Source organism: Amblyraja radiata, chromosome 4 (assembly GCF_010909765.2).
Source record: "Amblyraja radiata isolate CabotCenter1 chromosome 4, sAmbRad1.1.pri, whole genome shotgun sequence".
NCBI lineage: Eukaryota > Metazoa > Chordata > Chondrichthyes > Rajiformes > Rajidae > Amblyraja > Amblyraja radiata.
In genome coordinates this window covers 97,914,176-98,058,354 of record NC_045959.1, presented here as the reverse complement: position 1 = coordinate 98,058,354, position 144,179 = coordinate 97,914,176, and the positions used below count along the sequence as shown (strand labels likewise).

At 44.0% G+C, this 144,179-nt stretch overlaps 2 protein-coding genes across 28 annotated transcripts in view; one reads left to right on the top strand and one right to left on the bottom strand.

The window, feature by feature from the left end:
* Window positions 1–48,013: 48,013 nt before the first annotated feature.
* Window positions 48,014–113,314, bottom strand: LOC116972395 (programmed cell death 6 interacting protein). Of its 4 annotated transcripts, none has more exons than XM_033020028.1 (19): window positions 113,011–113,309; window positions 99,256–99,310; window positions 95,673–95,742; window positions 93,152–93,279; window positions 90,463–90,616; window positions 84,198–84,298; window positions 78,651–78,782; window positions 76,895–77,117; window positions 72,676–72,799; window positions 71,385–71,562; window positions 70,220–70,331; window positions 67,078–67,247; window positions 60,271–60,519; window positions 58,852–58,986; window positions 57,905–57,999; window positions 53,867–53,990; window positions 53,488–53,544; window positions 50,744–50,955; window positions 48,014–48,607 (listed from the first exon to the last, which is right to left on the bottom strand). In XM_033020028.1, the coding sequence occupies exons 1-19, from the start codon at window positions 113,217–113,219 to the stop codon at window positions 48,436–48,438; spliced, it is 2,700 nt and encodes an 899-aa protein (XP_032875919.1). In that variant the 5' UTR covers window positions 113,220–113,309; the 3' UTR covers window positions 48,014–48,435. The 4 variants fall into 4 exon arrangements, with proteins under 4 accessions (XP_032875919.1, XP_032875920.1, XP_032875922.1 ...); XM_033020029.1 differs by having other exon boundaries at window positions 78,651–78,767; XM_033020031.1 differs by lacking the exon at window positions 53,488–53,544 and having other exon boundaries at window positions 48,023–48,607; window positions 78,651–78,767; window positions 113,011–113,314.
* Window positions 113,315–137,489: 24,175 nt separating this feature from the next.
* clasp2 (cytoplasmic linker associated protein 2) overlaps window positions 137,490–144,179 on the top strand; it is a 348,555-nt gene continuing 341,865 nt past the window's right edge. For 23 of the 24 annotated variants that reach the window (XM_033020019.1, XM_033020014.1, XM_033020023.1 and 20 more), the window contains exon 1: window positions 137,688–138,004. In XM_033020019.1, coding sequence (XP_032875910.1) covers window positions 137,804–138,004 — 201 coding nt within the window. In that variant the 5' untranslated portion in view covers window positions 137,688–137,803. Of the gene's footprint in view, window positions 138,005–144,179 lie in introns of all 24 variants that reach the window. The other variant, XM_033020017.1, reaches the window with a different exon arrangement.

Genomic DNA, 144,179 nt, shown 5'->3' with positions numbered 1-144,179 from the left:
ATCCAACTAAATACGGCACATCAGTCACAAAGCAGACTGTGAAGGAAGGTGAAAGTGTGACAGTGTTGAAAGAGAATTAGACTTCAGCTCCACCCAGAAAGACCTCAATCAATGCTATCTTCAAATGTGTGGGGAAATTTTCTGAAAGTGTTTGGATATATATCCGTGATTTTACCCATTAGAATCCATTCACATTCAAATTCAGACAGAGGCATTGTTCTGAAAATGTGTCGAGATATTTGAAAGCTTCATGGGGGGTAGTTGGGTTGAAAGGAATGATTGTACATCAAGGCCAACATGTCAGACTCAGACAGAGAAACAATCCTCACAGAGAAACAATAGGGCTTGTCATTCAAACTAATTAATTTCCTTAGAACATCTGCAGAGTTATTCATTCATATTGTTGACGAGTGTGCAATCTTTGAGCATTTTTGACGGTTCATCCTTAGCCAGCTGTGTATTTCTGACTGTGTAGGAAGGAACTGCAGATGCTGGTTTAAACTGAAGATAGACATAAAATGCTGGAGTAACTCGGCGGGACAGGCAGCATCTCTGGAGAAATGGATGGGTGACGTTTCAGGTCGAGACCCTTCTTCAGTTTGAAGAAAAGGAATGGGTGACGTTTCAGGTCGAGACCCTTCTTCAGTTTGAAGAAGGGTCTCGATCCAAAACGTCACCCATTCCTTCTCTCCAGAGATGCTGCCTGTCCTGTTGAGTTACTCCAGCATTTTGTGTTTATCTTGCGTATTTCTCAGTGTTGGAAAAGATGAGAAAGCACTGTTCGGAAACCAACAGTACCCCGTTGTAAATAATGGAATCCAAATAAATGCGTTATCATGTTCCACCACCACTGTTTCACTGACACAAAAGTTTAGGCATTGTTTTTGCATTCAAAGACCTCTACAAATTAAAACGATGGGATTACTAATTTCGCTCTTATAATTTATATATTAACTGGGGCAGTGGTAGTTGATGCCTTACAGCACCAGAGACCCAGGTTTGATCCTGACTGTAGGGACTGTATGAGTGGAGTTTGGACCTTCTCCCCGTAACCTGCGTGGGATCTTCAGTTTCCTCCCACACTCCAAAGACACACAGGTTTGTAGAACTGGAGGGTAGCAAATGTTCTTCCTTTATTGAAGAAGGGACGTAGCGAGATTCAAGGGAAACATATGCCGGTGAGCCTCGCTTCAGTGGTAGGGAAACTATTGGAGAGGAATCTTTGGGATTGATTTACTCCAATTTGGTATAGAATGGGTTAATTAAGGACAGTCAGCATGGCTTTGTACACGGCAGGTCATGTTTTCCTCACTTGATCAAGTTTTTAATGAGGAGGTGACCAAGGTGATCAATGTGAGTAGTGCGGTAGATGTTGTATATATGGATTTTACTAAGGCATTTGATAAGGTCCCCCATGGTAGGCTGATCCAGAAGATTAATATGCATGGGACTAACAGTGACTTGGTCGTATGAATTCAGAACTGGTTTATTAATTGAAGACAGAGGGTTGTGGTGGAAGTGCAACATTCAGTCTGGGATCTGTGACCAGTGGAGTTCCGCAGGGATCTGTGCTGGGACAGATGGTGCGGTTGGTTTCATAGATTGGGGTATTGAGTATAAGTCAAGAAGACATAATGCAGCTTTGTAGGACTTTAGTTAGGCCGTTATTGGAGTACTCTGCGCAGTTTTTGTCGCCCCATTACAGAAAGGCGATGGAGGTGATGGAAAGGGTGCAGGGGAGGTTTACCAGAATGACGCCTGGATTAGGAGGTATTAGCTGGCTTGAGAGGATGGACAGACTTGGATTGTTTTCTCTGAAACGCCAGAGGTTGCGGGGAGATCTGATAAAAAAATATGAGAGGCAAAGTATTGATAGGCCGTCAGAATCTTTCTACCAGGTTGTAAAAATCAAATACTAGAGGGCATAACTTTAAGGTGAGAGGGGTAAAGGGGTATAGAAGGTGGGGGGAGGGAGGGGGGGGGGGGGTTTGAACCAGATACAATAGTGGCATTTTAAAAACTTTTGGATAGATATATGAATATGCCAGGAATGGAGGGATATAGGTTATGTGCAGGTAGATAAGCGATGGACATGGCATCATGTTCGGCACAGATATTGTGGGCCGAAGGGCCTGTTCTTATGTTGTATTCTTCTATGTTCTGTTGCAGCAAAATGTGGATGCAGCTCAGAAACCAACCTCAGTCTGAAGAAGGGTTTCAACCCGAAACGTTGTCTATATCCTTCGCTCCATAGATGCTGCCTCACCCACTGAGTTTCTCCAGCATTTTTGTCTACCTCCCTTCAGTGGACTCCATTTATACCTCACGCTGCCTCGGCAAGGCCAGCAGCATAATCAAGGACAAGTCACACCCTGGTCACTCCCTCTTCTCTCCTCTCCCATCAGCCAAAAGACATAGAAGTGTGAAAACTCAAACCTCCAGATTCAAGGACAGTTTCTTCCCAGCCCTTATCAGGCAACTGAAACATCCTACCACAACCAGAGAACAGTGCTCAGCTACTATCCACCTCATTGGTGACCCTCGGACTATTTGTGATGCGACTTTGCTGGATTTACCTTGCACTAAACATTATTCCCTTATCATGTGTCAATACACTGCAAATGGCTCGATTATAATCATGTAGTTCAAGTTCAAGTTCAAGTGAGTTTATTGTCATGTGTCCTTGATAGGACAATGAAATTCTTGATTTGCTTCAGCACACAGAACCTAGTAGGTATTTACTACAAAACAGATCAGTGTGTCCATATACCATAATATAAATATATACACACATGAATAAATAAACTGATAAAGTGCAAATAACAGATAATGTGTTATTAATAATCAGAGTTGTGTCCGAGCCAGGTTTAATAGCCTGATGGCTTTGGGGAAGTAGCTATTCCTGAACCTGGTTGTTACAGTCTTCAGACTCCTGTACCTTCAACCTGAAGGTAGCAGGGAGATCAGTGTGTGGCCAGGATGGTGTGGGTCTTTGATGATACTGCCAGCCTTTTTGAGGCAGCGACTGCGATAAATCCCCTCGATGGAAGGAAGGTCAGAGCCGATGATGGACTGGGCAGTGTTTACTACTTTTTGTAGTCTTTTCCTCTCCAGGGCGCTCAAGTTGCCGAACCAGGCCTTTCTGCTGACTGGTTAGCATGCAACAAAAGCTTTCCAGTGTACCTCCGTACACGTGACAATAAACTAAACTTAATCTGAACCCGATTAATTTGAATGCAGGCAAAAGACAATGTGCTATAGGAGGTACACAAAAATGCTGGAGAAACTCAGCGGGTGCAGCAGCATCTATGGAGCGAAGGAAATAGGCAACGTTTCGTGCCCGAAACCCTTCTTCAGACTGATGGGGGGTGGCGGGGAGAAGAAAGGAAAAAGGAGGAGGAGGAGCCCGAGGGCTGAGGGATGGGAGGAGACAGCCCGAGGGCTGAGGAAGGGGAGGAGACAGCAAGGGCTAACAAAATTGGGAGAATTCAATATGCAAGTGCTATAGGAGGTCATTGGGTCAAGCAACATCTGTGGAGGGAAATGGACAGACAATGTTTCAGGACGTTTTTACTGTAATGTGACTGTAACATGGAAGTCACCTGTATCACCCTGTGATTATACGGCTCTACTTTTGGAAACTCACTTTTGAATGCTACAGTTGAATGCTCTGGCAGTCAATTAAATCGGAAGGCTATAACATGCCAAATTAGAAGATGAATACTATTGCTCAATCTAACTTCAAGTTTTTGAAAGTTATTATTCAATCTGCCATCACTAAGTATCAGACATTTGTTACATAGTCCTAAAATAGGCAATAACATTGAGTCATGGTGTTCTAACACGAAAGATATTATTGCATTCCCATCTGTCAGGAGTTAATGGTAAGAACTTTATGCAGAAAAGCGTTGGGAAGCAACAGCAATGGAAAAACTTTAAAAATAAGTGTTCAGCAGAATTCAGGGGGAATATCTTTCTAAATAAAATCCTAATAAGAGATAGCATGGCTGAATAATTTAGTTCAGTTTAGAGCTACAGCGCGGAAACACCGGTCAGCGATCCCCGCACATTACCACTACCCTACACGCGCCACGGACAATTTACATTTAACCAAGCCAATTAACCTACAAACCTGTACGTCTTTGGTCCGTGGGAGGAAAGCAAAGATCTCGGAGAAAACCCACGCCGGTCACGGGGAGAACGTACAAACTCCGTACAGACAAGAACCCGTAGTCAGGATCGAACCCGGGTCTCTGGCGCTGTAAGGCCGCAACTCTAGCGCTGCGCTACCGTGCCGAATAAAGACAGAATGATAATTCTGAGAGTCAGAAAAGTGGCAAAGAATAAGACAGCAGAGTAGGGTGTGACAAAAATACAGGATGTAGGAGGTGGTTAATAACGTTTTGACGGGACATTTAATGTATCATAGAATATGAAACAAAATAGTAAACCATTCTTCAGCAAAGGAATAAAGGAGGGAGAGGATAGTCACAAGCAGCAGTAGCAAAATGGTAGAAATATTACATAGGTAATAAACCTCTGCATTTCACGGAGATATAGATCAGCTGGACATTATCCCAAGAGTGAGATAACATTGAGATGACCACTTTAAAGCTAAAGGAGAAAGACTAATTAAAGTAATCAATCTGAGAGGAAATTTAACTCGGATCCTGAACATTACTCATCAGTGCAATTTTAAAACAATCTTGGGAAAAGGTGGCAGAAGCAGCATTGCACATTTAATAACATTTTTTGACCAAGCTGTCGTGGCAGACTGAAGATCATTAAATAGGAAGGATATCCCGTGAAGAGCCCACTACGGCCAAGCACCAACCTACTGCAGCCTTGCTGTCTGAGCTCAAAGCCTCTTGGCCTCTGTGGGCGATAACCAGGCCTCTATCCCACGGCACAGTGGAGGTGAGATCATTGTGGTCTTCAAAGAGGGAGTAAATAAACTATTGAAAGATCAGGGAACTGAGGGCTAAAGGGAACTGATGCAGGTGAGGAAATGAGGGCTGGGCAGATCACCCATCAACATGTTGAATGAAGATTCTGCTCTTTTGACAGGCAATTAAGAAGAAACAAGCCCCCCAGCCCAACCTGCCAACACTGACCAACATGTCCCATCTACCCTAGTTCAGAAGGATTAAAATATTTGCAAAAACAATTAAAAATAAAATTGGTTTGTTAAAATCATTCCACTGAACCAAACCAATTAAAAACATTAAAAATATGTGAAATAGCAATCTCTTCTGGGATCAACCCTAGCTCCAACATGAAGATCGATTGGAAGTTTAAGTAACTGAAGGCTGTGTTTCCTGTACCACTGAGCTGGTTCAATGGCTACTACAGCCATTTAAAGAGCTACAAGTCATTTCGTCCACAGAAATTCACTAATTCTCAAAATCCTCATTGCAGCTTTTTTTTTAAATTTCTGGCAGACATAAACAGTCATTTCAAAAACATACACATCCAGTTTGGTACTACAATGGCACTCTACTGTAGCAAGCAACATTATCCAACCAACATGAAGTTTGGGTTCACCAACACTGCATCCAGCATCCAGAGAAACTTGACTCGGTTTAAAGCAAGTTTAAAGTCACTCCCTCTTCACCCCTCCCCCATCAGGCAAGAGGGACAGAAGTTTAAAAACACATATCTCCAGATTCAGGGACAGTTTCTTCCTATCTGTTATCAGGCAACTGAACCATTCTATCAACAAATAGAGAGCGGTCCTGACCTCCAATCTACCTCATTGGAGGACCTTCGAACTATAATCGGACTTTACTGGACTTTATCTTGCATCATCTATCCTTCTTCTGTACGCCTTGGATGGCTTGATTGCAATCATGCATTGTCCATTCATTAACTGGATAGCACAGAAACAAAAGCTTTTCACTGTACCTTAGTACACGTGACAATAATAAACAAAATGAAAAGAAAAATGAAGTTTGCCAGTCTGATAAAATCCAGTACTTTGGGGATACACAAGATTTCGCTTCAATGAGCAAAGCATTGCCATTGGCAAAATATGATGTTCTCTCCTGATCCATTGCTTCTTGCCTCGCTCACTAACAAAGCATCCTGACAATCTTACACATCTCCTGTGACTTCACATGTAATGTAACAGGATGCAATTACAATCTCATACTTTGCCTCATTCCTTCTCTGAAGATTCTGGAGGATTGCAGTCATTTGAACTAAAAAATAAAGATGCTTTATCAATGAAACATTTATATTATGCAAAGTGGTATTTCTTAATGTGGCTTTCTCCACAGAGACAGATGGCCTTTCAAATTCTACGCTTACGCTATCAATTACATGCAGTGCAGTACACTACAAGTGGTGCCAACTAATATTAGATAAGGTACATCTCTCCTTTGATAAAGAAAGAAAAACAAAAGGAAAAAGCTGTTGTGGCCATTCAACCAACTTTAGACCTGGTCCAAACATTGTTCCTTGAAAATAGGACTCCGACCTCTGCCATGACTTCCTATGAAGATAGACACAAAAAGTTGGAGTAATTCAGTGGGTCAGAGAGCATCTCTGGAGAAAAGGAATAGGTGGAAAGGAAAAGGAATGACTTCATATGATCTGGGCTATGGGAAGGCAAGTTATCATTGCCTTGTGCCTCTGGTGTTCGACCTCAGTATATTTTTTGGCACAGTAGGTTTTTCACACTTCTGTGAGTCGGACAGTCTTTTGGCCGCTACATTTGTCTTCCTGCTTCCTCCAGGCTTTTTCCTTTTCCATTTCTGTGAACAGATTTGTTATCGAGATACAGTAGATGCTGATCTGGGAAACTTAAGCAGAGAACAAAGTGATGCGCAAACTCAGCAGTTCGGGCAGCATCTGCGGCGGGAAAATGTCATACAATGGTTCAGCACAGGAACAGCCCCTTCCACTCAGCATGTCCATGCCAAATGTTTAGCCCATTTACACTAATCCCATTGGGGTGGGAGATTGCAACCTTCACGTGGTCCACCCTGTTTCAACTAATGCAATCAACCCGACGTGCACAAACAGGATCAAATAGAACAAGTTGACCTACAACATTAGGCTGTGCACGCCATACGCAAGAAGAAGAAGACTACTCCCACTTGCCCACAAAAGGTTTGCATCATTCCATGCATTGACTATTCAAGTTGATGTCTAAATGACACCTTTCCTATAACATGGTGCCCAGAACTGAACACGATACTCCAAATGCGACCTCAGCAACGTCTTATATTACAAAATGACCTCCCAACTTCTATACTTAATACTCTAACAGATGAGGGTCAATGTGCCAAAAGCCTTTTTGATCACCCTCCCTACCCGAGGTGCCACTTTCATCAAACTATATATCTGCACTCCTAGATCCTTCTGCTCTACAACACTCCCCAGAACCCAACCATTCACTGTGTAGGTCTTCGCAAAATGCAACACCTCACATTTCTCTGTATTAAATTCCATCAACCATTCCTTAGCGCACCTGTCCAACTGATCAAGATCCTGCTGTGACTTTTGACAACCATCTTCACCATCTCCAATACCACCCACTTTAGTGTCATCTGCAAATTGCTAATCTTGCCATGTTCGTTCTCATTGATATCAATGATAAACCGTACTGGGCCCAGCACCGAGCCCTGAGGCACACCACTAGTCACAGGCCTAGCCTGAAGAATGGTCTCGACCCAAAACGTCATCCATTCCTTCTCTCCAGAGATGGTGCCTACCCTGCTGAGTTACTGCAGCTTTTTGTGACTAGTCACAGGCCTCCAGTCCGAAAAGCAACCTTCCACTATCACCCTCTGCTTCCTTCCATGAAGCCAATTTTTTATCCATTCAGTTTTCTCTCCTTGGATCCCATGTGATCAAACCTTCCAGAGCAGCCTACCATGTGGAACCTTATCGAATGCCTTACTGAAGTCCACGTATACAACATCTACAGCTTTGCCTTCATCAGCATCTTTCGTCACATCATCTCAGATTCGCAAGACACGACCTCCCACATACAAAACAATGCTGACTATCCATAAACAGCCCTTGTCCATCTAAATGCGTATATATCCTATCCCTCAGAATACTCTATAGTAATGTTCAGTCCACAGATGTTAGTCCTGGCCCGTAGTTCCCAACCTTTTCCCTGCAGTGCTCCTTGAATAGAGGCACAATATTTGTCACCCCCACCCCCCAAGTCTTCCGGCTCCTCACCTGTGCTTAATTTCTAATACATTTCAGCCAGGACTCCTGCAATTTCCTCGCTTGCTTCCCACATTGTCCTCTGATATATCTGATCCAGCCCAGGAGATTTGTCTACCTTCATACGCATCAGGATCTTCAGCTCTTCTTTGACTGTAATACCGAGTGCTCTCAAGACACTTCCAAAGATGGCTCCAAGTTCCTCAGTCCTCCTGTCTTTCATCACGGTAAAAACAAAGGAGAAATACTCATTGAGGACCTTGCCCATCTTCACTTGCACCTCCTCCTTCATATACTGTATCCGTTGTCCCAGATTCTTATACATCGACGAGACCAAGCGTAGACTGGGCGATCGTTTCGCTGAACCCCTTCGCTCAGTCCGCGTGAGCCTACATAATCTCCCGGTTGCTAAACACTTTAACTGCCCTTCCCATTCCCATACTGACTTTTCTGTCCTAGGCCTCCTCCACTGTCAGACTGAGGCCAAACGCAAATTGGAGGAACAGCACCTCATATTTTGTTTGGGCAGTTAATAACCCAGCGGTATGAATTTTAATTTCTCTAACTTCAATTAACCCGAACATCCCCTCTCTCTGTGTCCCTCCCCCACGCGTCATTGTACTAGTTTCACTGTCAACCTGGTGAGTTTCATTGTCTGCATAACTCGTTCTCACAGCCCACTGCTAAGAATGGCCTGTTTCCTTTATCATCATTACTTGTTTGCAAATCTTGTATTCATTTGTTCTATATCTCTCTCTTTGTCACTGTCTATATATCTCGTTTCTCTTATTTATTAAAGGAAGTGTATACAATCATGAGAGGAATAGATCAGGTAGATGCACAGAGTCTCTTGCCCAGAGTTGGTGAATTGAGGAGCAGAGGACGGGTTTAAGGGGAAGGGGAAAAGATTTAATAGGAATCAGAGGGGTAACTTTTTCACACAAAGGGTAGTGGATGTATGGAACAAGCTGCCGGAGGAAGTAGTTGAGGCTGGGACTATCCCAATGTTCAAGAAACAGTTAGACAGGTACATGGATAGGACAGGTTTAGAGGGATATGGGCTAAAATATGGGTGAGACCAGTGTAGCTGGGACGTGTTAGCTGGTTTGAGCAAGTTGGGCCGAAAGGCCTGTTTCCACGCTGTATCACTCTATGACTAATTATCTAAGTATGAAATCTTCATTCTCATTGGGATTGATGCCTATTTTACATTCAGGTCCTGGATTTCTCTCTTTATAATAATATTTATTATAATATATATATAATATATATATTATATTCCCATAATATATGGGACGAATGTGAGTTGCACATCTCCCTTCATGTTGTAAGATTTTGTGACGATTTTAGGAGGGTTTTTTTCGAGATACAGCGCGGAAACAGGCCCTTCGGCTCCCCGAGTCCGCACCGACCCGCGATCGCCGTACATTAACACTACCCTACACACACTAAGGACAATTTTGTACATACACCAAGCCAATTAACCTACAAACCTGTAAGTCATTGGAGTGTGGGAGGAAACTGAAGATCTTGGAGAAAACCTACACGGTCACGGAGAGAACGTACAGACTCCGTACAGACAACACCCGTAGTCAGGGTAGAACCCGGGTCTCCGGCGCTACAAGGGCTGTAAGCGGAAACTCTACCGCTGCGCCACCGTGCCGCCCCCATTGTGAAATATCCAGCCTGATGTATTTGCAGACGTCTGGGACTCCGTTGGGTGCCAAGGAAGGGGACAGAACATTTTACCTGAGCAAATGTCTTTGCTCGGCAAAAACAAGGAAAATATCCTAAAACCCCTTTAACAATTGTGCCATAATTTTCTGATTCATGTCATTTGAGTAAAATAAGTTTGTATGCATTGAAATCACATTGATCCAAAAAAAAAACGTTATCAATCCACCACACTGATTAAATATATCCATATGTAAATTCATTTCATACTGCAGGAAGATTCCTGTGCTAAAACCGCATACCGAAAGCACACTAAAAAAATAGCTTGCAGCTCGATGCAGTCTCCCTTCAATTATGCATGCCTCTTCACTTCCTGAGAGACCTTTAGAAAAACTACTGTATTAAATCCCTGCAGAGAATCAGAGGTAATAGATCTATTTTTAGAGGAATCTATTTCTTCATGTTGTTCTGACACACAATCTTTTTCTTCCCCAACTGCTTGCTGCAGAGCCGGAGACAGAATGAGAACATCTGCTCGGTGTGAGTCAGTGGCTGGTAATTATCTGCAGTGGACTTGTGATCAAGTGTCAGTCATAACACACTATAATTTGTGTACAATCTCTCACCGCGCCCACCCTATTTTTCTACTTGTTTTCACTCAACCTTTGCTGGTTAATTCATTACATAACGGTCATTTCATTATCATTCATATACAGAGGGAAATATTGTATTTGAGTTCTCCAATTATCAGGTACTTCTTCCTTGCCTTTTTATAGCCCACGTAATGTTGCAGAAAGCTTCATTAAAAAATGTGCGCACATCAGTTTTTCCTTCCTGGAGTTTAGAAGGATGAGAGGATATCTCATTGAAATATATAAGATTGTTAAGGGCTTGGACACACTAGAGGCAGGAAACGTGTTCCCGGTGTTGGGGGAGTACAGAACCAGGGGCCACAGTTTAAGAATAAGGAGTAAGCCATTTAGAACGGAGACGAGGAAACACTTTTTTTCACAGAGATTGGCGAGTCTGTGGAATTCTCTGCCTCGGAGGGCGGTGGAGGCAGGTTCTCTGGATGCTTTCAAGTGAGAGCTAGATAGGGCTCTTAAAAATAGCGGAGTCAGGAGATATGGGGAGAAGGCAGGAACGGGGTACTGATTGGGGATGATCAGCCATGATCACATTGAATGGCGGTGCTGGCTCGAAGGGCCAAATGGCCTACTCCTGCACCTATTGTCTATTGTCCTCTCTCCAGGAATGTTTCTCCAGTTTCTCCTTTACCACATTCCTTCTCTCCAGAGATGCTGCCTGTCCCGCTGAGTTACTCCAGCCATTTGTGTCTATCTCCACAGATGCTGCCTGTTCCACTGAGTTACTCCAACATTTTGTGTCGCGTCGTAAGTAACAGGAGCAGAATTAGACCATTCGCCCCATCAAGTCTACTCCACCATTCGGCCCATCAAGTCTACTCCACCATTCTCCAGCCTTCTCCCCACAGCCCTTGACACCTGTATTAATCAAGATTCAATCTACCTCTGCCTTAAAAATACCCACTTTGCCTCCACAGCCGTCTGTGGCAAAGAATTCCACAGATTTACCACCCACTGAGTAAATAAATGCCTCATCTCCTTCCTAAAAGAACGTCCTTTAATTCTGAGGCTGTGACCTCTCCCACCAGTGGAAACATCCTCTCCACGTCCACACTATCCAAGCCTTTCACTATTCTGTAAGTTTCAGAGTTCCCTCCTCATCCTTCTAATCTCCAGCAGTGCCTGTCAAACGCTCATCCTATGTTAACCCTCTCATTCCTGGGAACATTCTTGTGAACCTCCTCGGGACCCTCATCAGAGCCAGCACATCCTTTCTCAGATATGGGGCCCAAAACTGCTCACAATACCTGCAAATGTCTATCTCCAGAGATGCCCCATGTGTTACTCCAGCATTGTGGCCCTATCTCCAGAGATGCCCCATGTGTTACTCCAGCGTTGTGTCCCTATCTCCAGAGATGCCCCTGTGTTACTCCAGCGTTGTGTCCCTATCTCCAGAGATGCCCCGGTGTTACTCCAGCGTTGTGTCCCTATCTCCAGAGATGCCCCATGTGTTACTCCAGCGTTGTGTCCCTATCTCCAGAGATACCCCTGTGTTACTCCAGCGTTGTGGCCCTATCTCCAGAGATGCCCCGGTGTTACTCCAGCGTTGTGTCCCTATCTCCAGAGATGCCCCTGTATTACTCCAGCGTTGTGTCCCTATCTCCAGAGATGCCCCATGTGTTACTCCAGCGTTGTGTCCCTATCTCCAGAGATACCCCGTGTGTTACTCCAGCGTTGTGTTCCTATCTCCAGAGATGCCCCCTGTGTTACTCCAGCGTTGTGTCCCTATCTCCAGAGATGCCCCTGTGTTACTCCAGCGTTGTGTCCCTATCTCCAGAGATGCCCCTGTGTTACTCCAGCGTTGTGTCCCTATCTCCAGAGATGCCCCCTGTGTTACTCCAGCGTTGTGTCCCTATCTCCAGAGATGCTGCAGGCAGCTGAGTCACCAGAATGTTGTGTCCATCTCCAGTTTTTACTTTGTCTTCCAATTCTGATTATTCACTGCACCAACCGGCAATTCTTACATGAATATTACTGTGTTTCCAATGTTTATATTTGTACACACTTCACCGTTCCCTTGCACCCTATTCCAATTTTTTTTGGGGAAGGTATTGAGTCAGAAACAGACCCTTGAAGGCCATCAATCCATCGGCCCATATTAGGCCCGTATCCTTTGATACAGATATGGACATAGATTATGGAAGGATGCAAGAACCACAAGCTTGTTGTATGGTTGACTTTAACTTCCCCATTATTGACTGGGATTTACCTTAAATGGGGCAGAGTTTATTGGGTACATCCAAGAAGGTTTCCTTAACCAGTGTGAAGACAGACGGACTCAAGGGGGGATGAGACTGGTAACAAGCCTGGCCAGGTTACTGGTGTTGTGGTGGGAGAAGAATTAGGGAGATAGTGATCACAACTCCATAAGTTTGAAGATTGTTTTGAATGGGGACCGGTCTGGATGTTGGGGGAAGGTACTTAGTTGGGGCAAAGCAGATTGCAATGTCATTAGGCAATAGCTAAGGAGGGGAGATTGGGAGCAGTTGTTATTGGGTAAGTCCACAGAGGACACGTGGGAGTCGTTTAAAGGCCGGCTGACCAAAGTGCATGATCAGCATGTTCCAGTAAGGAGGGATCAGGATGATGGATTCATGGGAAGGTGTTTCTATGTCTGGCTGTGGTGGCGTTGCCTTCCAAAGAGTTTGTGGCCAGGGTGAGAGAGGTCAGAGATGATCTTACCCACTCGCTTCCTGTCCCTTGCAGTGTACAGTTCGTCGATGGGGGGAAGGTTGCAGCTAATAACCTTCTCAGCTGATCGAACAATTCGCTGCAGCCTCCGGATTTCATGCTTGGTGGCTGAGCCAAACCAGACCATGATGGAGAAGGTGAGGACAGACTCTATGATGACAGTATAAAACTGGACCATCATTGCCTGTGGTAGATTGTGTTTTCTCAGCTGCCACAGGAAGTACATCCTCTGTTGGGCCTTTTTGACTGTGGAGTCGATGGTGGCCTCCCATTTAAGGTCCCTGGAGATGATGATTCCAAGGAACTTCAAAGATATCAAATCAAAGGTATTTTATTGGTCACATTCACATACACCTAGGTGTAGTGAAGTGAAATGCTTCTTGCCATTTTGCAGCACATAAAGAAGGAATACAGACATAACATTAATAAGAGTTTTAAACATAAAGAACATCCCCCCACAATGGTTCCCATTATGAGGGAAGGCACAAAGTCCAGTCCCCAACCCCAGTTCACCCATAGTCGGGCCCATTGAGGCCTCCACAGTTGCCTCTATGGAGGCCCGATGTTCCAGGCCGTTCTCGCCGGGTGATGTTGCTCCGGCGTCGGGAGAGTCCTCTCAGCGGCTTTGGAACCCTGGAATGGCCGCTTCCGTACTGGAGGCCGCGGCTTCCGAAGCTCCACAACTGGCGATCTCATCTAGAGATCCCAGGCTCCCGGTGTAAAGTCAGCGCCGCCGCCCGCAGCTGGTCGCTCCACAGTCCCGCAGCTCCGTGATGTTTTCCTCAGCGATCTTCAGCTCACCGGAGCTCCAGCGCGGCGACCCGGGCAAGGCATCGCCCGCTCCGCGGTAGCGCTCCAGCGCTGTGCCGCCGCCGAAGCCGAGGTTCTGGGCGGTCCCCGACAGGAAACGCCGCTCCAGGCCCGCTGGTAGGCCGCGAGGACGGGTCGAAGCTGCAGCCCAGAGAAAAGCTGCCTCTCCGACCAGGTAGGGACCCTGAAAGGTAGTTTCCCCCTTCCCTCCCCCCCCCCCCCACATAAAAAAGTCTAGACCTCCAAACAAAACACTTAACTAACTAAAATAAAAAATAAAAAGATGAAAAGACAGACAGCTGCTGGCTGGGCAGCCGTGCACAGGACAGCGCCCCCTACTTAAATGACTCAACGGATGTGACTGTGGTGTTGTTGATGGTGAGTGGGAGGAGCTCTCCTAAAGTTACAATCAATTCCACTGTTTTAAGAGCATTGCGCTCCAGGTTGCAACGAAGGCACCAGGACGGCAGCTGTGTCACTTCCTGTCTGTAGGCAGATTCCTCCCCATCCTGGATTGAAAATGTCTGTAGACTGGTGCCAGTTGTTCGTCACAGAGTTTGAGGGTAGAGGGGGAAACATTGTCCGGTCCTGGAGATTTCCAGCTTTTCTGTCTCCTGAATAGCTTTTCCACCTCCTCAATTGCTATTGTTAGTGATGGACAAGTGGCCAGACTGATGTTGGGCAGCAAGGAGGAGGTGGGTAGTGGACGAGGGCCCAGTCTTTGCAGACTGGAATCAGGCTGTAGGTGGGTGAAGTGGTGAATGGGGAGGAGTGTGTGGGGAAGGGTCCAGTCACCTTTGATCTATGTTTTCATACCTTACCCTTCCAAATCTCTGTGTCTCCCTCCCCCCTGACTCTCAGTCTGAAGAAGGATCTCAACACGAAACGTCACCCATTCCTTCTTTCCAGAGATGCTGCCTGTCCCGCTGAGTTACTCCAGCATTTTGTGTCTATCTAAAGGATACATATCCATCAATTAAATATTATTGTTTCAGCAAAAAGTGATTTTTTTTTTTTGGTGATGCTGTTCATCAGGAAAGATACACTGTTAAATGATGGATTCCAAGATTAATAATGAAGAATATTATGGAGGAAATGTCATTGAGTTTCTGGAGATTAACATATGTCATTATTTATCTCTGTGTACTGCACCTCACACCTACAGGTGATAATGAGATGCAGCTCCAAATGAGCTGAACAAATCTGAATGACAAACCAAGGCAGCATAGTGAAATCGAACATTACCCTGGTTATGTTATTTGGCAGACTATAAACTGATTTGTGCCAGAAGTGTGCAGGCAGATGGCAGGCACCACCAACCCTCACCCTAAGCCAACAGGACTGAGAAAAGTCTGTTGTTGGTATTTGCCAGTAAAGGCTGCAAGCAGCAAAGCTTCACTGGACTGAAGATGGATACAAAATGCTCTTTGTGGGAGGGCGACAGTCTTGGGTCCTTCTGCTGCTGAACATACGGGCAGGGTGTGGTAGAGACGCCCCTCAAAATAAGGGAAGGGATTTCCCACCAGGGAGGCCACATGAGTGGCAAGGATGTGGGGTAAAATTGGGTAATTTGGTGTAAACAATGTGTAATGACGAATTGATTGTATGTATAGCCTCCGAAAAATGTCCGAAGAATTTTCTGCACAGTTCCTGTATTGTATATATTTCTTTACTCGAATAAAGTCTATTTTGATTATTTTTAAATACCCGAGTAAGGTCATCAACTCGGTGAAAAACGCTCTTTGGTCTGCCCGAGCTTTGTTGATCTCCCAGCAGAGCGAGATGTCTGTCAGGGAATGTTGCCGACTGGCCCGCTCCAGACTGCAGGAGTACGTGCTGAGGGACGCACTGAAGCTCGGTGCAGCCAACGCCAAGGCTCTGTGGGGGAGGACCACAATCCAGGGTCCTTCCACTGCTGGCCATTAGGGGGCAGAGTGTGGTGGAGATGCCCCTCAAATAAGGGAAGGAAACATCACCCATTCCTTCAATCCAGAGATGTCTCGCTGAGTTATCCACCATTTTGTGTCTATCTTCGGTGCAAACCAGCATTTGCAGTTCCTTCGTACAAATACTGAATGTTCCATTATTTTGTATCATTATTATAAGTAATGTCGGGTTATGGGGAGAAGGCAGGAGAATTGGGGTTAGGAACGAGAGATAGATCGGCCATATTTGAATGGCGGAGTAGACTTGATGGGCCGAATGGCCTAATTCTGCTCCTATCACTTATGAACAAAACAACATAGAACAGCACATGAAAAGGTCCTTCAGGCCACATTGGGCATGCCGAACATGAAACCAAGTTAAACTAATCTCCTCTCCCTGCACGTGATCAAGATCCCTACATTCCCTGCATATCCATGTGCCAATCTAAATCCCACTAACATATCCCCCTCCACCACCACCCCATGCGGCACGTTCCCGACACCAACAATCTCTGTGTAAAACAATTGGCCTTGCACATCTCCTTTAAACTGTGCCCTTCGCACCTGAAAGCCATGCCCTTGAATCTTTGACATCTCCACCCTGGCTTCTCGTTGTACAAGACATTGGTGAGGCCACATTTAGAGCATCTTGTTGAGTTTTGGTCACCCTGTTGGTAGGAAAGATGTTGTCTAGCTGGAAAGGGTGCAGAGAAGATTTACGAGGATGTTGCCAGGGTTCGGAGGCCTGAGCTATAGGGAGAGGTTGAGCAGGCTAGGAATTTATTTATTGGAGTGCAGGAGGATGAGGAGTGATCTGATGGAGGTGAATAAGATCATGAGAGGAATAGAGAAGGTAAATGCACAGTCTTTTACCCAAAGTAGGGGGATCGAGAACCATTGATTTAAGGTGAGGGGGGAATGATTTAATAGCAAGCCGATGGCAACTTTATTTACACAAAGGGTGGTAGGTATATGGTACATGCTTCGGAGGAAGCAGTTGAGGCAGGAACTATCACAACATTTAAGAAACATTTCAGTAGGTACTGTACATGGATAGGATAAATTTTGAGGAAGATGGGCCAAACGCAGGCAGGTGGTACAAGTGTAGATGTGCATGTTGGTCAGAGTGGGCAAGTTGGGCCGAAGGGACTGTTTCCACACTGTATGACTCTATTTACACCTATTAGTGTGGAAACAGTCCCTTCGGCCCAACTTGCCCACTTGAGCGGTGTTCCAGAGTAAACAATCAACATTTCTCCTCATGGATCTCACATACTAAATGCAGCCGTCATTCTGGTAAACCTCCTCTATGTCCCCTCCAAAACCTCCACACACGTCCTGTAATTGGACGTCCAGAACTGCTCTCATTACTCCAAATGCAGCCAAACCAAACTCTGATAAAGCTGCAACAAGACTGACTTTATACTCAATGCCCGAACCAGTGAAGGCAGGCACGGCATATGCCTTCTTCACCACTCTATCACGTTCAGTTCCCTCTATGCCTCAATGCTGTTAAAGATCTTGCCATTAACTTTACCTTTACATTCAACCTCCCAAAGTGCCAAACCTCGCACTTACTCGGATTAAGCTCCACCTGCAATTTCTCCATCCATTTGTGTAGCTGATCTACGGCCCACTGCATACTTTGACAACATTCCCCACTGTCTGCAACTCCACCAAGTTTGCAACTTACTACCCGATCCATCTACATCTACATTTACAGATGCCCAATCTACCTTCCTCTACTAACACTCTCCTCTGTCTGGTAGAAATTATCCTCACCCTCAACAACATCTTGAGAGGCCCGGGGAGCCGTTGGTGAGAGGAGGACTTACCTGGAGCTGTGAGTATAAATACAGCGCGGGGTTTGCTTCTACAGAGGCCCGGGGAGCCGTTGGTGAGAGGAGGAGTTACCTGGAGCTGTGAGGAACCCAAATCTGCAACGTTCCATCTCACTTCCAGAGAAGGATTCTGATTCTGGTGGAAGCCTCTGATTGGTGGAAGAGGACCAGCGGAAGCAGCTGATTGGCTTGTATTGTATTTGTATTGTAATTGTAAGGCTTTATTGTATTCGGATAAGGGGGAGAATGAAGGCCAGGGCAGTTTACTGTTCTGGATGTCAGATGTGGGAGGTCATGGAGTCGGAGTGCCCTCCAGACGTCCACATCTGCGCAAGGTGCGTCGAGATGGGGCTCCTAAGGGACCGTGTCAGGAACCTGGAACAGCAACTCGATGACCTCTGTCTGCTCAGGGAGAGCGAGGAGGTCATAGAAAGGAGTTACAGGGAGGTGGTCACTCCAAGACCACGGGAGACAGAAAACTGGGTCACAGTTAGGAAGGGCAACGGGCAGAGGCAGGGACTGGTGAGTACCCCGGTGGCTGTACACCTTGAAAATAAGTACTCATGCTTGAGTAAGGGTGGGGGAGACAGCCTACCTGGGGGCAGCAACAGCGGCTGGGCCTCTGGCACAAAGACCGGTCCGGTTGTTCAGAAGGGTAAGGAAAAGAAGGGGAGGGCAATTGTAATAGGGGACTCTATAGTCAGGGGGTCGGATAGGCGATTCTGTGGACGCAGACAGGAGTCCCGGATGGTAGTTTGCCTCCCTGGTGCCAGGGTCAGGGATGTGTCTGAACGTGTCCAAGAAATCCTGAAATGGGAGGGAGAGGAGCCTGAGGTTGTGGTGCATATAGGTACCAACGACATAGGTAAAAAAAGAGAAGAGGTCCTGAAAGAAGAATTTAGGGAGTTAGGTAGAGAGTTAAGGAGAAGGACTGGAAAGGTAACAATCTCAGGATTACTGCCTGTGCCACGCGACAGTGAGAGTAGGAATGGAGCGAGGTGGAGGATAAATGCGTGGATGAGGGACTGGTGCAGTGGGTATGGATTCAAGTTTCTGGATCATTGGGACCTCTTTTGGGGAAGGTGCGACCTGTACAGAAAGGACGGGTTGCACTTGAACTCAAGGGGGACCAATATCCTGGCGGGGAGATTTGCAAAGGCTACTGGGGAGACTTTAAACTAGTATGGTTGGGGGGAGGGACTCAAATTGGGAAAGCTAGTAGTCAGTGTGTGAAGCAGGGGGCAGAGAATGGTAGCACTCTGACCCAAAATGTAGGGGAGAGAGAAGAAAAAGAAAATAATCAGAGAATAAGAGAGGGTGGGTTTCTTAAATGTGTATATTTTAATGCTAGGAGCATTGTAAGAAAAGTGGATGAACTTAGAGCCTGGATTGACACCTGGAAGTATGATGTTGTGGCGATCAGTGAAACATGGTTGCAGGAGGGCTGTGATTGGAAACTAAATATTCCAGGATTTCGTTGCTTCAGGTGTGATAGAATTGGAGGGGCAAGAGGTGGAGGTGTTGCATTGCTTATCAGGGAAGATATTACAGCAGTGCTTTGGCAAGATAGATTAGAGGGCTCGTCTAGGGAGGCTATTTGGGTGGAACTGAGAAATGGGAAAGGGGTAGCAACACTTATAGGGGTGTATTATAGACCGCCAAATGGGGAGCGAGAATTGGAAGAGCAAATATGTAAGGAGATAGCAGATATTAGTAAGAAGCACAAGGTAGTGATTGTGGGAGATTTCAATTTTCCACACATAGACTGGGAAACACATTCTGTAAATGGGCTGGATGGGTTGGAGTTTGTAAAATGTGTGCAGGATAGTTTTTTGCAGCAATACATAGAAGTACCTACTAGAGAAGGGGCGGTACTGGACCTCCTGTTAGGAAATGAGATGGGTCAGGTGGCAGAGGTATGCGTTGGGGAACAGTTCGGGACCAGTGATCACAATACCATTAGTTTCAATATAATTATGGAGAGGGTCAGAACTGGACCTAGGGTTGAGATTTTTGATTGGAGACAGGCTAACTTTGAGGAGATGTGAAAGGATTTAAAAGGAGTAAATTGGGACAGTTTGTTTTATGGGAAAGATGTGGAAGAGAAATGGAGTACATTTAAAGGTGAAATTTTAAGAGTAGAGAATCTTTATGTCCCTGTTCGGTTGAAAGGAAATAGTAAAAATTGGAAAGAGCCACGGTTTTCAAGGGAAATTGGACACTTGGTTTGGAAAAAGAGAGAGATCTACAATAATTATAGGCAGCATGGAGTAAATGAGGTGCTTGAGGAGTATAAAGAATGTAAAAAGAATCTTAAGAAAGAAATTAGAAAAGCTAAAAGAAGATATGAGGTTGCTTTGGCAAGTAAGGTAAAAGTAAATCCGAAGGGTTTCTACCGCTATATTAATAGCAAAAGGATAACGAGGGATAAAATTGGTCCATTAGAGAGTCAGAGTGGCCAACTATCTGCAGAGCCAAAAGAGATGGGGGAGATATTGAACAGTTTCTTTTCTTCGGTATTCACCAAGGAGAAGGATATTGAATTATGTGAGGTAAGGGAAACAAGTAGAGTAGCTATGGAAACTATGAGGATCAAAGAAGAGGAAGTACTGACACTTTTGAGAAATATAAAAGTGGATAAGTCTCCAGGTCCGGACAGGATATTCCCTAGGACATTGAGGGAAGTTAGTGTAGAAATAGCAGGGGCTATGGCAGAAATATTTCAAATGTCATTAGAAACGGGAATAGTGCCGGAGGATTGGCGTACTGCGCATGTTGTTCCATTGTTTAAAAAGGGGTCTAAGAGTAAACCTAGCAATTATAGACCTGTTAGTTTGACGTCAGTGGTGGGCAAATTAATGGAAAGAATACTTAGAGATAATATATATAAGCATCTGGATAAACAGGGTCTGATTAGGAACAGTCAACATGGATTTGTGCCTGGAAGGTCATGTTTAACTAATCTTCTTGAATTTTTTGAAGATGTTACTCGGGAAATTGATGAGGGTAAAGCAGTGGATGTTGTGTATATGGACTTCAGTAAGGCCTTTGACAAGGTTCCTCATGGAAGGTTGGTTAAGAAGGTTCAATGGTTGGGTATTAATGGTGGAGTAGCAAGATGGATTCAACAGTGGCTGAATGGGAGATGCCAGAGAGTAATGGTGGATGGTTGTTTGTCAGGTTGGAGGCCAGTGACGAGTGGGGTGCCACAGGGATCTGTGTTGGGTCCACTGTTGTTTGTCATGTACATCAATGATCTGGACGATGGTGTGGTAAATTGGATTAGTAAGTATGCAGATGATACTAAGATAGGTGGGGTTGCGGGTAATGAAGTAGAGTTTCAAAGTCTACAGAGAGATTTATGCCAGTTGGAAGAGTGGGCTGAAAGATGGCAGATGGAGTTTAATGCTGATAAGTGTGAGGTGCTACATCTTGGCAGGACAAATCAAAATAGGACGTACATGGTAAATGGTAGGGAATTGAAGAATGTAGGTGAACAGAGGGATCTGGGAATAACTGTGCACAGTTCCCTGAAAGTGGAATCTCATGTAGATAGGGTGGTAAAGAAAGCTTTTGGTGTGCTGGCCTTTATAAATCAGAGCATTGAGTATAGAAGTTGGGATGTAATGTTAAAATTGTACAAGGCATTGGTGAGGCCAATTCTGGAGTATGGTGTACAATTTTGGTCGCCTAATTATAGGAAGGATGTCAACAAAATAGAGAGAGTACAGAGGAGATTTACTAGAATGTTGCCTGGGTTTCAGCAACTAAGTTACAGAGAAAGGTTGAACAAGTTAGGGCTTTATTCTTTGGAGCGCAGAAGGTTAAGGGGGGACTTGATAGAGGTTTTTAAAATGATGAGAGGGATAGACAGAGTTGACGTGGAAAAGCTTTTCCCACTGAGAGTAGGGAAGATTCAAACAAGGGGACATGACTTGAGAATTAAGGGACTGAAGTTTAGGGGTAACATGAGGGGGAACTTCTTTACTCAGAGAGTGGTAGCTGTGTGGAATGAGCTTCCAGTGAAGGTGGTGGAGGCAGGTTCGTTTTTATAATTTAAAAATAAATTGGATAGTTATATGGATGGGAAAGGAATGGAGGGTTATGGTCTGAGCGCAGGTATATGGGACTAGGGGAGATTATGTGTTCGGCACGGACTAGAAGGGTCGAGATGGCCTGTTTCCGTGCTGTAATTGTTATATGGTTATATGGTTATATCTCTTGGACTCCTCTCATTTTCTATGTTAAAAGGTATAGCCACTCGCAAGGGCCCCAGCTATGACTGCATCGAGCAGTTCTTGTTCCATACATACAGTGGCACTGTCCCGAAACTCTTTTTCCACGACATTAACGACCGCATTGGGGCTGCCTCCTGCACCCGTGCAGAACTCGTTGATTTCATTATCATCATAACTTCCACCCTGCCCTCAAATTCACCTGGACTACCCCTGACACCTCTCTGTCAATCTCAGGGACAGACTATCGACTGATGTCTGGTACAAACCCACCAATTCCCACAATTATCTGGGCTGCACATCCTCCCACTCTGCCTCATGCAAAAACACTATTCCCTACTTTAAAATCTAGAGAAACAGCATGGGAACAGGCCCTTCAGCCCACCAGTGATCACCCCTGTACACTAGCACTATCCTACATGCTAGGGACAATTTACAATTTTACCGAAGCCAATTAACTTACAAACCTGTGCGTCTTTGAAATGTGGGAGGAAACCGGAGCACTCGGAGAAAACCCACATGGTCACAGGGAGAACGTACAAACTCTGTACAGACAGCACCTGTAGTCAGGATCGAACCCGGGTCACTGGCCCTGTAAGGCAGCAAGTCTACCGCTGCACCACTGCGGTTTAAATTCTCAATTCTTCTGCCTCTACCGCATCTGCTCCCAAGATGAGACTTTCCATTCAATGACATCTGAGATGTCCACTTTCTTTAGTAAATGGGGTTCCCCCCTTCTATCAGAGAAGGAACCCTCACCCATGTCCCCTCTGTGTCCCCTAGCACTGCTCTCGCTTTGCCTCCCCCAAGACCCAACAAAGATAGAGATTCCTGGTCTTTATCTTTCACCCCATAGCCTCCGCATCCTCCCACATTTCCAATAACTCCAACATGAGCCCACCACCGGTCATATCTTCCCACCCCCAGCCTTTCCACCTCCTGCAGAGACAGAGAATAGTGAAAGTCATGGATAGCGTGGATGTGGAGAGGATGTTTCCAGTAGTGGGAGAGTCTAACACCGGAGGTCATAGCCTCAGAATTATAGGACTTCCTTTAGGAAGGAGGCCAAGCCAATGGATATTTTTAAGGCAGAGATAGATAGATTCTTGATTAGTACGGGTGTCAATGGGGAGAAGGCAGGAGAATGGGGTTGAGCGGGAAAGGTAGATCAGCTATGATAGAATGGCGGAGTAGACATGATGGACCGAATGGCCTAATATTGCTCCTTCGCTCTGTCCGTCTGGAGCTACCTGATCTCCCGGTTGCCAAACACTTTAATTCCCCTTTCCATTCCCACACTGACCTTTCTGTCCTGGGCCTCCTCATTGTTAGTGAGGTCAATCGTAAATTGGAGGAACAATACCTCATATTTGGCTTGGGCAGCTTACAATCCAGTGGTATGAATATTGATTTCTCTAACTTCAAGTAATCGCTGCACTCCCTCTCTCTCCATCGCTCCCTCACCTAGGTCACACCAGGTTCCCATTCCCACCTCGCAAACAGCTAACAATGGCATGTTTCCTTTTATCATCGTTACATTTTTGCATATCTTTCATTCATTTGTTCTACATCACTGTTTATATCTCTCGTTTCCTTTTCCTCTGACTAGTCTGAAGAAGGGTCTCAAACCAAAGACCCATTCCATCTCTCCAGAGATGCTATCTGACCCGCTGAGTTACTCCAGCATGTTGTGTCTATATTCGGTTTAAACCAGCATCTGCAGTTCCTTCCTACACATCAATCTAGCAAACCTTCTCTGCACCCTTTCCAAAGCCTCCACATCCTTCCTGTAATGGGGCTACCAGAACTGCACACGATACTCCAAATGTGGTCTAACCAACGCTACAGTATATTGTAATGTTGCGTCCTCTTCCAAAATTCTAAGATTCTGTGACGGTTCCTGAAGATTAAAGAGTGTTTATATTATGTAGGAAGGAAGATAGAGTGAAAGCAGGAAGATTTTGGAAGCTATCAGAAAAGGGGATATTATATCAAGACTGAAAATAATAAGACGTAGACTGAGGGAACTAAGATGCTGGTTTACAAATAAGGCACAAAGTGATGGAGTAACTCAGCAGATCAGGTAGCATCTCTGTACAACATGGACAGGCGATGTTTCGGGTCAGGACCCATCTGCACACTGATTCACCTCCTCACCTTATCCACTTTCATCTCACCTTAGACGCACAGAACCTTTTACCCGGAAAAGAGAAATCAAGAACTGGAGGACATAGGTTTAAAGTGAGAGGGGGAAAGATTTAATAGGAACTTGAGGGGTAACTTTCACACACAAAGGGTGGTGGGCATATGGAATGAGCTGCCAGAAGAGGCAGGGACTATCACAACATTTAAAAGGCATTTGGACTGGTACATGGACAGGAAAGGTTTAGAAGAATATGGGCCAAACGCAGGCACATGGGATTAGTGTAGATGGGGCATGTTGGTCGGCGTGGGCAAGTTGGGCAGAAGGGCCTGTTTCTACGCTGTATGACTCTATGACTGGTCTGTAATTATTTTGCTTATTCTTTGCGATCTTTTTAAAATTATGCAATGTTGACAGCCCTCTAATCTCATAGTTATGTCCAGAGCCTTGTAATCAGAGCCTTCACAATTTCTTCTCCTGCTTTCTTAACAGCCTGGATATATTTCACTCAGGCCTGACAATTTATGCATTTTCAAATGTACCAAACACGTTCACAGTTTCTCTCATCTGATATTTCACACTCATCCACTTTCTTTGAAATAAAAATAGAAAATGCTGGAAACATTGAGCAGGACTGGCAACTCAATAGCCACTGTATAGAATCTTCGGATGTTTTAGTTTTAGTTTTAGAAATGCAGCATGGGAACAGGCCCTTCGGCCCACCAGGCTCACCCTAACCATCAATCATCCGTTCACATTAGTTCTATGTTATCCCACTATCTCATCTGCCCTTATAGAAACTTACAAAATTCTTAAGGGGTTGGACAGGCTAGATGCAGGAAGATTGTTCCCGATGTTGGGGAAGTCCAGGACAAGGGGGTCACAGTTTAAGGATAAAGGGGAAATCCTTTAGGACCGAGATGAGAAAAACATTTTTCACACAGAGAGTGGTGAATCTCTGGAACTCTCTGCCACAGAAGGTAGTTGAGGCCAGTTCATTGGCTATATTTAAGAGGGAGTTAGATGTGGCCCTTGTGGTTAAAGGGATCAGGGGGTATGGAGAGAAGGCAGGTACAGGATACTGAGTTGGATGATCAGCCATGATCATATTGAATGGCGGTGCAGGCTCGAAGGGCCGAATGGTCTACTCCTGCACCTGTTTTCTATGTTTCTATGTTTCTACACACTGGGGATCATTTTACAGAGGCCAGTTAGCCTACAAACCTGCACGCCTCCAGAGGAGGTCGTTGAGGTTGGGACTATCCCAACATTTAAGAAACAGTTAGACAGGTACATGGAGAGGACAGGTTTGGAGAGACATGGGCCAAACGCAGGCAGGTGGGACTAGTGTAGCTGGGACTATGTTGGCTGGTGTGAGCAAGTTGGGCTGAAGGGCCTGTTTACATGCTGTATCACTCTATGACTCTGTGTAGAATGAAACCAGAGCACCCGGAGGAAACTCACAGGGAGAACGTGCAAACTTCACACAGACAGCACCCGAGCTCAGGATCGAACCCTGGTCTCTGGTGCTGTGAGGCAGTGACTCTCCCAGCTGCACTACTCCGCTACTGGTGATGTAAAACAAGAGGTGGCATTGCAATTTAATTAATCCTAATGGGAGAAGATATCCTGGAAGACTCTCGAAATATGATCACAGAGGGTATGCACCCTTTGCACCAACTTAACAACACCATTCCTATAACAGGGTGGCTCAAACTGAACACAATACTCTAAATGCGGCCGCGCCAATATCTTGTACATCTAACATAACCTCTCAACTTCTATCCTCAATATTCTGACATTGTCCACCTGGCCAACCGATCAAGATCCTGCTGCCATTTTTGACAACCATCTTCACTATCTGGAAAACCACCCACTTTGCGCCATCTTCAAACTGCTGATCAAGCCTTGTACCTTCTCATCGAAATCATTGATCTAGATGACAAACAGAAATCATTGATCTAGATGACAAACAGTAATAGACCCGGCACTGAACCCTGAGGACCACGACTAGACACAGGCCAGCAGTCTGAAAAACAGCCTTCCATGATCATCCTCTGTTTTCTTCCATGAAGCCAATGTTCTATCCATTCATCTATCTCTCCTTGGATCCCATGCAATCTAACCTTCCAAAGCAGCCTACCATGTGGAACCTTTCCAAATGCCTTGTTGAAGAAGGATCTTGACCCAAAACGTCACCTATTCCTTTTCTTCAGAGATGCTGTCTGACTCGTTGAGTTACTCCAGCTTTTTGTGTCTATCTTCCACATGTACAATGTCTATAGCTCTGTCCTCATCAACCTTTTTGGTCACATCCGCTAAAATTTCAAATCAAATTCATGAGATACAATCGCCCACGTACAAAACCATGCTGACTGTCCCTAATCAGCCCTTGTCCATCTCAATGCATGTATATCTTATCGCTCAGAATACTCTCTAGTAACTTTTCATCCACAGATGTTAGACGCACTGGCCTGTAGTTCCCAGGCTTTCCCTGCACCACTTCTTAAATAGAGGAACAAAATTTCCCACCCTGCAGTCTTTTGGCACCTACCTATATTTAATTATGACATAAATCTCAGCCAGAGCTCCTGCAATTTCTTCTCTAGCTTCCCACAGTTGTCCTCGGATATCTATGCTCAGGCCCGAGAGATTTGTCTAACTTCATACTTGTTAGGACCTTCAGCACCGCCTCGACCGTAATACTGACTGCCCCAAGTTCCCCGTTACTCCTGTATTTTTCCGCAGTAAAAAGAGAGGAGAAATACTCATTGAGGACCTTGCCCATCTCCTGACACAGAGTTGACAGCTTTGATTCCAGAGGGGTCCCACTCTTTCTCTGGTAAAACTTTTTCCTTCAGGTTCTTATAAAATCTTTTGGGATTGTCCTTAATGTTATCAGCCAGAGCCGTCTCCTGTTCCCTTTTTGCCCTCCTGATTTCCTTCTTCAGCGTGTTACTCAGGTCCCGAAATTCCTCCAGGGATACATTTGATCCCAGCTGCTTATACCTGCCCCATGCCTCCTTCTTATTCTTGACCAGAGCCTCAATCTCTCTCAGCATCCCGGCTTCCTTACGCCCACCTGCCTTGCCCTTCACTCTGAGAGGAGCATGCATGTCCTGGACTCTTGTCAGCACACTTGTCTTTTAAAACCATCCCATTTCTGGACACTCCTTTTCCTTCAAACAACCTGCTCCAATCCGTGTGAGTGAGTTCCTGTCTAATACCTTCAAAGTTGGCCTTGCCTCAACCTCATCCTATCTCCATCCATAACTATTTTAAACCTAATAAAAGAGTGCTTGTTGGTCGCAAAGGCTCATCCATGAACACTTCATCCACTTGCCCCTCCCAATTTCCTAAGACTAGATAAAGTGTTGCCTTCTCCCGTGTAGGGCCCCCTACATATTGCCTGAGGAAACCTTCCTGAATCCTGCCCCGTCCAAACCTTTTGCACTATGACATTCCCAGTCCATATTGCCATACTTAAAATCCCCTATTAAAGCCAACCTTATTAGCCCTGCAGCTTCCAGCAATTTCCTGGCATATTTGCCCTTCTAATTCCTGTTGACTTGTTGGGGCTCTGTTGTACACTCCCAACAAGGTAATCATCCCTTTCTTATTTCTCATCTCCACTCATGTAGCCTTGTAATGTCATCTCCGACCACTGCTGTGACATCCTCCTTAATCAATAACGCAACACCCCCTCTTCTTTGACCCCCATCTCTATCTCTCCTGAAGCATCTGTACGCTGGAACATTAAGCTGCCAGCCCTGTTCCTCTCGTAACCAGGTTTCTGCAATGGCTACAACGTCACAGTCGCACGTACCTATCCGCACACTGAGTTCATCGACCTTACCCGTCAGGACTCCCACATTAAAATAAGTGCAATTCAAACCAACAGTCCTTCCTCGCTCCCTACTTTTCTTCTGCCTATTCTGTCTGCTAAACATTCTTTCATCACCATCCACTTGCAGCCTCTCACCTGCCTCGTAGTATCCCACCCCTCTGTCAATCTAGTTTAAATCCACTCAATCACACGATCAGATCAAGTCACTTTTGTTGGATGTTGGTTTAGGTTTCTTAGTATTGACTTGTGGACCAGGATGAAATACATTTTTTTGCACTCCAACCAGGCAGATCATACCATATCTGACCCCATAGCAGAAGCGTCCATGTGGCGGGGCTGGAAACTGGAAGTATCCTGAGCTAATTCTGCTACCACCATCATCTATTGCGACAAGTGATGGCTCCCACTGATTGTCGCCGGAAGCTTGTGTCCTTTTCAGGACAGACGATGGCAGCGATGTCAACATTTGAAACATGGAAGATGGACAGGAAAGAAGAAGATACCATATCTAAGTGCTAAAAGTAAAACAAAATTCAGTGTATAGTGTTATAGCTACAAAGAAAGTACAGGTAAAAACATGCAAGGGGTTGGGAGAGGACTGGGTAAGTGCTGGGTTGGTTAAGTGCGTTCAAACTTCTGTATCTTCTGCCTGATGGGCTGTGGAGGAAATGGGAGTTATTGGAGATATGCCGAATTACCTCACCCTTGTGAGAATGTAGAGTCGTGGGCATGCTTTCCTAACCATAGTGCCAACGTACTTGGACCAGGCCAGATTGTTGGTGTTTGCACCCAGAAACGTGATGCACTCGACCCTCTCCACCTCAACACCATTAACCCGCTCACTGCCAAGATTTTATTTTTCACTTGTATACGCTGACCCAAGCATACCCGGGGGGGGGGGGCTGAACAAATTAATACAGACAGAGGTGTGTAGTCAACCTGGCTCCCTCGGCCAACTCCTTAATTGATTGTTGATGTCCTGACACCATGACTCTAAGCTCTCCATCTCCTTCCTATACCTTGCCTTGTCATTGTTTGAGATCCAGCCCACTACCTGCCATGACCTGCAAACCTGTAAATGGAACTGGAATAGAATTTGGCCAAACAGTCGTGAGTGGACAGAGTGTTTAGTCAGGGCTTCAGAATGCAGCAATTCAGTGCACAAGTGCTGAAAATGATCACGGAGGATATTTTGTTGCCTATTCTTACTGATTGTGATCTATGGATCAATGGAAGTCAAGGATCCAGTTGCAGCCGACAGGTGTAGGAGGGAACTGCAGATGCTGGTTTACACTGACGATAGACACAAGATGCTGGAGTAACTCAGCGGGACAGGCAGCATCTCTGGAGAGAAGGAATGGGTGACGTTTTGGGTCGAGACCATTCTTCAGCGAGTCTGAACGGACGGAGAGAGAGGGGATGCAAGGGTTACTTGAAGTTAAAGAAATCAATATTCATACCGCTGGGTTGAAGGCTAACAAAGCGAAATATGAGGTGATGTATTTGGTGCCTTCGACATGTAAAAGGGGCAGCACGGTGGCATAGCGCCAGAGACCCGGGTTCAATCCTCACTATGGGTGCTGTCTGTACGGAGTTTGTATGTTCGCCCCGCAACCAGGTGGGTTTTCTCCGAGATCTTCAGTTTCCTCCCTCAAACCAAAGATGTACTGGTTTGTGGGTTAATTGGCTTGGTGAAATTGTTCCTAGTGTGTGTAGCATAGTGTTAATGCACAGGGATCGCTGGTCGGTGCGGACTCGGTGGGCCGAGGGTCCTGTTTCTGCACCGTCTCTCTAAAAACGAAACTAAACTAAACTAAACTTAACATCAAGGTTCAGAGGAATGCATATATATTTAATTTTAAATGAAAAAACAATTGTGATTAAACATTTCTGCACCCATCTTTAAAATTACATTAATCCGTAAAGGGCCTGTCCCACTTGTCCGTCATTTACACGCCATTTACGCGACCTGGTAGCATGTGGGTAGCGCGGGACGGGCGCATGGAGTGGCGTGGAGGAGTGTGGAGTTGCGAGCGGTATCGCGCAGCGCGCCAGGATTTCGTGCTGCACGAAATCTTCACGCGCCACCGGCCTGTCGCGTAAATGACGGTCAAGTGGGACAGGGTGACGTTTCGGGTTGAATGGGTGACGTTTCAGGTCGAGACCCTTCCTCGGACTGAAACATCATCCATTCCTTCTCTCCAGAGATGCTGCCGGCCCCGCTGAGCTACTCCTGCATTTTGTGTCTATCTTCAATTTAAACCAGCATCTGCAGTTCCTTCCCACAGATTAATTTGGTCAGCAGCTTGCTACTTTTCATTCACCTCTTTTTTTGAATAGGGGCATTACATCTGCAGTTTTTCCAATGGCTAGCACCACTCAAGAAACGGGAACATTTTAGAAAATCACCATAAATATCATAAACTGGGTAAATATCATAAACTGGGTATTCAATGACGTCACGCGCTCCAGACGGCTGTGCGGACGCATGATGACGCTCGCAACTGTCGCTCGTTAGTCACTGACGGCCTGTCGCGTAAATGACAGCCAAGTGGGACAGGCCCTTTAGTGTTTTCTTCAACACCTTACATTGATTCTCAAGCAGGGAGCACTTGGTGCTCCAATACACCAACCCTGTAGTCAGGTCTAACTCCAGAGGTACATAAACTGTTCCCAAGATTTATGCCAATTGTTCTAAGATTTACGATGAAAAATACAATAGATGTCTGCACCACTGATCAATCTCCCAGGACTGGCACTAAATATATCAAGCCTTCCTGTTGCAGCAATTTCTCCAGTTATGTTTTAGCCATTTTACAACAATGGAATATGATGGATTTTTTCTGGATGAATGTAAAGTGGAAATGTCAGATTTTACTTTTTTTCTGTATTTGCTGAGGAAATGAAAGCAGAGCAGGTGCACAGGAAGTCACATTGCACCAAAGAGCAGTTGTTCTGTGATTTTGAAATGCAAATTGCCTTGTTCTGAGGTTATTTATAGAAGGTACTAATTAATCTGAGAACTTTCTTTTCATTGATGGAAAGACAATGTGATTAACAGGCATGCTAATTATCTCCTACATTGAAATTTTTCAGGTTTGTAGCAGTATCTTATGAATTAAATTGTGAACTTACGAAAGATCTGAAAGTTAGAAATATTCACCAAGCACTTTATACCGAATCTACTGGAGCATTGAAACCTTGAGGCAGGAGGTTGTTAAAGAGGCAGCCACGCTGGCGCAGCGGTAGAGTTGCTGCCTTACAGCAGTGCCAGAGACCTGGGTTCGATCCCGACTACGGGTGCTGTCTGTACAGAGCTTGTACGTTCTCCCCGTGACTGCGTGGGTTTTCTCAGAGATCTTCGGTTTCCTCCCACACTCCAAAGACGTACAGGCTTGTAGGTTGATTGGCGGTGTAAATGTAAAATTGTCCCAAGTGTGTGTAGGATAGTGTTGATGTGCGGGGATCGTTGGTCGGTGCGAACTCGGTGAGCTGAAGAGCTTGTTTCCACGCTGTATCTTTTAAATGAAAAAAACTGTTGTATAGGGCCCTAGTGAGACCACACCTGGAGTATTGTGTGCAGTTTTGGTCCCCCAATTTGAGGAAGAACATTATTGCTATTGAGGGAGTGCAGCACAGGTTTACAAGGTTAATTCCCGGCATGGCTGGACTGTCTGTCATATGCTGAGAGAATTGGGTGACTGGGTTTGTATACTCTAGAGTTAAGAAGGATGAGAGGAACTGATTGGGGATGATCAGCCATGATCACAGTGAATGACAGTGCTGGCTCGAAGGGCCAAATGGCCGACTCCTGCACCTATTGTCTATTGTCTAAAACTAAAACCTAAGTAATAACTTATGTACTTAAAACACCATTTATTATCTAAGAATGAAGAAACCTCTATGATTAAATGCCAAGATGCAGGATGAGGTAATAATAATGCATTTATTACTGAATCCAATTATTTTCTGGACTATACCAGTGCCTACATCTCAAAGCTATCTTAAAATGTGTCATAACTTCCTGAATGGGTATTGAAAGGTGGCCCATAACTGTTAGTATTTCTTCAGCATCAGTGATCTCTCAAAGACACATTGTTCACTTGGCCCATTTCAATCCCCAGATCCAGTCTATATTAATTCAAACCAAGTTTCACTGACTACAATTCAGACTTTCTTTCCCTTTGCCCTTTCATATTACACAACTTGACTTAAGGGTAAAACAATTCTCCAATATAATCCTGGTGCAGTTCTTGTACAGTTTTTTGTAGTTTGTCTGCAAAATTGAAACAATTTTCAGTCAAGGGTCTCGACACGAAACGTCACCCATTCCTTCTCTCCAGAGATGCTGCCTGTCCTGCTGAGTTACTCCAGCATTTTGTGTCTATCTAAAGAATATTCCAATTTGGGTGACAGGTCCTTTGCTTCTTAGCCCCGATTAAATGGATTATTTTCTTGATCTCTCAAGAACATCCTTACTCTATTGACAACGTTGCACAAAATGGGTCTTTCAGCCCATAATACTTGTGCTGAAGTTAAACCGATCTTATGTGGCGGCACATGATCATTATCCCACTATTTCCTGCACTTCCATGCGCCTATCAGAAAGCCTCTTAAATGTCATTATCATATCTGCCTCCACAGCCACGATCCAGGCCCCCACGACACCTGCGCTCCCATGAGGACGGCCTGGCGAGGGGCCGAGACTCTCCCGCGAGGGGCTGTGGCGCTCACCGTCGGAGTGGCCCAGCCCGAGGGAGGAACGGCACTCCCGTCAGAGTGGCCCAGCTCGAGGGAGGAACGGCACTCACGTGAGGGCGATCCGGCTCGGGGCTGGAACGGTGCTCCGGTGGTTGGGACGGCGTTCTGGCGGCGGTGACCTGAGTCCTGGGTTCAGCCGCGGGCCAGCGGCTGCGTATGCTGGACTGGAGGGCGGCAGCTTCGACCACCCCCGGGCCGCTGTGTTTGAGCCGGCCCGTTGCGGGGTTCGGTGAGCCGCGGGACTGTTGTGCCATCGCCCGGTGGGGAATCGCCTCAGCGCAGAGGGAGAAGAGGAGGGAAGAGACAGTAACCCTAAGATTTTTTTGCCTCCACCACAGTGAGGAGGTGCTTGGTGGATACACTGTGGTGGACGTTAATTTGTGTTTACTGTTGTTTATTATTGTATGATGTATGTATGACTGCAGGCACGAAATTTCGTTCAGACCGTAAGGTCTGAATGACAATAAGGGATTTAATTCAATTCAATTCAATGTATAAGAAAAACGCCCTGCATTAAACTTTCCCCCTCTCACCTTACAGCTGCAGCCTCTGGGGTTGGACATTTCCACCCTGGGAAAAAGGTTCTGAGTGTCTACCATATCTATACCTCTCATAATTTTAGATACTATCAAGTCTCCCCTTAATTTCAGATGTTACAGAGAAAACAATCCAAGTCTGTGCAGCCTCACACTATAACTAAACCCCTCTAATCCAGGCACCATTCTAGTAAGCCTCCTCTGCACCCTTCCAAAGTGCATCACCTCACACTTTGCTCAGGTTAAACTCCAATTCTTATCAAAAGCCTTACTAAAATCCATCTATTCAGTATCCACCACCCTACCTTCATCAATCTCCTTTGTCACCTCCTCAAATAACTCAAACAAGTTAGTTAAACATGACCTGTCATGTACGAATCTCTGCTGGATATCCATACTCTTCCAAATGGGAGTAAATCTTATCTTGAAGAATTCTCTCCAATAATTTCCCTACAACTGATGTGAGGCTCGCTGGCCTTTAGTTCCCTGCATTCTCTCTACTTCCCCTCATAAACAAAGCAACAACTTTGGCCACTCTCCAGTCCTCCGGGACCTGCCTGTGGCTTGATAAGAAACAAAGAGCCCCGTTAACTCCCCTGCAATCTCCTCTCTGCCTCCCTCAATAACCAGAGGTAGATCTCATCAGGCCCTGGGGACTTGCTCAGGTTAAACTCCATCCGCCATTTCTCTAACATTTTCTGCAGCTCATCTACATCCCACTGTATATTCTGACAGTATTCTTCCCTGTCTGCACCTCCTCCAATTTTGGTGTCATCAGCAAACTTACTTACCAACCTAAATACATTTACGTCAAAGTCGGAAAGTTAATAGAGAGTATTCTGTGGGACAGGATATACATGTACTTAGATGGACAAGGGCTGAGTAAGGATAGTCAACCTGGTTTTGTACCTGGGAGGTCAGTGAAAAGCTTTTTGTTGCGTGGTAGCCAGTCAGCAGATAGACAATACACGATTACAATCGACCCAATTACAGTCGATAGGGGAATAACGTTTAGTGCAAGGTAAAGCCAGGTCACCAATGAGGTTGATAGTAATTCAGGACTGTTCTCTGGTTGTGGTAGAATGATTGAGTCGCCTGATAACAGCTGGGAAGAAACTGTCCAAGAATCTGGAGGTGTGTGTTTTTACACGTCTATGCCTTTTGTGTGATGGGAGAGGGGAGAAGAGGGAGTGGCCAGGGTGCGACCCATACTTGATTATGCTGCTGGCCTTGCCGAGGCAGCGTGAGGTATAAATGGGGTGAATGGAAGGGAGGTTGGTTTGTGTGATGGTCTGGGCTGTCCACAATTTGCTGCAATTTCTTGTGGTCTTGCATGGAGCTGTTACCAAACCAAGCTGTGATGCCTCCTGATAAAATGCTTTCTATGGTGCATCTGTAGAAGTTGGTGAGAGTTGTAGGGGACATGCCGAACTTCCTAAGCCTTCTTAAGAAATAGAGACGTTGATGTGCTTTCTTGGTTGTTGCTTCAATATGGGTGATCCAGGAGAAGTTGTTGGTGATATTGACTCCTAGGAATTTGAGGTTTTCAACCATCTCTACTTTGGCGCTGTCAATGCAAACTGGGGTATGTGTCACTTCCTGAAGTCGACCACTATCTCCTTTGTCTTGCTGACATTGAGAAAGGTTGTTGTCTCGACACCAGGACACGAGGTTCTCAATCTCCTTCCTGTCTCATCATTATTTGATCGAGCTGACAGAATAAACAGTCTACATACAGTAATGATAAATATGACAATGAATACAACTGATGCAAAACAGCAAAATGGTGCAAAGATTATAGTGCAATCTCAAGTAGTGCCAGAAAATTAAAGTACAATAATGGAATAGCAGGTGTGAGCTTCATCGGTGCAAGGAATTCCATTGCACCCCAATGACAATAAACTAATCTGAGACTTGTTTCCGAAGATCTAGTAGACTTGAATGTAGCTCCGAAACGTGGAGTATAGTTGTACAAGATACTAGTAAGACTGCGGTTAAAGTATTGTGATCATTCTTGGGCACCCTGTAATAAGAGAGAAGTCATTATGGTGGAAAGAGTTGAAGATGTGCAGTCGCGGTGGCGCAGCGGTAGAGTTGCTGCCATACAGCGAATGCAGCGCCGAAGACCCGGGTTCGATCCCGATTATGGGTGCTGCCTGTGCGTAGTTTGTATGTTCACCCCGTGACCTGCGTGGGTTTTCTCTGAGATCTTCGGTTTCCGCCCACATTCCAAACACGTACAGGTTTGTAGGTTAGTTGGCTTGGTTAATGTAAAAACAACAACAAAATTGTCCCTAGTGGGTGTAGGATAGTGTTAATGTGCGGGGATCGCTGGTCGGTGCAGGACCCGGTTGTTGCACTAGATGGGAAACTAAAATCAGGGAGGCCCAACAGTGGGGCAAATAAACTTTAGGGGGAATACTTAAAAAAGTGTGGGAAGGAGCTGCAGATTCTGATTTACACCAAAGATAGACACAAAATGCTGGAGTATCTCAGTGGGACAGGCAGCAACTCTAGATAGAAGGAATGGGTGACGTTTCGGGTCGAGTCTGAAGAAAGGTCTCGACCCGAAGCATCACCCATTCCTTCTATCCAGATATGGCGTCTGTCCCGTTGAGTTACTGAAACAAGTGAGGAGGGTAATGAGGGGTCATGAAATATCCCTCGCAAACAAAAGTAAGAAAATCCCAAAGAATGTTCTACTTGTATTAAGGGCAAGAAAGAACTGGGCCTTTTTAGGAAACTTAGAGGCAATCATCGCTGGAGCCACAGAGGTGGGATTAGTAAGATGTGTGCTTGTTGATGGCTTGAATGTGGTGAGCCAAATGGCTTGTTTCTGTGCTGTGTGATGCTGCAATTTATGGATGACTTTCCAAGGCATTGGACGGGAAAATGGATGCAGCGGAGTGGAAAAGTAGCAAAAGAGATAAGTCTTTCATTTATGTCACACAATACAGCATGAAAACATGCCCTTCCTGCACCCAGAGCTTCCTCTGCCAGCTCATCCCAGATATGGACTACCCTCTGAATGAAAACGGTGTCCTTGGCATCCCTCTCAAATCTATCCTCTCTCACCTTAAGCTGATGTCCTCTGGCTGTGCCCTCAGAATCCCCTCCCACAACCTTCCCACCACTGACATCGGGTTCACTGGCCCATAGTTCCCTGGCTCGTCCTTGCTCCCAAACTTAAATAACGGCACAACTCTAGCCATCTAGGACGCGGGCACGACAGCAGCGTTTAACAGGCTCCTGAATATAGATAGGCACCTGGATATGCAGGGAATGGAAGATATGGATCCTATGCAGGCAAAGGAGAACTCGGCGTCAAGTTCAACACAAACATTGTAGGCCCAAGGCCTAATCCTGTGCTGTACTGTTCTATTCGATGTTTCCTCTAACTCTGGCCGATGGAAAGTTAAAAATCAAACATAGAGAAGATTAACACAGTAAGATGGACAATAAATAAATCGTGCTGGAAGAGAAAGAAGAGATGTTTTTAACTTTTAGATCTAGCACTGGGTCTGATATGGTGCTAGGCCATGGTTAGAAACCTGCTTAATGTGATAGGAAAATGGTACTGCTGGAGAACTGACACTTATTTAAGGATAAATTGGAGTTCTGCAGTGAATTGTGGACGCAGCCCAGGCTATCACACATACCGACCTCCCTTCTATTGATTCCATTTACACTCACGCTGCCTCAGCAAGGCCAGCAGCATAGTCATAGCACCCTGGCCACTTCCTCTTCTCCCCTCTCCCATCAGGCAAAAGGTATAGGTGTGAAAACGCACACCTCCAGATTCAGGGACAGTTTCTTCCCAGCTGTTACCAGGCAACTGAATCATCCTACCACAACCAGAGAACAGTCCTGAACTACTATCAACCTCATTGGTGAGCTGGACTTACCTTGCACTAAATGTTATTCCCCTATCATGTATCTATACACTGTAAATGGGTCGATTGAAATCATGTATTGCCTTTTTGCTGACTGGTTAGCACGCAACAAAAGCTTTTCACCGTACCTCGGTACACGTGACAATAAACTAAACAGACTGAGTTTTAACTGAGTTGGCACAGTAATTTGCATTGAGTTTGCATAATTTGCATGTAGGTTTTGGGAAGAGGATAATTGGGGTTTTGAAAGTGAGAATTGGTTTATGAGATAAACCAATTACTTAAGTCCGTGACCAAGGAAACAAGTGAATTGTAGGAACAGCACCGCGTATTTCGCATGGGCAACATCACCCAGCAGTATGAATATCCATTTCTCTAACTTCAAGTAACCCTTGCATCCCCCTTCTCTGTTCCTCCCTCACCCAAGTCTTTGTACCAGCTTCAGTCATCTTGTTGAGTCTCGTTGTCAGTAACTCGTTTTCACCTAGCACACAGCTAACAATGGCCTGTTTATTTATCATCATTACTTTTTTGCATATATTTCATCCATTTATTCTATATCTCTCTCTATATCACCGTCTATATCTCTCCTTTCCATTTCCCCTGGCTCTCAGTCTGAAGAAGGGTCTCGACCTGAAACATCACCTATTCCTATTCTCCAGAGATGCTGTCTGACCCGCTGAATTACTCCAGCTTTTTATGTATGTCTTCAGTTTAAACCAGCATCTGCAGCTCCTTCCTACACAAGTGAATTTCTTTAGTAGCTTATGGGTGAAAGAATAGATGGAGCTGTCATGATTAGCCCGAGAACAGAGAGTTCAGAGAGGGATAGAAGATAAAATGGGGAAATATTCACAAGCTGAAGTTGAGAATAGGGTTGTGAATTGGGCAAGGGGATGGAAGAGAGGTTGCCCTTAAACTCTAGATCCATAGATATCTATTGGATGATCAAAGGACCAGTGAGAAAGACATCCGTGCGGTCTTCATATTTATTATTGGATTTCAAATCAAAGAAGGAAATCGAAAGCTGTTTAATTAAATTGTTTTGGGGAAGAAAAGTCATCTTTACTCTGATTCTGAATGGTTGGTTTGGACGGAAGTCCTGTAATTTCTGGTGACATATTTTGAAACAAATCACGCATTATGTCATTGGATTTGATACAGTAAAGATAGGTGTCTAACGTAGGGACTAACAAGAAAGAAAGAGAGAATAGAAACAGAAAACTGCAGGTTTTACTTTACAAAAAAAGACAAAGTGCTGGAGTAACTCAGAGGGTCAGGCAGCATCTCTGGAGTACATGGATAGGTGATGCTTTGGGTTGGGACCCTTCTTCAGACTTCAGAAAAAAATGTTTTCGTAGGGCTGATGTAGGAGAAGATATTAGGTAAATAATTGCCTGCATTTTATCATGGATCGTGGTAGGGGAGAATGGTAATATTAAAACTGTCCAGGAATGATACAACTGATAAGAAATAAATAAAAGGAAGTGGTTGAGAAGTGCAATTGCACGGTGGCGCAGCGGTAGAGTTGCTGCCTTGCAGTGCTTACAGCGCCAGAGACCCGGGGTCGATCTTGACTATGGGTGTTGTCTGTATGGAGTTTGGCCGTTCTCCCCGTGACCTGCGTGGGTTTTCTCCGCCATCTTCGGTTTCCTTCCACACGCCAAAGACGTACAAGTTTGTAGGTTAATTAGCTTGGTATAAATGTAAAATTGTTCCAAGTGTGTGTGTGTATAGAATAGTGTAAGTGTGTGGGGATCGCTGGTCGATGTGGACTCGGTGGGTCGAAGGGCCTGTTTCCGCGCTGTATCTCTGAACTAAACTTATAATACATTGTTTTTTATGGTATTACAGTGACCAAGTTAGATGCACGGTAAGGCTCTTTGGGCACACTGAGCTGTGATAATATTACATGGGATGGAGCCACCAACATTCCAGCTGAAATGTAGTATGATGTACATGTGGTGCAACACTGCCACCTCTCAGTAAAATGTGATTATACCTTGCTCAGAAGCTTGCCTGAAATTACTTGAGGCTACTTAAAGAACTGTGTCTTGGTACAAAACGTGCTAATTTCAATAATTCTTCGATATTCAGTGCTGCGAGCAGCTAATCTGAGTTTTTCGCAGCGGTCTTCACCAGCAAGGCACCAGCAACATGCCAGAAATTCAGGAGAGTCAGGGCGCAGAAGTTAGTGAAGTTGCTATTACTAAGGAGGTGGTGTTTGGGAAACTGAAAGGTCTGAAGTGGATAAGTCGCCGGGATCAGATGGACTGCACCCCCGCGCTCTGAAAGAGGTGGCTTTAGAGATTGTGGGGGCATTCGTGGTGATCTTTCAGAAGAATGAATCACAAAAGTCAGGGGTGGTCCCAGAAGATTGGATGAGGCAAGAGGGGAAACTATAGGCTGGTTAGCTTGACTTCAGTGGTTGGTGTTAGAGTCCATTATTAAGGATGAGGTTTCTGAGTACTTAGAAGCACATGATAAAATAGGCCAAAGTCAGCAGTTTTGTGAAAGGGAGATCTTACCTGGGAATTTCTTGAGGAAGTAAATAGCAGGATGGACAATTTATGTTGTTTACCTGGATTTTCAGGACTTTGATAAGGTGCCGCACGTGAAGCTGCTAAACAAGATGAGAGCCATTGGTATCAAAGGGAAGATACTAGCATGGATAGAAGATTGGCTGAATGGCAGACAGCAGAGAGTGGGAATAACAGGATTTTTTTCTGGTTGGCTGCCAGTGACTAGTGGAGTTCCGCAGGGGTTGACGATGTATATTAATGATTTGGATGATGGAATTGATGGCTTTGTGGCCAGATATGCAGCTGAAACAAATATAGGTGGAGAAGCAGGTATTGAGGACGCAGGGAGTCAATAGACAATAGATGCAGGAGGCGGCCATTTGGCCCTTCTAAATGGCTTTATTCTTAAACTGTGGCCCCTGGTTCTGGACTCCCCCAACATCGGGAACATGTTTACTACCTCTAGCGTGTCCAAGCCCTTAACAATCTTATATATTTCAATGAGATACCCTCTCATCCTTCTAAACTCCAGAGTGTACAAGCCCAGCTGCTCCATTCTCTCAGCATATGACAGTCCCGCCATCCCGGGAATTAACCATGTAAACCTACGCTGCACTCCCTCAATAGCAAGAATGTCCTTCCTCAAATTAGGGGACCAAAACTGTACAAAATACTCCAGGTGTGGTCTCACTAGGGCTATGTACAACTGCATAAGGACTTGGACATGTTGGGAGAGTGGACAAAGAAATACAGATGGCATACAACGTAGCAAAGTATGTGGTCATGCACTTCGGTAGTGGGAATAAAAGCAGAAGTATTTTCTAAAAGGGAAGATTCCGAAATCGGAGGTGCAAGTGGACTTGAAAATGCTGGTGCAGGATTCCCAAAAGGTTAATTTAGAAGCTGAAGCTGAAGCAGGCTTGTGCAATGTTTGCATTTATTTTGAGATAAATAGAATATAAAAGCAGGGATATAATGCTGAGGCTTTATAGGGCACTGATCAGGCCAGGTCTTGGGTATTTTTAAAGTGGAGATTAATAGGTTCTTGATTAGTAAGGGTGTCAAAGGTTTTGGGGAGAAGGAAGGACGATGGTGTTGAGTGGGGAAGATAGATCAGCCAAGATTGAATGGCCTAATGGTGCTCCTATCACGTATGAACTTGTGGATTGGGGTTCTCTCGAGATCTTACAACTTGGAACAGCATGAATTTGCTCCTTCTGTTGATATACAAATAAATAAAAAAGGGTACACTGTTGTGTACATCTATTAAACTTAATCGACTTCATTAATCTAACAAAATTCAGGAGAATAAAGACATTTATAAATTTACATTATGTTCAAATTAAATCATTATTAACAGAGCCACACAGAACGGAAATATGCTCTTTGGTATAACATCCACGACAACCAAGATGCCCCATCTATAACAATCCCCCAGGCCTTCGTTTGGCCCATATTCCTCTAAACCAGTGGTTCTTAACCTTTATGGCCCCACGACCCCATCAGACATTCTTGGTCAGTACCGTGACCCCCAAAACAAAATTGAAAAAAAAACAGCCCAATTTATTAAAATATGTCTGCCAATGCTCAGTCAATGGGATGGCTGAAATTGCTTGACAGCCATCAGGCGATCAAAACGAGGACGAATACTCATGTAAGCGTCGATCACAAGCTTATTGCCTACCTTCGTTTTCAGTTACCATGGTTGAGAATCCAGTCTCACAGCGATAGGTTGAAGGGGACTGGACCAATAGGGTCAGGGCCCTCTTCAAAAGAACAGGACAGTCCTTCAGTTTCAGCCAAAACGTGGTGAGCTCTTATTCCATTAAGTCACTCTTGAGCTGCGCATCTTCACAGATAAAATTCAACCTTCGCAGCCACGTCAGTATCGCTGATGGCACCGTCTTCAACGAAAAGAGTCGGATGATCCACTCATCACGAGAACAGTCGTCCAGTCCGGGGAATTAACGATCGATGGGTTCACTAGTTGCCAGAAGGTGGGTTGAGATCTCCTCGTGGAAGTGGCATTCAGCATCAGGCGCAGCATCCAGGAGAGTCGTCATCTCAGGGAAGATAGTCGTGTCACCGTTCTGGACTCTTCTCTGGTAAAGGTTCCTCCTGAACGCCTCCACTTTGTCACGAGCTGTGTGTAGCATTGGGAGGTTTCCTTGAAGTGACAGGTTCAAGGAATTCACCTCGGCGAAGAAGTCAGCCAAGTAAGCAACCTTCATCACGGACACTTCATCCTGCATCTTTCCATGAAGCTGATTCTCCTTCCCAGTACATCCTCTCTCCAAGAACAGCGCTATTTATCTCGAAGTTGAATCACACGATCGAAAACTTTACCACACGAAAGCCAGCGCACCTCTGTATGGAATATCAGAACAGTGAAATCGGCGCCCATTTCTTCACACATCTTTGAAGATTCTTGAGTTTGTTGCACTCCCTCGGATGTGGTTCACAATCTTCACACATCTGAAAGCACTTCTCGAAGACCAGGAGGGAGTCTTCATCGCTAAAGCATGGCGATGTATCATGCAGTGGGTGAAGGAGACATGGGGAGCGACATCCTTCACGAAAGCTTTGAAGCCGGATCTGCAACTAACCATGGAAGGTGCCCCATCTGTACACATGCCGACAAGTCGTTCCCAGCCAAGCTCATGTTTGATGAGGAAGGCTTCCAGCATTCTGAACACATCTTCTCCGAGTGGTAGGAGCAAATGGCTCAGAGAACAGGTACTCCTCCTTCATGGCTTCTCCATCGAGGTAATGAACGTGGACTAGCAGTTGGGAACATGAAGCAACATCTGTTGACTCATCCAGTTGCAGTGAATACACTGGACTGCTCTTCACAGCGCTCACTACTTGCAGCAGAATATCATTACTCATATCCGAGATTGGACCGTTGACTGTGTCATTCGAAAGGGAAATTTGCCTTAACTTGTTTAACTGCTGTTCCCCCAGTACCAACTTTGCTGCCTCGAGGGCATGGCTTGATAAGCTCTTCACTGCTTATCAAGCCACGGAACGAGAGAACATTCTCAGCAGCTTGGACTTCTGAATCGGCCACTTCCTACCGGAGTCCGCGGCTCCCGAAGTCCACAGGCTGAGCTGGGCGGAGATTCACGCTGGCGGCCCTCAGCAAAGGGATCCCAGGGCTCCGCGATATTGAAATCAGGGCGGCCCGAGGCTGGGAGCTCCGCAAACCACAGCTCCGTGATGTTGAAGCAGAAGGCCCAACACTCCAGAGCTTCAAACGGCGATCCAGGTAAGGCATCGCCCGCTCTGCGATGAATCCAATATGTATTTTAAAACCAACTGTTTAATGACAGCATCTAAAAGTAGGATCTAAAAGTGTCACACTGTCACTGTCGGGTAGTCATGGTCCTCTAGTCATGGGTGTGGGGGGTTGGGAGGGGGGGGGCCTCACAAGAGAAATAGCTTAGGGCCTCTCTTCATCTAAATCCGGCCCTGAGAAAAGACTAATTTTTTTAAATAGCCTAAGTATCCAAATAACAAACTAATACCATTCACACAAGAATTCACATTATAACATGATTTTTAAATCTCACTGTCATGAATTTATATGCCAAATGGAAGGAATTAATGTTTAATTCCCAAAAATTAATCTAGAAACATCCACTCTCAATATAATCAAAATCATTGTTTTTTGCACAATACATGTGACTAAAACTGTTGTGGATATTTAGTATAAAAATATTGATTATGGATAGATAATTACACAAAATATAGACGACTTAGATGCTCTTATGACATGATTGTCCAAAAAAAAAGAGAATTTTAATCATCTTGCGAGTGAGTGTTTCCGGAATGCGATGGATTGGAACGTTGCCGTGAATTTTAACCCTATATCGGCAGGCAAGACATGGCCGAAATGTTTGGGGACTAAATAACATTTTTGAAAAGTAAAATTAGACTAAAGCCACCCTGAAAAGCAAGATTATATGTGAAATAGACGACTTAACCTTTGTTTTGTCCTGATATTACGATCCGTCACATTGAAGGCGTTCGAAGTCGCCTTTTACTTTAATCCAACTATTAAATTGTCCAGCGAATTATAATTTTTTTTTTTAAACCGAGAACGGAAGTCCGATCGATTTTTCTTCATCGACTAGCAGCCCGAGGAAATCCCTCTCCGACAAGCGATACAAACCTGCATTTTAATCCCCCCCCCCCCCCCCCCCATAGGCGCCAGAGTCACACACACAGCCAGTGGCAGATCTGCAGCGCCGCTGAAGGTAGGTTTTGTGACATCGCTACAGAAGCTGCAGCTGAAAGCACTTCCCACAGGTTTAATTCTCAGGAAATTTCCCTGACTTCCCACATACTGTAGAAGGAGCATACCAGTGTCTGAACCCTGCATTGCTGCCAGACTAAGAAAGAACTGCAAGAAGAAAAATAATCCTGACCTTATCCTGCCCTCACCTTCCACTCAGCCTCCTCACCAAAGGCTCCACGCTTACCTTGAAACACAGCACTTAGCTTCATGAGTCAAAGTCTCTGCATTTACCCCCAACACGGCCACTCAGAGTCATAGAGCATGGAAACAGGTCCTTCTGCCCAACTTGCCCATGCTGACCAAGATGCTTCATTTACACTAGTCGCACGTGCCTGTGTTTGGCCCATATTCCACTAAACCTTTCCTATACAAGTACCACACAAAAGCTTTTCACTGTACATCTCGGTACATATGACAATAAACGTTAAAAAAAGGTGCATCCTCTCCAGCTTGTACATCCGTAACATTATGCCTCAACTACTTTATGCCTTCCTGCCAAAAAAACCTTCTTCACTACCCTGTCTACCTGCAATTTCATTTTCAGGGATCTATGTATTTATACTCCTATATCCTTCTATTCCAAAACACTCCTACGATCCTATCATTCATTGTGATGGTCCTACCCTGGTCTGACTTCCCAAAATACACCACTTCACACTTATCTGAATTAAACTCCATCGCCATTATTCTTGGTAACAACTATCTTCACTGTCTGTGCGACCACCTATTTTCGTGTCTTCTGCAAATTTACTAATAATCTTTTCATACATTTATATATTCTTATCCAAATCGTTTATAAAAGATTGCTGTGGCAAGTGACTTACCTCTCACTGGCACTAACGTTTCCACCAGTTAGCATTAATCTGAAGGGTCGCAACGCAGAAAGCCATGAATGCTGTCTGACCTGCTACGTTCTCCAGCCTTTTGTTTGTTTCTGCTCCAGATTTCAGTATCTGCAGTCTCTTATGCTGGTGGGACAGGCAGCATCTCTGGAGAGAAGGAATGGGTGACGTTTTGGGTCAAGACCCTTCTTCACTCTCTTATGTATGTATTTTGAGATGTCACTGGAGGGAATGAGCATTGAGAATGGTGTGCCAATCAACTAGGCTTCTTGATTACAAGTTTCAAGCATTAGTAGAACTACAATAGCCTAGGCAAGTTGATTTGAATAGAAAGATACAGCATGGAAACAGGCCCTTCGACCCACTCAATCCATGCCAACCATCGATCTCCCCTTCACAGTAGTTTCATGTTATCTCATTTTCGCATTTACTTCCTACACACTAGGGACAATTCTACCAATGTCAATTGTAACCCGTACATCTTTGGGTTGTGGGAGAAAACCAGAGCACACATGGTCACAGGGAGATCGTTGAAGCACCACACACAGACAGCACCCAAGGTCAGAATTGAACCTGAATCTCTGGCGCTGAGGCAGCAGCTTACCAGCAGCGCCACAGTGCAAAGCGTTCCATTATCTTCCCAAATTACTTTGTAGCTGGTGGAAACATTCGGGACATCCACGGGTCACATGCCACAGCAAATCCCACCACTGACCTCTTGTGAGGCACATCCATGTCTAGTCTATTGTTCAACAGAGAACCTTCAAGATGCTGATAGCTGGGAATCAATGCCAGCAATGTCATTGAATATTGATGCTGTGGTTTAAGTGTTCTGTTGAACATGCTCTTTGGCTGGTGCAAAGACAACTCATCAGCTGAGAATTTGAAAGAAGAAAGATCATCAATTAAGCCACTAGGGGTGGTGCAATGGGACTTGGAAGTGCTGTTGCAAGATTCCCAAAAGGTTAATTTTCAAGTTGAATCGGTAGTAAGGATAGCAAATGTATTTATTTCAAGAGGACTAGAATACAAAAACAGGGATGTAATGCTGAGGCTTTATAAGGCACTGGTCAGACCACATTTGGAATTTTGAGAGCAGTTTTGGGTCCTATATCTTGAGGAAGGATGTGCTGGTATGGGAGAGGGTCCAGAGGAGGTTCACGGGAATGATTCCAGGGATGATTGGGTTTAACGTATGATGAATGTTTGACGGCACTGGGCCTGTACTCGCTGGAGTTTAGAAGAATGAGGGGGAATCTCATTGAAACTTACCAAATAGTGAAAGGCCTGCATAGAGTGAATGTGGAGAGGATATTTCCATTAGTAAGAGAGTCTGGGACCAGAGGGCACAGTCTCAGACTAAAAGGACATACCTTTAGAAAGGAGATGAGGAATTTCTCTAGTCAGAGGTTGGTGAATCTGTGGAATTCATTGCTACCGATGGCTGTGGAGTCCAAGTCATTGGGTATTTTTAAGGCGGACATTGACAGATTCTAGATTAGTAAGGGTGTCAATGGTTATGGGGAGGAGGCAGGATAATGGGGTTGAAAGGGAACGATAGATCTGCCATGATTGAATTCGATGGTCTGAATGGCCTAATGCTGCTCCTATGACTTATGAACTTAAGAGATGTTTATTAATGAGCAAGTTACCAGTAAATAAATGATTCTTGACGTTTATTTACAAATCAGGTCATGACCTGAGGCTTCAATCTGATATTAACACTAAATCCATTCCTCTTAAATCACGTCGCTGCATTAAAATCAATGGCAAAGCACTCCCTGCATCTTTGACTGGGGGTTGCTCACAGATTCCCCACCTTTAGTGGAAAGTAACATAAAGTTGGTGTATCTCAGCAGGTCAAACAGCATCTCTGGAGATTGAATATTTATTACATGTCATTTGAACCTCAGTGAGGCTCAAACGAAACTTAGTTTCCACAGCCATACAAACAGAGACAATTCCTACAAGACACACACACAATTCAAGTTACACAAACATCCATCACAGTGAATCTCCTCCTCACTGTGATGGAAGGCAAAGTCGTTCTCTCCCCTGCACCATTTTTCTCCCGATGCTGAAGCCCCAGGCGGGCGATAAGTTCCACGGCCATTTTAGGCCGCGCCGGGCGATGTACGGCCCCGCTCCGGGTCGTTCCAACCTCACGACACGGGCTGGAGAAGTCGCGTTGCGGGAGCTCCGGAAAGCGATCTCTCACCCGGACCCGCGAGCTCCCGATGTCCCAGTCCACCAGACCTACGGCTGCAGCTGGAGCTTCCGAACACCGGGGTCGAGCCGCAGCAGCGAACCACCACTGCTCCCAACGCTCCGAGGCCAGCCAGCCCCACGATGGTAAGTCCGCAGCTCCGCAGGCTCCTGGACTGGAGCCCCCAGGTCGTTCCAGCTGGAGGCCGCTCCACGGTGCTAGGCCCCAACGACAACGGAGACCCGACAGGGAAAAGGTCGGGTCTCCCATGCAGGGAAGAGATTTTAAAGTCCCCTCCCCCCACATATACACAGTTAAAAACACTATTAAGAGATAAGGAATAGGTGAAGTTTTGGGTCGAGACCCTTCAGATTGAAGACGGGTCTTGATCCAAAACATCACTTATTCCTTTTCTCCAGGGATGCTGCCTGGCCTGCTGAGTTACTCCAGTTTTTTGTGCCTGTCTTCGGTTTAAACCAGCATCTGTGGTTTCTTCCTAAACATAAATTCAAACTGGCTGATGTGTTTCAAAATCATCTGAGGTACAGCTAAACAAATGATAACAGTCTGAGGAAGGTTGCGACCCGAAACATCACCCATTCCTTCTATCCAGAGATGCTGCCTGTTCCGCTGAGTTATTCCAGCATTTTGTGTCTAACTGCGGTGCAAATCAGCATCTGCAGTTCCTTCCCACACAATAGCAAATTTCAGGATGTAGCTTTTGTAATTTCACATTTGTATTTGGGCAAAATCAATTGGCATCAAAGTGAAGCCATTCAAATAATCAATCATGTAACATAATTAGGAAGGTGGCTTTGGTCGATAGGGGTTCACTCATTTACGCCTGCAAAGTTGCTGAAACATGCAACATTAACCTGCAAAAGTTAGGACTTATAGAACTAGGTAGTGTAAACCAACTTTGCTATGTCAGCATCTCATATGGCAAGGAAAGATCATTTTGGTCATAATTATTTTTAATGTATATGATTTACAAGGCCCTGATTAGACAAATTTAAACATTAGGATGTAGGATATAACATAAACCAGATACAGTCTAAGCAAATGTAAAAGCAGAGAAGCATACACAACCTGTTTTATATTTATGCTGCACTTCAAACCCATTTCTCCAAATTAGAAAAAAAATCTAGTCAACAAAAGATTGCTACTAAGCAATTTTACCATGTCTTTGAGAAAGAAAAACTCATTTTAGATTTGCTAAATTCCTAGTGTTTGTTGCTAAAAAAGTTAAATTTAGTGCAATTTCAACAGTATCACCTAATTAGAAATCATCTCAGACTAATGTTTAATAGTATGCAGTAGATTAAGAATTGAGGTAATTTCAAAGTTAACAGTAAGAATCTTTTACAGAAAATGTTTCTTATTGCTGGTAGTATTGCTGCTGAGGGTAGGGGTATCCAGGCTGTTGGGGCTGTTGGGGCTGCTGTGCACTTTGGAAAGGTGGCTGCCCAGGAGGCTGGTACATATACGGCATGTTGTATTGGCCATAACCAAACTGGCCGTATCCTACAGGCATGGGCATTTGGTAATACCTGAAAAATAAAGCAAGCAATGTTAAAAAAAGAATGGATCATACTTCAAAAATCACACCCTATTCAGCATTTATGCTCCTACAAAAACGGAAAGCAGTGACTTAGAGATGTGAGATTTAGACAGCAAACATTGTCAATGGTCAGCTTTTGCAATCCCTCTTCCTCTGTCTCAGTTCAGTTTAGTTTATTATCACGTGTACCGAGGCACAATGAAAAGCTTTTGTCTCCTTCATTTACGTTTTGTTTTGCTGATTTTTGTTGCAATATAACTTTATGTATCTATTTTAAACTTCATGCCTTCTTAAAACATAGACCAGTACAGTACAAGTACAGGCTCTTTGGCCCACAAGGCCTGTGCTGACATAAAGCCAAGGCCATTACTGCATACAACCTTTACCCCTCTATTCTTGCACATGCATGTTCCTGTGCAAAAGTCTTTTAAATACCACTGATAATTCTGCTTCAACTACAACCTCCGCATTCCAAGCACTCACCACCCTCTGTGTAAAAACATGCCTAGTACCTCTCCTTTAAACTTTACCCATCTCACCTTAAAGCTAGTCCTACAGCATTTGAATTTTCCATCCTGCGAAAAAGATTCTGTCTATCTATACCTCTCATAATTTTATACACTTCTATCAGGTCTCCCCACAATCTCCAGCATTCCAGAGAAATCAACCCAAGTCTGTCCAACCTCTCCCTGCAGCTAATACCCACTGATCCAGACATCATTCTGGTAAACCCCCTCTCCGCCCCATCCAAAGTCTCCATATACTTCCTGTAATGGGGTAACCAGAACTGTATACAAAATGTTATAACTAACTTTGTATATTAGTCCTTGTACTATATTAGTCCTTAACCATCCCATATTCCCAAACATCCATCAAAGATAATATGATTTTGATTTGGGATGGGGTGGTGTGGGAAGAAGACTGGCAAAGAAAGACACGACAATGGGCCTTCTAGCTAATTCAATGGAGTATTGGTGAGAATTGGCCGCTTGCTGATCTCAAATAAAAACAGAAAAACATTGGAAACATTCAGTAGGTTTCTTCAACCTAAATGTTAACTCTGTTTTACTCTCTTCTTGATGCTGCCTGGACTACTGAATGTTTCCAGTACTTTCTGTTTTTATAATTAAACATAATAGCAGTGATAATTGAAGACTTCAATGAGAATGCTCAAACAATACCAATTGAAGTTGCAATTGTTGAATCTATCACTGCTGAAGCTATACAAACTACATCTTCAAATGCACTGTTCTGAATCTGCACAATGCCAACACTTTTTACATTTCTTTGTCCAAATCAAACAAATAGTTTCCATCAAAAGGAAGATTGAACATAGATTTCATAAAGCTACATAAACAAGTGGGCAATTCTCACCAATACGCCACTGAATTAGCTACATCGCAATAATTAACATTAATAGCGATCCACTGTAAAGTGCTGTGGATTAAAACTTGTCTCCACTCAAGTTATTTGTGAAAATATGTTTGTATATAAATCAAATCAATCAGGGAACTCTATCATATGTAAATTTGAGCTCACGGTGGCGTAGCGGTAGAGCTACTACCTTACAGCGCCAGAGACCCGGGTTCGATCCTGACTACGGGTGCTTATCTGTATGGAGTTGGTACGTTCTCCCCGTGACTTGCGTGGGTTTTCTCCGAGATCTTTGGTTTCCCCCCACACTCCAAAGACGCACAGGTTTTTAGGCTAATTGGCTTAGTATAACTGTAAATTGTCCCTATTGTTAGTACGATAGTGTTAATGTGCGGGGATAGCTGGTCGTTGCGGACTCGGTGGGCCGAAGGGCCTGTTTCCGCGCTGTAGCTCTAAACTAAACTGAATCTTCTTTGTTTGCAACTGTAAAAATGTACATTTATGAGCAAAGGATTTGGAACAGAATAGAAGGAGAGCTGAAAATTGTCGAAATACCAAACAATCAAAAACATTGTTTTAGCTTCCATGATACAAAGTTGAATGTGAATACAGTTGTAAAACAATGGATGAAGTTTTCCAACGCGAGATACCTGTTCCGAAATCAAACTAACTTACATCATGCAGGGAATCATGTTTGCCCCATTACTTAAAATTGCAGCATTTTACTTTGAGCCATATTAACAGGACCTACCCAGGATATCCTTGATATGATGGGTATGGAGGCCCCTGGGCCTGGGATGGCATACCAGTGCCTCCGATAAGAGCAGGTGAAGCAGAAACTGGAGCACTAGCCGGAGCTGAAGCTGGAGCACTTGTGCCTGTAACTGTGCCATACGAAGTCGGTGCATAAGCTGATCCAACAGATGGAGGAGGAGGGCGAGCAGGAGGCTGAGGTTTGGGTTGCTGTAAAAAGAGCGCTTGGAATGAAACTGAAATCTGCTTTCATTTTATCATTTGTGAATCTTTGTGCTGAACGTATTTCCTGCAAAACAAAAAGTACTGCAAAAGCATGCACCTCCGGAAATCCAGTTAGTGACGATATTATCAAAAGCAGCCAATCCGACACCCAAGATGACTTATTAGCACCACCACCCATATGATTGCTTGTTCAAGCAGAATGGTCCAACTTTGCTACCACATATCAATTCATGGATTTTATTTTAAAATCATGTATTCAATGTTGTTTGGGGAGAAAGCTAGCTTAGTTCATTAACCGTTTGCATCCAATATGTGTTAAAGTTCAATTTAGAAGCAATTTAACAAACTTAATGGAAATGAATAGGACATAAACAATGACGACCATGAAGCAAAGTTGGACATGAATATGCCTTCAATTGTAAAACAACAAATGTGTGAGCTACCCGTGTGAACTGTGTGAGCTACCCATTGTGTGAGATACCCGTTCCATAACCAATCCAGCTTTCATGCACACAGGAAACATGTTTGCCCCATTGCTTAATAGAATTACTTATTTTAAACCGCAATTATTGAGTACATTTGTTATATGTGTGGAGGACAACAAGAATGAAAACATGTAACTTGGAAGGTTTGATGTGCTTAAAAATGCACCTGAATCTCATGTCAAATTCTTCCAGCAATCCTAGTGAATTTTGTTCTTTAAATTAATTCTGTAAAAGCAGCCGCCATTTTGGACTCCAGAATCACCAATGGAAGTTGACACACAGAAAGAGAAATCAACAATACAGCATAGGCTGGACAGGAAGAAGACTAAATGGAGGTTAGCGTTTAGAATCTGGGGAGAAAATTTGAATGAAGGTCAGGTGAAAGAATAGAAAAATTGAATTCTGACTAATAAAAAGGCAAGCTCAACGGCCTATTGTGAGCGGCCATTTTGGGAGAGGGCCTGCGTTGAGGTACAGTGCTGTGTTGCGGGTAAGTGCGAGTCTTTGGCACGAGAATTTTAAGTGCTGTGTTGAGGGCGTGTGAGTCTTCGGCGAGGAATCTGCGGCAAGGAGGCTGAGCAGAACGGGACAGAAGGAAAAGGCACTTTGCTTTTCTGTGAGATTCTTGTGATTTTTCTTTCTTGGTTTAGTGCAGAAGTGATGGCAGGTAGAATGTGGCAATGTTCCTCCTGCAGGATGTGTGAAGTCAGGAAACCTACTGGTGTCCCTGATGACTACACCTGTGGGAATTGTGTCTGGGTGCTGCTCCCTACATGGCCTATTAGGCAACTGGAGCTGCATGACCTCAGGGTCATCTGGGAGAATATGGACTTAGTTAAGAGATACAGTGTGGAAACAGGCTCTTCAGCCCACCGAGTCCGTGCCGACCAGACATTAGGTTCAATTTATGAAAGTCAATAAACACACAAAACCACACATCTTTGAAATGTGGGAGGAAACCGGAGCACCCGGCAAAAACCCACACGGTCACAGGGAGAACATACAAACCCACACTTCTTTGATAAGGTTTATAGCAAGGTGGAGGAAGAGAGTAGATGGGTGGCCACTAGCGAGGGAAGTAGACAGAGGGTGCAAGTGACGCTTGTGGCCATTCCCCTTCAATACAGGTACACCCTTTGGGATACTGTTGGGGGAGGGGGATGACCGCTGAGATTCCAGCATTCTACGTTTTTTGGGCATTAACTGAAAAGAAGCTCTTGTGACATTTATGCCTCAGGAAGAGGTCAAATTGAATACTAGCCAATCGCAGTCTCAAAAGTAACAATCTAAAAGTTATTTTACTAATTCACTACTATAGTTTGGCCCTACCCTCTTCTGCCAAAACCATTCATATGCTGCAAAAAAAAGTTCCATGTCTTTTTCCACTGCTGTCACCCCCCAGTCTCTTCCATCAACAGATGTTGATGTCTCCCAGTCTTGCTTTGCTTAAACTCTCATTATGAAAGTGTGGATAATAATCACTGATTTGTGCTTATATAGAGTCTTTAGCACTGTAAAATGTTCCAAGTTATTTTATGGAAACACAAGGGCAGCATGGTGTCGTAGCAGTAGAGTTGCTGCCTTGCAGCGCTTACGGCGCCAGAGACCCAGGTTCGATCCTGACTGCAGGTGCTGTCTGTACAGAGTTTGTACGTTCTCTCTGTGACTCCGTACACAAGACTTACAGGTCTGTAGGTTAATTGGCTTGTTATAAATGTAAAATTATCCCTAGAGTGTGTAGGGTAGTGTTAGTGTGCGGGGATTGCTGGTCGGCACGGACTCGGTGGGTCTAAGGGCCTGTTTCCACTCTGTATCTCTAAACTAAATAAGTAAAAAAAAGAAATTGAATGACAAGATGAAATCATTGAGAATGCAAAGTGCAAGATAAGTCCTGACAGGTTGTTGAATCTAAAACATTTCAATTCCCGTCAAGTCCAATTGTATAGTCTGTGGATTATTTTGTGTACAATCTCTCAAACTGCCTGCCACACACACAACAACCCTACAGAACAAAATAGTTAAAAATAACTACATTTTCACAACCACTGGATGAAGATGGAGAACATTCGGGAGTCTGTGTTTTGGGTTGCTGGAAAACAAACAACATTTTGAATGGGACTGAAGAAAATGTTACACAGTAAAGAAACATTCATTTCTAAGGACACTTTCAATCTTATGGACACTTGCCATCAGTGCTAATTTGCTGCGTTTCACAAACCCTTTGATTTCATATACCATGGATGGTTCTCAGAAATGATCCATTTTTTAAATGTGTTTAAAACTTTGAATGCAGCACAAATAATAAACATCTTGTTCCATAAAAAAGTAACTGCAGAAATCCTATTGCAGATGTTTCTTTTTATATGCACTGCTGCTGTCAAATAATTGCGATCAGAAAGATTTGTACTTACAAATACAGTTCTGGGTGCAGGTGTTGGGCCAAGGGTGGATTCATTGATAGAGACTGCGGTCTGGTAAGCGGGTGTTGCTAGGTTAGGCGCACTGGGTTCTCTTGCCATGCTCTGCTGCATATCCCTATTAAACCAATAAAGGCAACATTAAGAACTTGAATACTTAGGCTTTCCTGCCGCTTCACTAGAATATCAAGGCAATTTAATTCAGTTTAGTTTATTGTCACGTGTACCAAGGTACAGTGAAAAGCTTTTGTTGCGTGCTAACCAGTCAGCAGAAAGACAATACATGATTACAATCGAGCCATCCAGTGTACTGATACATGATAAAGGGAATAATGTGAATAACGTTTAGAACAAGATAAAGCCAGTGAAGCCCAATTAAAGATAGTCCAAGGGTATACAATGAGTTGAGTTTATTGTCACCGAGGTACAGTGAAAAGCTTTTGTTACGTTCTAACCAGTCAGCAGAAAGACAATACATGATTACAATCGAGACATTTACAGTGTATTGATAAATGATAAGGGGATAACATTTAGTGCAAGGTAAAAACCAGTAAAGTTCGATCAAAGATAGTCCGAGGGTCACCAATGACGTAGATGGTAGTTTAAGATTGTTCTCTCGTTGTGGGAAGATGGTTCAGTTGCCTGATAACAGCAGTGAAGAAACAGTCCCTGAATCTGGAGGTATGCGTTTTCATACTTCTATGCCTTTGTCAGATGGGAGAGGGGAGTAGAGGGAATGGCCAGGGTGCGACCCATCCTTGATTATGCTGGTGTTCTTGCTAAAGCAGCGTGAGGTATAAATGGAGACAATGGAAGGGAGGTTGATTTGTGTAATGGTCTGGGCTGCGCCAACAATTCTCTGCAATTGCTTGCGGTCTAGGATGGAGCTGTTCCCAAACCATGCCATGACGCATCCTGATAAAATGCTTTCTACGGTGCATTTTAGAAGTTGGTGAGAGTTGTTGGGGATTAACAGTGACTTGGTCATATGGATTAGGAACTGGATTGTTGGGAAGGTTGTGGTGGAAGGACAATATTCAGGTTGGATGTCAGTGACCAGTGGAGTCTCGCATTTATATATGTATAAGTGTAAACGTAGATGATACAGACGTAAACGCATCATCGATGGATTAAGTTATGAGTTTTGCAGATGACAACAAGATTGCCAGTGTCACCGATTGTTAGGAAGGCTGTCAAAAAGTATGCAGCAGGTTATATCATTATGGAACGAGCTGTCGGAGGAGGCAATCGAGGCAGGTACTACCACAACATTTAAGAAACATTTAACCGGGTACATGGATAGGATAGGTTTAGAAGGGTATGGGCCAAACGCTAGCATGTGGGACTAGTGCAGATGGGGCATGGGCAAGATCGGCGTGGGCAAGTTGGGCCAACAAATATGCAAAGAGTCACGCTGCATAACTTTATATAGATCAGATATGGGAATGAGCAGAGAAATGGCAGATGGAATTTAATCCGAGTAAGTGTGAGCTGCTACACTTTGGGAGGTCAAATGCAAGGGAAAAAATACCATTAATGGCATGACCCATAACAGTATTAATATACTGAGGAATCTTGATCTTACACATTCATAACTCTCTGAAAGTATAAACACAAGTAGATAGAGCAGTAAAGAAAGGATATGGTATGCCTGCTTTCATAGGTCATTTAAAGATAAGAATAAAGAGTTGTGATGCAGCTTTATATGAATTTGGTTAGGTCACATTTGGAGTATTGCATGCAGTTCTGGTCCGAGTACAGGATGCGGAGTCTATGGAAAGGGTGCAGAGAAGGTTTACCCAAATTATGCCTTGATTATGGGGTATTAGCTACAGGGAGAGGTTGGACAGACTTGGATTGTTTTCCCTGGAATGTCGGAGGTTGCAAGGAGACCTGATTGAAGCATAAAAGTTATGAGAGGCATAGATAGGGTAGATAGTCAGAACCTTTGCCTTTACACACACAGGGTGGTTAGTGCCCAGAATGTGCTGCCAGGGGTGGTGATTGAGGCAGATTTGATAGTGGCATTTACGAGATTTAAGGAAAGGCATATGGATATGCAGGGAATGGAGGAACAAGAGATGGCCTTTAGCATCATGGCACTGGCATTGTAGGCCAAAATGCCTGTTCCTTTGTTGTAGTGTTATATGACAATGTATATGACCAATAACACAGGTCCTAGCAATGATTTTCATGGTACACAATTAGTCACAGGCTCTGAAGTGCAAAAACTGCTGTGGTGGGACCTAAGCATTTATAGCGGGAGAGATCCTGCACTGCAGCTGATATCAATGAGCTGAAAGCTGGAAGAATGATGGTGACCACACAGAAAGAAACCGCCTGGTACCAGGTTCAGTCAATTATGCTCCAAAGTCTTGCCGTTCTCTCGATTTTGAAAGTGTGCTTTTAAATTGGAAAATGGATAGGACAGGTTTGGAGGGATATAATTTCACATACGTCCTACCTTTCCATTATTCTTTCATCTGTAAATATGGATATATGATCCTGTTTTGTCATTTAAGTGATTTAGAAAGTCCTCATCACAATACTTGCAAGAGCCACCAATCGCTTGCTTCCAATCTCAGTTTCTAGCATTATGCCTCCTCACTGTCAGATGCATCAATTATCAATAATTTGCCTTGAAATCATTTAGCTCCAACCAGCAAATAGGTGCATTGGATACTACTTGCGTTTCTCTAAAAGTACTCTGGTTTGTTACAGACACGTTCAAACTGTTACAAAACCACATTAACACACTTGATTCGGTTGAAATTTATCTTATGCACAAATAATTTACTTTTTTATTCCAATAACCTCTCCACGGCTGATTATAGATGGAAAATACTATAATTTCCACATCTGTCTTTTATTTCTTAAATGAAGTTAGTCATTTTGCAATCAGAAATCCAGATCTAATCAGACCCAGAGTAGGGGAATCAAAAACCAGACGACATAGGTTTAAGGTGAGAGGGGGAACGATTTATTAGAAACCCAAGGGGCAGCTTTTGCACACAAAGGGTGGTGGGTATATAGAACAAGCTGTCAGAGGAGGTAATTGAGGCATGTACTGTAACAACATTTAAATAACATTTGTACAGGTACATGGTTAGGAAAAGTTTAAAAGAATATTGGCCAAACACAGGCAGATGGGACTAGTGCAGACGGCACATTTTGGTTGGCATGGATGAGTGGGGCCAAAGGGCCTGTTTCCATGCTGTATGAATGTAACTGTGAAAGTAAATGTCTTGAAAAAAGATATTGTTAAATAGATGCAATTTCACAGTCAAATAACTCGCTTTATCCTTAGTTCCCATCCTGACAATGCACTTTTAAATAAACGGTCAACCTTTTCTCTCTACTAATCTTACTGCTTGAACAATCACCATTCTCTTAAGTGTACCTGCAGTAAAAAGACAGACTAGATAAACTGGAATAACTCAGCGGGTCAGACAGCATCTCTGGAGAAAAGCAATAGGTGACATTTCAGGTCTAGACCCTTCTTCAGACGGAGAGTCATGGGAAAGGGAAACAAGAGATATAGACAATGATACAGAGAGACATAGAACAAATGCATGAGAGTTATGCAGACAAAGTAACAATGATAAAGGAAACAGGCCATTGTTAGTTGTGGGCCAGGTGAAAATGAGTTAGACAATGAGACTTAACAAGATATCTTTGAAACTTATACAACGACTTGGGTGGGGGAGGGATGGAGAGGGAGGGGATGCAAGGGTTACTTGAAGTTAGAGAAATCAATTATCATACAGCTGGGTTGTAAGCTGCACAAGCAAAGTAAAAAGATGGTGGTCTTATTTCTTAGCTTTAGTCCTATCTGGATCGCACCATTGAGTTAAGGTTGCAACCCCAGGAATCAGAAGCAGAAAAGCACTGTATGAATGCTAACATGAAGCCAGAAATAATGCAATAATAGATAATTACTTAACGAGTAACAATGTCAGTACAATATTTCTGTAAATAAATGCCAAGCAAAATTATCAGTATTTCTGAAAAATAAATTAAATTTGCACTTACTTTAAAAGTTCATCTCTTTCAGTCTTGCGAGCAAACACAATGTCAGAACATTTTGTTTGGAACTTCAAGAGGATTTCAGTGAGCCCATTGTAGAACTACAAATAAGAGATATTCACATCTAATATTGAAACATTTTTTCCTTGTCATAATTATGTACCTGCTATAATTTAATAAGTTCTTCATTGGTAAAAACTACTAAGAGAATAGTTACAGATTTAAAATGTGGTTGCATATGAAAGGGATGGGGCTAGAAGGGTCTGTAACAATTGTTCTGTAATTTAAATCTCTACCCAATTATATTTAAACAAAAAGTTTTCATTGATTCCTCTCACAGATAGAGTGATAGTGGCATTGAGTATGGAAACAGGCTCTTCAGCCCAATTTTCCCATGCCAACCAATTTGCCCCATCGACACTAGTCCCATCTGCCTGCATTTGCCCTATATCCCTCTAAACCTTTCCTAATCATGTACCTGCCCAAATGTCTCAGAGATCATTGAGAATGTTGCTGATTTAACTAAGCTCTTAGAAAACATTCCTTATAGGTGGTTCCATTGATACTGCTTGGCCAGTTGAGTATTTCCAACATTTTTTGTTTATATTTCCAACATAGTTGAGCATTTGACTAGGCAACAATCTGAAAATCACATTTTTTTTCCTTTCCGGGTGTGACATGGTGCACTTTGAAACTTTAAGCTTTTCATTTTACATCGGAAAGTTGGAAAAAATTGCAACAGAGATAATGACAGACTAGTAAAGGTTTAAATCAGCACATGAAAAACAACAGAAAAGAAAGCATTGCAAAAATCACAAATTTTGGGACTGCTAAACATGATCAACCCATTACCAAATAGTAAACTAATGTGTAAATTTAAGGACTACATGTGAAATGAAAATACTTCAAATTATTTTTCTCCCAAAAGTTAAAGTAAAAGTTGAAATACTCACTTTGGTGCCTTCTCTCAAATTAGCTACAAGTTCAACAAATTGATCATGTGCTGCTGCCAATTTCTTAAGTATTTCTTCCCTCTGATTCGCATCAGTGTTTGATTGTGTGGACTTTGAAAATTCTTCATGAGCTCTCTGGAACAGAAATTAAATTCTGAGTCAGTGCTTTCAAAATTCACTATGATAAGATCATTTCAACTTGGATTCAGCAAAGAGGTATATTGAACACACAAACACACTCAATAAGCAATTCAAAAGCAAAATGTTATACTCCTCAGAGCACTGATCCAGTTGCTGCACGTCACATAACTCCTGCAATCTGTGAACAATCTTGTGTCCGAAATGTTTAATTTGTCATTAACTTTCAAAAGCTGACTAGGTGTGCTCTCACTTTTTATTTCAGACAGTCTTGGTTTCTTTAGTAATCGCAGGGTGTGCGAGGGAGGTGAGGGGTGGGGTGCAGCTCAAGTGTGGGTGCTTGAGGAGGAGTGAAAGAGTGAAGCAGGTGAGAAAGCATGAGCGGGGGAAGGGAGAAACAGAGTGAGGAAATGAGACAGACAACGAGGTGAGTATATTCTGTGAGCTGGAAGAATCTTGACCCTTAAATGTCAACCTGCACTGCCAGTTTCACAGTGAAAGAGTTGTACAGCATATCAACACCCAACACATCTCTGACGACAATAACGTCTAGCTATACTCATCCCATTTGTCTGCATAACCTCCATATCCCTCTATGCCTTGCTCATTCAAGTTTTTGCTGAGATTACTCATCAATATTTTTTCTGTTCTTGCCTCACTACCTCCTCTGGCCCTCATTCTTTGCCTGAAAAAATTACAGTTTAGATCCCCTTAAAGCACCTTCCTCTCATCTTGAACCTGTGCACTCTCGTTTTAGACAACCCTACCATGGGAAACAGACAGAGGCTATCTTTCGTCTCGTAATTTTATATCTCAATAATGTGATTTTTCAGCCTTGTTTGCTGCAAGGAAAACTTCCCATCTTATCCAATCTCTTGATAACTCGAGCCTTCCAATCCAGCTGTCTAAATGTTAGACTGTTCAGTCCCAATTGGTCAGGGCTATGGTCTTTTTTTAAATATAAATGTTCACAATGTATGGAAATTGCAACTTCTTATTTTCCTGCCGAAAACACTGCCTGACATATCACTACATGATCCTTGTAACATGCCTGAAAATACCAGCGCCTCTTCGCTGCAAGTTTTATTTTGATTTGCAGTAAAGTTTCCATGTTTTAAATTTAGTCCATCACTCCAAGAATATAATTTCCAAGTTTTGGAACCCAGAATAAAAAGGTATGGTCTTATACGAGCTCCACTTAGTTGTCATGCTTTTTGAGTTCCAACCTTCTTCAAATGAAGGATAATATTCCGTTCGCCATCACGACAACGCATCAATTACCTGAATATTTGCAAGCAACTCTTGCTGCTTTTTCAAATTCTTCTGTACTCTGTCAGTGTGAGCTCCATAAATTCGATCAAGCTCAGTCACAGAAATAACTTCTTCATTTATGGCACCATCCTGAACCAATGCTGTCAGAAACTTGCTGGACATATCAAACTCCACTGACTTTAAATCATTCTCAAGAGTTTCTCTCTCCTTCTTAAGCTCATTCAAGGAAGCAAGAAGAGTCTTCAGAAGTGTAACCACCTAGAAAAAAAACACCATTAAGTCAACTCACAAAAAAAGTTTGATTCTTTGACATTTTCAAGTTTTACAATGAAAATTAATACAAATTCGTCAAAAGTCTTATTAACAAGTTTAAAAAATACTGAATGCAATTTAAGTTACAAAACAACTTTGCGGAGATCAGGGATAATGACAACAACTTTGACTGATATTAGATAAAATCATAAATCCAGAATACTTTCATTATAAATAGAATCAAAGAATTGTACAATACAGTAACAGGTCATTCAGCCCTACTCATCTACACCAACCATTGGATATCCATCCATCCACCCACCCACCCACCCATCCATCCATCCATCTAAAACTGCGTGCCTGCAGGCGTCCGGCGTCCATCCGTCCGGCTGCCGGCCGCCTTTCTTCCTTTGATTCCTTGCTACGCCGAAACCAGACGCAGAATCGCCGAGATCTTTTCCATTTCGGTAGAGATTTCACTTTTATTTCTAAGTATCCACTCCTGATTACATTTTGTCGTGTTTATGTACACGTTTTTAATCAAATCCTTCTCCCCCCCCCCCCCCCCCCCCCCCAATATTTCAAAAAAAAAAACTGGCTTCTCACCCATAGAAGCAGCCCCAGCCCCAACCCCTGGTGAATGCTCCATTGTGTGATGTCACAATGCCCAATGTTCACATATGTCCAATCGGAATGGATCCATTTACATATGCCTTTGCAGGAGCCCCAGCCCCTGGTGAACGTTCCATCGTGTGATGTCACAATGCCCAATGTTCAAAGACATTCTTGCCATAGAGGGAGTACAGAGAAGGTTCACCAGACTGATTCCTGGGATGTCAGTACTTTCATATGAATAAAGACAGAATAGACTCGGCTTGTACACGCTAGAATTTAGAAGATTGAGGACGGATCTTATAGAAACGTACAAAATTCTTAAGGGGTTGGACAGGCTAGATGCAGGAAGATTGTTCCAGATGTTGGGGAAGTCCAGAACAAGGGGTCACAGTTTAAGGATAAGGGGGGAATCCTTTAGGACTGAGATGAGAAAAACATTTTTCACACAGAGAGTGGTGAATCTCTGGAATTCTCTGCCACAGAAGGTAGTTGAGGCCAGTTCATTGGCTATATTTAAGAGGGAGTTAGATGTGGCCCTTGTGGCTAAAGGGATCAGGGGGTATGGAGAGAAGGCAGGTACAGGATACTGAGTTGGATGATCAGCCATGATCATATTGAATGGTGGTGCAGGCTCGAAGGGCCGAATGGCCCACTCCTGCACTTAATTTCTATGTTTCTATGTTTCCCTCTCCTCACCCCTCTCCCTCTCTCACCCATCCCTTTCTCCCCCACCCCCCTTCCCTCTCTACCCCACCCCCTTCCCTCTCTCCACCCGCCCCCTTCCTCCTACCCCTCTGTCCCTCTTCCATCACTCCCCCTACCCCTCTCCTCCTCCCTCCCCCCCTTCCCCCTCCACTCTTCCTCCCCACTCTTTCCCTTCTCTCCCCCCACCCCTCTCCCCCTCCCTCCCTCCCCATCCCCCTCTCCCCCACATCTCTCGCCCCATCCCCCTCTCTCACCCCCTACCCCGCTCTCCTTTCCTTCCCAAATCTGTCCCGTTTCCTCCTCCTCCTCCTCTCCCCTCCCTCCCCTCTTCTCACCCCCTCCTCCCCCCACCTGTGTGTTTGGGGGGTGGTTAATGTGAGTGTGATGACGCAGCCCCCCGCCCCCCCCACCCGTAAACGCAGTTGGGGAAACAGACCCAACGGGTCTGCACTTGGTCTAGTCCATATTAATCCCAACTCTCAGCACTTCATCCATAAACTCTCATGTCCAAGATGGCGTCCCAACTATGACGACTCTTTGTATGCTGGTCACAGAAGTGGATCTGCAATCACACATTACAATTGCTCCACTCTTTTGAATTTCTACTCTGACAGACACTGTGGATGGCTCGATTGTAATCATGTATTATCTTTCCGCTGACTGGTTAGCATGCAACAAAAGCTTTTTACTATACCTCGGTACACGTGACATTAAACTAAACTGAAATTTTGAAGTGTTCAGGTGGACGTCAGTAACGCATTCTCTCAGGTAATGCATTCCAGATACTTGGCACTCTCTTGGTGAAGGAGGCCCTCAGATCCCCTCCAAATCTCTTCCCCCTGGCCCTAAACCTACGTCCAATAATTTTATCAACCTCTGATATGGGAAAAGATTTTCTGCAGTTTACTCTGTCTGTAACCATCACTCTTAAAAATTGAAACACGTTTGTGCATAGATCAGTGTCAATAAGTAGAACTGGAGGGGCACCAATATCTTTGCAGGGAGGTTTGCTGTTGCTACTCGGGAGGGTTTAAACTAGAATGGCAGGTGAGGGGCAACCAGATCAGCGGGTCAGCAAATCTTTCTTATCTGGATGATACGAACGTGGAGGTTATGATAAGTAAGTCTCAAAGGAAGTACAGGCAGGGAGAGGTTCATGAATATTGGGAATAAGGGGAGAGGTTCATGAATATTGGGAATAATGCAGGGCTGAAGCGAGTTTACTTCAATGCAAGGAGTATTGCGGAAAAAGCTGATGAAACTAGAGCCTGGAATTATGATGTTGAGACTAGTACAGATATTTGGTTGCGAGAGGGACATGACTGGCAGTTCAACGTGCATGGGTTTCAATGTATCAGATGTAATAGAGAGGGGTTACAAGAGGTAGAGGGGTTGCGTTGCTAATTCGGGAGAATGTCACGGAATGTCTGAATGTCACAGAGAGAACACACTGGAGGGCACATGAAGCATTATGGGTTGAGCTCAAAAGTGCGAAATGGGATTACAATTACTGTAATGGGATTATACTACAATCTATTAGCCAGTGGGAGGTAAAGGATAAGATACGAAGAGATTACAGAAGGATATTTCCACTATTGGGAGATGGTTTCCACTAGTGGGAGAATCTAGAACTAGAGGTCATAGCCTCGGAATTAATGGATGTTCTTTTAGGAAGGAGATGAGGAGACATTTCTTTAATCAAGAGGGTGGTGAATTGTGGAATTCTTTGCCACAGAAGACTGTGGAGGCCAAGTCAGTGGATATTTTTAAGGCAGAGTTAGATAGATTATTGATTAGGACAGGTGTCAGTTATGAGGAGAAGGCAGGAGAATGGGGTTAGGAGGGAGAGATAGATCAGCCATGATTGAATGGCGGAGTAGACTTGATGAGCACAATGGTCTAATTCTACTATTCCTTATGACTTTATATATGAACCACAGGGTTGTTGTAGCGGGTGACTTTAGCTTCCCCAATAACTTCTTCCAAAGGGTCTTGACCAGAAACGTCACCCATTCCTCCTATCCTGCCTGTCCTGCTGAGTTACTCCAGCATTTTGTGTGTCTGTCTTCCGTGTAAACCAGCGTTTGCAGCTCCTTCCTACACCTTCTATCCTCCCCAATACATACTTACTCAGGGCAAGAGGATTGGACCATGTATTGGGAAATGAGCCTGGAGAGGTGACTGGTGTTGCGGTGGAAGAAGAATTTGGGGATGGTGATCACAACTCCATAAATTTTAAGATTGTTGCGTCACGAGTCTGGATGTTGAGGGAAAACAGTTAATTGGGGCAAAGCAGATTACAATGTCATTAGGCAGGAGCTAAGGAGGGTAGATTGGGAACAGTTGTTATTGGGCAAGTACACAGAGGACATGTGGTAGTCGCTTAAAGGCCAGCTGACCAAAGTGCAGGATTAGCATGTTGCAGTAAGGAGGAAGGATAAGGGCAGCAATATAAGGGAGCCATGGATGACCAAGGTGGTTGTAAACTTGGTGAGGAAGAAAAAGGAATTGTATGTCAGGTTTAAGAAGGTGGCATCAGACAAGGCTTATGAGGAATATGATGCGAGTAGGAAATAACTCAAGCAAGCAATTAGAAGGGCCTAAAGTGGCCATGAAATGTCTTCAGAGAGTCGGATAAAGAAAACCCCCAAGGCTCTTTGTCTGTATGTTAGAAATAAGAGGGTGACCAGGGAGAAGATAGGATCGCTCAAAGATAAATGAGGGAATCTATGCTTGGTCAGATAATGTAGATTAGGTACTGAAGCAGTATTTTACATCTGTATTCACCGAAAGGACATGGGAGGGCTGCAAAATCAGTGTGGAGAATGCAAATATTCTAGGGCAGCTTGAGATCGAGGAGGAGGTACTGAGGCTCTTGATATACATTAAGGTGGCAACATCCCATGGGCCTGATGGGATCTATCCCAGGTAATTGAGGGAGGAAAGAGAGGAGGTTGCATGGCCTTGATGAGGATCTTTGTTTCTTCGTTATCCACGGCAAGATCCCGGAGGACTGGAGAGTGGCCTTTGCTGATCCTTGGTTTAAGAAAGGAAGTGGAGAGAATCCAGGGAACCATAGGCCAGTGACCATCAGTGGTAGGGAAACTACTGGAGGGAATTCTTCAAGGTAGGATTTACTCCCGTTTGGAAGAGAATTAGCTAATTAGGGATAGCTAGCACAGCTTTGTACGCAGCAGGTCATGTCTCACTACTTGACATTTTTTTTGAGAATGTTACAAAGATTAATGAAGGTGGGGTGGTGTACGTTGTATACATGGATTTTTGCACAGCTTTTGATAAGGTCCCTAAGGCGGTGTTTAAGAGACGTGTGGCTCGGCACATGGAAGTGCAGCATATCTATATTACTAAAAGTAAGATCTTGACCACTTCCTGGTTTCTGTTTCATGATTTTTGAAAAAACGCTGCCACTTACAGCTGTGATTTTTGGCCATCTTACTCAGAGTCCCCCTCCACTGTGCAGGACAAGAGGATTTTCCCATCGATTAAAAATAAAAGAGTTATTAATGTTTTAAAAATGTTGACATTCTCTCTGCTGCCCCTGCTGGTGGGAGGGGGGAGGGACTATAAAACCCGGAAGTGTTGTGCCTCACTCAGTCTCTGCAAGATGGAGGAAGCGAGTGGGTCACGTCTCTCTGAGCTGTGAATAACACTGAACACATGTCTACTCAACTGTGAGTGCCCTTAATGTGGTTTGACAATGAAAATGTGGTTGCTTTGAAATGCTGCACTGCAAATGGTTCTTGGTGGTGGTAACTGCTTTGAAATGCTGCACTGCAAATGGTTGTTGTTGGTGGTAATCTTACCACCAACAACAATTGGTGGTAAGATAACATTTGGCCATCTTACTCAGTCCCCCTCCGCTCATCGGGTACAGAGGATTCTTCCAATCAATTAAAAATAAAAGTGTTATTATGTATTAGTGTTTAAAAAAATGTTGAAAATCGCCACACCCCTTCCGGTGGGAGGGGGGAGGGATTATAAAACCCGGAAGTGGGGGTGTTGCTCAGTCTCTGCAACATGGGGGAGGGAGAGGTCATGACTCCGTCTGAGCTGTGAATCAACTGAACACACTGAATGTCTACCGAACTGTGAGTGTGGTGTTTATGTGGTGTTTTGTGTGGTTTTATGGTGGTTTCACCCTGCTTGAAATGGTATGAAACTGCATTTGAATGTGGTGGCCTTGCACCCTGCATGAAATGGTATGAAACTGCATTTGAATTTGGTGGCCTTGCACCCTGCATGAAATGGTATGAAACTGCTCTTGAATTTGGTGGCCTTGCACCCTGCTTGAAGTGGTAGGAAACTGCACCTGAATTTGGTTACCTTGCACCCTGCTTGAAGTGGTATGAAACTGCGATTGAATTTGGTGGCCTTGCACCCTGCTTGAAATGGTAGGAAACTGCATTTGAATATGGTGGCCTTGCACCCTGCTTGAAATGGAATTTCAAGGGATAGCCGTGAGTCAACTGCTCGCCCACCAGCTGTGAGTGAGCTACCAGCAGCACATCAGGCTTGAGTGACTGAGCTGTTACCCCAAGAATCCATTTGGCCCACAATGCCCATACTAGCCCTCTGGAAACCAATCCCTTCAGCCCACGATCCAAAACGTCACCTATCCATGTTCTCCATAGATAGTGTCAGTGTCAGTAGGATAGCAGTGTCTCAATTTTCAAGCAAAAAAGTGTTCTGTCTAGTTCCATTGCCATTAATTATTAATTAGATTATAAAAGGCTGATATTACTTTTAAATTCTTCAGTTCATTGGAATAGCCTTATAGTAAGCAGTAGTGAACTAGTAAATTTGAGGTCATAAGCGTCAACTGCAAAAACAAATTGAAGAAACTTGGAACAAGAATGTTTTTTAATTCACTGTTAAAGATTACAGGAAAAGTCAAAATGGTACATTATTTCCCATAAAAAGAGCCTTCTCAATTCAGTGTATGTATTAAGTAAAAATAGGCAATACTGGAGACATTCGTAGAAGCAATGTCAGGTCTGAGACCCAAAGCCAGGTCAACATGCAACCTCATACCTATACTGAGATCTTCATGGTCTCTTAACATCTCAAAGGAGTCAGTAAATAGCCACATCATCAACAATTCAATACCCCATTAAAATTAAGCAATTATCACCCCACAAGTGTTGCAGACAATTAACTGTTTTAGGTTATTTGAGAATATCATTTTCCCAAAGCATTAACGTCTGATAGTAAATTTTACTTTACCTCACTTCCTTGAAGAGATCTGGTTGGATTGCCAGATGGTATGGCAGTATTCAGTTCTGCTTCGGGTTTACAAAGAAGGGCAATTATTTCACTGTGAGCAGCATAACGCTCTCGGACCACTTTATCAGCTTGGACTGCTCTGTTCAGAGTAGCTCTGAAGTTAGCTCCGTCTTGGAAAAGAGTGGAAAATGCACACAATTGTTTATTATTTGTTTACAGTGTAGATAAAACAAAATGTTATATCTCTTTCACCAGTTAAGAAAACTAATCAAGGAGCAAGGTCTTTTAACACAAGAGGTGATAAAAATGTTCATATGGACCTGACGACAGGTCCCAGACCAGTGATGATTAGGAGGAGCACGTTGAACCTCAAAAACTTGTAAATCTATATTGCTAAAAGTCTGATCTTGACCACTTCCTGTTGTTCTGTATATTGATTTTAGAATAAACGCTGCCACCAACTACTGTGATTTTTGGCCATCTTACTCAGAGTTCCCCTCCGCTGGGCAGGACAATTGGATTTTTCCGATTGATGAAAAATAAAAAAGTTATTTTAGTGTTTTAAAAATGTTGAGATTCTCTCTCCTGTCAATCACGCCATGAAGGCCACGCCTCTTCTGGTGGGAGGGGGGGGACTATAAAACCCAGAAATGTGGGCGTGGCTCAGTCTCTGCAAGATGGAGGAGGGAGAGGTCACACCTCGCTGTCTTTAGTGGCCTTGCACCGTGCTCGAAATGGTATGAAACTGCACTTGAGTTTGGTGGCCTTGCACCCTGCTTGAAATGGAATTTAAAGGAATAGCCGTGTCAACTGCCAGCCCACCAGCCGTGAGTGAGTGAGCTGCCAGCACAACAGGCTTGAGTGACTAAGCCGCCAGCCCAAGAATCCATTCGTCCCAAAATTAATACAAAACAGTAGAAAACATTGAATTTACTGTTCTAATGAAGTAGAATTATGCACAAATCCTCCAGTCTTTACGTGTTTATTTTTTAACGATTAGTAAAGCCATATAGAGTCATAGAGTTATACAGCATGGAAACAGGTCATTCGGCCTAACTTGCCCACACCGGCCAACATGTCCTATCTTCACTCGTCCCAACTGTCTGCGTTTGGCCTATATCCCTCTAAACCTGTCTTATCCATGTACCTGTCAAAATGTTTCTTAAACATTGCGCTAGTATCGGCCTCAACTATCTCCTCCGGCAGCTTGCTCCATACACCCGCCACCCTTTATGTGAAAAAGTTACCCCTCAGGTTTCTATTAAATCTTTCTCCACTCAACTTATACCCATGTCCTCTGGTTCTTGATTCCCCGACTCTGGGCATGAGATTCTGAGTTTCTTACGTGACTCTTCCATCTTTATCTCACACCTTTTGACTTTTCATCTCTGGTCTTTGTCCAGTCAGCTACCTTTTCAACCCCCCGCCCACATGTGTATCCACCAATCACTCGCCAGGCTTTGTCCTGCGTTCCTCTCTTCCAACTTTTTCACCTCCCCCAATCACAATCAGCCTTACGAAAGATGCCTATCCATCTTCTGCAGAGATGCTGCCTGACCCGCTGAGTTATTCCAGCACTTTGTGTATTTTCTTACACAAGAACAGTTGCTCACAATTTACTCTGTTGTGAACTACATTAACCCAGTTTAGTACTTTTCCCAATGCAGCAGATCTATCCTTGTTCATAACAAACATATAACATGCACCTTGTGTATGCATAACATGCAGAAGATAAAAGCATGCAAAACCAAACCCAAGAACAGCTCCTTCACTTTTGAGAACAAAACTACAATCCTGCAAATCTGCACTTTGGTATATTTCTCTTTTCTCTATCAGTTGTACCTGTATGTGGCTTGAATATGTTTAGTAAACCCTTATTGTAATGGTCTCCTTTGCAACAGGTTTCAGATATAACGAACGTACCTGCCTATGCAACCACTGGCTCGCACCCGTCTCTCTGGCTGTTTAAAGCCCCGGCTTCTGACCCAACCCCCGACTCGCAAGGTGCACCATTGAGCCGTTCTTCACCCACCGCTTGTTGCGGTGACACGGCTGTTGTTGCAGCTCATGTTGTAGCCCCTGGGAACAGCACCTTATTCGACCACCACCACCACCGACAGGACACGTTAAGTCACAGTGGGGCCCACTCCCCTTTCACCTGCTGCCGTTTCTTCCATCGCTTTGTCCACTGTCCACTCCTCTGCTGCCTCTTCCTCCTCCTCCCGTCACTTTGTCCACTCAGACTCCCCCCACACCCCCCTCCTCATCGTCCACCTTCTCCCCCTGAATCGCCAACATACTCCACCTCGGATGCAACAGCAGGTGAGGGGGGAGGGAGCCCCATGGTGACCGAGCGTGTCTCGTCAGTGGCAGCAGCCTGAAGAAAGTGCTGTCCCCAGGGGCTACAACGTGAGCCGCAACAACAGCCATGTGAACCCATGAGGAAGGGCTCACTGGTGCAGACCAGTGCCATTGGCGTCTAGTTTTAAAATGTAACAACACAAAGTGGTGGAGTAACTCAGCCGACTGAATCAGTCTGAAGAAGGGTCCTAACATCACTATCCATGTTCTCCGGAGACGCTGCCCGACATGTACAGTATGATCTGATTTAATGGAGGGCACACAAAAAAGGTTTTCCACAGGGTTTGTACGTTCTCCTCATGACCTGCGTGGGTTTTTCCGGGATCTCCGGTTTCCTCTCACACTCCAAAGATGTACAGGTTTGTACATTAATTGGCTTGGTATATTTGTAAATTGTCCCCAGTTGGCGTAGGATAGTGTTAGTGTACTGGGTGATCGCTGGTTGCCATGGACTTGGTGGGCCGAAGGACCTGTTTCCATGCTGTATCACTAAACTAATGAAACCTGAGCTCAAGGAACAAAGTAGCTTATTTAGTTTGCTTGATGTACTTCATTCCTACCCTTTCCCAACGCCAACATTTCAAACTTTGCACGTACTACTATGTCTACAGCATCCAGTTAGTTTTACCCAAATGCCCGAAACACAGATTGAAAATTCCCAATAGTTCCTTCTCCTCCTAGGAGCCCAACTTAGATCACTGTTTTCATAACCTGATAGTTTGTACCATGTTCTGTTGTTAAAATTATGCTCTGTTTAAAATGGCCTTCAGTGCTTTCTTACCTGCTCTTAAGGGTTTGTATAGTTCATTTGACGGAGTCCTTTGCCAGCGTTCTTTAAATTTGGTTTTCAGTTCATTATCAGTGATTTCCTCTTGTTCCAGTATTCTCATTGACTGAAAGCATAATTTTTTAACATAAAAAGTTTATCCTTCCTGTATTCAGCCTATTAAACATAAGAATCATGCGAGTTTCAATGACATCTCGTCTCATTCTTCTAAACTATGAATAAACAAGTAAAATCACTATATTTATCCTCAGGTGACATTCCTGCTGTATCTTTAAATGGTCTAATGAATGTTTGCTACATTTCCTCTTTGGCGAGCAATTCTTTTCTTGGGTAAATAGACAAACATGACACTCCTTACTCAAGGACCTATATAATTACACCAAGACATATATGATCCTGTACTCAAATCCTAGTGATGTGGGACAACATATCAGTACCCTCCCTGATTGCTTGCTTTACCTGCATGTTGCCTTTCAGAGACTTTCAGCAAACCCCATTCAGCCCTAGCTACTACAGAACATTAACATTATCCAACGTCGCAACGTTTAAATAATACTCTGTTTTCCGAGATAGAAACATAGTTGTATTAGGACATTTGATCCACCCAACAAATTGATTTAAATCAGGAAAAGCTGGTGTACATAACTACAATTCCTTTGGTACCCCACAATTCTAAGGCTGCCACCTGGAGAAAGATCCCTTTACTCCCATTCTGCTTTCTGTTTGACAATCAATCCTCTAACCATCTCAGTAAGTTACCCTCAACTCCGTGCTCTGATCTAATTGACTAACCTTTTGTGCAAGATCTTATCCACAGCCATACAAAAATCAAAACATGCCACATCCACTGGTTCCTCCCTTGTTCATTATACTAATAACATAGATTTTCAGTGAACTAATCAGACATAATTGTCTTAACAAATCCATGCTGACTGCTCAATCATATTTTGCTTTTCAAGGTGTCCTGTGATTAAGCCCTTCAATATAAATTACAATGTTTTCCTTCTGCTATCACTATGCTAAAAGATAAACAATTTGCTGTACCCTCTCACCCTTTCTTAAATATCTATTTATAAAAGGCTCATTTAACATCTGGAGTTTTAGGAAAAATATGCAAAAGTGAAACACAGGAAAATAAAGAGGAAATTAAATTGGTTGCCTCATCCAGAATTTCACTGTTTCTTTGCAGAAGGTCGGGAAGATCTCTTATGAGTTGATCTATTGTCTGGAGACCACCCTGCCGAATCACACTGCTGGACTTCTCCAAGATTGATTGCGGGATACTGTCACCAGAAATATCTTCAATGGCAGCAGGCAAATTCAAGGAAGCCAGAATACTACAATATAATAAAAAATAATCATTGTGTTATTGCTTGATTATTGCTTTTCAAACATCTCTCCTCCACAAACTTTGTTTGAATCGTACATTTGCATTCTGATCAGCGAGGATATACCATTAACCTTTTGGGAGATTACTTAATTATAACAAAATGATTTAACTTTACAACTATATTCACCAATCACACATTCAGCATTTCCATGGGCAGCTATGCCTAGCAACACAAAAATAATATATTGCAGACGTGTGGATTCCAAAATAAAAACATGAACATAACCAACAAGTCTACAATAGAGCCAATCTCAGTGAGGACCAGTATCAAGCAAGACTGAATCATTGAGAACAATACTGAGGCAATCTTTCTTACAGCAGTGTTGCACCTCATAACCAAAAGGTTCTCAACAGGAGTGAACAAAAAATATTCTATGATGAATACACTAATGAACCAAGTTCACTTGATCCTAGTAGCCAAATAGCAATATGTAGACATGCTTGTGCTTGTTTTCATTTGGAGATCAAGCTCCAAACAACTGCCGATTTGTTCACTGAGGCTGATGACAATGTTCATTACACTTAATATTCACCAATGGTCTACCAATCTGCATTCCCTATGCCATACTAACCCCCAACAAATAAAATTCATAACGAGACCATTTCCCATGTTCCACTTACGAATGTACAATTAAATCATTGTATATTTTTTTTTAAATTTGAAGCTTTTGATCTGAAATACAAAAAATCCTGAAATTCAGGCCAGGAAGCATCCAAGAAAAAGTTAATGTTTCAGGTTGAAGACAGTTTGTCATATGGGAAAACCACCATGCTAGTTATGATAGAAATGTCCTTTGTTTGTGCTCTCACTCGCGGTGAAACTGGCCGCCTGAGTTCTTAAGAGACAATGGCGTCTGATTACTGCAGAAGGTTTTAAAAAGAACACAGGATTTTATTTCTCCCAAAGGCTTGCTCTATTTGAATTTAGTAATATTTATAGACCATTTGTATGGATAGGGTGTCCATAAAATTAGCATTCATAATGCAGAGAGGGCCTATAGACGATAAGTTGCAAATTTTTTATAATTTTAATAATAGTGGCTGAAGATGATTTTCTTACCCATTGGTAAGATTTGTTGATTCTCTCATCTGTGCAATCATTCTGTTCACCAAGTCAGCCCGTCTCTGATTGTATATGCTCAGTGCTTGCTGCACTGCCAAAGGAACCATCTTCGCAAAGAGATCTAAATAAACAAATATCGTTCAGAAAAATACATGGCTTTAGACATATTCATAGTAATTTAGTTTAGTTTAGAGATACAGTGCGGAAACAGGCCGTTCGGCCCACCGGGTCCGCACCGACCAGTGTCATCAACACCTTCCTACACAAGGATAATTTTTACATTTACACCAAGCCAAATAACTTACAAACCTGTACGTCTTTGGAGTGTGGGAGAACACCACATAATCCATACCCCTCCTTTCTCTGCCTATGCATGTGCCCATCTAAAAGCCTCATAAATGCTACTATCGTATCAGCCTACATCACAACCTCCACCAGTGCGTTACCGGCAGCCATCACCCTCTGTGTAATAAAACTTGCCCCGCACATCTTTTAAATTCTGTTATATTACCTGCCTCAAATACCTTCCCTTGCAGCTTGTTCCTTATATCCTCTATTCTGAATGAAAAAGCTGCCCCTCGGGTTAATATTAAATCTTTCCCTCCCACCTTGAATGCGTGTCCCTTATTTTTTTATTCCACCACCCTGGGTGAAAGACTCTGTGCATTCACCCTATCTATTCCCCTATTTTATACACCTCTATAAGATCACCCCTCAACCTCATACTCTCCAAGGATAAAAATCCTAACCTGCCCTATAGCTCAGCCACTAAAATCCTGGCAACATCCTCGTAAAATTTCTCTGCACTCTACCCAGATTAATGGCATTCTTCCTATACTAACAGTCATCAAAATCCAGCCTCACAAACATGATATACAAACATAACGTAATACACCAAAATCTATACTCAATAGACTGCGAATGAAGGCCAACATACCAAAAGCACTCTTTACCGCCCTGTGTACCTGTGACAGCACTTTTAGGCAACTGCTATAGGAAAGATGGTGTTAAGCTGGAAAGAATGCTGAGTATTTTGGGGCCTGCGATACACTCACAACTAGGTGCTCATCCGCTTTTTATTTTTTCAGCTCCACCCATATGGCCTTATGAACCATCAGTCATGCCACCTCAGACTACTGCTTTTGACATTATCCTTAATCAATAAAGCGACCTCTTTATTCCCACACCTATCTCTCCTGTCGCACATGTATCATGGAATATTAAGCTGGCTGTCCTGTACCTCCCTTAGCCAGGTTTCCGGAATGGCTACATACTCCAGTCGCACGTACCTACCCACACCCTGAGTTCATCCCTTACCCATCGGGCGTCTCACATTAAAATGAGTGCAATTCAATCCAACAGTCCTTCCCTTACTCCCTGACGTTCTCCTGCCAATTTTGTCCACTGAACTTTCTTACATCACTGGACATTCTGACTTCCAGCCTCTCATCTGCCTCGGTCCAGCAATGGACCCCCCCATCAAACTGGTTTAAACCCACCCGTGTAGCACTTATCTGCATTAAACTCCATTAACTACTCCTTAGCTCAATTCCCCAGCTGATCAAGCACCTGCTGTAATTTTTGATAACCATCTTCACTATCTGCAAACTTACTAATCTTCAGATTCAGATTCAATTTTAATTGTCATTGTCAGTGTACAGTACAGAGACAACGAAATGCATTTAGCATCTCCCTGGAAGAGCGACACTTGCCTTCCACATTTGCATCCAAATCGTTAATATAAACCATTAAGAGCAATGGGCCCAGCACCGAACCCTGAGACACACCACTCATCACAGACCTCCAATCCAAAGAAAACCTTTCCACCACCATCCTCTGCTTCCTTCCATGAAGACACCTGTGTCTCGAGTAGCCATCCCTGGAACCCATAAAATCTTACCTTCCAGAGCAGACCTTCTTGGCCAGCACAGACAAGTTAGGCCAAAGGGCTGTTTCTGCACTGTGTGACTCTATGAGACCCACTTGATAGAAGGGGTGGGCAGACCAGGGAGTCACGATCACCTCATTGAATTTTACATTTTTTTTTCTAACTATCATCTTCTTTGCACTACCTTCCCTCTCCTGTCTCCTTCCCATCCTCCATCAGTTTTCATATTTAGTCTCCTTTCCCTGACCCATCATGCTCCTGCTTCCTTTCATCTCTATTCAACACCCGCCCTCTACTGGTTACATCAACCAACCTACCTACTTATTTTGTCAGCTCCTGCTTCCTCTCCCACCTGGTCTGGTTCCAGCTGCCTTACACCTCTTCTTTAATGGTTTCCATCACCACTTTCCTACTCAGATTCCGGCTTGCCTCCATCTTCACCCTCCCCTTTCCTCAACTGCTCTTCTGTCTGCCTTCACCTGTCACCCACCTGCCTCTGTTTCCCAACTCCATCCTTCCTCTCCCTACCTAGCTCATAGATACATAGAAAATGTGCAGGAGGTGGCCATTCGGCCCCAAGCCAGCACCCCCATTCAATGTGATCATGGCTGATCAGCCACAATCAGTAACCTATTCCTGCCTTCTCCCCATATCCCTTGATTCCGCTAGCCCTAAGAGCTCTATCTAACTCTCTTTTGAAAGCATCCAGTGAGTCGGTCTCCACTGCCAACTGAGGCGGAGAATTCCACAAATTCACAACTCTGGGTGAAATTTTTTTTTCTCATCTCAGTTCTAAATGGCCTACTCCTTATTCTTAAACTGTGGCCCCTGGTTCTGGACTCTCCCACGTTGGGAAGATGCTTCCAGCATTTACTGTGTCCAATCCCTTAATAATTTTATAAGATTCCCTCTCATCCTTCTAAACTTCAGAGTGTACAAGCCCAGCTGCTCCATTCTCTCAGCATATGACAGTCCCGCCATCCCGGGAATTAACCTCGAGAATCTACATTGCACTCCTTCAATAGCAAGACTGTCCTTCCTCAAATTAGGAGACCAAAACTGCACACAATACTCCAGCTGTGGTCTCACCAGGTCCCTGTACAACTGCAGAAGGACCTCTTTACTCCTATACTCAAATCCTCTCGTTATGAAGGCAAACATGCCATTAGCCTTCTTCACTGCCTGCTTACCTGCATGCTTACTTTCAATGACTGATGTACAAGGACACCCAGGTCTCATTGCACGTCCCCTTTTCCTAATCTGACACATTCAGATAATAATCTGGCTTCTTGTTCTTGCCACCAAAGTGAATAACCTCACATTAATCCACATTATACTTCATCTGCCACGCATCTGCCCACTCACCCAACTTATCCAAGTCACCCTGCATCCTCGTAGCTTCCTCTTCACAGTTCACACTGCTACCTAACTTTGTGTCATCTGCAAATTGGTCAATGTTACTTTTAAGTCCTTTATCTAAATCATTAATATATACTGTGAATAGCTGTGGTCCCAGCACCGTGCCTTGCGGCACCCCACTAATCACTACCTGCCATTCTGAATGGGAACCGTTAATTCCTACTCTTTGTTTCCTGTCTGCTAACCAATTTTCTATCAATGTCAATACCCTACTCCCAATACCATGTGCTCTAATTTTACCCACTAATCTCCTGTGTGGGACCTTATCAAAGTCTTTCTGAAGTCCAGATACACTACATCCACTGGCTCTCTCTTATCCATTTTACAGCATGAGCATAATGCACTGGGGAAGTCTGCAACAATGCCCTGAGACTATAATTGGCTTGGAACGGACAAATCTCTCTTTCATTTTGACGGAAGTTTTTAGCATCCTACATTAAATATCTCTGTAATTTATTAGTAACTTTGTAGGCACAGTGGCATAGTGAGTTATTATAGAGTTGCTGCCTTACAGCGCCAGTAACCTTGGCTTGATCCTGACTATGGGTGCTGTCTGTACGGAGTTTGAACATTTTCCCTGGGTTTTATCCAGGTGCTCCAGTTTCCTCCCACATTCCTTCGACGTGCAGGTTTGTCGGTTAATTGGCTTCCATAAATTGTCCCTTGTGTGTAGGATAAAACAAGTGTATAGGTAATCTGAGATTGGCACGGACTTGGTGGGCCTCAGGGCATATTTCCACATTGTATCTCTAACTAAGCAAACAATGATTTCTTCCACAATTTTCCTGATTGGCAGCAGATCAACAAGGTAGAAATTGCTCAAGTTGCCCAAGTTACATTAGCTTGTTTTGTAAATAGAGCATAAGTATTTAACAGTTCATTTTGCGCATGCTTCTGTTGTAAACTTACCAGTAAATTTCTGACTCATCGGGACAGTGACAGGTGTAGACTTCACTAGTGAGGCTTTTCCAATTGTCTCCAGGTCCTTCACGTCAGGAACACGGTCATGATAAATGAAGTCATTATCCTTCTTTGCTGCAGTTAATGCACGAGAGATTTTGTCTGATAGATCTTTCACATTGATATACTCATCATACCTGGAGGCAATAGTCTTCACCAAATCAGTTCCATGCTGAATTATAAAAAGAGAAAACTGAGATAATCCTAAAACAAACCTTGTTTTAAGTTGTTTATAATAAATTAAGGACAAACTGAACACTTGGATGACAGCAATATGGAATGTTGCTATTTGGATCAATCAAGTTTTAAACATCTGGGAATTATTTAAGGCTTTTGATTAGAACAGATATTTACTCGTTTTATTGCTTATGCTTAGAATTTAATCACTGAACACGTGAAAGGGTCTCGACCCGATACGTCACCCATTTCTTTTCTCCAGAGATGCTGTCTGCCCCGCTGAGTTACTCCAACATTTTATGTCTGTACATTTTGGAAATCCACTGAACAGAAACTGACCCAATATGTACAATAAATTTAACACATAATGCCATCCAAGTAAATAAAAAAGACTAGTTTTGTTGTATTTCAAATTGGTTGCTCTTTGCTTCTGCATTAAAAACACAAGCGTTGCCATTGTGATTTTAATTAGGACATTTTGAAGTTGTGGCCCCAGGGGGACCATTGAATGAATATGTGCAAACAATAAGTTATAAGAAAGATTTGTAAAGCAGCAATATGTTCAAGGATTTAGGAGAAATTAGGGATTTATTTGAAATTGGTGATGATTATAGCAGACACGATAGCGAGGGAACCAATCACAACATCAAAGATAGACACAAAATGCTGGAGTAACTCAGCGGGACAGGCAGCATCTCTGGAGAGAAGGAATGGGTGACGTTTCAGGTCGAGACCCTTCTTCTGACTCGACCCGAGTTACTCCAGCATTTTTTGTCTATCTTTGGTGTAAACTAGCATCTGCAGTTCCTTCCTACATAATTACAGCATCAGTTCAGTTAAGAGGTCTGTAAGGAAACCTGTTGGGAACAACTGAGACTGCAAAAGTAGTTTCATGGGCAAGACGTGTTTATAATGAAATGATTATGGAGGACCAGAGGAAAATCAGAAAAGATGCAAGTTGAGAGTAATAGACGAGGATGGTGAGCATTGGTACGGCAGAGGGCACCCAATAGAACGTTTCAATCTTAGGGACCAAGCGGTTTCAAACTTAGTTTGCATTTCTTAGAGGCTAGGATGGAAGGGGCAGCATATAACCATATAACAATTACAGCACAGAAACAGGCCATCTCGGCCCTTCTAGTCCGTGCCGAACACTTACTCTCACCTAGTCCCATCTACCTGCACTCAGACCATAACCCTCCATTCCTTTCCCATCCATGGTGTGTAACATTGGTGGCAAAGAAAATGGGTAATTTTTGGGCTGATCCAGGCATTCCCAGATGAGTGTCATGTAGTGAATAGCTTTGAGAGTGAACAATGGATTTCGTTTTTCTTGAGGACAGTTAGATTTGGACAGGACCGATTAAAGCAATTCCAAATGCCTTCTCAGCTAAACATTTTGTAGCTGAAGATTCCACCGTCTAAATTCATATAATAATCAGGCCAATACTGTAATGATAAACAAATTCAACTTATTTGCGTTTTTTAAATTGTACTATTGCATTTCAGATGATGACTGAAAGCTTACCTGCAATCTTGCAATCTCCTCACCAAACTTCTTTTGTTGCTTGGCCAGAATTGATTGATGGTATTCTGCATTGGCCTGCATCATGCAGTGTTTTGCAGCTAGAACAGGCAACACTTCCTGGAAATAAAAATACTGACCAGGGGAAAAGTCCAACCACAAACATCCACAGACAACAAGGGAATTAGGAAAGGAAAAAGAGAGAGGAAATTAGAATCTAATTAATGATTTTCAGAAAGTCTGATAGGTTAAATCAACTGGAATATAAATTTAGTAGTCAAGTAATTCTGACTGGCTTGAACGTTGTGGGACGAAGGTAGCTCTTGCCCTTAAAACTACACTTCACACAACAGCACTCTTGTTCATATTCTGGCAACAACTCGGTCATGAACAAAAGCTCATTCTCTACGCATTTAATGTTTTAGATGAATTGTGCTGTGTCAATCTGAGACTAGTGTGCCCAATTATGCAAGACTAAATCAGAGAATGAATAATCTACAAGATCTAAAACAAGACTAAATGTTGGATCACAATGCGGGTTTGTGGCAGCAAATTATGTAGTTCCCTGACCTGCTGAATATCCAGCATTTTCTTTATATTGAGGGGTAAAACTAATTGGTTGTGTCACTGAACAGAAGTTGTTTGCAATTGGATTGTAGTGACCTCTGTTCCATGCCATTCTTTTTGTGCTCTGTAGAAACACATAAAGCATAAAAAAGGAAGAAGGATGGAGGGGCATGTGATTAAGGTGTTTATAGATGATGCTAAAGTTGTATACGATATTGATAGCAAGTGCAAATAAAAGACTTCAGGAAGATGTCAATGGATAGAAGTACCCAAAGGAAATCAGTGCAGAGAAATAAGGAATCATGCAAAACAGATCAAGGAAACACACAATGGCTGCAAAGAAGCAGAGAGGAAAATATAATTCGGACCATATGTCCACAGGTCCCCCAAAATAACAGAACAAGTAGAAAATGATTCTTGGACTATTGCCAGTTTGGGTAGTACGATTAGACCCGACATTGAACATTTGCATGTAAAAGATCCTTTACCTCTGTGTCCCTGCTGTGGAACATTGTCCTCTGGCAATAAAGGTTCACGAGAAAACCTTGGAATGCATGATCCATTTCCTATATCTCGGGAGTCACTGCTTAGTGAAGGCTGGCAATGATAATGAAATTTGTCCTTTTCTTCAATGTGTCAGAATAGTTTTTGGTGATTTGACACAGGATGTTTGATGATCAAAACATCATATATGGCACACACACAAGGTCTACTGATCTACTGGACAACAGTGAACCCTTCCCTCTGAAATACACGTCCTTCCTACATTGTTCTTCTTGGGCATGTATCAGGATTAGTGATAACTTCTACTCATACTTCAGAACTTGTGGGTTCTGAAGTGGCTAAACCCAATGTACGACCCACAGACCCTCAACACACAGGGCACCTTTAGCAGGCACTTCCAGGCACTGAAATATACCACCAACACTGTATCTGCAAAATCTTCCAAGTTCATTGGAAGGACCGACAAGCAAATGTCAGTGTCCTTTCCCAGATTAACATCCCTGGTACAGAGACCTTAATTGCACTTCAGTTGACAACTTTGGCCAGATCACATTCTCCTCACCAGACTCCTGAATCAGATACTCTATTCTGAGCTCTGTCATTGAAACAGATTAGCAGTCGACAGGTGTAAAGATTCAAATCAGTGCTCAAACTCTCCTTGAAAAAAAATGTCAATGGCGACACTGATCCATCACTGATCAAAGCGAAGCCTACACAATGGTATTCAGAATCTCAATTTGATGTATCAGTAGTCCGCTGTATCCCTGTGTAAATGGTAGGAACGTACACTAAACAGTCGACACATAGCATCAGGCACCTCCTGCCCTGTGTGTTGAGGGTCTGTGGGTCCTACATTGGGTTTAGCCACTTCAGAACCCACAAGTTCTGAAACCAGAGTAGAAGTTATCATTAATCCTGATGGCATGCCCAAGAAGAACAATTGTAGGAATGACGTGTATTCTCTGCTCACTGTGAGCGGAAGGCCAATAGAGCAATGACATGTCAAGAGTGCCCTTTCCTAGGGAAACCATTGCAAAACATAAATCAGCCTTCCTGAGGGAGAACCCACAGAAAACTGAAGCCCCAGGCCACGTCCTTAGGAACTGCGTGGACCAACTAGCGAAAGTGTTCACGGACATCTTTAATCTCTACCTACTCCGTTCTGAGGTACCCACCTGCTTCATGAAGACCACTATCATCCCAGTGTTAAAGAAAAGCAAAAATGCCTGGCTTAATGACTGCCACCCAGTGGCGTTAACATCCACCATCATGAAGTGCTTTGAAAGGCTGGTTATGGCACACATTAAATCCAGTCTACCAAGACCTATCGGCTTTCTAAGCACCTTCTCTTTAGTGATAGTCACTCCACTACCTTCCACCCATGACTCTCTTGAATTTGCAGCACGTCGCTGGTGTCTTCCACTATGAAGACTGATGCAAAAAACATATTCAATTCCTCTGCCATTTCTTTCTTCCCCATTATCACTTCTGCAGCATCATTGCAACAGTCTGCAGCAACCGTGAATGTATAGAAACAATTGCTGCAGATACCAGCAGAGATGAGTATAGGTAGAATAACAAGCAGAGGAACAATTTGGTTGATTCTATGCAGAGTCTGCAAGGGAAGCAAGAACCTGAAAGTTGAAAGATTAAAAGTAGCAGAATTCAGAAAATGCACCAATTTGTAGTCACTTTAATCAGAAAAACATGAGATTATAATTATAGTTGTGCAAATGAACCAATGAAAAAAGTTGAGTTGGCTTCAATCATTTTGATAAATTTAAATTATTATCATAAATTATATTTAAATTTGTTTTTATGCAAATGTTGTTGCTATTTGAGTAATGCAACACCCATGCTTTAAACAAATGGTTGCCTTTCTTTTTGAATAAAAGCCACCCTCCACATTTGTTTATATGTGTACAGTAAGCACTTCATACTCTACCAATGCTGACCATCCTTTTTCGGAACTGGATTTCCGAGGATTCCATGCAGCCCTAAAGTTGCAGCACGATTGAACCAATCTTTTAAAGTTGCAACATGACTTTCTGACATATTCAATTCCCTGACCCATGAAGGCAAGCATTCCATCCTCCTTCTTTACCAATCCATCGACTTGTGTTGCCACTTTCAGGGAGCTGTGGACTTGGACTGTAAGTTCGCCCTGTATATCAAAGCTGTTAAGTGTTTTACTATTAACTGTATAATGTCCCCTTCCATTTGACTGCCCACAGTGTAACGCCTCACTTTCTCCGATGAAACACCAACTGCTATTGTTCCGGCCATATCTGTACATTATCTATATCCCGTTGTATACTTTGACAGCCTTCACTACTGCCCACAACTACACAACATTTGTTGTGCAGAATTCCACTGGTTACGATGCTCCAGCCAGAATACGATCCTTCCACTACTACCCTCTGTTTTCAATGGAAAAACCCGTTATGAATCCAAACCAAGTCACCATGAATCCCACACATCTTGAAACCTCTAGATCAGCCTTCCTTCAGAGACATTATCAAATGCCATACTAAAATCCATGTAGACAACATGCATGCCCCTACCTTCATCAATTACCTTTGTCACCTCCACAAAAAAGTTAGTAAGACATGCCATGCTGCAGGCAATGCCAACTGACCCTAATTATCCCATTCTTTTCCCAAGGCAAGTAAACATCAGATATATCTGAGGACACTGTGAGCAGCTAGAGTAGAAATTGCAGGAGCCCTGACTAAGATTTAGAAGTCGGCATTAAATACGGGTGAGGTGTCAAAACATCCTTTCCACATCCACATCCACTATCTCTACCTTTCATTATTCTGTACATTTCAATGAGGTCCCCCCTTAACCTTCTAAACTCCAGCGAGTAGAGGCCCAGTGCTGTCATATGCTAACCTACTCATTCCTGGAATCATAGGAATTTGATTCCTGGAATCATGGTAAAAATAAATAGATGTCAAAACAAGTGGAAAATACAAGGGGACTAAGATTAAAGACTGGTCAAGTTGGAGGAAGGGGAGTGAGATCATAAGACAGAGGAGCATTCAACCTTTCCACCGTGTTCAAAGAGGTGAGTGACCATTTATGGCATAAGATGCAGGCAGCAGTATTGGAAGGAGTAGTTAACAAATGGTGGCTGCAAAAAGCAAAAAATGTATTGAAATTGTCAAATTTCAATATTCTAATTACACACATGCACATTTCAGCTAATATGGTGACCTGGGGGCATAAGTAATAATATTACAGAGGTTAATGTCAGTAGCCTTGTGTCAGAATTACAGTTGAAAGCTCAATTGAGGATCAAATAGAATATCAGACTTTGCAAGAAATGCTGATAGCAAGGAGACAATGGCAAAGAAATAGTGAAAAGGCAAGAGCATTTACAGAGGGAAAGCAATAACTATTGTCGGAGCATTGACGTTTCTATGCATTTATTATTAAAAACTTCAGAGCAAACAATTCAAACAGATGTAGTGCAGTCCAAAGTAATATCTGGACAGCTGTGTGTCATGAATGTTCCAATTCATTCTATGTTTGTATATAAATCTTGCATAGAGGCAGCAGGGACATGAGAAACTAAAGGGGCTGAATATGTTATTTATAAATTGGCACATCAATGCAATACACGATTTATCTGTCTGGTAACGACATTCTTCAGAATCATGGTACGGTTGATGTCGGAAATTTTGACATTTTTTAAAGCCAGATTCCGGGCACAGGGATAACACAAAAGTGGCTAAAGAATATGAAAACTAGATATACATTTAAATACTACACTTTTTTTCTGCAATGCATTCCTTTTTCTCTTAATCCGAGAAGCAGAAAATGGAGGCGGACTATTTGGAACTTTAAACTAGCCATTCCTTCCCAGAAGGATGCTGTTGAGTTTGTGCTTATTGCTTCTGTTTTTCAGCACAAGCAATCTACCTCTCAATGACACTGTGCATTATGTGCTCTAATGAGAGTCTGCTCTACAGAGTACAGATAGAGAAAACAACTGATTTTACTGGGGGATGATTGAGATCCTTGCCATTTTCCTTGCACAAATATTGAAATTCAAGCAATGAAGTGAACGTAACTAGGAGCAGAGTCATTTAGCTGCAAGAGGAAGAAACTGGAACATTTACATTAATCTCGACACTTTCAGCATATTTTAATCCGAGTTCAAACTCATTCACCATGGTACCATCTGAACTGTTGTAAACTGTCACTGCGCAACTGGAAATGGCCAGACATTGGTCTGTCATTGCCCTGCACATTGTGCTAACATTGAAATATTGGCACATAATTCTGATCTCCTGCAGCAAAAACTGTTCGAAGTATAACAGAGTAAACATTAACTACTAAACCCAGAGGTTTACCTCGGGTTACTTCTGCAGGTAAATCTTTGAAAATTGATCCTGCTCAGTTACAGCGTTACATTATCTGCTTCATTTGCAAATCAAATGCCAAGCAGCATTGCATATCATTTAAACTTACCTTCGGCAAATTTTCCTTGTATTGGCATTGTTTGAATGCATCTCCATAGTAATCTGCAGCTTGATTCGCTAGTCTAGCTATTATTGCATCTTTCATTTTATCTGCAAGACAAAAATGTATAAACTACTTGAGTATAAGTACTCTGCTTCAAATACACCCTATTTTCTCCCTTTAAACACTCCCATCTAAATGAATACGACTAAACATAGAAAATAGGTGCAGGAGGCCATTTGGCCCTTCGAGCCAGCACCGAACCAGCACCTAAAAGGAAATTAAACTCTGAAACGCATTAAAATTCTTATAACCTGTTCCACAAAGTATGTTTGACTACATCGGAGCGGATCCCTTGCCTGGGATCGCTCCCACCGTGGCTTGCGGACTTACCATTAAGGGCTCGCAGTCTCGGGAGAGGCTAGTCAGGAGCTCCAACGCCGCAGAAGGTTCAACCAGCCCCGACGCGAGGTTTGATCGCCCAGCGCAGGGGAGCTGACAACCCCCCGATGCGGGAGCTGAACGCCTCGACGCAGAGGGCCCAAACGCCACCGGCTACGGGAGTCAAGACCGTCCCGTCAACAAAGGGCTCGAGGTCCCCAACCAAGGAAGAACACAAGGGAAGGACTTGAACTTTATTTCACCTACCATCACAGTGAGGAATGTGTAGGAGTCTGTGGTGGATGTTCATGTTAAAATGTGTTTTTGAGTCTGTTGCTTTTTAATTGTATTACTGAACTGGCCAGTGAAATTCCTCGCATGTTGCAAAACATACTTGACGAATAAAATCTGATTCTGATCTCAACACCAACCATTTAAACTAAGAGTTGTTGCATTATAAGCTGACAGGTTCATAAGCCAATTATGCCATTAAGCCCATTGGGTCTACTCCGCCATTCAATCATGGCTGATCTATCTTTCCCTCTCAATCCCTTTCTTCTGCCTTCGCCCTAAAACCTCTGACACCCGTACTAATCAAGAATCTACCAATCTCTGCCTTAAAAATATCTATTGATGGCCTCCACAACCACCTGTGGCAATGAATTCCACAGATTCTCCACCCTCCGACTAAAGAAATTTGTCCTCATCTCCTTTCTAAAGGTACATCCTTTTATTCTGAGTCTTTGTCCTCGGGTCCTAGACTGTCCCACTAATGGAAACATCCTCTCCACATCCACTCTATCCAGAACTTTCACTATTCGGTAAGTTTCAATAAGGTTCCCCTCATCCTTCTAAACTCCAGCGAGTACAGGTCCAGTGCCTTCAAACCCTCATCACGTTAACCCAATCATTCCTGGGATCATTCTCGTAAACCTTCTCTGGACCTTCTCCACGTCAGCACATCCTTCCTCAGATATGGGGCCTAAAACTGCTCACAATACTCCAAATGCAGTCTGACCAGTGCCTCATAAAGCCTCAGCATTACATCCCTGTTTTTGTATTCTAGTCCTCTCGAAATGAATGATAACATTGCATTTGCCTTCCTTACTACCAATTCAACTTGCAGATTAATCTGTTTAAGAAGGAACTGCAGATGCTGGAAAATCGAAGGTACACAAAAATGCTGGAGAAACTCAGCAGGTGCAGCAGCATTTATGGAGAGAAGGAAATAGGCAACGTTTCGGGCCGAAAGAAGGTCTGAAGAAGGGTTTCGGCCCAAAACTTTGCCTATTTCCTTCGCTCCATAGATGCTGCTGCACCCGCTGAGTTTCTCCAGCATTTTTGTGTACCTTGCAAATTAATCTTCTGGGAATCCTGCAACAGCACTCCCAAGTCAATTTACACCTCCGAATTCCGAATCTTCTCCCCGTTTTGAAAATAGTCTCTGCCTTTATTCCTACTCCCAAAATGATTGACCGCACACTCTGCTACACTGTATTCCATATGTCACTTCTTTGCTCACTTTCCCAACCTGTCCCAAGTCCTTATGCAGGGTCCCTGCTTTCTCTACACTACCTAATCCTTTACCTATCTTCGTATAATCTGCAAACAGTCACAAAGCCTTCAGTTCAATTCCATCATCCAAATCATTGTTATCAATGTGAAGAGTAGCAGTCCCAGCACCGACCCTTGCGGAACACCACTAGCCACTGGCAGCCAAACAGAAATGGCCCATTTTATCCCACACTTTTCCTTCAGCCATTCTTGAAAGATCACTACTAATGCCTCCACAATCTCTAAAGCCACCTCTTTGAGAACCTTGGGGTCCATCGGTCCAGGTGATTTATCCACCTGCAGATATTTCAACTTCCCAAGCACCTTCTCCTTCGCTATAGCCACTCCACTAACCCCCTGACCCTCTTGAATTTCAGTCACGTTGCTAGTGTCTTTAAACCACTTTCGCTGTGAAAACTGATGCAAAAAGCCTGTTCAGTTCATCTGCCATTTCTTTATTCCCCATTATCACTTCACCGGCGTTATTTTCCAGCAGTCCAATGTCCACTGTTACCTTTCTCTTACTCTTTATACATCTGAAGAAACTTTTGCTATCCTCTTTACCTGCACCTGAAACATTAGCCGTTTCTCTTTCTACATATGCCGTCTGATCTGCTGAGGATTTTGAGCATTTCCTGTTTTATTAAGAAATATTTATAATTTGGCACACATTAAACCAGCTGAGTTGTGAAGACACCGTAACAAGATATGAAGCTGAGGTAGTGGCAAACACCTGGTAGATGCATAAATGTGAAGTTATCCAGAGGCAGGAAAACAGAGGCAGGGCATTATTTATTTAAATGGTGGACATGTAAAGGATCAGGTATGTTTTTATTTAATATAAAATCACTGAAAAAAAACATGCAGGTGCATAAAGCAATTAAGATGCAAAATGCAATGCTGGTCTTCACTGCAAGAGGTTTTCCAGAAGAGCAAAAATAGCCTGTTTCTAGACCTAGATCCTGCTTTCAGAGGTGAATAACACTAGAGGACAAATAAGAGACAAGAGATTCCTCAGATCGACGGATCTGAGGAATGTTCTTTTTCACCCGAGAACATCTAAATGCAACTCTTAAGTGTCACTGGCAGCCGAGGCATAACGGGCCTAGTCCTGGAAAATGGGAATAAAACTCTAGTTTTGGGCATGAAATGGCTGAATTATGTTAAAAATATAAGAAAAGCTTACAGCTTATATTTAGTCTCAAATCAGGCTTTTCTCCAGTAGATTAATACAGAAAGGCAAGTCTAGGCTTGCCTCAGGTTGCTGTGTATTGAGATAATGAATGACTAACATTTGTCTACCATATGATGAGAGAGGAAGTTAGATTGATCCCAGTAAGGGGCAATGACAAATTTCTGATGTCTTTGATATGTAAAATGCCTTGCACCAAATGTCCATGTCTGTGAGGGGGTAGTGACGAGAGAGGAAACTAGATTGATCTAAGGGGTATTAACAAATGGCCAATGTCTTTAATATGTAAGATATCTTGTACCATATGACAAAATGCCTTTGATGTGATGCATTCTGTAGAAACCTTTATTTCCTGTACCTCTGACCATGACTAATGTTTGTGGAATGTGCTAAGGTGACAAAAAAAACACTATATAATACGATGTAATTCTGTTGTTTGAGGAAGTGGACTGAGGACAGTGAAGTGTCTGTATTGCTCACTTGACTAGAGTTATCCCTCCCTTCCATCGGTCGATAATAAGTAAAGTTTTGAACTGGTCTGCCAAACGGTTTGTGAGTTGTCTGTATATTAAGAAGCGAACCTATTTAATTGTTATAAAAGTAACTTTTTCAGAACGGTGTTTTTCTATGCGGTATGACTCTATTACACAGAATTCTGATGAGGCATTACTCAAAAGTATTGTAGTTTTGATCGTTCCCTAGCAGGAGATGTATTTGTATCACAAAGTTTTTGCAAACTGCTTTCTAGGATGGCAGATTTGTAGCACACAGAGAGACAAGTAAATGCAGATTAAGTCGATCAGACTAGTCTGAAGAAGGGTCTCGACCCAAAACGTCTCCCATTCCTTCTCTCCAGAGATGCTGCCTGTCCCGCTGAGTTGCTCCAGCTTTTTATGTCTATCTTTAGAAGAACGAGAACAGATGCCACTGAATTGACAGCAGCAAGATCAGCAAGCTCTGGTAAGAACAGTTTGGACAGTTCAATATCAAAGATACAAGTTTATGGCAACATTGACCCCGAAGATTGGACCCCCAAAAGGTTAGCACATTAAGAAAACATTTTTGTTCAGTGTTACTAAGCAAAAAGAAGTTCAAGTGACTTGCAGGTCCAATTAGCATTGAGATTCCCAAAGCACAGTTAAAGTCAAATAAATTTTCAGTTTGGTCTTCTAATTACAGGTGCACAACCTTTTATCCGAAAGCCTTGGGACCAGACACTTTTCGTAATTCGGAATTTGTCGGCCTTCGGAATGGAAATTTTTTAGCGTAGATTTTAATGGCTGGCTCAGTGGTAGAGTGCTCGGCTCATATCCGCAAGGTCGTGAGTTTGCGCCTTGATCCCGGCAGTTCCTCGGTCGCGAGTTTGAGTCTTCAATGTAGTTTTTTCTTGCAGAATAAATGTCTGTATGAAATGCAGTGTGTTGAATGAATTCCTGAATTTGTAAATGTGACCGCAGCATTGAATCACCTCTCGCACTCATGTCACCCTAGCTGGGCTACATGCCCTTAGGCGGCCTAAGGCGACATTTTCACACTCTTATATCCGTGTGCAGCAGAGGCGACGTGCGTTTGGCGCCAAACGTGAGCTTTGGCGTGCCATGTTTAGCGCCAAACGTGAGCTTTGGTGAGCTTTGGTGCGCAGACGACATCCTGGAAAAAATGTCCGGTTTCTTCCAGGTAGGCGATATACCCTCCCGGGCAATATACCCTCCACTTCTCTTTTATGAAGGGGATTTAGTTCCCCTTTCTTCCAGGACCGACCGGAGGTTCCGCTGTCACCTCTGCGGGCCACCCTCGGTGAACGCACTCAACTTTGTCTTGGGATTCCTACTCTCCCGCGCAATGTACCCTCACCTTCTCTTTTATGAATGGGGATTTAGTTCCCCTTTCTTCGAGGACCGACCGGAGGTTCCGCTGTAACCTCTGCGGGCCGCCCTCGGTGAACGCCCTGTCTCCCTGTCCCTGGGATAGTAGGGGGCGATCAAACAGCACAATACCCCCCTCCCCCTCCAACTCCAGAGAAATCTGCTCCCCGATGGGCCACTACGGCGACAAGTGGCAGTTCGCCCACAGCCCGAGCTGCGCGACCCCAAGAACAAGACGTCCCTTGCACACCATCAGCTTCTGCCCATACGGGGAGCGTGTTCCTCTGGAGTTGGAGCGGGGCTGGGCTGGAGTTGCTGATCTGGGATCTCCGTGCTTGCAGTGGGCCTGGGGGTCGGTGTCCCGATGAGGGGGCGCAGCTCGGGCTGTGGGCGAACTGCCACTTGTCGCCGTAGCGGCCCATCGGGGAGCGGCTTCTGGTGGTCCTGACGTCTCCGGCCAGTTTGCAGTTTTCCTCTGGAGTTGGAACGGGGCTGGGCTGCTGCTGGCTGTGGGTCTCTGGGATCTCCGTGCTTGCAGTGGGCCTGGGGGTCGGTGTCCCGTTGGTCCTGACGTCTCCGGTGACTGGCACTGACCTGCTGGCATCGCCGACGTGAAGACAGTGCAAAGCCCCCGCGCCGGTGCAATGGGCGGGGAGCTGGAGAGGGGAGGGAAGGGGTCACACACATGGCCGGGAAGCAGAGGGGTGTAGGTGGGGTGAAACTGAAGGGAGCGACAATCTGCTGCTGCCTGCCCGCTGAGTTAAAAAGTTCCCACCTACTCTCCCGCGCAATGTACCCTCACCTTCTCTTTTATGAATGGGGATTTAGTTCCCCTTTCTTCGAGGACCGACCGGAGGTTCCGCTGTCACCTCTGCGGGCCGCCTTCGGTGAACGTTTTCACGGACCTTTCTTCAAGGACCGAAAAAATGTCCGCTATTCGGAGGTTTTCGTTATTTGGATCTTCGGATAAAAGGTTGTGCACCTGTATTGCCTTATAATTTCACGCAATGTATGCCGACTACTTAAAAATAAAAACCACTACAAAGTACACTTAACCAAATCAGGAATCCCTGACATTAGTTTGTTCGCTCGTGTGTCAGACGACGCAGAGCTCGCTGTTGGCTTCCGTCGTCGTCCAACATGTTGACAGAATTGGTCGCCCGACGCATGTGCATCGTGTCATCGTTTCCGGGGATGGCAACGAGGAGACTTCTGTCATGATTCCCCCCTGACATTCGTAAATAGCAAAAACAAAAAAATTAACTTGAATAGTCATATTTACCAGCTGCCGCTTTCAGGAAAAACACTTCTTGCGCTTGAGCCAGCATAATTAAACTGAGAGTTCCAACTGTATCTGGAGAAATGTCCATGGTGGGCTCACGATTCAGTGCTGACAGTACACTATCCTTGATATGCTGGAAAATGCCGGTGGCAAGCTATAGTAGTGAGAAAAAGAACACATTGCTTCATCTGTGATCTCACCAAAGGGTGAAAAGTGAAAAAGATAGGATTAGTTGACTTGTGTGGTTACTAATTTTTCATGTATTACTGATAAATATAGAGATTAGAGCAAGGACATTCAGCAGAATAATCAGGAAACAGTTTTCCACATCATCAAAAGAAAAATTTGAAATTCTATCCTCAAAAGCATTTTTGTTAAATAAGGATATTGAGGATATATATGAACCAAGTGACTCAATGGATTTGAGGTCAAATTTGATCTAATTAAATAAAACAGCAGGGTCCAGGGGTTGAATGGAAACCTGAACAAAATTTAAATGACTTGGGTTGTGTAAACATGCTAGTTAGGACTCAGTGTAACATTCGCAGTGTACGCGTGGTTAACCGCTGTTTATTTAAAGAACAAAGAACATTTATTGTCACATACACCAAATGGTGTAGTGAAATTTGTCTCGTCATGCAGCACACAGATAAAGATTAGACATGACATTAAAGAAATTTAACAATAAACATAAAAACATCCCCCCACAATCGTTCCCACTGTGGGGGAAGGCACAATGTCCAGTCCCCATCCCCAGTTCACCCATACTCGAGCCTATTGAGGCCTCCGCAGTCGCCTCTATGGAGGCCCGATGTTCGCCGAGAGATCCCAGGCTCCCGATGAAAAGTTCAGCGCCGCCGCTCGCTCCACAGTCCCACAGCTCCAGCGCGGCTACCCGCGCAAGGCATCGCCCGCTGCGCTCCACAATAGCGCTCCAGCGCCTTGCCGCCGCCTTGCCGAGGTTCTGGGCGGTCCCCTCAGGAAACGCCGCTCCAGGCCCGCTGGTAGGCCGCGAGGACGGGTCGAAGGTGCAGCCCGCAGAAAAGCAGCCTCTCTGACCAGGTAGGGACCCTAGAAAGTAGTTTCCCCCTTCCCCTTCCACCCCCCCTCCCCCCCCACATAAAAAAGACTAGAACTCCTAAAAACAAAACACTCAACTGACTAAAAATTTTAAAAAAGATGAAAAACATACAGCTGCAGGCTGGGCAGCCATACCACACAGGACGGCGCCGCCTAAAAAGTACAGCTTCAGTGTATAGTAGACATTTTAATCATAAATTGTGCTTGCAACCACTAACCAGCATGCAAGACAGGGAACTGAGTAAAACCATTCACTCAAGATCCTCTGCCATTTAAAGGTCCAGGTACCTCAGTTGCTGAACATCAACAAGAAATCCCAATAAATCACAACCAGTCATGGGAATGTGAAGTTGCAGATATTCCTCATGCATTAATGTGGGGAAATTCCCACAAACAATGCCTTGCCATTAATTTAAACTAGACCGTGGGACCCGTTGGGTCCCATTTTCGCACAGGAGGGCTGGTCCCCCAACGCAATATTCCACCTCTCCGCCAATTCCAATATTGGTGGCCAGTGGTGAGGGGGTGGGGCGCTTCCTGGGGCGCTGGTATGGGTGTTGTGGGCCGAAGGGACTAGTTTCCAGAGGGCTAGTATGGACATTGTGGGCCAAATGGATTCTTGGACTCACAGTTCAGTCACTCACAGCTGGTGGACTCACAGTTCAGTCACTCACGGCTGGTGGACACAGTTCACTCCCTCACGGCTTGTAGACTCTCAGTTCAGTCACTCACGGCTGGTGGACTCACAGTTCTGGTTCAACTCTCACACGGCTTCCAGGCTGCCTGACTCATGCCCGGCCTCCGGGGCTTTATTCTCCTCGCCCCCGGAAGGGGCGTTACCTACATGGTGACTGACAGGCGAGAAGACCAATCTGCTGATCTCACGATTTTTTAAACCTTCATAACTTTTCTAATATTGCACCGTTCGGAACAAAACTTGGTGGCTTGGAGCGGAGGAGAACAGTGAGTAAGGTGGCGAAAAAATCATGGCACTATAGGATAGTTTGGTGCAACTTTAATTACAACACAGACCGGAAGTGGTCAAGATGAGAGTTTTAGTAATAGTATATAGATAGGTGGATAGGTGAATCTGCAAAGTAGTTTGTCATAAATTTTAAATAATTTCTGGACATTTCCACATCTCAAATATTCAGAGAGTTCTAAATATTTGACAGTTTGACATCTTCTGCTAAATTGTGTTGCTTGGCCTGCTGTTAAATGTTTAAAAAAGTTTTACAAGTTCAAGATAACAGAAACAATTTCAGCGATAACTTTCAACAAACCAGCTGACAATATATAAATGAAAAAAAATTGAGTTAAGTGGAAAGAGGGACTAATTGGAGAGCTCTCTCATTGAGTTAGCAGATGTACAATATGCCTCATACTACAGTCCAAAATGTATGATTTCAAGCAAGAGTCATTTTAATTTGAAGTAACCAGTGAAACAAAACCAGGCGATTCAATGAAGATGGATCATAGTAAAAGATACAATGCTAGTAGGCATGGAGATTAAAATTGCCAAATATATGAAGAAAAGCTTCACAAGAGGAATCTTGAGACACCTCATCAAAACAAAGGTTAAGGATGTATAGCGGTGAGGTCTGCTCACCTGATAATACTTGGCTGCAGATTTCAGCCCCTCATCATTCTCCAGGTTCTGTTCTGCTGCAATTTGGCTGGCTAAGGCACCAGCATTGAACAAAACACAAGTCTTTTCGTATCCCAAACTTGCAAGGGCTGTAATCAAATACAGGAAATTATCAGCTCAGTAGTTAAAATCTTCTTAATTATAATTTCTCACCTTTGTACACTTGGCAGCTGCTGGATCAAATAAAACAGGTTGCGTGGCATTTAACTGAAGAGGTATGTTTGAATAAAATGTAAGATCTAGTACAACTGGTAGTCTGGCCCCTTCTTGAATCCGGACAAACCCCCCCCCCCCCCCACCCAGAAGTGCACCAACAAATGTGGCACCTAGAAGTCCAGATGAGGTCGCGATCGGCCCGGCCGGAGCCAGCAGATCTGTTCCCATAACGGCTGTATATCGGCCCACCAAGCCCTCGACCTCTACTGGTCCAACATGGAGCAATAAGGCACGCTCGTAAAAATTAAGGGAATGGTGATTTTTTAATTGCAAAAGTTGATCGCAAATCACTCCTACGTTCTTTTCATTTCTATTGACTTCAAATATTTTTCCAAAATAAAGGGCAACTATTCAGCAATTGAATTCCATTGCCCAGGGAAACCAAAAGTAATTAACCTTGTTAAGGAGGGTATTGTCACACATGCGACAATTCCTCACCTTGATCAATTATGGATGGCTGTCATCAAACTTTACAAAATTCTTGGACACTGCATCTTGAGCAGCACAACAGATAATCAAATTCTTCAATCAAACACTTAGTATGTCTACCTTGAGTGACAACACCCTCTTGTGGATGACACCAAAAGCAAAAAATGCTTTTCAACCCAACATGATACTCTCGTTGATATAGACACAAAATGCTGGAGTAACTCAGCGGGACAGACAGCATCTCTGGAGAGAAGGAATGGGTGACGTTTCGGGTCGAGACCTTTCTTCAGACCCTTCTTCGACCCAAATTTTACCGATTCCTTCTCTCCAGTGATCCTGTCTGAGTTACTCCAACATTTTGTGTCTATCTTCGGTGTAAACCAGTTCCTTCTTACATATTTTACTCTTGTTTCTTTTTCACAGGTCTTACTAGTTGAGTGCTTCCAGTATTTTTTGTTTGTTTCAGATTTACAGCACATTTATGTTATGTTTACATTTCATTCACAAATTGATCTTGTTTTCTAACAGTTTAATTGTACAAAACGCCATTGACATACATGTAATTATATATTTCAAAATTTTGAATATTTGAGTTTAAAGATTTCATAATTGGCATTGATTGATGACCCAATCTTGTAGCCAGGGAATAGTACATTGGTGTACTATTTGACTCAGCATCCTCCATTCAATCCCATAAATTCACTAGGCCTCAACCTCATCTTCACTTTCCATCATTGGTTCCCCTGTCCATTTACAACATCAATTTAAAAATCCGTTATTGATCCTTCTGATCCACCATCACCTTCATATCTGCGTGCACCACTTGCTTGGATCCACCCATCATTGCAGTCCAGACTGAAATTATTTTTGTAAAATCCATGTAAAACCACTTCTTTATTACCTTATGCTGATTCCCCTCCACCCTCTGTAAACTACACGATCATGAAAAATTGTGCAATGATTTGATACATGAAGGTCACTGCAATATAGTAAACCCTGGTCATCATGGATGGGAATGGGTGGTCGGGGTGGGAATGGGTGTCCATTGCTGCCGATTGTCCGCTCTAACTGAGTAAGGGATTACCAAGTAACAGAGTATCATTGTGTAAGTTGTAGAAACAAAGATATGCTGATGCTGGTTAATACACAAAAGGACAAAAAGTGTTGGAATAACTTAGCAAAATCAGGCAGTTTCAGTGAAGAATGTGGATAGGTGATGTTTCGGGTCTAGACCCTTCTTCATACACTTGGTCTGGAATTAGGCCTGAAATGCAGGCGAGTTGAGGATCGGCAGGTTCACTGGTCACGGCCCACAGGTGGCTGGAGTGCAGTGCGGGCTGGGGGTGATGTCAGCAGCCCAGCCGAGAAGCGGCTGGGGAGTTGGTGCGGGCCAGGAGTGGCATTGACAGCCCAGTCTGGGAGCTGCCAGTCATAAGTTGAGGTACAGAACCATGAAAAAAACAGCAACACAGGCACATAGACTCAGACAAACAAAATAACAAATTAAACATAAATTATATAATGTTAAAATTATTATAAAATACAAATTACAAAATCACTAATTTAAAAAAAGCCATTATGCACAAAATAAATGGTTTTCATTACCTTTGAGGAACTTTAGAAATAAATATGACCTAAATATAGTTTTAGTTTTTGAGTCTGCACCGACCAATGATCAGGAATCAGGAAAAATTGGTAAGAAAGCAGGGAAAACTGGAGGGCTGGCAGGGATGGAGGCAGAGTCAATGATAGGTTGAACAAAGTAACTAGAGGCTAAGAAGGGCAAGGAAGATGATTTCTCCTCGGGTAATGCAACAATAATACAAATAATACCTACCAAGTTTAACAGATCCTCCAAACAAAGATCCTTTATCAAATGCATCTTTCCAGGTGAAAGTTAAACAAAGCTTTAACAAAAAAAGTTAGACATTGTCAGTTTTCTTGCACACTCAAAAATGTAAAAACTATCATTGCATTTATTAACTAGATAAATTTCACAGAAAACAAATGGTGGACATATGCAGAATGTGAGCAGCATCCATAATAGAGTGAAACAAAGTTAATATCACCTTTTTTCACAAGTGATGTACAGTCATTCAATTGGATATTGCCTAGGAGCTGCTCATCTTGAGAATTTCCAGCAGATATTCAACATTTCATTTTTGTTGTTCTTTTTATGTATTGATGCAATCTACACTGGATAAGCTTTGCACTATTGTGTGTGGAATTAACTCAGAAAAGCATCACACAACCTGCTCTAACACAATTAACATTTTATCTCCTGTTCAAATGGTCTGTTGTGGATGGAGATGATAGCACTGTTGTGAAATAACATTAGTTTGTAAAATCTGATACTTCAATTTAAATTGCACATCAAATTATGTGAAACAGTGCATAATCTTTAGGCTATTTTTTTGTCCAATGGTAAACAGATGAAAGGAATCAGATATTCTATTCTTCTTCTTATGTCCCCCTCGGTCACGGCTGACAATGGGTGTCTCCAGGGTTGGAGGACGCCTGTGCGTGACTTTGTTTACCGTGGGGAAACTGGTGCACAGACAGCCATCACACAGTCCTTGACAGATCTGGGTCAGGATCCAGTGGCAAGGAGTCCAAGACGAGCGGAGACCCTTTTCTACTGCAGCCTTCATCCGCCTTCCCAGCTGTTGTGACGCTCCACTAAAGTCAACCACTCCGCCTGTCCCACCATTGCGGTCTTGGTTGGATTGCTCTTTGTCAGAGTCCTCCCCCTAGACCTTACCGCCATGGGTGGGCCTACCAGAAGCATAGCTCCAGACGGCATCGCTCTCAGGGATCTCAGGATCACACAAGCTTCTCCAGCACAACAAGGTGACAATCCACAGAGATATTCTATTGGCAAATCTTAAACTACACTAAATTCTTCCACTTAGTCCACTACTCCTACTGAGCATAACATCAATTTCAAAACTCTTCTCTTTTCTTAATCCCTTCACTGCACAAGGGATCCCTTTCCATCTATTCTCCTGGAGAATCTTATATAAGTCTGAAGAAGGGTTTCGGCCCGAAACGTCGCCTATTTCCTTCGCTCCATAGATGCTGCTGCACCCGCTGAGTTTCTCCAGCAATTTTGTGTACCTTATATATCTCCTACTCTCTTCACCAAATCAGCTATGCACAATCTGTGCTCACAATACTTCTGAGCCTTGACCTTGCTCTTGCTTCTTTAAGAATCCTTTTTAATACCTACATTAAACATTCCAGATAAATCCAAGCCATTGTGCATCCTTCAAAAGACAACTGCAACATGAAGCCAATTAAAGTCTATAACAAGACAACCCTTAGCTATTGATATAGCAAATACCCAAGGACATATCTTTTGAAAGATGTTTTTAAACATCTCAAGGTAAATGACGTGGACAACCTGTTTACGTGTTTCCAAAAGACAACCCCCATCTTCGGTCATGGAAGAAGCTATTTCCGATTCTGACTGTGCATGCTTTTGAGCTTTTGTCTCTCTGCCCGAGAAGGAGGAATGACCAGGCGGAAGCAAGTCTTTGATTATGTTGGCTGCTTTTCCGAGGGATAGGAAGTGTCGATGGAGTCAATGGTGGGGAGTCTGGTTTGTGTAATAGACTGGGCTACATTCACAACTCTAAAAAATTTCTTGGGGTCTTGGACAGAGCTGTTCCCAAACCAAGCTGTGATGCAACCTGACAGTATGGTTTCTTCGGTCCAAAGAGTCATTGGAGATACTCCTCAGGAAGTAGGGGTGTTGATGTGCCTTCTTGGCTGTTGCTTCAATGTGGTTGCCACAGATAACTGGTAATACTAACGCCAAGGAACTTTGTTATGCAGATATTGAATGCAAGGCCAACCCCCACCTCTTTTCCAGTTTTCTCTCTCCTTACTGCAATTAGTCTGAAGAAGGATCCTGATCCCAAAACACCATCTACCCATCCTCCAGAAATGCTGCCTGGCCCGGTGAGTTATTCCAGCATTTTGCTTTCTACACAAGATTCTAGCATTTGTAGTCTCCAAGCAAACAATAACTTGGCTCCCAAATACAAGTGTTAACTAGAATTTGATTATCGAGAGAGGCAACATAGGTTGTCTCCATTGAGAAAAGGGTGTTTGAGATTGAGTCCCCAAACCCAGCATAAAGTCATGTCATATTGGGCAGCAATTTTCTAGATTGATTCCTGTGAGGGCAGGACTGATGTAGGGTGGACAGATTAAGTCAGTTCAATTTGTATTGACTGAAGTATACAAGCACCAGATGAGGTTTGCATGCCTGATACCAGATACTTTGAGCTTGATTACACACAGAGCCCACCAGGTGAACAGTATAATAGATTCTAGGTATATAGGAAGGAACTGCAGATGCTGGTTTAAACTGAAGATAGACACACAAAGCTGGAGTAACTCAGCTGGTCAGACAGCATCTCTGGAGAAAATGAGTTATTTTTCTCCAGAGTTGCTGTCTGACCCACTGACTTACTCCAGCTTTTTGTGTCTATCTTCAGTATAGTTCAAGGTTGCTCTCAAAATTAATTGTTCTCTAGTAGGGTAAATTAGCAAACAATTTGAAAATAGCAAGAACACGAATGATTTGAAAATTGTACAGATTGTGTGATCAATGGTGAGGCAACAGCATTGGTGTCGATGTTAAAGAAAGCTGCCCAAGAAGATCCTGGACTTGCCCTTTCCCAAGTTACTGATACATCCCAGCTACAAGAATGTCTACAAGAATTGTTTCATCAAGCTGCAATCACATTACAACATATACACAGACATCAAGCCAGAGGGAAACAAAAGCACAGTTCATAAAATAGTTCTAAACTGTTTACATACACTAGAACGTACATGAGATGAAGGAAATTGACATTTCAAACTTTTAAAAGTTTCATATCCATAACATTGGGCTAATTATTTTTCAAATTATAATGGAAAGAACTTACAACACAAACCAAATAATGGTTACTTTGGAGAATGTTAACCAATAATTTCACATTTGTATGCCCTATACTTGATATAGGAAACAATAAACCATTCTGGGCTTTTCAAACTGAGAATGGTTCAGTTACATCAGCTCTCATTGGATGATAAAATTATCAACTGATTATCTTGCAGCATTATGCAAAGCAATATACTCCATGTTGATGCAGGAAATCACTGATAGCAACCTCTGGATTTATACTTTTCACCATACGAATGCATACTCTAGAGGTTTAAGTCAATTTCATGATGCAATGAAGATAAAGGCTGACGATTTCATACCCCTCCTCTCACAAGAATTAAATATGAACCAAACTGTTCATATATGGCGTGTCAAGATGTAATTGATAACCAATATACAATGATTCAGTTTTCTACAAGAATGAACACACCTCATCAAATGTAACACATTTACTTATTGTAGTACACATAGTGTTAAATACCTGATTTTCTGCAAATGGGAACTTGGGCTCAATGGCACACAGTTGATCGTAATACCTGAAAAAAATGGTTATATCATAAGTTATAGAAGCAGAATTAGGTCATACTGCCCATCAAATCTACTCCACCTTTCATGGCTGATCTACGTTTCCCTCTAAACCCCCGCTCTCCTGCCTTCTCCCCATAATCTCGGACACCAATACTAATCAACAATTTGTCAATCTCCAACGGAAAACAATATCCGTTGATTTGGCCTCCACAACCTTCTGTGGCAATGAATTCCACAGATTCACCATCCTCTGACAAAAGAAATACCTCCTCATCTTACTAAAGGTACATCCTTTTATTATGAGTCTATGGCCTCTGGTCCTGGACTCTCCCGCTAGTAGAAACACCTTCTCCACATCCGCTCTATCCAAGCCTTTCACCATTCAATAAATTTCAATGAGATAGAATTTTACATCAATTACCTGTTTTTTTTTTAGTAAGTTTAGAATTTAATCTTAGCATCTGGAGTCAATTGCTCTCCTTCCAATAGTGAAAAAGGGTCTCTGAATCAGGTAAAATCATCACCACATGGTTCATCAAAAGCCAATCCCTTAGACAATACTACGTTCAAATGACAGCCTCAAGTGATGTACAGTGATGTTCATTTTATCAAAAATCCAGACAATGGCCTTAAATCTGAACTCTTCTAATATTACTGAACCAAGATTACATTCGCCAACTGAAACATTTTGTGCACCATCCTCAAAAGCTCAGAGCAATCCTTGCAATTAAAAAACATGGGGGAACAAAACTCTACCTCAGCTTCAGTTATTCTACGCTCATGAAACAAGCGTTTTAAAGTATTATATATTACTCAGTCTACCTAATAAATTAATTCATAGAAGGATTTCAGGGGAGAAAAAGAAAAAAGAAATCACAGAGGATGTTGAGGCTCTAGAAAATTCTATGTGAAATTCAATTGCTATGAGGGTATCTGCCTCTCATCCTATTAAAAAAGCAATTGGATGTGTTCTCGTAATGGGATTATGCAGAGTACCTTTTCTTTGACCAGCAGAGAATGGTCACATTATGGGTCATGAATCGGACTTTCACATTGCTGGTGGATAGCATGTTATCTCCTTTTAAATAATACATGGATTTTAAAAAGGCTTGTGACAAGGACCATCACAGCGGACTAAATGTTTCAAGATTTTTCTGTCAAAAAGTGAGAAATTATTTTTTTAATGGATGAGCAACAGGATTGGGATAATATTGGATACTTTAAGTGACTGGAAGGCTACTTGCAGTGGAATTTTACACGGTTCTGTACTTGGTCTCTTGCTTTCAGCAGTTTTTGTTCCTGTCTTTGAGTTAAATGTAAGAGTCATGACTAAGTACCTTTCAGCTTATTCAAAAACTGGCATTGTAATTGACAATGAGAAAGTAAATGATAGACAACAAAACACTGAGCAGCAAACTGGCACATAGAATTAATCTAGAGAAGTGCAAGGCAATCCATTTGCTGCAGGCAACAACACTGAAATAAATCATAGGAAATTGAGATTAAAGTAATCAAAATTGATGTGGAAATTTCTGGAAATTATAAGAATATTGAGCCAGTCTGTAATAAGGTTAACTCAAGAGCCTTGCATACTGGAGAAACACAGCGGTTCAAGAGTTCAAGTTCAAGTGAGTTTATTGTCATGTGTCCCTGATAGGACAATGAAATTCTTGCTTTGCTTCAGCACAACAGAACATAGTCAGCATTGACTACAAAACAGATCAGTGTGTCCATATACCATTATATAAATATATACACACATGAATAAATAAACTGATAAAGTGCAAATAACAGATAATGGGTTATTAATGTTCAGAGTTTTGTCCCGAGCCAGGTTTAATAGCCTAATGGCTGTGGGGAAGTAGCTATTTCTGAACCTGGTTGTTGCAGTCTTCAGGCTCCTGTACCTTCTACCTGAAGGTAGCAGGAAGATGAGTGTGTGGCCAGGATGGTGTGGGTCTTTGATGAGACTGCCAGCCTTTTTGAGGCAGCGACTGCGATAAATCCCCTCGATGGAAGGACGGTCAGAGCCGATGATGGACTGGGCAGTGTTTACTACTTTTTGTGATCTTTTCCTCTCCAGGGCGCTCAAGTTGCTGCCTTACAGCGCCAGAGTTCGATCCTCACTACGTGTGCTGTCTGTACAGAGTTTGTACGTTCTCCCCAAGACCTGCGTGGGTTTCTTCTGGGAGCTGCGGTTTCCTCCCACACTCCAAAGATGAACAGGTTTGTTGGTTAATTGTCTTGGTAAAATTGTCCCTAGTGTGTGTAGAATAGTGTTAATGTGCAGGTTTGGCGAGTCGAGACAGTCGGGTACAACAAAGTTCTTTATTTTTTAAACAAAAATAAAGTGATTACCCGAGTCGATATTGACAGGCAAAATAAACGATGCTCACTCAAACCGCGTGGAGCTCGAATGAATGGTTTTACAGAAAGCCCGCGAAAACGCTCTCCCGTTCACGTGACCGCGCCAACTAATAGCGAGGGTTCGACATTACCAGGGCCCCCACTAGGTGCCGTTACACAGGGATCACTGGTCGGCGCAGACTTGGTGGGCCGAAGAGCCTATTTCCGCATTGTATCTCTAAACTAATCTAAAAAAAAAATTTACAAGGATGTTGCTAGGAATCAAGGGCCTGAACTATAGGAACTGCTGAGCCGGCTAGGACTCATTTCTTGGAGCGCAGGAGGATGAGGGGTGATTTTATAGAAGTGTACATAATTTTGAGAGTTTAGTTTAGAGAGGAATAGATCAGGTAAACGTACATAGTCTCTTGTCCATAGTAGGGGAATCGAGAACCAGAGGAGAGAGGTTTAAGGTAGTGTTGAGGCAGGTACTATCTCAACATTTAAGAAACATTTTGTACATGGATAGGATAGGCTGAGAGGGATATTGGCCAAACGATATTAGCAGGCAGGTGGAACTAATGTCAATGGGACATGTTGGTCGGTGTGGACAAATCGGGTCTGATGAGCCTGTTTCCACGCTGTATGACTATGATTCGATGCTTTGATTCACTGAAGCATTTTGGCTCCTCTCAGACTGCTTTCCAGTATATACTGCCAAGGCCTGAATAAACCAACTTGTTTGAGAAACTCACCACTGCTATAAGAGATTTTCTTTGTGTGGTGTCCTGACCCAAGTCGCAAATAAAAAGGCAACTGGGTCCCATGTTGAAGCCAGATTCAGGGTGCGAGTCAAACACAAAAATTCATCCAGAGATTTTGAAATGCTTGTCCACAAGTTGATGAAGGCAAAACCAGTAAATAAGATCCATATTTATTTTTAACCTTTCAGTTTTTAAGCCACTGAAGTTAAGTGAGCATAATATAAATGTATAAGAAAGAACTACAGATGCTGGTTTAAATCAGTCGACACAAAATACTTGAGTAACTCAGCGGGACAGGCAGCATCTCTGGATAGAAGGAATGGGGGACGTTTCGGGTCGAGACCCTTCTTCAGACTGATGTCAGGGGAGTGGGCAGGACAAAGATAGAATGTAGTCGGAGACAGACAAAAATGCTCGAGAAACTCAGCGGGTGAGGCAGCATTTATGGAGCGAAGGAAATAGGCAGTTTCAGGTCGAGACCCTTCTTCAGACCGACTCGAGCTGAAACGTTGCCTATTTCCTTCGCTCCATAGATGCTGCCTCACCCGCTGAGTTTCTCCAGCATTTTTGTCTACCCTCAATTTTCCAGCATCTGCAGTTCCTTCTTAAACAGGTAGTTGGAGACAGTAAGTGGGAGAACTGGGAAGGGGGAGGGGATAGAGAGGGAAAGCAAGGGCTATTTGAAGTTAGCGAGGTCAATGTTCATACCGCTGGGGTGTAAACTACCCAAGCGAAATATGAGGTGCTGTTCCTCCAAATTGTAGTATGATCACAGCAATGATATTCTTTATAGCTCTAATAAGATTACCAGAGGTTATGGTTCTGTCAGAGTGCATGCAAATATATACGTGAGATTGCCAGGTCAGCAGAATTTAAACTTTGAGGATCGACAAGCATTGTGCTCTTTCTAGAAAAAAAACAACTTGGATTTGAAGACATAATACCGAGTGTAACATTTCAATAATCCAAGGAACTTTAAATTTAATCATCTCTCTTCTTTGCATTCAAACCAAAAAGTCTGCAAAAATGGGCACTGTGGCGTTATGCTAGAGTTACTGCCTCACAGCACCCGAGACCCAGGTTCGATCCTGACTAAGGGTGATGTCTGTATGGAGTTTGTACATTCTCCCCATGACCTGCGTGTGTTTTCTCCGAGATCTTCATTTTCCTCCCACACTCCTTAGACGGACAGGTTTGTGCATCAATTGGCTTGGTTCAATGTAAAATTGTCCTGAGTGTGTGCAGCACAGTGTTAGTGCGTAGGGATTACTGTTTGGTGCGGACTCGGTGGGCCGAAGGGCCTGTTCCTGCGCTGTATCTCTAATTTAATATATCCTTGGCAATGAAATGTTTTCTTCACTTGCCTCACTTTGCTCTATTGTACCAAATTCACACACCAATAACAACTGGTGCAATGTAGCCATGGCTTCAGTCAAACTCGATTGCCAAAACAACACACAATCTCTCATATCTTCCACAGCAAACAACCCGTCAAGACATAAAGTAATCTGTCTCAATGAGACTTGTGGCTTCCCCTTGTTACGTCCCAAACCCAGGGATGTTGATGGGAACATGGAGAGAATAGAATGACTGTAGGTTAAATGCAATAGGTGTTTGATGGCCATGGGGCGAAAGGCACATTTTAAAAAAAACTGTGGGTAATAATGTAGTTATTACCAGAGTAAGATCAGCTCTTCTGCCTGACAAAATACTTCTGAAGCCACTAGAGGGTTCTTATCTCACTGCAACCAGATGGCCACTGCCAATTTGCTTCAAATTTATTAGGCCTCTGATACCTTCAGTTTAGTAAAGAGAGCTAACTTCCCAATACACAGCTGCTGCTTTCAGCTGCCGGCTGTCCTGTAACTCATGCCAGACTAGTTCATCGCGTGATTAATCAATACATAGAGATCTACCACCTAATTGAGTTGCTATCAATTCCTATCAATTCCCTTCGTTTTTGATATTCTCAGAGATCTACAGACCATAAAACATTTGCATATGTGATAATCACAAAACATTGGTTCAAGTGGCAAAAGCTGCCCATGTTTCTTTACCAAGAAATATTTTTTAACCTTTGGCTATCAAAAAGATCTATTCAGCAATTCTTCATCTTCAATTGTCAGGAAGCACTTCAAAAAATACTATCCTTATCTGCCCTTAGAACTACTGTCTCATAGAGAATATTGAAAATTTGCATTTTAACTTCTACACTTCTCAAACATCTTTCCAAATCACATCCGATGTCCAGTGATCAATAAGTTTAACCACCAAAATGAATTTGCAGTTCTGATCCTACAGAAAAAAATAGCCATAGGTCATTAATTTTCTTCAGTCAACCCGATTTTCTTTTTAACATTTTTAATCACCCTGGTTTAGTTTAATTTAGAGATACAGCATGGAAACAGGCCCTTAGGCCCACGTGTCCATGCCAACCATCAATAACCCATACACGAGTTCAATGTTATCTCTGTTTCACATCCTACACACCAGGGGCAATTTACAGAGCCAACTAACCTACAAACCTGCACGTCTTTGGAATGTGTGAGGAAACCAGAGCACACAGATAAAACCCACATGAGCACGGAAGAATGTACAAACTCCACACAGACCACACCCATATAGTCAGGATCCGGGTCTCTGACACTGTGGGGAGGCAGGCAGCTCTACCACTGCACCATTGTCCTGGCTATCACAGTGGCACAATCTGCTGGATGTATGTGCCAGAAATGCACCAAGATCATTACTTCAGGCTTTGTGCATTTCCACTCAACGCCAAACCATATCTATTTTCTGTAATCCAATCTAATTCTGTGCTGTTTCAGTTCCAGAAACAACCACTAGCAATTTACCTTAATTTTTCCACAACAATATCTGGCTGTAGCTTTTCAAATAATTTGAAATCAATCTTGCCACCACAGTGGTTTTCAATCCTAGGAACCCTGCTACACAATGTCATGAGCCACACATTAACTGGTCATTGTTTCCACTCTCACTAATGTGTGAGACTAGTTGTAACTTCTGAATTCCTCCTCTGATATCCCCAAATATCCAGGATTTGTATCTAAAGTGTGCAGCTTGGTCTCTAACGAGACAGAGTACAGGAAGGAGATTGTGAACCTTGGAACCTGGTGTCAAAACAACCACCTCTCTCCCAATGTCAGCAAAACAAAGGAGATTGTGATTGACTTCAGGAAGAGGAGTACACATTGATGGCGCCGAAGTAAAGATGATCAAAAGCTCCCCGTTCATAGGAGTAAATATCACCAGTAATTTGTCCTGGACCACGTCGAAGCAATTGCTAAGAATGCACACCAATGCCTCAACTTCCTTAGAAGGCTTGGGGAGTTCAGCTTTGGAAGGGGTAGGATGGGGACACACAGGCCCGTTTATATCAACAGTGGAGAGGGTCAAGAGCTTCCAATTCTTGGGCGTGCATATTTCTGAAGATCTCCCCTGGTCCGAGAACACTGATGCAATAATAAAGAAAGCACATCAGCGCCTCTACTTCCTGAGAAGGTTACGGACAGTCGGTATGTCAAGCAGGACTCTCTCTAACTTCTACAGTTTCACAGTAGAGAGCATGCTGACCGGTTGCATCGTGGCTTGGTTTGGCAACTTGAGTGCCCAGGAGCAGAAAAGACGACAAAAAGTAGTAAACTGCCCATCCATCATCGGCTCTGACCTCCCTACCATCGAGGGGATCTATCGCAGTCGCTACCTCAAAAGGGCTGGCAGCATCATCAAGGAACCACACCATCCTGGCCACACACTCATCTCCCTGCTACCTTCAGGAGCCTGAGGACTGCAACATCCAGGTTCAGGAATAGCTACTTCCCCACAGCCATCAGGCTATTAAACTCAACTAAAACAAATAGTCCATTATCTGTTTATTTGCACTTTATCTGCTTATTTATTCATGCAAGAATTTCATTGTCCTATCTGAGGCACATGACAATAAACTCTCTTGAATCTTGAGGTGTTCCCAACAATCCTCACCAACTTCTACAGATGCACCATTGAAAGCATTTTATTGGGATGCACCCAGGATGGTATGGGAACAGCACCATCCAATACCACAAGAAAATCGTGGACGTAGCCCTGACCTTTACACAAACCCTCCCTTCCATGAACTCCATCTACACTTCAGACTGCCTCGGCAAGGCCACCAGCACAATTAAGGAGTAGTCTCACTTCGGTCACTGTCTGTTCCCCTCTCCCACCAGGCAAGAAGTACAGATGTTTGAAAACACATACCTTCAGATTCAGGGACAGTTTCTTCCCAGCTGTTATCAGGCAACTGAACTCCCCTCTCACCAGCTAATACGTTGCTGACCTACCATCTACCTCATTGGAGACCTTTGAATTGGTCTTTATCTTGAAATAAATAATGTACCCTTTATCCTGTATCTGTACACTGTGTACGGCATGATTGTAATTATGTATAATCTTCTGTTTGACGCAACAAGATAGCACGCAACAAAAACGATTTCCACGGTACCTCAGTACACGCGACAATAATAATAAACTAAACTAATACGGTTAGATGCAGGCTGGTCAGTGTGCACATTCTGAGCCGAGTTGCCTATTTCCATGCAGTATGACTCAAAGATTCTAGGAATAGACATTTTTCCTTTGCAGCTGGAGAGGAGGCAATGCAAATCATGGCTTGTAATTAGTCATTATCTCATGTTATCATCTATGATATGAAACTTTTACAATAAACACAATTTGCTGAGTTGGTCCAGCAGTTTAGGTTTTGATTTTCAAAAATCTACCTGATATAATAGTCTTACATACTCAAGGAAACATTTAAAGAATTTCATACAAGTCCCATAATAAGTATTAAAACTATAATTTTAAAAATAAGCTGCAAAAAACTCAGGCCAAAGTATGTTGGTTTATATGGATTTTTGTATATTTATATATATTTATATATATTATCATATATTTAAGGGAGAATACGGAGAGAATTGGATCTCCTGGAAAGTTGGGCGGAGTGGTGGTAGATGGGTTACAATCACAGCATTTATAAATATAAAGCATTTGATTTAAAATTTTTAAATCGTCCCACCAGTTTCACAATTAAACAATTTTGAAAGAAATGCTTGTTTGTATTTTCAAAACACTGCACCTCTCTTCACCCATTGTCCTGGACCTGTTATGAGTGTTTTGAACTGGTTCCATATGATGTCATGGAATTTTAAAATTTAATCTTTGAGAGCTTCTATCCAAAGTGGCTGCATTACAGGTTTAGAATATTCTTCTTCTCGGTGACTGGATTGTAATATGTTTTTCCTTGAAGTCTTATTCACACATGAGCTGTATTAGATTTTTTTTTATCATCTAATTTGTTCTAATCAAGAATCCATTTCTTTCAATGCAGTTATTTTTAAAGGGATCCAATTAAATAACAATAATTGCTTTTGCTGACTCTTCATTTCACATTCCTTGATTATCGGAGGGAAGGTGACATTTTATTCAAACTTTAGTTTAGAGATGCAGCACTGAAACAGCGTGTCCGAACCGACCAGTGATCCCTGCATATTAACACTATCCTACACACAATAGGGACAATTTACAATTTTACCAAGTCAATTAACTACAAAGGTAGTCTTTGGACTGTGGGAGGAAACCTAAGCAAATCATGGGGAGAACGTACAAACTCCATACAGACAGCACCCATAGTCAGGATTGAACCCGGGTCTCTGGCACTGTAGGACAGTAACTCTATCGCTGCACCACCGTGCCGCCCGGAGAAAAAGGAATAGGTGACGTTTCAGGTCAAAACCCTTCTTCAAACTCGTTTTGGGTCGAGACCAGTCAGAAGAAGAGTCGCGACCTGAAACGTCACCTATTCCTTTTCTCCAGAGATGCTGCCTGGCCCGCAGAGTTACTCCAGCATTTTGTGTCTCTGTGAATTTACCCTATCCATTCCGCTCATGATCTTGTCTAAGATCACCCCTCATCCTCCTGCGCTATGTAATAAATTCCTACCCTGCTCAACCTCTGCCCAAAGCGCGTAACATGCGATCTAACCACCCAAAGCAGTCTACCAGGCGGAAACCTGTCAAATGCCTTGTTGAAATCTATATATATATATATATATATATATACTGCTACAATTCTACCCTCAAGCTTTTTGGTCACACATTAAAAAAAACAATAAGATTTATTCCCACGTACAAAACCATCCTGACTATTACTTAACAGACTATGTCCATTTAAATGCTTATCCCTCAGAATACACTCTAGTAACATTCTGACCACAGATGTTAGACCGTCAGACCTGTAGTTCCCAGCCTTTTCCTTGCAGCCCTTCTTAAATAGAGGCACAACATTGGCCACCTTCCAGTTTTCCGGCACCTCACCTGCATTTAATGACAACCCATAAATCTCAGCCAACGCACCTGCAATTTCCTCTCTAGCATCCCAGTGTCCTCAGATATATCTGGTCAGGCCCAGGAGATTTGTCTATCTTTATACGCGCCAGGATCTTCAGCACCCCCTCGTCCATAACACTGACTGGACTCAAGACACTTCCATTGACAGCCCCAAGTTCCCCAGTCCTTATGTCTTTATCCACAGAAAAAACAGAGGAGAAATACTCATTATGGACCTTGCCCATTTCCTGTGGCTCCACACAGAGTTGACCGCTTTGATTCCTGAGGGGCCTCATTTTCTCTCAGGTTACCCCTTTCCCTTAATATATTTGCAAAATTGCTTGGGATTATCCTTAATATTATCTGCCAGAGCTGTCCCCTTTTTGCCTTCTTTATTTCCTTTTTTAGTTTGCTTCTCAGTTCCCAAAACTCTTCCAGGGAATCACTTGACCCCAGCTGCCTCTACCTGCCCCATACCACCCTCCTTATTTTTGACGAGAGTCTCAATTTCACTTGTCACCCAAGCTTCCTTACACCTACTTGCTTTGCCCTTCACTCTTACAGGGACATGCAAGTCCTGGAATCTTGTCATCACACTTAAAAACATCCCACTTTAAATGCGTTCAGGGAACACATAAACGTCACCAAATCCTTTTCTTCAGAGATGCTGTCTGACCTGTTGAGTTACTCCAGCTTTGTGTCTAACCACTTTCCAGGTGTTCCTTTTCCATCAAACAACCTGAAGGGTCTCGACCCGAAACATTACCCATTACTTCTCTCTAGAGATGCTGCCTGTCCCAAGTTACTCCAGCTTTTTGTGTTTATCTGCTCCAATCTAATACCTTCAAAGTTGGCCTTGTCCCAATTTAGAATTTTAACTTGCGGCCCCACCTTGTTTCTATCCATAACTATCTTAAAGCTAATATAACAGTGGTCACTAAACTAGATCAAGCGTTGCCCTCTCCCGTGTAGGGCCCTCTACATATTGCATGAAGAAACTTTCATGAACACATTTAATAAATTCTGCCCCGTCTAAATCCTTTGCACTATGACATTCCCAGTCAATATTGGGAAAGTTAAAAGCCCCTATAACAACTTTATTAGTCCTGCAGCTGCCTTTAATCTCCTGGCATATTTGTTCTTCTAATTCCCGTTGACCCGTTGAGGATCTGTAGTACATCCCCCAACAAGGTGATCATCCATTTCTATTTCTCAGCTCCACCCATATAGCCTCACTAGACAAAATATCCGTAATGTCATCTCTGAACACTATCATGACATCCCCCTTAATCAATAATCCATTAATTGATTTATGATTCCACCTCCTACCTCTATCGTTGCTGAAGCATCTCTATCCTGGAACATTAAGGTGCCAGTCCTGTCTCTCTCTGAACCAGGTTTCTGTAATGGCTACAATTTTCCAGTCGCACGTAGCTATCCTCGCCCCGAGTTCATCTCCCTTACTTGTCAGGCCTCTCATATTAAAAAAAGTGCAATTTAAACCAACCCTCCCTAATTCCCTGCCTTCTTCCTGCTTATTCTGTCCACAAAACTTTATTTAATCACCATCCATACCACCTTCCAGCGTCCCACCTGCCTTGGTCCTGCATCAAATCCCACACCCCTGCCAATCTAGTTTAATGCCCACCAGTGTGGCATTATGGTCCAGGAGAGCTATATTATGCAAACCTAGCAAAAGTAGACTAATAATACCTATTTGTAGGTAGGTCTACACCTCCATTAAGGAAATAATTAAAAGAAGAAATATCAAGTCAGAGAGCATTGAAACGAGCCCTTTGGCCCAACTTGTCCATGCCAATAATGACCTATCTAAGCTTGTTCAATTTGCCCGCTTCTGGCCCATTGCCATTAAACCTTTTATATCTTTGTATCTGTTCAAATGTCTTTAAAAAGTGGTCATTATGCTTGCCTCAACTACTTCTTTTGTCTGAAGAAGGGTTTCGGCCCGAAACGTCGCCTATTTCCTTCGCTCCATAGATGCTGCTGCACCCGCTGAGTTTCCCCAGCAATTTTGTGTACCTTCGATATTCCAGCATCTGCAGTTCCCTTTTGAATACTTCTTTTAACAACTTGTTCCATATACCAATCACTATCTGTGGAAAAAGTTGCCCATCAGATTTCTATCATTCACCTCTCAACCTAAACCTACGATTCCCCTATGTTGATTGTCAACATGTTTCTATACACGTAAAAGCCAAGGTAACAAGTAGGGGGAACCAAGGCTATCACAGGACAGAGAGAAAAAGAAGCATTTTACAGATTTTGGGAACTAATAACTAGTGAGGGCCATCAAGACTACATTTCTATAAATACACCAAGAGCATAGGAATAACCACTGAAAAAGTAGTGCCCATTAGGGACTACAGGGGAAAACTGCGTAAGGAGTCAAGGGTATAGATGAGATCCTAAATTAATATTCTACATTACAATACCAAAAAGGAAACAGACTTTGTAATTGGAGAATTCAGTGACGACATAGGTGGAAATCTAGTATACGTCTCCATTTTGGAAAGGCAGGGTCTAATCAGAGACAGCCAACATGACTTGGTCAGATTATGTCTGACCAATTTGATTGAAATGATGTAGAAATAACAAAGTGTGTTGACGAGGGCAGGACCATTGATGCGATTTACATGGACCTTAGTAGGGCCTCTATGTGGGAGACAATCTAAAAGAAAGTTAAATTGTTGACAAATGGATCCAAAATTGGCTTGGCAATAGAAGAAAGAGAGAAGGTGATGGTAGAGGCTGGTAGAGAATGCACAAACTCTGCACAGCACCAGACACCTGGGTTCCCATAGACAAGATCGAACTCAGGTCTCTGGTGCTGGGAAGCAGCAGCTCTACCAATCCATCTGAAACATTCAGCCCACCGAGACCACACCGGCCATCAATTGCACCTTCACACTAGTTCTGTGTTATTTCACTTTTGCATCACTGCTGGCACACTAGGGGCAATTCACAGAGGCCAATTAACCTACAACCCCGTACGTCTTTGGGATGTGGAGGGAAGGGGGAGCACCCTGATGAAACCCATGCAGTCACAGGGAAAACATGCAAACAGACAGCAACCAAGGTCAAGATCAAACCCAGGTCTCTGGTGCTGTGAGGTTGCAACTCTACCAGATACACCAATGTATCACCCATAATGTGCATGGATAGGAAAGACTTATAGAAACATGAGCCAAATAGGACTAGCATTTTGGTCAACATGGATAAGTTGGCTGTGCAACTCTAGGTTAATGCTGTGTAACTCTAGGTTAATAGTGGGAAAGCTTCTTATACCCAACGGTACCACTTAACCCGTGAGAGATTCAGCACTTTGTTTTTACTTCTTACCTCCAGTATTCAATCTTTTTTAAAAAATTTAATCTGTCACTTTTCTTTTCACATTTAATCTTAACAAGGCAACATTAATGTACGTGGTTACTTTGTTCTCAAGTTAATTTTAAAACCAAAGTACTAACTCGTGCAGCTTAAGGTTTAACAACAACGAAAAATCCAATACTTCCGGGAAATATAATTGGGGCAATTTAGAAGCCCACTTTACAGAATACAAATGGATTTTTAGAGGGACCCCAAAACAATATCCCGTAGCAGTAAACAAATCACGAAATAGGGACCCAAAAAGTTTTTTTCCTGAATGATTTCAAGCCAATAGTTGAGTCTTCTGCGACACAATAATTCGCCATTCAGATTACTTCCTGAAAGTATCTCGAACTTCCTAATGGTTGTGGTTATGCTCGATTTAAACGACAGGCGGTCTCAATATCCCACTGCTGAGAAAAAAATATCCAAATACTAACTAATTAAAATAATCATAGATGCAATTGAACAAGGAAGAATATTGTTTAAAAGTTTCCTTCTGAAAGGAGGCAGTAAAAGTGAGTCAGAGGATTGCCTCGCTGTAGGCCTCCTTCACAAGGACGACCTGTTGGCACCAGACCTGTATGTTTTGGTTTATGTTGTGGTTGGTGTCCCTGCCGTGGGTCCCCATCGAGTCCCAGCTCAGGAGAGGGACACAAAATGCTGGAGAAACTCAGAGGGACAGGCAGCATCTCTGGAGAGAAGGAATGGGCGACGTTTCGGGTCGAGACCCTTCTTCAGTGAGAGTCAGGAGGGAGACACACATAAGGGAGGAAGGGCAAGGTGTGGAAAGGAGAGATCAGACAGAGGGTGCAGGGCCTAACTCACCGCAGCAGAGTGTCCAGGGAGCTGTCGTGTTTATCCAGCGGGCGGCCCACGGCGCTCTTCCGCAGCTTATTCACCTCCTCGGCCGCCCGCACGTACTCGGCCTGGCTCTCCCCACTCGGGTAGGTGGCCCCGATGAACTTGGAGAGGGGCTTGAACAGGTCCACCTCGGCCGCCTTCTTCAGCGGCACCGACACGAAAGTGGTCGCCATCGCGGCCTACAGGCGGGCAGCAGGAAGGAGCAGAGAGCGGCCTCACGTCTGCAGCCAGTCACTCCCTCACCGCGTCACTCACCCGCTCCCTCCCTCCCTCCCTCCCACTGCAAACACCAAGAGTGCAGCAAGCAGAGACTGCAGCAGCTGCAGCAGCACAGTGACAACATACACACACACACAGTGCTGAAGTCACTCAGTGGGACAGGCAGCATCTCTGCAGATGGACACAAAATGCTGGTGTAACTCAGCTGGAGAGGCAGCATCTCTGGAGATAGACACAAAATGCTGGAGTCACTCAGCTGGAGAGGCAGCATCTCTGGAGATAGACACAAAATGCTGGAGTCACTCAGCAGCACAGGCAGCATCTCTGGCAACATTCTAGCAATGTTACAACATTTTGAGATTTTAAAAATCAAGTCTGCAATTTATCCCATCAGATAAAGCATAAAAAGAAGTTTAATTTGACACCTAATTCACTTTCATATCTTCAGTATTAAAAAAGTTATGGCCATTTGCATACTCGGAAATTAGCATCTTGTTCCCTATTGCTTTTCCATTGACTTACTGTAACTCAAAAGCGGTGATCAAGGACAGTCAAAAGCCCATAACTTTCTTAAAAATTAAGAGTGAATGACATTTTCAGTTATTATAGATTGAAGCATTCTGAAACAAATATTTTGAAATTTAAAAAAAAATAAAAAAATTTCTGAAACAAATATGAAACAATCTTAGGTACACAAAAATGCTGGAGAAACTCAGCGGGTGCAGCAGCATCTATCTTACTTGGATGACCTGAAATTAAAGCATATAATTAGTTAGTTACCTAATTGTAGCTAATTACAAAATTCAATTACTAGATCTAAACATCTATCCATTTCTTAAGAAAAGGTTAACATTTTTAAATAGCCTAAGTGTCCAAATAACATTCACACAAGAATTCACAATATAACATGATTTTTAAATCCCATTGTCTTAGAAACATAGACATAGAAACATAGAAAATAGGTGCAGGAGTAGGCCATTCGGCCCTTCGAGCCTGCACCGCCATTCAATATGATCATGGCTGATCATCCAACTCAGTATCCTCATCCAACTCAGTATCATGAATTTATAGGCCAAATGGAAGGAATTTAGTGTTTAATTCCCGTAAATTAATGGCCATTTAAATCATCTTGTGAGTGAGATTTTGTGGAATCAATTGGAACGTTGCATTTGCGGTGAATTTAAACCCCATATTGGCAGGAAAAATACTGCCGGTTCGCAACGTGACATTTTGATTAACGGCATCCTAAGAAGCACCTTTATATGTAAAAATAAACGGCTTACTTTGCTTTGTCCCGTACGTGAGATCCGTCCCGTTGTCGGCGTTCACGGCTTTAGAAGATGATTTTTAATTTACTCCTGCTATTAAATTATCCAGCTCTAATTTTAATAAACTTAATAAAACGGCAGTCGAAGCGATTATTCTTCAGCAGCTAAACAGCCTGAGAAAGTTCGATTTCAACAGGCTGGAGAAAAAACACATTTTAAACTCGCCCCCCTCTCAAAGGCGCCAAAGTAGTGCACACGGCCAGTGACAGAACTGCAGCGCCGCTGAAGGTAAGTTTTGTAACATACCTAAACATTCCCTCGGGTCGATACCCTTCTTCAGACAGAGGAGGGAGAGGGAGAGAGAGACATAGCGATATGGTGTGAAAATAGGAGAGCAGAAAGGGGGAGCAACGAGAGAGAGTGTAGCTGAATTCTCATCAGAGTGAGGAGGAGAACTTATAGAGTCATAGAGTGATACAGTTTGGAAACAGGCCCAACTTGCCCACACCAGCCAACATGTCCCAAATGCCTGCACTTGGTCCATATCCCTCCAAACCTGCCCTATCCATGTACCTGTCTTAACTGTTTCATAATCGTTGGTATAGTCCAAGCCTCAAGTACCTCCTCTGGCAGCTTGTTCCATATACCCACCACCCTTTGTGTGGAAAAAGTTACCCCTCAGATTCCTATTTAATATTTTTCCCTTCACCTTGAACCTATGTCCTCTGGTCCTCAATTCCCCTTCTCTGGGCAAGGGATTCTTTGCATCTACCAAAGTAGGCATACTTTGATGAGATTTCTTAGTGAAGCAGACAAAATGTGCAGGAAGGAAATGCAAATGCTGCTTTACACTGAAGATGGACACAAAATGCAGGAGTAACTCAGCGGGTCAGACAGCATCTCTGGAGAGAAGGAATGGGTGACTTTTGGGTCGAGATAAGAACTCTGTTGTGATGTCCATCCTGGTCACCATCCATCTGAAACATTTATTTTTCACAAATTCTGCCTGATCTGAGGGATAACAGGATTTACTGTTTTCATTTAAAGGTTTAGTAGCTGGATATTTTTGTTTGTTTGTGCAATGTGTGATTCTTGGAGCCATTTAAAAAAAACTAAAACATAAAATGATAATACAAATCCTGACTCTTGAATTTGACTGTCCTCCTGGTTAAATTTGCATGCCTTGTTGCCACATTCCCCTAGCTAACAATGAACTATTCTACATTTTCCTTGATCTTCGTCCCCTTTGTTCTCTCGTTTTCACATCGTACCCTTCCATATCTGTGTCTCCCTATCCCCTGACTCTCAGTCTGAAGAAGGATCTCAAGATGCTGCCTGTCCCGCTGAGTAACTCCAGCATTTTGTGTCTATCTTCAGTGTAAACCAGCATCTGCAGTTCCTTCCTACGCACTTGACTTTAGAATGTGGACCTTTCATTCACAAGTATTTGTTATTCATGGCAAATGGAACCCAAATTCAAGGAATGTTTATTGTTTTTGGAAAGGCAATTTGTAATAGGATTATAGGATGCCTTGAAATGGAAAGGGACTCGGGGATCCTAGAGTGTGTCTCCATAGAACCATGACAGAAGCAGGACAGATGTTCAATATGTGAGATGTTTATCTTTACTGACAGACGTAAAGAAAGCACAAACTTGGAAGTCACCCAACAATGCACAAAACATTAGTTGGACCACAACTCAAGTAGTGCATACAGCTTTAATAACTACACTATGGAACAGTTATCATAGCAATAAATACAGTGCAGAGGAAATATCTGAGGACATTGCAGAACTGGTGAATTTTAATGCTGAGCGAAGGCTGGGCTTCAATAAATACTGCAAAAAGATCTGACCGAGGTGTATAAAAGGATGAGAAAACTGGACATGGTAATTATGCCCTCCTCAAATGGCAGATTCAGTGATATCAAGTTACTATTGCAGTAGGTCATCCTAACACCTGATTCCAGTTTAGTTTAGAGATACATCGCAGAAACAGGCCCTTCGGCCCATCGAGTTCGCACTGACCAGCGATCCCCACACATTAACACTATCCTACATTAGGGACAATTTTTTACATTTATACCTAACTAATTAACCTACAAACCTGTAGGTTTTTTAGAGGGCAGTAGCGTTGCTGCCTTACTGTGCCAAAGATCCAGGTTCAATCCTGAGCTCAGGTGTGTGGAGGGGGTGGTGGTGTGGAGGGGTGTGGTGGGGAGGGGGGATTGTGGTGATGGAGGGGTGGTGGGGGGGGAAAGTGGGTGGTGGATGGGGGTGGTAGGTAGAGTGGAGAGGGGGTTGGAAGATGGTGTGGTGGGAGAGTGAAGTAATGGAGGGTAGGTGGTGGAGAGGATGGTGGTGGAGGGGAGGGGGATGGTGGGTGGGTTGGGGGTGTAGGGGGTGGGTGGTGGGAATAAAGTGTATGCAATGGCATCGCGGGGCACAGGAAAGAGAAGGGAAGAGCAGATGAAAAATTGGAGAACTAACTGTTCTTACCATTAGGTTGTAATTAGTGAAATGTTTGAGACACTTTTACAGAGGGCACATGTCTATCGGTGGCAGGAACCTAGACTGTGCTCTTTCCCCTGACAGCCTTGGCAATGGCCACTTTAAGATTCAGTGTATCCATCAGCATGTTCTCGAACGGTGTGAATATTGATTTCCCTAACTTCAAGTAACCCTTACATCTTCTCTTTGTCCACCCCTCCGCACAAAAGTCCTCGAGCATTGCCACTTTCATTTCACTGCTCATCTCGTATGTGTATGTGACAAATAAACTTGACTTGACTTGACTTGACTTCAAAGTCGTCTTGTCGAGTCTCATTGTCTGTAATTCATTCTCACCTAGCCTGCAGCTAACAATGGCTTGTTTCCTTTATATTCTTTACTTTTTTGCGTCTTTCATTCATTTGTTCTTTTTCATCGTCTGTATCTCTCGCCTTCCTTTCTGCTGACTCTCAGTCTGAAGATGGGTTTCGACCTGAAATGTCACCTATTTCTTTTCTCCAGAGATGCTGTCCGACCTGTTGAGTTACTCCAGCTCTTTGTGTCTATCTTTGAAATGGGCTAAACTGCATATTTCACCAGATTTGTCTATTGCCCATTGTCTATTTCAGTTTCAAGATCATAAGGTCATAAATGATTGAAGCAGGATTAAGCATTCCACCCATCAAGTCTCCTCCGCCATCCAATCATGGCTGATCTATCTCTCCCTCCTAACCCCATTCTCCTGCCTTCTCCCCATAACCCCTGACACTCGTACTAATCAAGAATCTATCTCTGCCTTAAAAATATCCATTTACTTGGCCTCCACAGCCTTCTGTGGCAAAGAATTTCATAGATTAACCATCCTCTGACTAATGAAATTCCTCCTTAGCGCCTTCGTAAAGGAACGCCCTTTAATTCTGAGGCTGTAACCTCTATTCCTAGACTCTCCCACCGGTGGAAGCATCCTCTCCATATTCACTCTATCCAAGCCTTTCACTATTCAGTACATTTCATTGAGGTCCCCCCTCATTCTTCTAAACTGCAGCGAGTGCAGGCCCAGTGCCGTCAAACGCTCATCATTACATTCTTGTTTTTCTATTCTAGCCCTATTGAAATAAATGCTAGCATTGCTTTTGCCTTCTGCCGATTCGACTTGCAGATTAATTTTTTGGCAGTCCATCAGTACTCTCAAGTCCATGCCTGGAAACAGGCCTTTCGGCACACAGAGTCCACGCCAACCATGAATTCGTGTTTACAATTGTGCTATGTAATCCCATTTTCACATCCTTACAGACAAGGGACAATTTACAGAGGCCAATTAACCTCAAACCCACATGTCTTCGGGATGTGGGAGGAAACCGGAGCATCCAGATGGTCACAGGAAGAACGTGCAATCTAGATGGCACCTGAGGTCAGGATTGAACCCAGATCTGTGTTGTTGTGAGGCAGCAGCTGTGCCACTGAGTTGCTTACCTTCCAGCAGCAGTCAATGCTAGGCTCAGTATGCATCACTGGGAACAGCTGCTCAGGATTGAGCTCGACAATTGCATCTCTTTTCAGACCTTCATGGAAAACACACAATCCACAGAGAGGAGGTAGGTTAACTGCTCCACAGCCATCTTGAGGGTAGTCTTTTAATGGGCTATCGATTCTGGCTGTACATGAGGGTTCTGACAGTGAGGACCCTTCTCACAACCATCCAAGCAAGATCTTGGTGCTTGTTTGATGGTTCTGGTGATGTGGCATGCAGCCAAATGCCACTGCCAGTCTGCTCAATAAATCATGAGGAAATTCCATGAGGATTACTGCCTGTTTGTCTTGTAGTCAGAAATGTTTTCATGCAGAAACTTTTCTGTGAGGGAAAGGTGGTGCATACTGTCAACTGAAGGGAACATTCCATGGCAATGGGCCAGGCCCACTCCACACAATAGGGCGGCACAGTGGTGCAGCTGACGGAGCTGCTTCCTAAAGGGCCTGTCCCACTTTCACGACCTAATTCACGACCTTTTTTACTCGTGGACATTTTTCATCAGGCTAGAAAAAAACGCCCCAACCTACTTGATGCCACGAGTACCTACGACTAGCATCACGACCTACCTACAACCTCCTATGACCTTGTGACGACCATGCTGCAAGTATGAGTCAAGGGCAAACTTGGCAGAGGTCATGAATTAGGTCGTGAAAGTGGGACAGGCCCTTTACAGCAGCAGAAACACAGGTTCAATCCTGATTTCGACTGTTGTCTGCGTGGTGTTTGCAAGTTCTTCCTGTGACCATGCGGGTTTCTTGTAGGCGCTCCAATCTCCTCCCACATCCCAACACACGTGCAGGTTTGTAGGTTAATTAGCCTCTGTAAAAAATTACCCCGAATGTGAAGATAAGTAAGTTGGATAACCTAGAACTAGTGTGATAGGGTGATCGATGATCAGCTTGGACTTGGTGGGTCGAAGTGCTTGTTTCCATGCTGTAACTCTAAGCAAGCGTGTGGTGATATTCCCTGTTTACAATCCCAGTCACTTCGCACAACTTGATGAAATCATGCACAAAGGTGGCCGATAGAATGAGGCTTATGTTTGATAAGCTTACACCCCTTATTACTGAAAGCCTGTCCCTCATCACTCAACGGGTATGCCCATTCTGGATTGAAGGGTCCCAACCCTGAAACGTCACCTGTCCATTTTCCTCCACAGATGCTGCCTGCTTCAAGATGGTGGCGGTAAAGGTGAAAGGGAAAGTCAACGGCTGTGAACGGTCCACAAAATTACATCCCATAACCTCAGAAAGAACCCATGACTGGATCGGGAAGCAGAGCACAGCCCTGTTGAGGTGCGTAGAAAGGATCTGCTGATGCAGGTTTACACCGAAGATAGACACAAAATGTTGGAGTAACTCAGCGAGACGCACAGCATCTCTGGATAGAAGGTATGGGTGGCGTTTCGGGTCGAGACCCTTCTTCAGACGGTTGGGGGTCATGATGCCAGTGGAGATGGCCGTCTGAGGCCCAGAAGCAGACGGGTAAACAAGCGGATCAAGCACAGACTGCAGCAACAAGATTAGGAATTTCAGCAGTGCAAGGAGCCGACAGCATCGCACTGGGCAGGATGACTCCTACTACCTCAGTCCAGTGCCACCAGGACATCGGGCTATAAGTGAAAATATTAGAAACTGCATATCTTCTCAGGTCAAGATCAGATGTTTGGAGGTTGCAAGATGCATGCTGTTCCAAAAGAGGATCTATTGTACTCATGCGTTGTATGATTTGACTGGACAGCATGTTGAACAAGCATTTCACTGCATCTCTGTGCACATAACTAAACCATTGAATACTCTCTAGGAAAAATGGAAGATCCTCAGGTAACTCAGCTCAGGTGTAGGGCATATGCCACACCTACACCATGTACAGCATCACCAAGAACATCTTGCACCTCGTTACTGTGCTTTTTTCCTGAGCACTGGTCCTGCATTCCCAACTTGCATTTCACCGTGGCTATTTACTCCAGTTAATTAGTGACACATACTCCAAATCAGATCCCAGTCACCTGCAGGTAATCAGACCTTTTACCTTACAGTGAAGAACACAATGAAGAGGTTAAAATGGCTGCCACAGAACATGACCTTCGTTTTAGATTCAGATTCAGATTCAACTTTAATTGTCATTGTCCGTGTACAGTACAGAGACAACAAAATGCATTTAGCATCTCCCTGGAAGAGCGACATAGCATATGATTTGAATAAATATTTACATTAGCATATATACAGACATGGTGTTTTTCCTGTGGGAAGAGTGTCCGGGGGGGGGGGGGGTGATTGGCAGTCACCGAGGTACGTTGTTGAGTAGAGTGACAGCCGCCGGGAAGAAGCTGTTCCTGGACCTGCTTGTCCGGCAACGGAGAGACCTGTAGCGCCTCCCGGATGGTAGGAGGGTAAACAGTCCATGGTTGGGGTGAGAGCAGTCCTTGGCGATGCTGAGCGCCCTCCGCAGACAACGCTTGCTTTGGACAGATTCAATGGAGGGGAGCGAGGAACCGGTGATGCGTTGGGCAATTTTCACCACCCTCTGCAATGCCTTCCGGTCGGAGACAGAGCAGTTGCCATACCATACTGTGATACAGTTGGTAAGGATGCTCTCGATGGTGCAGCGGTAGAAGTTCACCAGGATCTGAGGAGACAGATGGACCTTCTTCAGTCTCCTCAGGAAGAAGAGACGCTGGTGAGCCTTCTTGATCAGAGTTGAGGTATTGTGGGTCCAAGAGAGGTCATCGGAGATGTTAACACCCAGGAACCTGAAGCTAGAAACACGTTCCACCTCCGTCCCGTTAATGTGGATGGGGGTGTGCGTGCCGCCCCTGGACTTCCTGAAGTCTACAATGAGCTCCTTGGTCTTCTTGGAGTTAAGGGCCAGGTTGTTGTCAGCGCACCATGCTGCTAAGTGCTGGACCTCCTCCCTGTAGGCCGACTCATCGTTGTTGCTGATGAGGCCAATCACCGTTGTATCATCTGCATACTTGATGATGGTGTTAGTACCATGTACAGGTGTGCAGTCATAGGTGAAGAGGGAGTAGAGGAGGGGGCTCAGCACACAGCCCTGTGGAACGCCGGTGTTCAGGGTGAGGGTTGAAGAGGTGTGCTTGTCTAACCTAACAGACTGTGGTCTGTTGGTTAGAAAGTCCAGTATCCAGTTGCAGAGGGAGGGATCGATGCCCAGGTTACCGAGTTTGGTGATCAGTTTAGATGGTATAATGGTGTTGAATGCTGAGCTGTAATCGATGAACAGCATTCTTACGTAAGTGCCTCTGTTGTCGAGGTGGGAGAGGGCGGAGTGAAGTGCCGTTGAGATGGCATCCTCCGTACTCCTGTTCTTGCGGTAGGCAAACTGATATGGATCCAGTGTGGGGGGTAGGCAGCTTTTGAGGTGTGCCAGGACCAGCCTCTCGAAGCACTTGGTGATGATGGGGGTAAGTGCAACTGGGCGGAAGTCGTTGAGGCTTGCCGCAGTGGAGTGTTTTGGCACCGGCACGATGGAGGTGGTTTTAAGGCACGTGGGGACAACTGCTTGGGCAAGTGACAGGTTGAAGATGTCAGTCCAGACGTCTGTCAGCTGCGCAGCACAGGCCCTGAGCACGCGCCCGGGGATGCCGTCAGGGCCAGCAGCCTTACGTGCATTAGTCCTACTCAGTGCCACGTACACGTCGTAGGGGGTGAGTGTGAGGGGTTGGTGATCAGCAGGGAGCACAGCCTTGATGGCTGTCTCTAGATTGTCCCTGTCGAAGCGGCCATAGAAGTGGTTAAGCTCCTCAAGGAAGGAGGCGTCGCTGGATGTGGGGGTGGTGTTGGTGGGTCTATAGTCCGTGATGGCCTGGATGCCTTTATTACACCGCTACACCCTCCCCACCCCGAGGCAGAAGGCTTCCCGCCGAGCTGTCCACAGTGGAGAGATACATGAGTTTAGTGCAAGGTGAAATCTGGTTAAAGATAGTCCAAGGAACTTCAATGAGGTAGATAGTAGCTCAGGACAGCTCTCTACTTGTTGGTAGGATGGTTCTGTTGCATGATAACAGCTGGGAAGAAACTGTCTCTGAATCTGTGGGCATGTGTTTTCATACTTCTGTGCCTCTTGCCTGATGGCAAAGGGGAGAAGAGGGAGTGGCAGGGGTGAGACTTGTCCTTGATTATGCTGGTGGCCTTGCTGCGGCAGAGTGAGGTATAAATGGAGTCAATGGAAGCTAGTCTGGTTTATGTGATGGTCTGGACTGTGTCCACAATTCTCTTCAATTTCTTGTGGTCTAGGATGGTGCTGTCCCCAAACCATGCTGTGATGCACCCCAATAAAATGCTCTCTACAACACATTGAGCAAAGTTGGAGAGAGTTGTTGGGGACATGCTGAACTTCCTAAGCCTTCTAAGGAAGTACAGCTGCAGAAGGACCTCTTTGCTCCTTTACTCAACTCCTCAATGCTGATGGGTGCTGACTCCAAGTTCCATGGGTTTGGAGTTGAGCTTGGATGGGATAATAGTATTAAAGGAAGAGTTATATTTTATGAATATAAGTCTGATGGGTGTCTCTCTTATCCAGGTGTTTCAGGGAGGAATGCAAAGCCAAAGAGATGGCATCAGCCAATGACCTGTTGTGGCGCTAGGCAAACTGCAGTGGCTCAAGGCCTCTCCGTAGACTTGCATTCCATAACCAGTCTCTCAAAGCATTTCATGAAGGTGGATATCCAGGCCACTGGGAGGTAGTCATTAAGGCATGAGATCTTGTTTTTCTTTGGCACTCGGATGATAGTGGTCTTCTTGAAGCAGGTGGGTACTTCAGAACAGAGCATGGAGAGATTAAAGAAGTCCGTGAATACTCCCACTATTTGCTCCATGCAGTTTCTAAGGATTCGGTCGGGGGCTCTGTCTGGGCTCAGCGCCGCCTCTTCAAGCCCAATGCTGAGCCACCAGGAAGAAGCCTGTCGTGTCAGCTCCTCCTCTCGAGGCAAGGGTGAAGTGCAGGAAGAAGCCTGCGATCACCAGTGTCCCCGCACATGTGTTCTGACGGTGAAGTCTTGTGCCCCATGTCATCTTGGACTTTCTTACCACTGGAAATAAAATAAATCGTGTGAGTTCACCCTACATGTGTCTGTGGTCACTGCCAGCATTGTCTCCGATGCCACAGTGGTGGAGAAAACAGGCAAGACCATGCTGGCTAAACGCACGATGGGAGAAGAAATCCAAACGATGGGTTGCTACTGTTTCCAAAGTTTTCTTAATGTTGATAGGGCTCCTTTTTCACCCGGAGGAGGCGCTGTCCTGAACGGCTGCCTGTCCTGCAGCTGTCCGTTTTTTTTTTTCCCTTCTTTTTTATTATTTTTAGTACGTTGAGTGTGTAGTCAGGGGGCCTAATCTTTTTATGTGTGGGGGGTGGTGGGGGGGAAGGGGGAAACTGCTTTTCGAGTCCCTACCTGGTCGGAGGGGTTGCCTTCCGAGCAGCGACTTCGACCTGTCCTTGCGGCCTACAAGCGGGTCCTGGAGCGACGTTTCCCTGAGGGGACCTGGCCAGAACATCGGCTTTGGCGGCGGCGCAGCGCTGGAGCGCTATTGCGGAGCGGGCGATGCCTTTCCTGGGTCGCCGCGCTGGAACTCCAGTATGCTGGGACCGCCGATAAGAACATTGTGGAGCCGCGGTTCTGTGGAGCGGCCAGCTGCGACGCTGAACGTTACATCCCGGAGCCTGGGATCTCTTGCTGAGATCGCCAGTGTGCGGAGCTCCGTCCGGCGCGGTCTGTTGGCTTGGAAGCCGCGGTCTCCGGTGGGAAGGCGGCCGTTCCTGGCACCCCAAGCCGCTGGGGGTTCTCCCGACGCCGGAGCACCATCACCCGGCGAGAACACCGGGCACCGTGGCGGCGACTGTGGAGGCCTCAATAGGCCCGACTTTGGGTGGACAAGAGGATGGGGATTGGACTTTGTGCCTTCCCCCACAGTGGGAATCACTGTGGGGGGATGTTTTTGTGTTGAACTTCTTTTTGAATGCTATGTTGTATTTTTATTAGTGTGCTGCAAGGACATCAGAATTTCCCCTGAATAAGGGGATTAATAAAGTTTAATCTAATCTAATCTTTCAAGATGTGCCAGTCTATACAGAGGGTACTTTTTGGACTGTAGGTCGGTGCTGGGCTGGGCCCATTGCCGTTTGTCATCTATATCAATGATTTGGACAAGAACATACATGGCATGGTTAGCAAGTTTACAGATGACACAAAAGTGGGTGGTATGGTAGATAGTGAAGATGGTTGTCAAAAATTGCAGCAGTATGTTGATCGATTGGCTGAGGAATGGTTGATGGAATTTACAGAGGGGTGATCTTATTGAGGTGTACAAGATCATGAAAGAAATAGATCAAGTAAACACACGTCTTTTGCCCAGAGTATGGGAATCAAGAACCGGAGGACATAAGTTTAAGGTGAGGGGGATGGGGGTAAATTAAATCACCTTAAGACTGATGCTGCAGTCTTTGCTGCTGAGCATGTGTACCACCATGGGTGTGTTCACTGTAGAATTCTGCATCTTCAGAGTTCTCCAAGTCAATTTTTTTTATAGGTAGGAACAGGAGATGCTGGTTTAAACCGAAGATAGACACAAAAAGCTAGAATAACTCAGTGGGTCAGGCAGCGCCTCTCGAGAGAAGGAATAGGTGACCTTTCGGATTGAGACCCTTCTTCAGACTGACCTCACTCAGGGTAACTAGAGATATAGACGGCGATGTCGAGAGATATAGAGCAGGAGGAATCACAGAGGGGAAGCAGCGAGAGGATGTTGCAGTACTGTTGTCGGAGAGAGGAGAACGGACTCTCAGTCTGAAGAAGGATCTCGACCTGAAATGTCACCTATTCCTTCTCTCCAAAGATGCTGTCTGACCCAGAGTTACTCCTGCTTTTTGTGTCTATTTTTGGTTTTAAACCAGCATCTGCAGTTTCTTCCGACACCACAGGCAGTATACCAGATTGGCAGAAATGTGGATAAATTGCTACCTCACCTGCGAGCCTCTCTGAACTCAGAGAAGAGGTGAAAGAACAGGTATTGCTTCCCCTGTGGTAACGTGGACTGAAGAAGAGTCTCAACCCAAAACGCACGTATTGCTAAATTATTTTTGTTTTTATGATATTTAACTAACTAGGGCAAAACGGTGGGACAGTGGTAGACCTACTGCCTTACAGCGCCAGAAACACGGGTTCGATCCTGACTACGGGTGCTGTCTATACGGTTTGTATGTTCTACCCGTGACCGGCATGGGTTTTCTCCAAGATCTTCGGTTTCCTTCCACATTCCAAAGAAGTACAGGTTTGTAGGTTAATTGGCTTGGTGTAAATGTAAAATTGTCCCCAGTGTGTGTAGGATAGTGTTAATATGCGGGCATCGCTGGTCGGTGTGGATTTGGTGGGCTTTGGCTATAGCATGTTAGCCAATTAGAATGCTTAGTAATTATAACCCCGCCTAATTGTAACATTCATAGTGTAAGATCCTGCCCACTGCTTGCCAGTCTGAGTAGCAGTGTGAACGTGTGATGATCTGCTGTGTCGTTATGACCTGAACAATAAAGATGCTTGTGTGTCAACCCGTGTGAGTTTGAATTCTTTACATGGTGTCAGATTATCGGGTCTACCCTGCGTCTGTTTATCGCGATTTATTTCGTTTACCAGTTTTTATTTGCGTGTTTTTTGTGATTTGGGAATATGGCTAGCTCTTGTCGAAAGCCTAGCCTGCTTGTGTTTGATTCCGATATCGCCGAGCGATGGAGAATGTTTGAGAAAGAGTACTCTCATTATATCCGCATCGTTCACCGCAACGATCCCGATGATTTGAAGGCTTCGCTACTGTTGAATTTAGCGGATCTGGAGGCTATGATCCATGCTCACTCGTTTGAATTTGCACCTGCCCAACTGGATGCGAATGGACAGGTATTGGTGCCAGCAGAATCTATAGATGACTCGATGGTGTTACTGAGAAAGTTCAGAAAACTGTGTGACCTACCGTCTAATAGAATCCTTGAGAGGACAAGGTTTTTTGCCCGAGTGCAACAGCCTGATGAACCTGTGGAACGATTCATCATCGACCTGAGACACATCAGTTTTCGATGCAGGTTTGGTGAAATAACAAATGAATTTGTTCGAGATAAAATTGAGGGAGGAATGAGTGACTGAAAGCTGCGAGCTGAACTATTACAAAATGCAGACCTGGCTTTAGATCAGGCTATTCATGCTTGTCAGATGGCTGAGACTGTGGCAGCACAGGCTGATTATGATAGCGCGAATGCTAATCAACAACTAAATGTGAATATGGCTAGTTACTCTCCGCAAAGATTTCTTAATGTATCCAGCAAGATTCAGAACATGCCTAACACGAGGTGCACAAACTGTAACTATTTCCACCCCAAGGGGCGCCAATTTTGCATAGCTATGGGAAAGTATGTCATAATTGCAAAAAACCAAACCACTTTGCTAATTGTTGTCGTTCTACTGGGAGTACATCTCCAAGGTCAAAGCTGCACCTGATTCAATGTAAAATTGTCCCCAGTGTGTGTACGATAGTGTTAATGATCGGGGATCGCTGGTCGGTACGGACTTGGTGGGCCGAAGGGCCTTGTAGCATTGGCTTTAGCAGGTTAGCCAATTAAAATGTTTAGTAAATATAACCCCGCCTAATTGTAACATTCATAGTATAAGATCCTGCCCACTGCTTGCTAGTCTGAGTAGCAGTGTGATGAACAATAAAGATTCTTGTGTTTCAACCCATGTGAGTTTGGGCTCTTTACAGCCCTGTTTCCGCACTGTATCTCTAAACTAAACTAAACTTACTAGACAATTGTTGCTGAAAATATGAACAGAAAATGGTAAGAAACTGACCAAAGAACTCGAGTCCTGGGATTGTTGCCAAGGGAGAGCAGGTGTGTGACAGCACCATCTCCCTTGGCTGCCACTCTGATCCCTTTAACTGGCTGACAGACCAGGAGAGGCCAATTCCCACAGCTGAGTCCAATTAGCTGATATAGGTTGACCTCTAGATCATTGACAGCCTACTCCCAACAAAACTTCGGCATTCGAGAGAGAGGAAGGGAGACAATGTGGGGTGCCCCTCTCCTAGTTCTGTTCCCCTGTTGCTGGTTTGTGGAAGACTAAACCATTGGGACAGACCCAAGACCACCAGACCTACTGTGTGGTCAAGACTGGACCAAGTCATTGTGAATTCTGTACATATCTTCTGGATTAGCCTACTATATTGGACCTTATTAAAAGCCTTACTATAATCCATGTATACAACATCCACCGCCTTACCCTCCTCAATTTCCTTTGTCACCTCAATGCCTTGTACATTACCATCCAAATTGTTGAAGAAAACCACAAGCAGCAATGCGCACTGCACCCATCTCTGAGACACCCACTGGTCACAGGCCTTCAGTCTGAAAAACAACCTTCCACCATCACTTTCTGCTTCCTTCCATGAAGCCAATTCCCTATCCAGTCTGTTAGCTCTCCCTTGATCCCATGCCATCTAACCTTCGAGAGCAGCCTACCATGCGGAACCTTATCAAATGACTAGCTGAATTTCATATAGACAATGCTTATGTTTTTGCCCTCATCAACATGTGGCGCCACCAGCAGTGGCTGTCTCACCAACAGTCTGTCTGTCCTTTCTTTTGTGTTACTTTTAGTATGTGTTAAAAGTATGTTTGAGTGTTCCTTGGTTTGTTTTATGTGGGGTGGGGAGGTGGGGGGTTGAGGGAAATGTATTTCCAATCTCTTACCTCGATGGAGATGCAATTTTTTTCCTGCATCATATCTCCGTCTGCACTGCGGCCTAACATCGAGGAATTGGCGGCCTTTCCTGGAGACCGACGGGCGTTCCAAGCCGTGGGAGTCTGCGGGACTTTGACATTGCGGAACTAGCGATCACTTTGCCGGGGATCGAAGCTCCAACCGCGGGGCCTGTGGACTTTTAACATCGTGAAGCCCGTGGGGAAACTGCTAGAGCCAGTTATTAAAGATGGGATAGCAGCACATTTGGAAAGTGGTGAAATCATTGGACAAAGTCAGCATGGATTTATGAAAGGTAAATCATGTCTGATGAATCTTATAGACTTTTTCGAGGATGTAACTAGTAGAGTTGATAAGGGAGAACCAGTGGATGTGTTATATCTGGACTTTCAGAAGGCTTTCGACAAGGTCCCACATAAGAGATTAGTATACAAACTTAAAGCACAAGGTATTGGGGGTTCAGTATTGATGTGGATAGAGAACTAGCTGGCAGACAGGAAGCAAAGAGTAGGAGTAAACGGGTCCTTTTCACAATGGCAGGCAGTGACTAGTGGGGTACCGCAAGGCTCAGTGCTGGGACTCCAGCTATTTACAATATATATTAATGATTTGGTCGAGGGAATTGAATGCAACATCTCCAAGTTTGCGGATGACACGAAGCTGGGGGGCAGTGTTAGTTGTGAGGAGGATGCTAGGCGGCTGCAAGGTGACTTGGATAGGCATGGTGAGTGGGCAAATGCATGGCAAATGCAGTATAATGTGGATAAATGTGAGGTTATCCACTTTGGTGGCAAAAACAGGAAAGTAGACTATTATCTAAATGGTGGTCGATTAGGAAAAGGGGAGATGCAACGAGACCTGGGTGTCATGGTACACCAGTCATTGAAAGTAGGCATGCAGGTGCAGCATGCAGTGAGGAAAGCGAATGGTATGTTAGCATTCATAGCAAAAGGATTTGAGCATAGGAGCAGGGAGGTTCTACTGCAGTTGTACAGGGTATTGGTGAGACCACACCTGGAGTATTGTGTACAGTTTTGGTCTCCAAGTCTGAGGAAAGACATTCTTGCCATAGAGGGAGTACAGGGAAGGTTCACCAGACTGATTCCTGGGATGTCAGGACTTTCATATGAAGAATGACTGGATAGACTCGGCTTGTACTCGCTAGAATTTGGAAGATTGAGGGGGGATCTTATAGAAACTTACAAAATTCTTAAGGGGTTGGACAGGCTGGATGCAGGAAGATTGCTCCCGATGTTGGGGAAGTCCAGGACAAGGGGTCACAGTTTAAGGATAAAGGGGAAATCCTTTAGGAACGAGATGAGAAAAACATTTTTCACACAGAGAGTGGTGAATCTCTGGAACTCTCTGCCACAGATGGTAGTTGAGGCCAGTTCATAGACTATATTTAAGAGGTGGCCCTTGTGGCTAAAGGGATCAGGGGGTATGGAGAGAAGGCAGGTACAGGATACTGAGTTGGATGATCAGCCATGATCATATTGAATGGCGGTGCAGGCTCGAAGGGCCGAATGGCCTACTCCTGCACCTATTTTTCTATGTTTCTATGTTTCTATGTCTCTGGTAAGAAGAGGCTGACTCAGGAGCTCCATGTCGTGGAGGGAGTTTCAACTGTCGCGAAGCGGGAGTTTCGATCGTCGGCTGCGGGGGCTTTGATCGCCCCAACTGCAGATGGTTTGACTGCCCCGACCGCGGGAGAACAAAGAGGAAGAAGATTGAACTTTACTGCCTTCCATCACAGTGAGGAATGTGGAATCTGCTGTGGTGGATGTTTATGTTAACTTTTACGTGGTTGTGTGTCTTGTTGCTTTTCACTTAGTATGACTGTATGGTAACTCAAATTTCACTGTACCTTAATTGGTACATGTGACAATAAACTGACCTTGAAACCTTGAACCTTTTTGATTACTTTGTCAAAAAACTCAATCGGATTCATAAGACATGATCTCCCTTGTACAAAACTGTGCTGACTATCCCTATCTATTCAATTGCATTTTTATCATCTCTCAGAACCCTCTCCAGTAACTTGCCTACCTCAGATGTTAAGCACACTAGTCAGTAGTTCACAGGCTTTTGCAGACCTTCATAAAGAGAGGCATAACATTACCTGCCTTCTAGTTTTCTGGCACTCCACTTGTCTAATGATGATTCATTTGTCTCAACCAGATCTCCAGCAATTTCATTTCTCGCTATCCAGTGTCCTTGGACATATCCCAGCTGGCCCGGGGATATTTATCCACCTTCATATGCCTTAGAATGGCCAGCACCTCCTTTACCATAATACAGACTGTCCTCAAGACATCTCTGTTAACTGTCCCAAGTTCCCTAATCTTCATGTCTTTCTCCATGACAAACAGAGAGGAAATAGTCATCGAGGACCTTGCCCAACTCCTGTTGCTTCCCACAGAGATGACTGCTTTGGTTTCTGAGAAACCCCATTCTCTCTCATTTTTCCCTTTAAGGTATGTATAGAATTCCTTAGGATTTTCCTTAATATTATCTACCAGAGCTATCTCCTGCCCCACTTATGACCTCTTAATTTTCTTCAGTATGCTTCTCAGTTCCCAAATTTCCTTCAGAGATAATAGTTAATCTGATCAGCCCATGTCTGTCCCATGCTGCCTCATGTTTCCAGACTGGAGCCTCAATTTCTCCTGTTATCCAAGCTCCCTTATTCTTACCTGGACAAGGTAGTTGGCATGTCACTCACTTAAATGTTGAAGAGTAGTGGAGCTAGGACAGAGCCCTGGGGGAAATCATCATTCAGGGTCCTGACAAAGCTTGTCTGGTTCCCAAGCGAGACCCTAAATCTACGGTTGCTGAGGATGGATGAGAGGGCACGCATGGTGGTTTGGCACTTCAAGATTTTGGAAGCTTTCAGCAACAGACCATGTCTCCATACGGTGTCATAAGTTGATGATAGATCGATGAAAGCAACTCCAGTTTTTCATGGCACGTTGGAAGCCAGCCTCTATATAGGTAGTAAGGTCAAGGACTTGATCTACACAGCTTCTACCAGGTCTAAAGCCAGCTTGGTCTCTGGGCAGAACTGGTTCTACCAATGGAGAAATCCTGGCAAGCAGGAGGCAGCTCTCAAACAGCTTGTCGGATATACAGAAGAGGGAGATGGGTCGGTAACTAGCTGGATCATCAGCAGATTTCCCCGGCTTGAGGGTGGCGATGACTTTAGACTCTCTCCAGGACTTGGGGATAATTTCACTACAATGGATCCTCCGTACCGCAAGCTTAGCCCAAGTCTACCCAACAGCCGAGTTATGCTCAACAGCTTGGGCTAATAGCTGCCACACCAAACGAGTTGACACTGTCCTTAACTCTGCGGGTCATCACAGGGATGCTTAAGTCAACACCTTTGCAGTGGCTCCCTGTCCCCTCTCATTTCACCCCTCCCAACATACGCAGAAGGGAGAGGATGTTGAAAGATTGGTGCACCATCGAGGCTAATCCTGACCCTCCCATCCATCCTGACTTGAACAATCTGCCCAACATGCGCCTGAAGTCCCGCAAACCCTTCTGGTCTTCCGTTAAATCCCTGGAAGACATTGACTCCAAGACTGAGTGGCACAGAACCTGGAAGGATGCCAACACCAACAACGGAGAGGTCATCGCTCTATCACAGTGAAACCACCGGGGTTTGACCTCCATCACAAGCAACGGCTAACCCTGAACAGAATCCGCACCCTCCATGCAAGAACAGCCCATCACCTGCATAAGTGGGGGATGACAGACAGCCCTGCTTGCGACTGTGGACATCCAGACCAGAACATCCCACACATCGTGAATGACTGCTCACTGAGGCTTTTCTCTGGTGGCATCAAAGCCATCCACGCAGTAACTGGCCTGGATGTCTACCCTTGATCTACAACTTTAGGCTGTGCACGCCATATGCAAGAAGAAGACTTACCTGCCTTGCCCTTCACCCGAACTGGGACAAACATGCCCTGAACTCTTGCCATCACACTTTTAGAAACATCCCACTATCCGGACATTCCTTTACCCACAAACAATAAATTTCAATCAACAAATTCCTGTCCAATATTATCTCTAACAGATAGGTCAGGTCGGATGTGCAATGTTGCATTAAAGTGACAGGCGACTCCAGATTCAAAAGTGTTTTATTATCATATATACTGAAACGGAAAAATGAAATACTTACTAGCAGCAGCACACAGGTTTGTAAACACAGTACTCAATAAATATAATTAACAAAAAAGTTCAATATATTAAAAAGAAACCATTTAGTGCAAAACATAAAGCCCTATGTCCGTATTGCAACCAAGGCAGTTCATAGTTTGGAGTTTGATTGGAATACGTGGCATTTAATAGCCTGGGAAGAAGTTGGAGTACGTGGCATTTAGTTGGAGCATTTAATAGCCTGAACACGGACGTTACATTTTTGAGACTCCTACACTTTCTTTCCAATAGTAGGAGTGAAATTAGAGGATGGCCAAGGTGGAGTGGATATTTGGTGATGCTGGCTGCCTTTTTGAGACATCACCTCCTACTGCTCCTTTTTGATGGTGGGGAGGTCAGCGTCCATGATGGTCTGGGCAGCAGTGTTCTACTTTTGTAATCTCCTTTGTTCCTGAACGTTCGAGCTGTTGAACGTGATGCAACCTGTCAATGTGCTCTATATTGTACATCTGTAGATGTTCGAGTGTATTTGTCGACATACCAAATCTTCTCAATCTTCTAAGGAAGTAGCGTTTGGGTCCATGACAGAACTCCAGAGATGTGCATGCCCAGGAATTTGATGTTGTTGGCTCTCTCCACCACCGACCCGTCGAAGAAGACAGGTTTGTGGTTCCTGAGCCTTCCTTTTATAAAATTGACAATCAGTTCCTTTGTTTCAATGTCATTGAGTGCAAGGCTGATGTTTTGGCACCATCCAATCTGACAATCGATCTTCCTCCTATACTTTCACATCATTATCTGTAATTCATCCAACAACAGTGGTATTGCAGCAAATTTAAAGATGAGTTGGAATTGTGACAGGCTACTCGGTCATTGGTATAGAGCAGGGGGCTGAGCGTGTGGCCTCTGTGTCCCTGTGCTGATGGTTATTGAGGAATATTGGGTTATTGGTTGTTGCCAATTCATACTGTGAGAAAAGGGTTAATAGGGATGGTTGATTTATACTAGAACTCTGAAAAATATAACTTAGAAAGAAATGAGCTGTCAGCAGAAGCCAGACTGCTGGTAGAATAAAGTAACAATATACAGGACAGAGGGTAATTCTAGATAAAGAAAGTAACAAAGATAAAAACTCCAGCAGAAGCCTTTGACGTCAGGAGATGTTCCGAGACGTTCCTGGACATTCTCGTGGGAATGTGGGCTTTATGTTATGATTGGACGAAGCTTGATGGGGAGACATGAGGTAGTGACCATAGTGAAGAAAGGTATAAAAGATAGATACAATCTCCATTTTTGTGTGTCTCTAGAGGATGATAGAGGAGAGACACCCTTTTCTGCGCAGAAATGTAATAAAGGAAAACTTGTTCCTTGACCTTGTCTCTGAAGAGTTTGTGATTGATTTTGTTTCTCACAATACCAATTGTGTTCTGTTGATGAGGAAGTCAAGAATACATTTGCCATGGGATGTACAGAGACCCAGTTCCCTGAGCTTGGTAATAAGTTTGTTAAGAACAAGTTTCAGGGACACCTCCACAGACTAAGTATAGGTTTTCCACCAAGCATCAATTTGCATTTGTTTCTCTTGAAGGCCATATTTAAGAACACCGAAGGCAGTACCAAAGATAGACACAAAAAGTTGGAGTAACTCAGCAGGTCAGACAGCATCTCTGGAGAAAAGGAATACATAGATACATAGACGATGACGATAGGGACGACAAAAGCTTCCTGGACAGGACCTCCAGTCAGTTTGTGTGCAGAAGGTGCGACGGGTCAGGACGGAAAGAAAGAGGATGAAGCGGGTTCAGGAGTCTTCGGTGGAAGTTTCTCTCACAAACAGGTACGCCCTCATGGGAGGTACACAAAATTGCTGGAGAAACTCAGCGGGTGCAGCAGCATCTATGGAGCGAAGGAAATAGGCGACGTTTCGGGCCGAAACCCTTCTTCAGACTGATGGGGGGTGGGGGGGAGAAGGAAGGAAAAGGGGAGGAAGGAGGAGCCCGAGGGCGGGCGGATGGGAGGGTGGGAGGAGACAGCTAGAGGGTTAAGGAAGGGGAGGAGACAGCAAGGACTAGCAAAATTGGGAGAATTCAATGTTAATGCCATCCGGACGCAAGGTCCCCAGGCGGAATATGAGGTGCTGTTCCTCCAATTTCCGCTGTTGCTCACTCTGGCAATGGAGGAGACCCAGGACAGAGAGGTCAGATTGGGAATGGGAGGGGGAGTTGAAGTGCTGAGCCACCGGGAGTTCAGGTAGGTTATTGCGGACTGAGCGGAGGTGTTCGGCGAAACGATCGCCCAACCTCCGCTTAGTCTCCCCGATGTAAATCAGCTGACATCTAGAGCAGCGGATGCTGTCCGGGCAGACGACGCTTCCAGTCCGAGCAGCGGACAGGTCGGTGGCTCCAATCCTAGCGATGAGAGTCGACCGGCGATACCGATGTCGGGCAGAGCCACAGTGGTGGGTGTCTCCATTATCACCCCCAGGAAATTCTGTGGCAGCAGGCGAGACTCGAGGATGGTCTGTTGCCTCCCTGATGCCAGGGTCCAAGTTGTCCCGGACTGACTTCAGAACATCCTCGAAAGGGAAGGTGAGCAGCCGGAAGTGGTTGTGCATGTAGGCACAAATGACATCGGGAAGAAATGGAAGGAGGTTCTTCAATGTGAGTTTAGAGAGTTCGGAAGAAGGCTGAAAAGCAGGACTTCTAGGGTGGTTATCTCTGGATTGCTTCCAGTACCTCGTGCTGTTGAGGGCAAGAACAGGGAGATAGGGGATCTGAATGTGTTGCTAAGGGCTGGTGCAGGGATTTAGATTTATAGACCACTGGATCTCTTCAGAGGTAGGGGTGACCTGTACAAAAGGGACGGGTTACACTTTAACTGGAGGGGGACCAACATTCTGGCAGGCAGGTTTGCTGGTGCTACACGTGTGGGTTTAAATTAAATAGCGGGGGGGAGGGGGGGTGGCGTGACAAATTGGGAGTATAAGGACACTGATTGTAGATGATCAGCCATGATCACAATAAATGGCAGTGCTGGCTCGAAGGGCCGAATGGCCTACTCCAGCACCTATTGTCTATGTATCTATGTAAATGCTACCTATTCCTTCTCTCCAGGTCTGCTGTCTGACCCACAGAGTTACTCCAACTTTTTTTGTCTATCTTCTAGGTATGTTACAAAACTTACCTTCAGCGGCGCTGCAGATCTGTCGTTACCCGTGTGCGCGACTTTGGCGCCTTTGAGAGGGGGGCGGGTTTAAAATGCCTTGTTTCTCCAGCCTAATCAAATCGATTTCTGTCAGGCTGTTTAGCTGCTATAGAATAATCGCTTCGACTGCCGTTTTATTAAGTTTCTTTTAAACTGCACTGAATATTTTACGAACAGGAGTAAATTAAAAATAATCTTCTAAAGCCATCAACGCTGACAACGGGGACGGATTTCATGTATGGGACAGGCAAAGGAAAGCCGTTTATTTTATATATAAACTTGCTTCTAAGGATGCCTTTAATCAAAATTTCACGTTGCGAAAATGTCATTATGTAAATATACGAATCAGCAGTATTTTTTCTGCCGATATGAGGTTTAAATTCATTGCAAATGCAACGTTCCAAACCAGCGCGTTCCACAAAAACCCACTCGCAAGATGATTAAAATGGCCATTAATTTACGGGAATTAAACACTAAATTCCTTCCATTTGGCCTATAAATTCATGACCATGAGATTTAAAAATCATGTTATATTGTGAATTATTGTGTGAATGGTATTTGAACACTTAGGCTATTTAAAAATGTAAATTTTTTCTTAAGAAATGGATAGATGTTTAGATCTAGTAATTGAATTTTGTAATTAGCTACAATTGGGTAACTAACTAATCATATGCTTTAATTTCAGGTCATCCAAGTAAGATTGTTTCATATTTGTTTCAGAATGCTTCAATCCATAATAACTGAAAATGTCATTCAGTTCTCTTAATTTTTAAGAAAGTTATGGGCTTTTGACTGTTCCTGATCACAGCTTTTGAGTTAAGTCAATGGAAAAGCAATAGGGAAGTTGCTAATTTCAGTATGAAAATGGCCAAAACTTTTTTAATACTGAAGATATGAAAGTGAATTAGTTGTCAAATTAAACTTCTTTTTATGCTTTATCTGATGGGATAAATTGCAGACTTGATTTTTAAAATCTCAAAATTTTGTAACATTGCTATATCTTCGGTTTTAAACCAGCATCTGCAGTTTCTTCCTACACCGAAGGCAGTACACCAGCTTGGCAGAAATCCGGATGAATTGCTACCTCACCTGCGAGGCGTCTCTGAATTCCGAGAAGAGGTGAAAGAACAGGTATTTCATCCCATGTGGTAACGTGGAAAAACGTTGCATAGAAGAGTGTCGGGCTGGGCTGGGCTGGAAGAGCGGCCAGTGAGCAATCCCTTCAAAATGTTGAAATGCAGTAATTGCTTTAGCAAATAAAACTATCCCGAATTTACTTTCTGTGTACGGTTTCCATGGCAACAAAGCCTGACATGGGCGGGTGCGCAAGATTTCATTCGGATCCAAGCTTGCTGTAGGATCTTTGGACTAAACTGTGTGCAGCTGACACCCGCAGTATTTTACTTCTACTTCCTGAAGTATATTGCAAATGAATATAACTAGCTACCAACATAATATAATGCCACTGAATAAACTATCGACGAAAAGCATTATTATTGTTATTCTTCGGCGCTTTAGGGTTTGGGTTTGGACCCGAAACGTTGCCCATTTCCTTCGCTCCATAGATGATGCTGCTGCACCCGAGGAGTTTCTCCAGCATTTGTGTCTACCTAGCGATGCCCTTGCACAGGTTCTGCGCGTTCGCGAGTCCCCCCCCCTCCTCCCCCTTTATTTCGGACGCGCGCTCGCGCGGCGTCAATGCGACCACTGACAGCGCGAGCGCGCACGCCCGCGTGTGCGTGTAGTTGCGTGCTCGCGCCCGCCCGCGTGTGCGTGTAATTGCGTGCTCGCGCCCGCCCGCCCGCGCACGCCGGGGGACGTCGTTCACCGGAGCGGAGATGGGGCCGGCAGAGGGGTTTATTTATAACTCGCTTTAAGGGAGGATTCCAGAGTTTGAAAGGCAGAGCGAGATTTAAGATAAAAAATAAAACAAATCGAAGGAGCCCTTTTGCAGAAGGAGGAGGGGCAGGATTGAAGGGAAGGGAAGGGAAGGGAAGGGAAGGGGAGGAAGGGGCGAGGCCCGGAGGAGAAGGAGGAGAAGCCCAGGCCGGGCCAACAGTCAACAGGACGCTGCTGGAGAGAGTGTCCCCTGGCCTGAAGCTGGTGTAACCCGGCCCGGCATGGAGCCCGACTGCGGCCTGGAGCACTTCTTGCAGCAGGTGGCGCAGAGGGATGTCAGCGGGCGGCTGCAGGTCGGCCAGGAGCTGGTCGATTACCTGAGTGACCCCAGAAGGTCCAGCGAGGTGGTTCACGATCACAAAAGCCAAGTGGACGGCATCGTGGATGAGCTAACGGGATGGATCAACTCCAGCAACTTCAAGGTAAGGAGAGAGGTTCAGCCCTCCCAGAGCTGCATCGTCTGGAGTTGGACGCCACTCCCCCAAATCTGATCATCTTAGCCCCGCAGGACGATCTGCCAGATTCTGGCAACGAGTTCAGTTACTGCGAAACAGTGTAACTTCTTTTGGGAGTTACTGGCGTGGGAATAGTTCCCTGCAGCTGAACATTTCTACAGTGTGTGAGAATGACAAACAGATTTTCGGAGGATGCACGAATGAGGCCCCGAAAACCGGCAGGAATGTTGAATCTCAGCAGTATCTATTAGGGACGGTGACTGGTTTACCAGTTGTTGATGCATTGCTAAAATTATATGCATGATCTTTTAAGTTGGTTCACTCTTTTTCTACTTGTACAGATCAAGTCAAGTCAACTTTACGGTTAGATAGGACGAATGGTATCGTAAATTTTGTTTGCTGTTTGAAAATACCACCTTTTGTGTAACGGGGTTTTCAAGGTTCAATATCCCCGTATTTTATCGTCTTCACTAGTATTTAAAACGTTGTTTCGGCAATAGAGGAAACGACACATGTTTGTGGCTCCGCTGTTGGAGTATCTTGTGATCCGTGCCTGGTCATGGAGCCGACCTAGAATCGGTTCTCTCATGCTGCGAAACCTGTCGAGTCGTCACTGGAAAACACAAAATCATGCTCACTGTTACTTTAAAACGTTTCCACTCGTGGGAGAGTCCCGGGCCAGAGAGCAGAGCCAATAGGACGTGCTTTTTAGAAAGGAGATAAAGCGGAATTTCTTTAATCAGAGGGTGGTGAGCAAAGATCCTATTCTTTGATGGTGAGCCAATGAAATTCATCGCCACAGAGTGCTATGGAGGCCGTCATTGGGTATTTTTAAAGGTGAGATTGACAGATTCTTGATTGGTAAAGATGTCAATGGTTATGTGGAGAAGGCAGGCGGGTGAGAGGGAAGGATAGAGCAACCATGACTGAATAGACTTGATGGGCCGAATGGCCTAATTCTGCTCCTATGACTTATGAAAATGTAAGTTTGTTCTTAATACTATTCTGTGTATGTATGTATGAAACTATTTCCCCAGATTCAGTGTTGCAGATCAAAATAGAGAATGCAATCCGTAGTGAAATAAGATAAATCTTAATGGGCCTGTCCCACTTAAGTTATTTTTTTGGGCGCCTACGGGCGACTGCCGTAAAATTTTCAACATGTTGAAAATTGTTCAGCGACAGTGGCGACAATTTTTGCTGTCATAGGTTGTCGCCAGGTGTCAAAGGTGAATTCCATTAAAACTAGTCCCTGGCAGTCGCCTAATGGGCCTGTCCCACTTAGCTGATTTTTCAGGTCGACTGCCAGCGACTGTCAAGTCGTAGCAGGTCGCTGAAAAACCAGTGACTGGAACGGCGACTGTCAGAGTGGAACACACATACACATCGCTTCCTTCACCAGCCAGTTATGCAGGCGGGGGACAGGGCAAGTGGGGGAGCGCTGTCTGAGTGAAATTCACATGGTGCAAAGCCAATGTGATACAGACACACCCCTCGATGAACAAGAAGGTTGGCGCTGTAAATAAGACGGTGAAAGCACAGTGTAGGGGAAGGGTCACTTAAGTCCTTTAAAAGGAGAGGGGGGAGCCACGGTGAGGAGAAGAAGTGGAGACAACTTTTAAGAAGCCCGAGATACACGGCTGTGAAGCTCGGCGGTCGGTTATCCTTGGTTCTGAAAACTACTGTTTACGTTTCTTTCCCAATGAGCCAATGAAATTCACTGGTCAGCATCTTTCCTATTTGTTGTCCATATATCGTTTGAATGTTGTAATTATATCTGCCTTTGCACTTCCATTGACAGGTGGTTCCCTATACCTGCCAATCTCTTGTGAAGAAAAACTTGCTCCTTGGGTGTCCTTGTATCTTTCCTCACCATTGTAAACGTATGCTCTCTAGTTTTCTGCTCGCCTGTACCAGGAAAAAGATTGGGACCATTCATCCTGTCTTGACCCTCAGACCTTGTCAAAGGCTTTATTAAAGTTAATGTTGAAATGTCTACGACCTAGCCTTCGTTAATCTTTCTGGTCACTTCTTGAAAAAATTAAAATTCATGATTCTTAATTTCCCATGTACAAAATTCATGCTAACTATCCCTAAACAGTCCTTTCTCTTTACAAAAGCAGCTATTTCCTTGCGCTCAGAATCCCCTCTTAACTTTCCCACCACTCACCAGCTTGTAGCTTCCTAACACCAAAAAATCATTCCGGATGAAAATTTGATTGGTTGAAGTGATGATTCAGCCGAGGCAATGTGTATGATAACTGGCCCAGTGATCACACAATATATGGATTAATAGAAAAGGAGGGACTTTATAATACAAGCAAGTTTCACAGTTTGGAAGTGATTGTCTCCTTGGACAAGCAAGTGTATGAATAAGCTAGGTAATACCAAGTGCTGATTTTTTTCCCCCCTCGCTTTTCGAGGAAAATTAGTGACGTAACTTGTGACGTAGAAAACATATGGCTCATGGAAAGAGCACATAATGTCCATAACTAAGAAATAATTACAACATGTGTGGATTAGTTAGTTGGTCAAGGACCCATCCTACTAAGAACCAGGAATGGAAGAAAACCTGGTAAGGAGAGAGACCAGTCAAGAAAGTGAAAATCTCATTTGAGACCTTGTTCTTCTATTCAAGTGACCACAACTCCCATATCATGGTGCTCCATGTACTTCTACCAGATTATATGATATTGAAAATGGCATTTGATACTTGGAAAATGTACAATGTGTCTGAAGCAGTCAAACTCCGTTTAATTGCCAAAATGGGGGCAGTAATAATTCTGTTGTGGTTTTTGATTTGGTTTCCTTTATTTGAGAGGCGAGCATCTGAGGGAATCTTTGGTCATAATTATGATCATCTAGCAGAAAAGAGGTATCCAGTTGGACTAATTACAGAGGGCTTATCCTATTACAGTTGAACACCGATTTTCCGGCAACTGATGATCCGCCCAACCCTAGAAACCAGCCATAATTACGAGAGCTCTGTTGAAATTCCCTGAGCAGCCACAAATGACATTGCGAGCGGTGAGCGCTCTTTCCGATCATATCCCTCCGTCGTGAAAGAATCAACTATGCCCTCACTCTTCTCTCCTAACTTTTTCTCAAAGACAAAACAGTAAACCCTCTACTGGTCCAGAAATACAGATAATCCAGGAAGCCTCTGGAACAGAGGGTGCTAGAAAATCGGTGTTCAACCTGCATCTTTCTTTATGGCTGATTCTCAAAAGCCAGTGAGCTCTTAGAATTACAAGGTGCATTCCATCTATTAAGTCACAAAGTGCTGGAGTAACTCAATGGGTGATGGGGGATTTTGATTGGCAAATGGTTGGATAAAGGCCAGAGATGAAAACCGGGGGGGGGGGGGGGGGGGGGGGGGGGGGGGGGGGGGGGGGGGGGGGGGGGGGGGGGGGGGGGGGGGGGGGTGGGGTGGGGTAGCGGGGGCGGGGTGGCTGGAGAAGCCGGTGAAGCTAGAAATGGGTGAAAATCTAGGTGGAGACTTCTGGGATCCTTCTAGGTGAGAAATTAGTTCATGTGCACCATCTCCAACCTCATCTACTGCATTTGGTGTTCCCGATGTGGCCTCCTGCACATCAGCGAGACCAAGACTGGACTAGGCGATCGTTTTGCCAAACATCTACGCTTGGTCAGCCAAAGCCTACTGGATCTCCCAGTTGCTCACCATTTTATGTCCCCTTCCCATATTGACCTTTCTTTCTTCCCCTTCTCTTCCAGGTGCCCCACCTACATTCACAACTATTTCTCCCATTTTCCCCTTCCACATCCAGGCTTCACAATTTGTACCTCCTCTATACTGTTTTTGTATAAACCTGCATTTGCAGATCCTTGTATCTCCTCTATCCATGAAGTACTGGGTTCTAAAAGAGATGCCATGGAGATGACTTTAATTGCATGACGAATCCCAGGTAGGTGTTGGAAGCAGCAGCAACTACTTGTGAGATCCTTTAGTTTACCTTGCAAAAATGTTCAACTCGGTTAATTCAGATGGATTATGGAAAATCCTTCTCAATTCGGATGTCTTCCAGAAGTTTGTAGCCATTCTTCATCTTGTCTCTAACAAGATCTCTATCAGAATGAACAGAAAACTTTTCAATCTTTGTGGAATTTAGATCCTCCTAGCCTTAGATTAGTGAGGATTTGTAACAAATTCAATTTTTGGCATGTTCTTTTTAGTTTTAGAGATACAGCGTGGAAAAGGGCCATTCCACCCACTGAGTCCACGCCAACCATTACATTGGTTCTATTTTATCCCACTTTCGTCTCCTACACCCTAGGGGCAATTTTGTTTTTTACAGTGAAGTGTGGAAAAAGCTTTTTCTCTGATCCCTACACGACTTTACTTTTGACTTTAGAGATACAGCGTGGAGTCAGGCCCTTCAGCCCACTGAGTCCATGCCCACCAGCGATCACCCCATATGACAGCACTATCCTACACACTAGAGACAGTTTACAATTTCACTAAAGCCAATTAACCTACAAACCTGCATGTTTTTGTAATGTGGGAGGAATCTGGTGCACACTGGCAGAACGTACAAAAAATGCACAGACAGCACCAATAATCAGGATCAAATCCAGGTCTCTGGCAATGTGAGGCAACAGCTCTCCTGCTGCACTGCTATGCCGCACATTTGTTTGCACATCATTGAATTTACTGCCTGGAAATAATTTAATACACATTAGGCTGCAAAGGACCCGATATAGAAGATCCCACAATGGACAAAAACATGCCCTTTGGTCCAACTTGCCCAATTTACGCTAGTTCCACCTGTCCATGTTTGGCCCATATCCCTCTAAACCTTTCCGATCCATGTACCTGTCCTAATGTCCTTCAAATGTTGTTATGGTACCAAATAGAACTACTTCCTCTGGCAGCCATTCCATATTCCCACTACCCTGGGTAAAAAATTGTGTATTCACCCTATTTATTCGCCACATGATCTTATACACCTCTATAAGATCATCCCTCAGCCTCCTGCACTCTTGTATGCTGCTTCAAAGTCTTTTGTCTGTACCCCTAACTAACAAGTTTCCTATGACTACAATTTACAGTTTAGTTTATTGTCGCGTGTCAAGGGGTACAGTGAAAAGCTTTTGTGTGTTATCCAATCAGCGGAAAGACAATACATGATTACAATCAAGCCAATTAAAGTGTATAGACACATGATAAGGGAATAGCGTTTAGTGCAAGGTAAAGCCAGTAAAGTCTGATCAAGGATAGTCCTTGGGTCACCAATGAGGTAGATAATAGTTCAGAGCTGCTCTCTGGTTGTGGTAGGATGGTTCAGTTGCCTGATAACTGTTGGGAAGAAACTGTCCCTGAATCTGGAGGTATGCGTTTTCACACTTCTATATCTTTTGCCTGATGGGAGAGGGGAGAAGAGGGAGTGGCCAGGGTGCGACTCGTCCGTGATTATGCTGCTGGCCTTGCCGGGGCAGCGTGAGGTATAAATGGAGTCAATAGAAGGGAGGTTGGTTTGTGTGATTGTCTGGGCTGCGCCCACAATTCACTGCAATTTCTTACGGTCTTGGATGGAGATCTTCCCAAACCAAGCTGTGATGCATCCTGATAAAATATTTTCTATGGTGCATCTGCAGAAGTTGGTGAAAGTTGTAGGGGACACGCCAAACTTCCTCAGCCTTCTAAGGAAGTAGAGGTATAGGTGTGCTTTCTTCGTTGTTGCCTCAATATGGGTGGTCTCGGAGAAGTTGTTGATGAATCGCTCTGCCAGACTTTACTCTTCCCTACTGTGTCTCAAAGCCAGGACTGATGCCTCTGACTTCCCACATGTTTCAAGATGAGCAACTCCTAACTGCTATCTTTACTGCACTAAACCACTGAAAGTTTAGCTAAGATGAACACAGACTGCACCTTGTCTCACTGTCACCCTCCACACCAAACCCTCTCCAGCCAAAGCCTCCAGTTTACTCTCCACACGGTCGCTCTGCTTGTATCTAACTTTGTTTTGTACATCCTCTAAGGAGCAGTCACTAAATCCTTCACCCCTGCAGCCATTAGATTTTAGGCTGTAGGGGGATGCATTTTGCAATTTTTAAATTTTAATTGTTAATTATTGGTCTTTTTAAGTATTTATTGCTCTCGGGTAGTGTCCACATTGTATTC

What these genes read in the sequence shown, in the direction of transcription:
- LOC116972395 (XM_033020028.1), bottom strand. Translation starts at nt 113,219, where the DNA reads ATGGCGACCACTTTCGTGTCGGTGCCGCTGAAGAAGGCGGCCGAGGTG. An exon ending in TCCCATTTGCAGAAAATCAG is followed by an intron (nt 95,743 to 99,255) that starts GTATTTAACACT and finishes TTTTTGTTAAAG; the next exon opens with CTTTGTTTAACTTTCACCTG. An exon ending in AGTTGCTTGCAAATATTCAG is followed by an intron (nt 58,987 to 60,270) that starts GTAATTGATGCG and finishes TTTCTGTTCCAG; the next exon opens with AGAGCTCATGAAGAATTTTC.